This window comes from Rana temporaria, chromosome 3 (genome assembly GCF_905171775.1).
Source record: "Rana temporaria chromosome 3, aRanTem1.1, whole genome shotgun sequence".
NCBI classification, from domain to species: Eukaryota; Metazoa; Chordata; class Amphibia; order Anura; family Ranidae; genus Rana; species Rana temporaria.
In genome coordinates, this window is record NC_053491.1 from 50,422,404 (window position 1) to 50,566,582 (window position 144,179).

The following is a 144,179-nucleotide window of genomic DNA, read 5'->3' on the forward strand; positions in this document are numbered from 1 at the left end:
GCACACACTCACTATCAACACACTTCTTTGCACATGATGCAAATTGATTATATAGTGAGATTTATGTGTATTAGAATGTCTGATCCACCATGGAAATGTTGCCTCTACAACTAAGTGTTTTGTCATTATTGCATACCAACTCAATATATACTGTATATGTTGGTTATATTTTTTTTTTAACAGAAAATATTGGTTATATTTTAAATTTTACTCTGTCAACAAGAATTATTTTGAATAATTTTGTTTTATTTTGTTGTTTTCCATTGATTCCACTCCTGCCTCTGATATCCACAGCTGTTACCTGTCAGCATCTAGGTGGCAGGTGAACATCATTGGCGGTAATGGCTCATGTGATCACCTCTAAATCAGTATATATTTAGAATACATTTTATTATGTTTTAGCTATGACTAAGCACTGATTGTTTGTGCGAAACGTGTCAGCTTTTTTACCCCACCGTTTGCTGTGCTGTGTTTTGTAGTGCTTTTTATCCTTTTTACACCAATAAAGGATACCTTTTTAGGTTTATTTTGGTGTGCGGCTGTCCATGAATTATTTTCATTGATTTTTTGCCTTGTGCATTGCCAGCACCCACGGTCTTTGAGGAGGACATTGATTGCTTATTGCATTTGCCTGGAGCGGCGGTCTCTTTCTCTACCAGCAGAGGTAGTGAGACAGTTAAAAGTAAATGGCTTCAAACATGCTTGGGATAAAAATAGATCTACTGTGGAACCTTGGATTATAAGCATAAGATTGCTTGTAATCCAAAGCCCTGGCATATCAAAACGAGTTTCTCCATAGAAGTCAATGGAAAGGAAGATAATTCCTTCCGCATTGACTTCTATTGCATGCAGTACCGCATGTGGCCAGAGGTGGGGGGCACTGGAGAGCCTTGGAAATACTCTGGTACATCACGGCTAAACTCAGAAACCCTTTAAAAGGTTCAGAAACACTAGGTATTTCCAAGTTTCTCAAAGTATTTCCAGGTGATTCTGAGTATCACTGGCACCCCCCACCTCTGGCCAAATGTGGTACCCCATTGGCTTAAATCCTGCTCATTTTGCCAGACAAAAGTCGGACTTAAAAAAAAAAGTTGCTCGTCTTTCAAAACGCTCGTTGACCGCGATACTCGTTAACCATTGTTCCATTGTATGGTCAGACAACAAAGTTAACAAAATTAACAAAAAATAAAATGGGCAGACTTGATGGACTACTTGGTGTTTTTCGGCTGTCACTTTTCTGTGTTTCTATGTTTCTATCATGTCTGCCCTCTTTTTTAATATATTTTTTTAATTTATAAAGTCACTTTGTTCTTATTTTAAAACCAATTTTTTTAATGGTACCACTTACTGTACATAGGCAAAAAAGTTTTCATAAAAATTATGTTTTAAAAATGTTTCTACCTTTGAATTGTAGGTTTATACATATGGTCCATCTCATGTATAGGAGGAATGCCGAGGCAATGTTCCCATTAAGGAACAAGCGCGATCTGACCAAATACTTGTAATTCAACGTTTAAGGTGAGCTGCTAGTGGTGACGGAGTGTGAGTAAGAGGTGGTTTTTGTTATCACAGAAGATACACATGGAACACGGTTTTGAAGATTTTTGAACTGTAAATGTTTTAGCATGGAACACTGATTGTGATTCAAATTTATTCATTTCATTGGTGTATTATTTATTATTCACTGCTGTTTACACAATTTTTGGATATTTATGCAGCGCTGAATCAACTCTTGGATTTCATTTAAACATCATTTTAATGTTTATGCCAGTCATAGACAAAAGCATAATAAAACTAAAAAAATTAAAAAATAAAAATGACTTTTATCAGTATTAGTTTAAAAAAATTGTGTTATTTTAGATTAAAATATAGTATTCTATAATTTCTCATGTTTAAAATTACTCTAAAATTATAATTCTGACATTGCAAAGTTATTTACAAATAAAATAAAGGTTTCTACATGATTTTTAAATGTGACAATAAGAAATAATGAACGAAACCAAAAGAAAAAAATGTATTTTTTTTAACCAAATATTATTGGTTAAAAAAAAATAAACATAAAAATAATAGTTGAGGAAACAATAAAATAAGGACTTAAAGCAGAGTTCCGCCAAAAAAATAAATAAATAAGAGTCAGCAGATATAATACTGCAGCTGCTGACTTTTTATAGTAGGACACTTACCTGTCCAGAGCGCCCGCGATATCCGAAGCCGAAGCCGATCTGTCCCTTGGCTCCCAAGTGCAGGCGCGACATCTTCAGTAAGGCAATCAGGAAGTGAAGCCTTGCGGCTTCACAGCCTGGTTCCCTACTGCGAATGCGCGAGTCACGCTGCGTGTTCTCACTGGTCCCTGCTGTCTTCTGGGGGCTGTTTGTCTCCCAGAAGACAGCGGGGGGACAGAGGAGAGGCCATCTATCTACCTATTCAGACAGACAGACAGACAGACAGACAGACAGACAGATAGATAGATAGATAGATAGATAGATAGATAGATAGATGGATGGATGGATGGATGGATGGATAGATAGATAGATAGATAGATAGATAGATAGATTATACAGTGGAACCTTGGATTACGAGCATAATACGTTCCAGTTGAATGCTCGTAATCCAAAGCATTCGCATTTCAAAGCGAGTTTCCCTATAGAAGTCAATGGAAATTAAAAATAATTTGTTCCACATTGACTTCTATGGCATGCAATACCGCATGTGGTCAGAGGTGGGGGGGTGCTGGAGAGCCTTGGAAATACTCGGAAAGGCTCAGGGACAGCTCGGCTGAACTTGGAAAACCTCGGAAAGGCTTGGGAACTGAGTATTTCCGAATTGTTCGGAGTATTTCCAAATATTTCCGAATGGCTCCGATCAGCTCTGGCGCCCCCCGCACCTCTGGCCAAATGCGGTATTAAACACCACTGTGGCTTCAATCCTGCTCGACAACACAAAAAAAGAGTGTATTGTGAAACGCTAATTAACCGCGTTACTTGCACTCTAAGGTTTCACTGTATATATATATATATATAATATGTGTCAACCCAGGACTTTTGAGTTTTTTTTCTATGGATAAAAAATCGTCTGTATTGAACTGCATCAGTGAAAAATCCACGCATGCTCAGAATCAAGTCGACTCATTCTTGGAAGCATTGAACTTCATTTTTTCGGCTCGTCGTAGTATTGTACGTCACTGTGTTTTGGCACGACCGGATTTTTGATTTATTTATTTAATTCATACAAAATTGGGTATTTGTATGGGGTGATAAAGGGAGAACACTTAATTCACTGGTATTATACTTATATTTACATTTATATATATGATCGGCGCAGTAATATATGTTCACACATATATATATACTTTTTTCCTCTAAAGAATTAAATGTTACCATGTTTTTATTGAACACACCATGTAAACATTCACAGCGCATGTGGAAAAAGTATGTGAACCCCTAGACTAATGACATCTCCAAGAGCTAATTTGAGTGAGGTGTCAGCCAACTGGAGTCCAATCAATGAGATGCGATTGGAGGTGTTGGTTACAGCTGCCCTGCCCTATAAAAAACACACACCAGTTCTGGGTTTGCTTTTCACAAGAAGCATTGCCTGATGTTAAAGATGCCTCACACAAAAGAGCTCTCAGAAGACCTACGATTAAAAATTGTTGACTTGCATAAAGCTGGAAAGGGTTATAAAAGTATATCCAAAAGCCTTGCTGTTCATCAGTCCATAGTAAGACAAATTGTCTATAAATGGAGAAAGTTCAGCACTGCTGCTACTCTCCCTAGGAGTGGCCATCCTGTAAAGATGACTGCAATAGCACAGCGCAGACTGCTCAATGAGGTGAAGAAGAATCCTAGAGTGTCAGCTAAAGACTCACAAAAGTCTCTGGCATATGCTAACATCCCTGTTAGTGAATCTACGATATGTAAAACACTAAACAAGAATGGATTTCATGGGAGGATACCACAGAGGAAGCCACTGCTGTCCAAAAAAAAATATTGCTGCATGTTTACAGTTTGCACAAGAGCACCTGCATGTTCCACAGCAGTACTGACAAAATATTCTGTGGACAGATGAAACCAAAGTTGAGTTGTCTGGAAGAAACACACAACACTGTGTGGAGAAAAAGAGGCACAGCACACCAACATAAAAACCTCATCCCAACTGTGAAGTATGGTGGTGGGGGGCATCATGGTTTGGGGCTGCTTTGCTGCATCAGGGCTGGACGGATTGCTATCATCAAAGGAAAAATGAATTCCCAAGTTTATCAAGACATTTTGCAGGAGAACTTAAGGCCATCTGTCCACCAGCTGAAGCTCAACAGAAGATGGGTGTTGCAACAGGACAACGACCCAAAGCGTAAAAGTAAATCAACAACAGAATGGCTTACACAGAAGAAAATGCGCCTTGTGGAGTGGCCCAGTAAGAGTCCTGACCTGAACCCGATTGAGATGCTGTGGCATGACCTCAAGAAAGCGATTCACACCAGACATCCCAAGAATATTGCTGAACTGAAACAGTTCTGTAAAGAGGAATGGTCTAGAATTACTCCTGACCCTTGTGCACGTTTGATCTGCAACTACAGGAAACGTTTGGTTGAAGTTATTGCTGCCAAAGGAGGTTCAACCAGTTATTAAATCCAAGGGTTCACATACTTTTTCCACATGCACTGTGAATGTTTACATGGTGTGTTGTGGTAACATTTAATTCTTTGTGTGTTATTAGTTTAAGCAGACTGTGATTGTCTATTGTTGTGACATAGATGAAGATCAGATCACATTTTATGACCAGTGGGGTAGATTCACATACCTTTTGCGGCGGCGTATCTCCAGATACGCCGCCGTAATTTGAATTCCGCGCCCACGTAGCGTTACGCTGATTCACAAAGGCAGTTACGCTGAAAAAATAGGCTTCCTCCACCAACGTAACTTGATTGCGGCGGCGTAGAATTGTGTACAATATAACTTTGGCCGCTAGGGGCGCTTCCGTTGTTGTCGGCGTAGAATATGCTATTTTCCTAGATACGCCGATTCACAAATGTACGTGCGCCCGGCTTTCGTTTTTTACGTAGTTTGCGTTAGGGTTTTTCGGCGTAAGGCTGTTCCTGCTATTAGGAGGCGCAGACAATGTTAAGTATGGACGTCGTTCCCGCTTCAAAATTTGAATTATTTACGTCATTTGCGTAAGTCGTTCGCGAATACGGCTGGACGTAATTTACGTTCACGTCGAAACCAATACGTCGTTACGCCGTACTTGGAAGCAATGCACACTGGGATATGTACACGGACGGCGCATGCGCCGTTCGTAAATCACGTCAAGTCATCACATATTACCATAAAACACGCCCCCCTTCCCCATTTGAATTACGCGCGCTTACGCCCCATTTACGCTACGCCGCCGCGACTTACGGAGCAAGTGCTTTGTGAATACTGCACTTGCTCCTGTAAGTTGCGGAGGCGTAGTGTAAATACACTATGCTGCGCCGCCGTAACTTATAGCGTAGCTACCTGAATCTACCCCAGTATGTGCAGAAATCCATATCATTCCAAAAGGGTTCACATACTTTTTGTGGCAACTGTATATTGTATGAAGAATGAAAAAAAAAATTAGGCAGACTCGATGGACCGCTATGTTTTTTTTCGGACATCACTCTTATATGTTTATTTGAGAAAGGTTTGTATGATCGGTTTCCAGTAGTATGTTTAGTAAATCATAACATTTCACCTATATGAATTTCAAACGTGAATTGGTTACCAGTATGGCATTTTCTTGGAGTACAGCTTCATCATAACTAGATTTTTTAAAAACACATTATTATATTTCCTGTAAAATAACGCCGTTTTAAGATGCCTAATGAATAGCAGAAAACATCCAAGCCTTGGTAACAAAAGAAAATTAAGCTGCATTTTCTGGGAATAAAAAGAAACACTTTTCAGAGGAAATGGTGGTGGTGAGACCCTGTAGGGGATACAAGGTGTTGAGTGAAACAGCACAAAACAACTTTATCCACGGAGGTGTCTGGAACCTTGTGATCAGAGGAGCTGTGCCGGAGTAACACCTCATCAGAACTACACATAAGTAAAATGTCTTCATTAAGGGATTCTTTATTATATCCAGCTTGTTTCTCTCCAGCAAAGCATTGCTTTGGTCTTTTGAAGTTATGTTGAATAGTCGTACTTTATGTGGTCTACGGGTTGTTTGATAAGTATTGAAGGTGGCTGTGGTTTGCAGAACATAATCAATTGTTAATATGTTGCATGAATGTGACACTGTTATTATATTATGTGGATTTGCAGCTTTACTGGGTAATTTAAGGCTTTGGCTGATAATTAATTCAAGATTTTTCAAAGCAGTTATTAATTGTGAGAATTCTCATTTAAACATTTTACCACCTCGCAAATGAAGCTAAGAATGCTAATTTATTTTTTCCTGACAATTAGAGTTTGAGGTTGAAAATATCCCACTTGGTAATACTACATTTTTATTTTCATATTAATGCTAATTTACAATAATTAACAGGTATAACACAGTTAAATAGGGTATTTTTTTATAAAGCTGAGCTCTCCTTTGGCCTTCACTGAACTTGTTACTTTTATACACAGCAGGCCAGATCCACGTAGCGGATCGTAATTTTCAGCAGGCGTAGCGTATCGTATTAACGCTACGCCGCCACAACTTTTAGGCCCCGTACACACGACCGAGTTTCTCGGCAGAATTCAGCCAGAAACTCGATCAGAGCTGAATTCTGCCGAGAAACCGAAAGATGGCTGAGGTGGTGATAAATATTTGGAAGGCTTTTGCAGAGTTTGCTTCTTCTTCTGCAAGGAAGGTTCTTCTCCTCCCAAGGCTGGTGCCACTGGGAGGCAGCTACTGTGAGACAGGAACTGCAGCTGGGCCTCAGCTGAAGCTGGGCTGAGGGCTTGGAGAAGATACTGTAGCTAATGGGATTATTACTGGAGGGAACATTCAAGGAGTTCTAGTCTTGAGAAGGATCTTTTGTGTCCCTCACTAAAGAGTGTCATGTGGAAGCTGGGTGGAAGTCAGCTCCTAGGACATTGTGAGTAAGAACTACCGTGGGACCTTCATGCGGGTCTACAGCTATAAGGATTTGTGCTAGAAGCTTGTCCTCCAGTTGATATCTGATATCATTTTGAGTATCCTGAACACCTAAATCCCCTCCTATTCAAGTTTTCTGCAGACAGCCTTTGTACCAGCAAGGGAGACCTGGGAATATTCTCAAGGGCCCCTCTGGTGGGTAGCAGTACAGTTACAGCGAAAAACAGTCCATCTAGATCAAACCAATAGAAAAAAACAAACAAAAAGAATATATATATATATATATATATATATATATATATATATATATATATATATATATATATAAAAAACATCCATATGCAGAATCCTATGCCTACATTTGATCCACAGGGAGGCAAAAAACCCCATGGCCCAATTTGCACCAGTAGGGGATTCTTCCTGATCCCCAGAAAGCAATTGGATACTACTTGGATCAACAATCCTTGCAATGGCGGTCTGACCATTAGGGGTGCCACCACCTTTCTCCTTGCCACCCCTTATATGCATAATGGTTGGTTCATGCATAGCATGAATCTATCCATGGCCGCCGCAGCCACCCCCTATTCATGTGTCCGGCCCCTTTCAGGGTACGGGCGCATAAATTACAGGGGACATTTTTTTTAAGCACCTGATTAGAGCCAGAGGCTCTAATAGGATTCAAATAGGTGTGTTACAACAGAAAATTAATATTCACTGATCCTCAATCTGGCCAATCAGAAGCGGGTGTGAGACCCGTTTTCTTATTGGCCGAAAAGAGAATTCCCGATTGGCCGCCGATCAGCCACCTCATGCATTCCAGGCAAAGATCTGGAATTTTTTAGACCCCTGATGTCTCCATAAAGAGGACCTGTCATTCCTTATCTCTATGACAGGGAATGACCGGACTAGCGCGCCTTCAGAATAGGTAAGTATAGACACCTTTCCTTTACAGAGTAGTTATAATAGAGCTTACAATGGGGGTTGGGGCAGGTTTAAGATAGTATTTGAGTGGACTTCTACTTTACAAATTTGGTGGAATATATCCTGCAGAGAAGGTTGTAGAAATCTTTAGCTGGGCAAAAAAGGTGCAAACTTCTGTTCTACTCTAGCTTAGTATATTGATGCTTTGCATGACTGTTAGTCATCTTATACTAGCCACAGACATTACAATTTTATTATACAACATTCTATAGATTTACTAAAGAATGTGTTCATTCAGTTTGTATTAAATGATGTGAGCCCTCACACTAGGTTTGTACAATCAGATTGTAATGCGTGAGCAGCTCTAGACAAGCACTGTGTCCTGGCTTTTTTGGCTCAGCATTAAAATGAACAGGAAATTAATAAATATGAATTGAATCCTAAAAGCTGTATCCAAAAAGAGGTAGGCAGAAGGTAAAGGACAATTCACCAGAATTAAATGAGTTCTTCCTGAAGCTGATCTTTTCCCCATTACTGACTTACCATGACTTGTTCTGCACAGAGTGTATGTATGGGGACGGCCATCTTGGTGGAGGTAGGACTTTGCTTCCTCATGTCAAAATCCACAACAAGGAGAACAGTGACATCATCAAATCTCACTCTAAATATACCGAGACCAGCAAGTAGGAGCCAGCAGTGTCTTAGATCTCACACTACAGATATAAAGCTATGAGGCTAAGCAGAGAAGTGCCTAGGCACAACCTCACACCAGGAATTACACTACTCTTTTCAGGACAAATTTCAGACAAATGGTTCATTTTTCAGATTAGACACCTCTAAATTTTCCCTATAACATGGAAAATCATTACGTTATCAGTTCAGTTACACCCCTTTGAAAAGAGCAAGGATGTGTGTGAAATATCAGCTAATGCATCCTAAATGTAGTTCATTCTCTCTTGCTATGCAAACTCTACTCCTTTGTTATAAATACATGTATTTGGATATTTAAAGGAATTTTTTATCTTAATAGCTTCCTTTACCTTAATGCAGTGCTGTTTTCATGTCCTCATTGTTTGTTTTTGCTCTCAAGTTGCTGTAATTCTTCTCTGATCTCCACACTTCCTGGTTGTCTGTTTCCTGATAACCACAGTGCTGGGAGCTTTCTCTCTCTGGTCACTAATCAAGGAGGTGTGATTACTGTGTGTCTAAAACCCCACAGCACCAATCAGTTTAGTTTTCCAAACCATCACTGCCCTGTATTGGCTCTGTGGCTCTGTACATCACAGAAGCAGGAAACAACATGCAAAAACGAAACTAGAAACTGCAGGTACATTATATGATTGATTTTTATCTATTTTTAATATTTTTTAAAGGAATCAGTTAACTATTATGTCTCCATACCCTGTAAACAGTAATTTCAGCAAAAAATAAATGTTTTCCTTTACAACTCCTTTAATGCATGACAAATATCTTTTTATTTTTTTCATTAGAAAAAATGTTTATAAAGCAAAATAGCATGTAGTACAGACATTACCGACAGTACCAACTCTATAAGCAGTGAATACACAGGAAGTTTAGAATTTTCTCATCAAACATATTCTGGGAGTCAATACATCCCAACAGCAGCTGTGTACCCTCATACAAGTACAAATAAAGAAAAAAAAATACTTGCAAAAGAAAAATCCACAAAACAATCAAATAAAACAAATGACAAAGAACCAAACACTCTGGTGTGTGCAATACGTGTGTGCAATAGCATTTTGATAACATGACAAATAAGGCATTTGTAATAGATCGGACGACTCAGCCATAGTGCATTTCACTACCTACTATAGTAACCTTTGCCACCTGGACCTCATAGCTAACTTCCTTAACAGTCCTACGTTCTACTGGTTAAAGTTGTAACATTCTGGCGAGAGTTAGTTGCAGAGGGGCCACCCCTGGTGTATTTAACCATTCCTGACAAACTTTTGTAAATTGTTTATGTGAAGTTTAGAGCTAAATAGAATGCTAGACCCCCCCCCCCCCCCCTCCGTAGGATGCCCACTCCACCCAGGTAACATCTAAAATGTGTACTCTATATATATATTATACTGTATATATATATATCTCTTCTCAAAGGGTTGGTTAGAACCAGGGAGGAGGGTTGGGATCTGGAGGGGAGGTCTGTTTTGATGTACCGTATTTATCGGCGTATAACACGCACCGGCGTAAAAAAAAGACCAAGCTTAGAAGGGAAGAATGCAATCTATGCATTATTGTGAAAAAACATCTGATGATGCCGACCCCCCCCCCCCCGAGCCCCCGTTTTACTTACCTGACCCGTTGAAAGTCCCGCGCGCGGTCCCGAGATCCTCTTCGCCGCTCTGCCTGGCTAGAGCGGATGGATTGAGAGCAGCACTGCCATTGGCTGGCGCTGCTGTCAATCACATCCAGTGATGCAGTGCACCGAGGGGCGGGGCCGAGTGATACAGCGAGCGGGTATCATGGGAGCGCGCCCGCAAGGACTTATCACCATGCGAGCTCTCTCACATGAATGTGGTGAGTTTTTGCGGGGAGGACCAGAGACAGCCGCCGAGGGACCCCAGAAGACGTGGATCTGGGCCACTCTGTGCAAAACTAACTGCACAGTGGAGGTAAGTATAACATGTTTGTTATTTTAAAGACATTTTTTTTTCCCTTTAGTAACCCTTTAAGTGGTTAATAACCTTGATCACCTCCAGCCAATATCACACTAATTTGGGACATTTCCATATCATATGTATTAAGTCTCCCAGATGGGCCTGGCATTTAAGGGCATATAGGGGAATCCCTCCTTCCCCAGTTGTGCAACTACACCAGTGTTTTATAGATGCAATGGAGAATAACAAATATCTTAATTAAAGGAACAAATAAAGCTTTACAGATGCTAAGGTGAAATAATATGTTATCCATAGTTAGTTCATGTTTGTATCATGGAACGGGTAACATAAGGATTCCTTTATAACAACAGGCTGTGTATTTAATATATTTAGCAGCCATAGAAAATAGGGCTTGCTTAGATTCGACTCTTGCGGCTGAGGAAATGACATGGAGACATGTCTGCTGTTCACATTTCCATTTCATAAATAACCAGACATTAATCTATTAAAGCACGATATGCTCTACATCATTTACTATAACGGCCCTTTCACTAGAGCCAAATCAGTGTATTCTTGGAATGTATGGACAGTGATAGTTGATAGAGATTATTACATTTTAAATGGTCTCTACTGTTCTGCTGACAGATATCTGGACATAGCATACTTTATTATTGGAGTTAAAAGTTAATTTGCTTTCCAAGCTTAGACTTTAAAAGCAATAAAGCTGAATGGACTGATGCCCATAGCACAGCGCACACAAGTCAATGTAGTATAAACTAAAACCCAGTCATACAAAGCAAAGCAAGTACATAAGCACTTTTTCTTTCCCAAGCTAATGTGTATTGGGTTCTTGATCAGATAACTCGAAATGGTGTAAGGTGATATAATTCTTTCCAGGCTGCTGATGTAAAGAAGCATTAACTAATAAAAAACAATGGTGATGTGCAAAGTGTAGTAACCCATAGAAACCTCCAAAGAGGCTGAAATCTGATTTTACCATATGTGCTACCATTACAGTTTATAGCATAAGCCTAAAAGTGCATTAAACATGTTGGGGTTGATTTACTAAAGGCAATGTCTGAGGCATTACAACAGCCAGAGACTGAGGGCGACCTGTAAGCTTGATTTGTCTGTTGATCAGGTAAGATGCGTCATTACCCTTTCTGTAATTTCGCCCTATGTGTGGGATTATTTAGTGCTTTTTTGCACACCCTAGGTTTGTATTTGCTGTGATCTACCCCTCTCCCACATTTATCTGGGAGCTGGGTGTCTAGGTTACATGTTCCAGATCCATTTTTGCATTATTCAATATTTTCTTTTATTCCCCTTTTTACCTTTTGATATACATACATACTTGATTCTTTGATATCCCTCGTATTGGTTCTCTATGACAGAGTGAGACACTAGTCCTATGTGCCTTGCGGCACTGATTCATTAAAATTCTATTAATCTACACATAGGGGACTGATTTCAGATATTTACCAGATCCTAAACACGTACTCTATACCAGTACGGGGCAAACATGCATACATGCTCAGTTGGGAGAGAGAGCTGGGAGAGGAACTCCCTGTGGAGGCCTGGCAGGTGGTCTGGAGTCAGGCTGCCAAGAGTTCCTTATGTACTCTTTATAAAGAAAATGCATACACTGTATACAATTCTCTCCTTTTGGTACCAGACTACGGATATTCCCCATAAAATGTACCCCTCCACCTCTGATTGATGCTGGTGCTGCCAACAAGACAGAAGCACCCTCTTCCACATTTACTGGTCATGTCCTATCATAGCCCCTTTCTGGAGCTCAACACAACAACTATTGACATGCCTCTTCGATGTGCCAATACCTATGACACCAAAATTCTTTCTGTTCGGCCTGTCGCAACCGAAAATAGCCAAACCGCACAAGAAATTACTCAGACACATTCTCACAGCAGCAAGGTGCCTAATTGCCCTAAACTGGAAGAAAAACTCACCCCCAACCCAAAATGCCCTGTACTCCAGGGTCAAAGATGTTGAACTTATGGAGAAAATGATGGAAAGAATACGGGACAGGCTGGACGACCACAACAGGGTTTGGGAGAGGTGGCATCTTTGGGAGGACTTGTCGTGAGCTGGTAACGGAGCCAATGTGGTAATGTCTTCTCCTGTCTTGTTTCTCCTACTTTCTTTCCCCCTCTCTTTTCCCTCTTTCTTTCCCTCCTATTCTGTAATTTATCTATGCAAATTTACATGTGAAATCAGTCTTAAGATACTGCTTATTATGTCTGTTTTTAGAAGCAATGTTATTGCACAACTTACATGAAAGGTTTTTCCCTTCTCATCGCTTTTGAGTATATACAACGCATTGTTCTATCCTTGTATTTGCTTTCTCTAACCTCACATGTATCTCTGTACTGTTAATTTTTGTTTTGAGTTAACCAATAAAAATTGTTATTTGGGGAAAAAAATCTATTAATTGACAGATATCTGCCTATTCCATATTCCCTGATTTCTTTATATGAAATATAACTAATTAATATATGAGACTTTTTTTATAACCCTTTAAAATGAAAAGTATATTTACATTTTTCACTGATTTATAAATGCTAAGATTTTGATTCCATTTAAATATCATCCCCTCTTTCATTGCAGCATCTTGTATTGTGTCTTTATCGGACTTATACTATTCTAGATGCAGGCGCCCTCCCCCTTATGCTTTGATTACTCTTGTTTTTAAGTATGTACTTTACTTGGGAATCTCCCCTTTATCATTTAAGGTTTATCCTATTTGTACCTCTGTGCTATTTGCATCTCAGAGGAATTTTCTATTCTGATATAAATCATACTTACTTAGGATTCATCTCATTTTTTTTCTGTTAGCCTGGTCATTGTGTGCTCTCTGTGGCTGCATAGTGCCTCCTCCCCGTGGTGGTTCATTCTTCATGGGTGACCCTCTTGGGGGCTTTGAGGTGGGAAGCTCATGTTTTTGGTGAACTTTGGCAAATGGTTTGTTGCGTTTTCTGTGTAATGTGATATGCCTATTTTGATGTATTTTCTGTTTCTGTATAGTTTTTCTGGTAACCATTGGTTGAATAATCTATCACCTGATGAAGCCATAAGGTGAAACATGTTGGGATAACATACGTCTATTCATTCTCTGTTCAACTGGAACCCTCTATACAGTATATGACAGCCATAATGGATCTTCAACAAAACGCAATGCACTGCCATATTTTGTTACTGGTTTTAATCATGTTTCTAATAAAATGTTACTATATATATATATATATATATATATATATATATATATATATATATATATATATATATATATTTGCACGGTTTTCATTATTATTTGTAAGCACCGTAATAATCCCTTGCCAAACTTCCCCTTTTTGAATAATCGATTTCTCGGGATGAGGTGCTTAACATTAAGGTGTCTATCCACAGCCGGACAAAACTCTATAAAAGCAAATAGACTGTTCACTTTGCATGGGAAGTTGCACAAATCTTAGTGAATGAGGTAAAGCTCCATCCGAGGGTTCATTATTCAATCATGTACAAACAAATCAGCACAAGGGACGGTACTTACATTGAATGAAATGTGTCCGGCCCCGTACACACGACCGAGTTTCTCGGCAGAATTCAGCCAGAAACTCGGTCGGAGCTGAATTCTGCCGAGAAACCCAGCCGTGTGTACACTTTCGGCCGAGGAAGCCAACGAGGACCTCGGCGAGGTAATAGAGAACATGTTCTCTATTTCCTCGTTGTTCAATGGGAAATTTCAGCTCGCCGAGGTCCTCGGCGACTTCACAAGGAACTCGACGGACAAATCGATGTGTTTTGCCCGTCGAGTTCCTCGGTCGTGTGTACGCGGCCTCCCTTGTGCTGGTGACTGCTCTCTTGAAATATTCAGTTCTCTGCCCCTCATACCCTCAAAGTGGTAATCTTTTGGTGCTGTGGGGGTTAATATGAGTTTCTGGACCTCTCACAGGCACTGTTCAAGTCCACCCTTTCCACACCTTCCTCCATTCATAATAGCTTGTAGAGTTCTAGCCCTGACTTTGCAAGGAGGGAGTGTCTGACCCCTGCCAAAAAAGTACAATTTGGGTCTTTCTCTACAGCATGCTGGCAGGGGACAGGTCATTCTTCTCAGACTGTGGCTGCTTTGTAAAGGAAACAAACTGTTATGCTTCGTACACATGACCGGTTTTCCTATCGGGAAAACTGCCGTGAGAGCTTTTGGCCGGGAATCCTGGCTGTGTGTATGCTCCATCGCAGTTTTCTCAACAGGAAAACTGCTGGGAAAAAAAGAGAACCAGCTCTCTTTTTTCCCACCGGGATTCCTGGCGGTTTTTAAGCCGTAGTTTTCCTATGGCAAAAGACTGCAGTGGAGCATACATACGGCCGGGTTACCTGACCAAAGCTCTCATGGCCGGTCGTGTGTAGGGGAAAAAGTTACAGAGCAGGTTCTCGGTTTTCCCCTCCGTTTTCCCGGCAGACTTTTTACCGCCGGAAAAAAACGATTGTGTGTACTAAGCATTTGCATTTGACTTTGCATAGCTTTTGTTTTAATGCTCATTAAATGTATTTAGAGAATTTATCTTGAATGTTCAGTCATGTTTTAATCTTTAGAATTATGTTAGGGGTAAAGTAAGGGTTTTGTTTTGGAAAGAGTGGAGATGGGTTAGACCCTTTTTTTAAATTTAATGCTGTCTATGTCTGCATTGGAGAGATTCAACCCTCTGTGTATACTGGTCATCATTGCCATCAAGAAAATGATGAGAAATCTAAAATTGACTCAAGAAGGTAAGGAGAAATCTTCCAATGGGGACATCAGTTCCACAAACAACTGTTTAAGAGAAGTTCCTCACGCTTTGGGGAATTTTGTCTAACTTTCTGTTTTGTCTCTGGGAAGGAAAGCAAAGGGAAATTTCCCCAATGACACACAGACAGAAAAAAATTACCTGATCGGGTTTTAACTCTTACCTGTTCCATCCAACCCTAAAAAAACAGTGTTTGGCTATACATACTCTTTAGGTATAATGTTATTAGTAAAGTTAAGAGTTCACTTCCTATGATATATTTAGGCTAAATTGTAAAGTGTTTTTAAACCCTCACCTTGTAAAACAACCCATTTAATTAAAAATTGTAATGAAAGACAGGTGGGCGGGGGGGGGGGGGTGGGGGGCTTGTCGGGACATGTCTGATCATTGGAGGAGAACAGACTGGGTTCCCAGCATAGCTAGAGAAATGACTGATCTGTGTTCTCCTGCCTAGTGTGGTCAGTTGTTTTTATTGAAAATCAGAGGAAATTGCGGGAACACTGGGGGTTTCACACAAAGGCAGCAATACAAAGAGAACAGAAGACTTTCTCATACAAGTACATGATAAAGAGGACACATATTAGGAATATGAAATGTTGGGTTTACATACTCTTTAAGTGCTCAGATATAGGTAAAAGATCAGGGACATAGATCCAACATTATTATTTATACTTAGTAACTGTTCTGGAGGTTGCTAGTGGCATGAAGCCCAGAGCTGTTTTACTACCAGGACAAGGGGTGGGCAGGAGGGACTGCTGCCCTGGGCACAGTGGAGATTTGGGGTACTTTACTACAATATGTGATTCTGAGTGGAATATTTGTGTTAGGAAGGGGAATTTGTGCTGGAAGACAGAGAAATTCAAAATGTACTAGGGGCAATGGTTTGTGGTTTTAAAATGGCTAAGAATAGTATACCAGATAGCAAGGATAACTTGCCACAAATTTGTGTTAGTGTTGAATTGTAAGCCTGTTAACTTACTGCACATTTTGACTGGCAAGTTGTACACTTGCAGAGCACTTAAATAAAGTTCTAGTTGACACTTTTCCAATTTGTAGAAAATGTGGGTGGAAAGTCTCTAGCAAGAGCAAAGTTGCAGTGGTGAGTCTACAGCAAGAGCTCTGCAAGTCTACAGCATGAAAATTCAACCACAGTGACCCCTGTGGTGGGATGACTATTGCGCAACCTAACTGAAACAGAACTTGCAGCAGGCTTGCAGAATGTTTGCAAAGAAACTTGATCTGCAGTCATACCATGCGGACTTGCTGCAATTGTGCAACAAACCTGTGAAGCCTGCCAAGTCTAGCAATAGATTAGCAAGGCATTTTCAAACTTACAGCACAATTGCTTGCTATCTGGGATTGAATGGGGGTTAATTTTATCCTTATCTCATGAGGAACAGCTATTCATTTCACTACTCTCCTCCACATTTGTGTGACAAGAAAGGGTGATACCCATTCAAGTTTATGCTGAGCAATGGTATGTATGGACCAACCAACTGAACTTCTCTTTGAGCCTATGCATACCAATCTGCAAAATTGTCTGGGTCTTAAAACATTTGTTGCACAAATGTCATAAGCATTTGTGCAAGTTAAATGAAATGTCCAGTATTTTTCCTAATAGATTAATGCCTGTGCCATCAGCTCCATCTACTGGTCAAAATTCAGTATCGTTTTCTCATTGAGGAATTTCAGAAAGCTATAGAGTGGTACCTTGGATAATGAGCATAATTAGTTCCAGAAGACTGCTTGTAATCCAAAGCACTTGTATATCAAAGCGAGTTTCCCCATAGGAGTCAATGGAAACTCAGATAATTCGTTCCGCAGTGACTGCTGTTGTATGCAGTACCACATGTGGCCATAGGAGGAGGGGTGCCGTAAACGCTCAGATCAGCTCAGATGCACTTGGAGAGGCTCAGAGACACTCGGAAACAAAGTGTTTCCGAGTGTCTCCGAGAGACTCAGAATGTCATCGGCACCCCCGCACCTCTGGCCAAATGCATTACTGCACACCCCAGAGGCTTGAATCCTGCTTGTCTTGCGATATTGCGATATTGTCCTGCTTGTCTTGCGAAGCGCTCGTAAACTGCATTACTTGCAATCGGAGGTATAACTGTACTAAATTTTGGCCACTAGATAGAGCTAATGATGCAGGCATTACTCTATGAAAACCATGGGACATTTTGTTCAGTTTGCACTAAGGCTTCTGACATTTGTGTAACAAATGTTTCATAAAATAGAACCCATAGAGTGGTGCATTTTCAGATTCAAACTGGATAAAGATAAACATGTCCAAAACGGCAGCATCTGGAATATTTTCAGCGCACTTCAGCGCATTGCTGTGGTAGTGCAACATGCAGGAAGCAGAATTACATTTTAGCTAGTGTAGTGGTTCTCAACCTTACTAGTGCCGTGACCCCTTGATAAAATGTCACAAGTTGTGGGGACCCCTAACGGTAAAATTATTTTTGTAGCGTGGTTTGTCAGCATCCAAGTAATTTGTGCCCCTAACCCATGGACATTTAGCGCTCCCTGAGTCCCTTTAACTTGTACAATATTAAAACCTTTTATTGTACATTTGAGGATGTACCCCTCTATCTCTTTGTTCTCCTTACTTTCCCTCCCCCATCCCTCTCTCTCTAGCCATCTTTCGCTCCCTTTTTCTTTGTTCCTTCCCCTCTTTTTATCTCCCTTCCATGCATTCTCTATTTTTATTTCTTCTCTGTTTACTTGGTGGGGGGTGGGGTTAGTAGGATCAGTGGCGGTGCTGGCGGGGAGTTCTGATCAATCAACGTAGGTGCTCTTAATCAAGGTCATCTGCTGATGACAATTATAATCACAGGTAGTGTTACTCACTGTGTCTCCGCATTCACAGTGTCTCAGACATTGTAGTGTCTCGTAGCAGTGACACCTATGCTGAAATCAGGAGATAGGGTCTCCTCCAGCCTCTCCCACCTCACATTCCTCATGTCAGCTGACTTCTAGTCTCTGCCCCCCAGCCAGTGGTGTATTTAGGTTTTGTGCTGCCCTAGGCCTGACTAAACTCGTGCACCCCTTAATTTAAATATGATCCACCCCTTCCTGTCAAGGCCACACCCCTTGCTGTTTAAGACCCGCCCTTCCCTAAAAAAAAGTGTTGCCTATAGTTCTACTTTAGGCACAAAATTCTGCAAATTTTATGGAGAGGACTAAGAAGATATAACCATGCCAATGGTGCAGCAGAAAATACATAGCACAGTGAGGAAGGTTTGTGGTTCAGGATAATAGGTCAAAATTAGAAGCTCCACCCCCAACAGTTGCAGAATGCTGGCCAGAAGCAGTGCGGCTGCTTTATGGGGCACTAGACTAATTTGCCTCTCTGTCCAGACAAGACTGTCGCTACACTTACACTTACTGACACACCTTTAGCCTCGAACAGATGGCCGGGTTTCCCGACAGGAAAACTGCGAGGAGAGCTTTTGGGCAGGAATCCCGGCTGTGTGTATGCTCCTCACAGTTTTTCAGACGGGAAAACTTCCCAAAAACCGCCAGAAAAAAAAGAGAACCTGCTCTCTTTTTTCCCAGGTGATTTTTTTCCTGGCAGTTTTCCTATGGGAAAAACTGCAATGGAGCATACAAACGGTTGAGTTTCCCGACCAAAGCTCTCATCTAAGTTTTCCAGACGGGAAAACCTCTCGTGTACACAGGAAAAGTTACCAAGCAGGTTCTCGGTTTTCCCCTGGCATTTCCGACTGTTTTTTTCCCGTCGGGAAACCCGGACGTGTGTACGAGGCTTTAAGTTATTTCAAATAATTTATTAGGCCAAATATAGTCTAAAAGAAGAGAAGATTAACAAGTGTTCTTATACAAACAATCAATAAGGCAGTAATGTTGCTCTGAAAGATATGGTTAAACACCTGCAGTATTCTAACAGTAGTTAACAGAACTGAACTGAATTTGCCTAGCAAAAGTATATAAAGACAGTCCTAACTTGTTATAACAGTCCTAGTTGTATCCCACTGGGCAGACATTGATAAAAAAAAATTTTTTGGGTGGCAACGTTGGGGCTCTTGAAGAAAGCACCACAGTTCCCAGTAGACAACAGATTCACTTGTATTATGTTATGCTCCATTTATACCTGGGCATTTGTGATTGTGGGAAGAATCGCAGCGATTCTGCCTGTGATACCAAAACACTGCAAAAATGACAAATCACATGCTTGTTCAGGTGCTATTCAACTTTAATGCCACCTAAACCCCATTTAGGTGCCATTGAAAATGAATGACACCTGAACAAGAATTGTGCGCTTTTATCATTTTTGCACATCAGTTTGGGATCGCTTGTGGGATCGCTGGTGGGATTGCGATAATTTTGCCCACAATCACAAATTCCCAGGTTTGAATGGAGCCTTAATTTCATTCCAGTCATAGGGCACCCTCTTCTGGGTCTTAAGACACATGCTCGGATTCAGTAAAAGTCCAGTTCCAGTCAGATAGGGATAGAAGTTGCAGATGATCCCCCTCTCTATCATTCCTGCTGAGAAATCCCTTCTTTTCTGTCCTTACAAGTGGTGGGAGTGCTCTGTAGTGCAGTCTAATCTCATTAGGCTTTGCCAAAACTGACAACCATGTGAACCTGTGCCACACAAATAAATGTGATTAAATGGAGTCTCATATACTGAAAATATGTGAGCCAAAAAGGACCAAAAATAAACACAAATAGAACATAGAAATCTTAAAAATATAAATATAAAAATATTTATAAGTGTTATAATAAAAGTCCATGAGTGGTTAAAGCATACAATTGCACATAGTCCAAACAACAAAGACTCCAATATCCAAAAAGTGAAAATAAATAGGAAGTATGAATTCCAAGTTCCAAGTGATGAAAGGTAAATTGATGTCCCAGAAAGTGCTGACAAAATAAACACCTCCACCTTGAAAAATGCTGACTCTTACCAGCTGTTGTTGACCTCTTATTACAGGAGATCAAATTAGGCGTTTATGCTGATGGCGTTTACAATGCATGTGGCATCAATGGAACGCAGCCTCAATGAGTGGATGTAGCGAGATGTACCATGAAGGAAAGGAACTCACATAGCATAAAATCCACGATATATTTATTAATACAATTAAAAATGCACTTACAGGATTGCAGAATGTAATGCGCATGTAAAAGACTCGAGCGCCGGATCCATTCATCCAGCAACAGAAACAGCTCAGTCTTTTTCCCACACACCTACTTGGTTCTCGGACTGTTCCCTCACATGTTGCATTGCATAGAGTATCATGGCAGTAGCACTGCTTGATCAGCCCTCTTCTCCTAGCCAGCACAACATCAGATAGCTCCTGGCCACACACCACTGTTTCCCCCTTCACTGCAACCTTGTGGAGCTCTTTCTCAGCTACTCAGCACAGGAAAATAAGAAAGTTCCACAGCAACTCCACATGCTCAGTTGTGTCTTTAATGCTGGAGAGAACAGTTACAGTGAAACCTTGGATTGCGAATAACGCAGTTAACAATCGTTTCGCAATACGAGCACTGTATTTAAAAAAAATTCAAACTCGGTTTTAGGCCAAAGTGGTGTGCAGTACCACATTTGGCCTGAAGTGGGGGGGCGCCGGAGCCGACCGGAGCCAAACGGCGCAGATTGCAGCCGTTCGGAAATGCATGGAAAGGCCCAAGGACAGCTCAAGAACGGAGTCTTTCCAAAGTTTGCAGAGGTCAGCCAAAGTGTCTTTGGGCCTTTTCGGCCGTTTCCGAGGCTCTTGTAACCCTCATAATGTGCTACATAGCAAAAAAAATAAAAAATGCTTTTTTTAACTATTCTATTTTATTGCATCAAACTATATCTACTTGGAATAATAAAATAAGCATTAATGTTTTAATGATCAATTCTACATAATTGCATCATGAGCACAAATATGCAGTTATCCTGGAACACCAATTTAGCTATCTATTAGGTTTAATTTAAATGCCTGAAATTACTAAAATAAATATTGCAATTTATAAAGCTTAAGTGCGGTCGGTTTGATTTTTTCTGTGTATCTTCAATCATTTTTAACTGTCATTTTTTTTTAAAGCGGAGTTCCGGCCACAATTTCACTTTTTAAATATAAATACCCCTGTAATACACATGCTTAATGTATTCTAGTAAAGTTAGTCTGTAAACTAAGGTCCGTTTTGTTAGGTTGTTACAGCATTTAGACACTTTATAAAATAGAAATTGACTGGGGCCATCTTAAGTGTGTGCATCATGAAGCCAGACTGTATGACTTCCTGGATTTCAGCCTTGCAAATCTCGCACATGCTCAGTGCTGCACAAGCAGTGTCAGATCAGGTTTCAGCACCTGTGCTGTCCAAGTCACATGATTCTTTGAGACTGGGGAGTGCACAGACTCCTGGAAAGTTACACCCACTACATTCCCAGGAGTCTGTGCGGTGTAGGTTAGGAAGCATTAAGCACCTAGGTGCAGGAAGTGGGAAGATTAACTATTCTGCCTAGCAACAACACTTTGAAGGCATCTAAAAAAAAAAAAAAAATGGTAAAGGACTAATGACATTTTTTTTAAAACTACTGATGTAATGTTATATTTATGGGTTTTAACTCCACTTTAAGAACATTTTATATATTTTGCAGTTCTTGCAAGTTCATTTAAAATGTTCAATGTGCACAGTACATTTTGGAGTTGTAATTGAGGAGATAGCAACAACATTTTCTAATATTTTAACTTGTATATTAAGCATAAAATCAACATTCTTCTATATAGGCAGCAAGAACCTCCAAAACAAACAGAACCTATGAACTTTTCCTTAGATCAATCATAGTAAATGTTCAGTTATCGGCTTGCGTTGCACATATTTTTAGCTTTCTGAAAGCAGCTTCTCAGAGATTGCTGCAAACCTAAAAGCACATTGTGACTGTATGTGCCATTCATCAAATATGTCTCATGCATGATGGCACCAGGATATAGAAGCTTAATGTCTGATATTGGATGGGTCACAGAATAAACATACACTGCAATACTCAGATATCATATTTGCCATGATAAAAATAGCCAATGCTTTAAACTGGAAATGATGATTCTGGAAACTGTTAAAACAAATAATTATATATTTTATATTTTTTTTATATTTTTATATATTTCCAAGTAGATTATGCAAATTTAGCAGACTTTCCATGACCATATTCCAACAGACACACTTCATATTTCTTCATATTTTGAGGTTCTTATGGTATTTCATAAATTCTCCTCTGCAGATAAATTAAGCATCATTATTCAATTGATTTAGAAGTGACAGTACCAATTTATGGGCATAAATTATTGTGCTGTATAGATTATTATCCTATTAGAAGAAATCCTGAGACCCCAATAAACCAAAGCTGTCCAGTTGCTTCTCTGTGCAGCCAAGTGGGTGCAAAGTCCAAGAAGCCTGTTCTTGCTCTGTGTAAGGCATCCCACAGTAAAAGAAGAGGCCTTAACCCAATGACGTCTCGCAAAAGTCCAACAAGTTTGTTACTGGACAGCACACACTGTGCCCCACCGTCCTAAGACCTAGGGCAGAAAGACATGGCATGTGCTGTTCATTGATAAGGTGACAATGCTGCTCAATGTGGTTGTCACCCTAGGACAGAAAAGGGGGGATTTACTAAAACTGGTGCACACAGAATCTGGTATAGCTGTGCATAGTAACCAATCTACATCTAGGTTTTACTGTCAAAGCTTAACCACTGGCTGACTGCCCCATAGCATATCAACTGCTACAAAGCAGTCACGCTATGCAGAATCACATATATATATGATTTTGGACTTCCGGGTAGGGGGTGTACGGGCACGCAGCCGGTGCGGCACCTCTGCTGTGATTAGTCAGAGCAAAAGCCGGTCATCAAGTGTCCACCTGCACCCGCCGATCATCGACCAGAAACATAGGAAGGGGCCCTGCCTAAGTAAACAAGGCAGAGCTTCATCCTGACAAGGGGTAAGTGATGTATTTTCCCCTAAGCAGGGAAAGAAAATTCATAGTATACACAGACACTGGCTAGGCACACAGTTAACCCTTTGATTGCCCTAGCTATTTAACCCCTTCCCAGCCAGTGCCATTAGTTCAGTGACAGTGCATATTTTTAGCCCTGATTACTGTATTAGTGTCACTGGTTCCCACAAAGTGTCAAAAGTGTGAGTTGTCCGCTACAATATTGCAGTCCTGCTATAAGTCACTGATCACTGCCATTACTAGTATAAAAGAAAAAAATATCTGGTTATATTCCATAGTTTGTAGAAGCTGTAACTTTTGTGCAAATCAAAAATTGTCCTAAATTTATGAAGACGTTTTTTTTTTTTTTTCATTTCTTTTATTGTTATATGTTTTATAGCAGAAAGTAAAAAATATATATGTATTTTTTTTTATTGACGGTCTCTTTTTGTTTATAGTGTAAAAAAGAAAAAAACCCAGTGGTGATAAAATACCACTGAAACTAAGCTCTATTTCTGGGAAAAAAGGGTGCAAATTAGATTTATGTACAGCGTTGCATAACCGCGTAATTGTCAGTTAAAGTAACACAGTGCTGTATAGCAAAAAATGGACTGGTCATGAAGAGGGGGGAAGTGGTTAACTGAACAAGCTGAAGTTAGAAGCTGAATGGTAACTATTAGGCATGAGCCTGACACAAAGGGCCTGGTAATGGACTGGGGGGGGGGGGGACCCATGCTGTTTTTTTCAATGACTTTTATCTGTATTGCCGTGACCCGACAATTCATTATAGCGGCGAGTAGTTTTAAATGATTTTCTTTCCTTTAGAAATCTCATTTTGTGCAGGGAAACATGCACTAATTTTTCAAACTTGTGTCCCATAGTAATTATGTAATTATAATAAAAATTATTCAATAATGTAATCAAATCAAAAACACTGAAATTTGCTCAGTTGCACAATTGTCGCTGTCATTACTTTTAATTTTTTAAGACAAATTTCCCCACAAATCGCTATCGCTCAATTCTGCAAGTAATTTATTATCGCTGTTTTCTAGCTGCTTTAAAATCACTTTTGACATAAAGGGACACTTTTGGTTGCTATGGACAGTCAATCTACAGTTTGCAGGCAGAAAGAACAGTTTTTATTTTATAAAAGTGCATGTAGGACACTGGGCAGACCACTAGGGACAAAGGGGGTGTGTATTTTTTACATACAGTACTGTAATCTATAAGATTACAGTATACTGTATGTACTGTGTTTATTTACTTTTTTGAATTTGGTGCCGTTCTCCGCCCCCGTGCGTCGTAATGTCGCAAGGAACGGAGATCGGCGGCACATGGGGACACTGTGTGAATTGAGCGAAGACCCGCTCGCTCACACAGCGGGAGGCATCGCAGGATCCAGGGACAAGGTAAGTAACTATGCCTGTGGACACTCTGAGGCGAGCCCGAGTCTGGCTTGGGTTACCGATCGCAGCACAAAAATCTCACCCCGAGCCAGACTCGGCAATACCGCCAGCCAGGTTAAGGTGATTCCTATAAATTTGTGTGAAGAAACCTTTTCTTAGGTCATCCATAGATGGTTTGAATCTTGGTTCAGCAGGAACCAGCCAAGATTTGAACCATTAATCAACTTGGGTACAACCAGCCTGCAGAATTGTGCATGCGATTATCACCAGAGGCTAGTATAGTCACTAGCAATAACCACTGTCTTCTCTTTCTCCCGGAAGGGGTGGCTTCCCCCTTACTGGAGAATACACTGTCTGTATTGAGGAGGTAATTAAACATTTCTTTCCTGCAACCCATTGACTCCGTGTATGGGCTGCTTTAGGCAGAGAGATGAAGGATCTTTCTGATGAACAGGTTATTGCACCACAACTCCAGGAACACAGAGATAAAGTAAGAGCCATGCTTCAGTCAAGTTTCCCGGCCTTAACCACTTATTTAACTTGGAGTTCTCCTTAAAAATAATGTAAAGTAAAATTAAATATAGAGTCTTAGGCCACCTACATCTAAACTGACAGTACAAAATAGTGATGAATGAGAAATGTTTGCCATCCCTCTCTAACTGAAAATGTCTGGCAATTACGCCATCCATCACCCTGGCAGCCCAAAAAATTCTACACATATTTATCTATGGGGACTCAGAGGAGTAATCCCAATTACAAGGAGGTTTTAACAGCTCTACAGGCACAATTGGCCATTTACTTACAATAGAATTTCACTTCTGTTGTTCTGCACCTAGTAGGCAGAAGAAGGTTATATCAAATATTTATGCGTAATCCTCCCTTCCCTCCAAAGAATATCCTTCCTGATGGCCTGACACTTACCATAAATTTAAGGCAGGAGACTAATGATTTAAAAGTGTCATATATTATGAAGCTGAAACTTGATGATTTTTTAATAAAGACAGATACAATTTACTATCTCATCATTTCTTTCCTGTTCATCTCCGATTCATATTAACAAGATTTATGACATACCACGAGTCTCACAAAAACAGAGACGGTAGGCTAAGTCACTTTTTAACATGTCCCATTTTGGATTATATCTAACAATGTCAGTCTCAGTACAATGAACTGTGCAATGTATATGAGAAGCCTGAGCTCACAGACACAGATAGATAGATAGATAGATAGATAGATAGATAGATAGATAGATAGATAGATAGATAGATAGATAGATAGATAGATAGATAGATACTTTAATGGCATCCCAGTCTTGGGCCCCTTTCAGACGTACGGACGAACGGTCTGTTTATTACAAGTCCGTTTACGGACTTGTAATGTATCCCTATGGTATTGCAGACGTTAGCGGATGATGCATCCGCTAACGCCCGCAACCATCCGCGTCCCCAAAGATCCGTTTTTGCGGACGGAAGAAACCCCTATTTTTCTTCCGTCCGGCGGAACGGATCGGATGAATACGGACAGACGGTCCGTATTCATCCGATTCCCCATAGGGGAGAGCGGAGGAGAGACAGGGCGGTCTCCGCACAGTGTGCGGGGACCGCCCTGTCCGCCGACAGCTCAGCGGGGATCCCCGCTGAGACGACGGACACACACAGATCGGATCAAATACGAATCCGCTCCGTGTGAAAGAGGCCTTAGTCTGTAGGGTTCAATATTGAGTTGGCCCACCCTTCGCAGCTATAACAGCTTCAACTCTTCTGGGAAGGCTGTCCACAAGGACATTTGTGAGATTGGCACTGATGTGGAAGAGAAGGCTTGGCTCACAGTCTCTGCATTAATTCATCCCAAAGGTGTTCTATCAGTGGTGGCTGGTGCTCAAATTTTTGGGGGGCGCAAACAAACTAAACAATTCTGAAATAAAACATCAATTGCAGCCTCACTGTGCCCATCAAATGCAGCCTCACTGTGCCCATCAATTGCAGCCACCATGCCCATCAAGTGTAGCCTCACTGTGCCCATCAATTGCAGCCACACTGTGGCCATCAATTGCAGCCACTGTGATCATCAATTGCAGCTACTGTACACATCATTTGTAGCCTCACTGTGCCCATCAATTGCAGCCAATGTGCCCATAAATTGTAGCCTCACTGTGCCCATGAATTGTAGCCTCGCTATGCCCATCAATTTCAGCCACTGTGCCCATGAATTGTAGCCTCATTGTGCCCATCAATTGTAGCCTCACTGTGCCCATCAATTGTAGTCACTGTGACCATCAATTTCAGCCACTGTGCGCATCAATTGTAGCCTCACAATTGTCAGTGTGTAAAATTTCTTGGGTCTGTGATATCACTGTATACAGTGCCCTGTGCCTGTAATGTTGGTGTGCACAATGCCTTTGGCCTGTGATTGGCGTGTACAATGCCATGGTGGGACTGTGATGTCAGTGTGATAGAAAAATGTGAAACAGCGCTGGCAGAATATATTAATCTAAACAATTCAATGTCATAGTGGTTGCTGCCATATAAATCAATATGCTTGCGCCATACAAATAAATAAGCAACATAAATATATAATATACACAAACCTATAAGAACCTATAAAGTGCTTGGTGCTCCAATAACTTGCAATGTGAGGTGTCACACTTCCCCTTCGGTGACCCCATTTACCAGAAACAATGAACCCTCAGCTTTGCAGTCTGGGGTCAAAAAGGCTATGATCTATTGATCTGGGGTATGTAGGATGGTTGCTCAAAGGGGGGTTGCTTTATAACAGAAAATATACGCCACACTCCATAGATGAGGAAGTAAAGAGAAAGCTCATAGTGAAATGCGCAAAAATAAAATGTAGAGCGCATCAGTAAAAAAATCTGAGTCCGCCGATGTATGGCGTGCGTTTCACGGAGGCGAAAATTTCGTCAATGGTTAACGTGAACCGGAAGAACATCGACACGTTTCGCCCCTCCTTCAGGGTGGCATCAAAGAATATAGATTTAGATGGCAGCAGCCACTATGACACTGAATTGTTAAGATTAATATATTCTGCCAGCGCTGTTTCACATTGTTTTATCACTCATCAAGGTTATAGCACTTTTGCACAAATGCTGCAGTTCTTCATTTAATTTATTTATTATATTTTAGTACCTTAGCGTGGGTTTTTGAATAGCTTTATTGTGATGTCAGCCTGTATGCTTCCTTGGGTCTATGATGTCAGCATATGCAATGCCCCGCCCCTGGCCCAGACATCGGCCACCAAAGAACAGAGAATGAATGGGCAAAGAGAAGAGATTATTTTGCAAAGTCTCTTAGTTAGTTTCCCTTAGATATAGTGGGGCAGATACACATAGATCTGCACCCGCGCAGCGTATCAGAGATACGCTACGCCGCCGTACCTTACCTGGCGTTCTTTCAAATCCTGAAAGATTTCGCGCCGTAAGTTACGGCGGCGTAGTGTATTTCTGGTGGCTGAATTCAAATCGGCGATTAGGGGGCGTGTTTCATTTAAATGAAGCGCGTCCCCGCGCTGAATGAACTGCGCATGCTCCGTTTCGAAATTTCCCGCCGTGCATTGCGCGAAATGACGTCGCAACGACGTCATTTTTTAAACTTAGACGTGACTTACGTCCATTCCGATTCGTGGACGACTTACGCAAAAAAATGAAAAAATTCTAATTTAGACGCGGGAACGACGGCCATACTTAACATGGCAAATCTAACTATACGCCGCAAAATACCAGCTTTAACTATACGCCGGAAAAAGTCGACTAGAGACGACGTAAGAGAATGCGACAGCCAGGCGTACGTTCGTGGATCGTCGGAAATAGCTCATTTGCATACTCGACGCGGAAAACGACGAGAACTCCACCCAGCATCTAAGATCCGAAGGCATACGAAGCCATACGCCTGTCGGATCTAACCCAGATGCCGTTGTATCTTGGTTTGAGGATTCAAACCAAAGATACGACGCGGGAAATTTGAAAGTACACCGGCGTATCAGTAGATACGCCGGCGTACTCGCTCTGTGGATCTGCCCCTATGGGTGTTGTTGTGATGGAGCGCCAATAAAATAAATATTGTTAAAAAGGCGGAATGACAGTGAGGGTGGCTGTTTTAAGGCACCCAAGCTCATGAGAATGTGACAGAAAGAGAATTTCAAGGCCCCCTTTAGTTTAACTTATCAGTTAGGTAGGTGGGAGGGGCTAGGAATCAGTTAAGGAGTAATCAGTAATGTTATGAGGTAAAAAAGTCAGGTGACCAGTAGAAGGTCAGGTCACTAGGGATAGGTCAGCTGATCACGGGGAACATTCCTGAAGGTCAGCTGACCTTTGGGAAAATTCCAGGAGGTTATATCACATGACCTCCTGGAATTTTACTAGAAGGGGTAAAACCCTATTTAACCACTTCAGCCCCGGACCATTTCGCTGGCCAAAGACCAGAGCATTTTTTGTGATTCGGCACTGCGTCGCTTTAACTGACAATTGCATGTGCTACGTAGCTCCCAAAAAAAATTTTCGTCCTTTTTTCCCACAAATAGAGCTAACTTTTGATGGTATTTGGTCCCCTCTGCAGTTTTAATTTTTTGCACTAAAAACAAAAATAGAGCGACAATTTTGAAAAAAAGCAATATTTTTTACATTTTGCTATAATAAATATCCCCCAAAAATATCTAAAAAAACATTTTTTTTTGCTCAGCTTAAGCTGATACATATTCTTCTACATATTTGTGGTAAAAAAAAATTGCAATAATTGTCCATTGATTGGTTTGCACAAAAGTTATAACGTCTAAAAAATAGGGGATAGTTTTATGGCATTTTTATTAATATTTTTTTTTTACTGGTAATGGCGGCGATCAGTGATTTTTATCGTGACTGTGATATTATAGCGGACACATTGGACACTTTTGACACATTTTTGGGACCATTGTCATATTTACAGAGATCGATGTTGTAAATCTGCACCGATTACAGTGAAAATGACACTGGCAGTGAAGGGGTTAACCACTAGGTGGCGCTGAAGTGTTAAGTGTGACCTAGGGAGTGATTCTTATTATTAGGGGCGTGGCTACATGTGATACGTCACCGATCGCTGTTCCCGAAGGCAGAGAACAGACGATCGGTGACAGTATCACTAGGCAGAATGGGGAGAGGCATGTTTACACTTGCCTCTCCCCGTTCTGCAGCTCTGTGACTCAATCGCGGGACACCGGTGGACATCGAGTCCGCGGATCCTGCGGACACGGAGCTCGCAACAGGGCCGCGCGCGCGCCCGGCGGGAATTTCAAAGTGACGTAAATATACGTCACTTTGCCCAGCCGTGCCATTCTGCCGACGTAAATCTACAGAAGTCAGTCGGGAACCGGTTAAGGCAGCTTCAACAAGCCCGCTCTACCAATCCTCATGAATGGTTCTACTTTTACGTCAACCTGAGTCGTAGTGGCTGGGTTGTTTCTGTAATGTTGTTTTGAGTAAATAAGTTATTTGTGAATTACCGTATTTATCGGCGTATACTGCTCACTTTTTCCCCCTGAAAATAGGGGGGAAATCACGGGTGCGTGTTATACACCGATAGTGTACCTTGGGCTCGGAGGGGAAGGCGGGGGACGCTGCCGAGTGCCGCCGAGCGCCGCCGGAATTCACGAGCCATCTCTCCTGTTTACTCGGCTCTAACGTCACACACACAGTCCCGCTTTTGCCACCGGCATTGGACCAGTGTTCTATCAATCACAGGAGCTGGTTCAATGCTGATGGCGGAGGCGGGACTGTGTATCCTACCGCGATCCATACCTGGAAGTGACCACTGTGCTTCACGGAACGCTGTCCCCCTCTCCACAGCACCGGAGGAATACAATCTCCCACCGCCGCTGACAGAGGCAGGGACCACTGTTGTCCACCACCATCTGGACCAACAGAGCACCCACATTCTGGATGTAGAGCAGATGAAAAACCTACAGATAGGCCATAGTTTTTAATTCCCTTGTGAGTGACACTTTTATATGAATTGCCTTTTTTATTAAAACAACAAGATTACTGGAGATGGGCACATAGACTGGAGATGGGCACATAGGCTGCATTTAGGCTGGAGATGGGCACATAGGCTGCATTTAGGCACAGAATAGGCTGCATTGAGGCTGCAGATGGACGCTGACCACAAAATAAAAAAATAAAAAATTCCTGAAACTTCCTTCTGAAATTGGGGTGCGCATTATACGCCGGCGCGCGTTATACGCCGATAAATACGGTAATTTAACAGTAAATGGTTACATGATTAAGTAAAATTAAATACCAATAATAAAGGCTGTGGCCATTTTTACTCCACTATTTATTTGATTGTAGTCATTTCTAGGGTACTATTTCTGTCTACAGTCCCATATGTGATCCAACAAAGAGAAGTGTGTACACCTAATGAGATTCTCTCAAGAGAAGTCAGTGCTGATCTGCAAGAATTCATAGAAAATAGTGCAGAAATCATCCAATTGTACATTGTAATAAAGGATTAATGGCCAGCTTCTATAATAATGCTTTACACACTCTGCTGCCCATCCTACTTTTGGTTTAATTACAATAGAAACATAAAGCTGAAATTGTTTTTGATTAAGAAAATAAATGTAAGCAATATGTAAACTTACATGGACATGCTGCCGGGAAAGGAAATTTTACAAATTTTCCCGGCAATTAATAATAGTGTTCACGGCAACATATTCTTCTTTGCATTTTTATCTTATCTTTTTGATGGAAGAGTAATTCGATTTTTTTCCTAATTATTTTATGTGCTCAATATTCTGTGTCTTCCCTGCTGTATAGGGATTTCAGAGTAGAATGTAGATCTACAAATGTCTGCCATATAAAACATTCTCTGGCTTGGAAAAATTATGAAGTATTATAAGGGCGTCTACAGAGTTGAGGACAACCTAATTGCTGACAGCCATTCCTTCTTCTTCTATACAGAGATTAACACTGTTTTGATGTTGGATATTAAAAGCAGCGGCAAGCCTACTGATCTCACAGGTTTGCTGATGTGACCGAACACCGTTGTTTTTAGAATGAAACATCAAAACAGTGTCACGGACTTCAAAATACTGTATTTCACTATATAAGCTGAGTTTACTTTTAAAAATAACTGTGAAAAGTAATACTCCAGTGGGTGTATAAGGATGTCTGCTTGCCGACTTCTAAATCCAGGCTGTACAGGTGTACCAAGATGGCCGCAAGGCAACGTCACTTCGGCTGCGCATTAGGCCGGTAACAGCTTTCTGATGGGTAGTGGGTATCTGATAGAACACTGGCAGCACTCAAACATCTATTTCCCAAAGACAACCTCTGGATATGACGCTGAGCACGTGCAACTTCAACTTCTTTGGTCGACCATGGCGAAGCTGTTCTGAGTGGAACCTGTCCTGTTAGCTCAGTTTCAGGGTCTTGGAAATCTTCTTATAGCCTAGGCCATCTTTATGTAGAAGTGGTTCTGCTATCCTGACTGTGCGTCATATGACGTCCAGCAGGATAACATGCCGACACGCGCCCGTGGGAGTGCGCAGCACGGCCTTTGCGAGTGTGGTGCGTCAGTGTGACACGCCGCGTCTCCGATCGTGATAATAAGCCTCTGTCAGAGTTGGTCATTGCTGGTATACAGCATCCCTCGGTTCGCACTGACAGGGAGAGCCATTCGGAGGCTCTCCCTGTCAGAGGGGGGATGGTCTGTGCTGATAATCAGCACATTGATTATCAGCACAGCCCACTCAGTTGTGTCAATCATCTGCCAATCAGTGACCATCAATAAACACCATAATAAAGTCTCCCAGTGCCCACCACAGTGCCAAACAGAGCCCACCACAGTGCCAATCAGAGCACACGATAGTGCCAATCAGTTCCCACCACAATGCCAATCAGTGCCCAGCAGTAATACCTGTCAGCAATCTATCGGTACCTCATCATCAGTGCTGCCAATCAGTACCTCCTGTCAGTGCCAATCAGTGCCGCCTGTCAGTGCCCATCTGTGCCGCCTGTCAGTGCCCATCAGTGCTGCATATCAGTGCAGCCTATTGGTGCCCATCAATGCTGCATATCAGTACCGCCTTTCAGTGCCCATCAATTTTACATATTAGTGCCCATCAGTGCCATTTTATCAGTGTCAACTCATCAGTGCCCGGTCAGTGAAGGGGAAAACCACATTTTTTGACAGAAACTAAGAAAAAAAATGTTTTCCAAAATGTTGGTCTTTTTTAGTTTGTTTAGCAAAAAATAAAAACCCCAGAGGTGATCAAATACCACAAAAAAAAGCTCTATTTATGGGAAGAAAATGATAAAGATCTTGTTTGGAACCATTATCTTTAGCTGAACTGGAGGCGGTACTTAAACAACAAAAACCAGACAAAAGCCCAGGACCAGATGGATTGACTGTAGGTTATTACAAAACATTCATTACCACCCTTAAAACTCATTTTATTACAACATCTAATACTTTATCGTCAGGTACCCCACCTCCTCGAGACCTTCTTACTGCGCATATAACAGTAATCCCTAAACCTAATCATGACCCAACTATAGACCAATATCATTATTAAATATAGATATTAAAATGTATGCAAAAATTTTAGCAAACAGACTTATACCATTACTGCCTAACCTAATTACGCTAGATCAAGTAGGATTCATTCCAGGAAGGGAGGCGAGGGATAATACCCTTAAAGCTTCCAATATTCATCATTGGCTAACTTCTACAAAACAACAAGGCTTTTTCATTTCCTTGGATGTGGAGAAGGCGTTCGACAGGGTGGCATGGGACTTTATGATGGAAGTCCTATTGAAAATCGGTATAAAAGAGCATATGTTACAATTTATCATGGCTATATATACAAACCTGACGGCCAGAGTACAAATTAATGATCACCTGTCGGACGCCTTCTCCGTTTCCAACGGAACACGTCAAGGTTGCCTCTTATCCCCCCTTATCTTTGTCATCACCCTTGAACCTTTGCTTTTATGCCTAAAGGAGAATCCGAAGGCATCAAAGGCATCACTATTGCTCAAACCACATACAAACTTGCAGCATTTGCTGATGATACCCCTATTATTCCTACAAAATCAACATATTACAATTCCAAATCTTCTTAAAGATCTAGCTTTATTCGATATCTTGGCTAATTTGCGGATTAACTTTGCATAATCAGAAGTGCTTAACGTTTCTTTATCCAAAAGTACTCTAAAACAATGCCAAGATAACTTCCCATTTAAATGGAATACAAAATCGATTACATATTTAGGAATTCAAATCCCTATCCACCTATCAGAATTATATATCGTAAATTATACTCCGATTCTTCACAACATCCAGAAGGATCTCAAGTCATGGTCTTGGAAAATGTTTTCTTGGTTCTTGGTTCGGTAAAACGGCCATTATCAAAATTAATATTTTACCGAAAATTCTTTATGTCTTACAGACGGTACCTATTTCCCTTCCTCAACCATTTTTTACGTCTTTACGAAAATCTTGCTCAGAATTGATCTGGAGTAAATTACGACCCAGGTTAAGCTATGATAGATTAACAGTTCCCCAAATGAAGGGTGGTGTGGACTACCAGACTTTTGCAAATATTATTGGGCTTGTCAGCTGGTAGACTGGAACATACATGCCAGCACTAAAGCATGGATTCACATAGAACATGCATTCTTCCTTTTGCCACTTCAGCAACTTCCCTGGACAGCTGTGACCGATATTCTTACATGATGCAAACAACACGCGTTAATAGGCAACACTTTGCGAAAATTCACAAAACAACTCACAATCTCATCATTACAAGGACCGCTAACGCCGGTTTGCAAAAACCCCAAATTTCCCCCGAGAATGGCTCATACGTTTCCTCTTAATTTGGATACCCAATCAGATTTCAGAGCAGGAAAATTATTTTCCAACAACAAGTTTTTACCCAACTCCACACTCATTACATCAATGGACATTTCTCAATTCCCTTCCTGGGCGTACACTCAACTTAAATATTTTTTCAATAACCCTAAGGCCTCGTACAGACGGGCAAACATGTATGAAGAAAACGGTCTGCCGGACCGTTTTCAGCGGACATGCCCGCCCGGAGATTTCTGTATGATGGCTGTACACACCATCATACAGAAATCTGCGAGTAGACGATACGCGGCGACGAGGCCGCGCCGTCTCCGCGACGATGACACGGCGACGTGCGCGGCCCTGGCAGTTCAATGCTTCCACGCATGCGTCAAAGTCATTCGAGGGATGGCGGCCGCTCGGACATGTACGGTAAGTCTGTACAGACGACCGAACATGTCCGACGGACAGGATTCCAGCGGGCATGTTTCTAAGCAAGTTTAGAAATATTTGCCCGCTCAAAAACGGTCTGGCGGGCAAATGTACGCTGGAATCCTGTCCGCTCGGCTGTACAGACGACCGAACATGTCTGCTGAAACTGGACAAACATGTTCGGTCGTGTGTACGGGGCCTAAGACTTGTTCTATTTTCTTGAGACAAGAAACACCCTTTGAAAAGCTTTGGATGAGTTCAGAACCACAGAGACACTTAATATTGATCATATATAATATCTTATTTGCTGATTGCACAACTAAATCAAATCTAGCAATGATAAAGTGGAAAAAAGACCTCTCCTTAAATATTTCTGAAGAAGAATGGGGGAAAATATACTTGCATATTCAGATGGTACCAAACTCCATTCAAATTACATACAATTAATCTTCTTATTCCATCTATATGCTGGAGAAGTCATGCACATGATAGTTCCTTACTGCATATCTGGTGGGAATGCCCGGTGATTCAAAAATTCTGGACGGAAGTGTATCAATTTATTACTCGTATCACCTCTATCAAAATTGACTTTTCCCCCGGCCCAACTACTTTTACATCATTCCTTTATATCCAGAAAATAATATCACCGCTCTCAAGTCCAACACCTTATCAATGCTGCCAAAAATAGTATTCTAGTACACTGGAAATCCATCCATCCACCCACAACAGCAGAATGGATTAAAAGGGTAAATAATATAGCTGAAATAGAGGCGCTTATCCATCAAGCCCATGATTTTTCCACCTCATTCCGAGAAACTTGGGCTTGTTGGCAACATTTTCAGAAAACTAAGGAATATGCTGTACTTTTACAATAATATCCCTCTTAAGTTCACAACAAAAAGATAAATGAGAAAGACAAGACATTTACAAATGCACACTATTCTTTCATTTTTCCTTTACACTCTCTATTACATTTACCTTCCCTATGAGAGAATTCCATTTCCTCATCCCCTCCTATGCCTGACTTTCCTGAACTAATGATGGATGCACTTAACTAACTTTGTAGGATTGTTAGAGGTCCGTTGACCACAATTCTAAAAATGTTTGCTTATAAAAAAAAAAAAAAGTTCTCCTATTCTTTATTTTGACTACTTTATAAATATGCTTCTATACTCATAAGAAGTGTCTTTAACATGCTAAGTTCTGATTTTATTGTTAACCTCTGTATTGTGGCACTTCATTCAGACCTTATATATTAAAAGGTATTTGACCCATTATTCATAAGCTATTTTTACTAGCTCTTTTTCCTACTAGTCCTGAAGATAAAGACTATGCTGGGTAATTCATATAAAATGTATTTATTTTAGATGTTTCCACTTTTCCTCTTTATAGCTGAAATATATCAAATAAAATATACGATTTAGATTGGATTAACAATGCATTTTATTTCTTGTACACATGTACACATCCTTAATGGATATTATTTTTGACTACATGTAATGCATTTATGTTGTTTTTGTTTCTTATGCTCCAATACATTTTTGTGCAGCAAAAAAATTTGTTTGGGTACAGTGTGGCATGACCACACAATTTTCATTCAAAGTGTGACAGCACTGAAAGCTGAAAATTGTCCTGGGCAGGAATGTCCGGAAGTGCCTGGTATTGAAGTGGTTAATATAGATATATAGAATGTGTACCTCTATGACCTGGACAGGTGTATGTGAACAGGTGCACAGAGAGATAACTATCCAACACCTAGCCTCAGCACAGAAACCAGCATACAGGCACAGCATATACATACAGTAACACAATATAAATTTAGAGAATATCTCACAAACTAGCTCCCCCTAGGTTGTAATTCAGTAATTGGCCTTAAAATGTAGAGCAGTAAATCACAATAAAAGAACAAGATGGTAAATGTTCTTTAAATTCCAGATATCTTTAGCTAGCATGATTATTTATACTGCAGTGCAATTTTGTACTTTGTAATCCAGGTAGGTAAAAAACTAAAGGACTGAAGAACAAGGGTGTAACTGATGAACTCTTAAACTGAAGGAATATCATCACTTGTAGGTTCCTCTTTAAATGTGAGTGCAATACAGTATTGACCTTACAGCACAGGAAAGGAGAGAGAAGGCCTAACTCCAGCTGTATGATGCCTGTGAAGGAGTAGATTCACATCCGTGGAACTACAAATTATACCAGCAGTCTGTAGAAAAAAACTCACTCAGCAATACTGTAATCTCTATTTGTATGGGCAGATGCCCTCTCACCACAATGGATCCCAAAAGATGTAGCCCTCCGGCTGGAATCCCCTCCTGGTGGCTCCGTTCGATGAAAATTGCGCCAACACACCAGATGACTGGAGTGCAGGTGATCCCAGATGCTCTGGAGCGCACTCCGGTTCACTTGCTGGAATAGCGGTGCTGTCCTCCGAGGTCCCTCTTAGGTGGGCGATCCGTCTCTCCGCTGCATAGGTTGCAGTCTCTCACTTCCTGTCACACAGACCTCCTGCTGGCAGGTTCAGAATGCCATCCAGAGAGACTGAAAACAGGCCACGCCTGTCCTTTTATCTCTCCTCCAGCAGTCTGTTCTGCACGCTTTGCACTGTGTGTCCTGTAGTTTAGGGCTGATCCGGCCAGCAGAGTCACTTCCTCCTTCAGACGAAATGTCCCACAATGCATTGCTCTGTTCACTCTTAAGGAGGAAAGGAAAATCCTGACACTAGGGGGAGCCAAACTCATACACAAGAAAACAATGAACCATTCAACAATAATAAAGATAGTAGCAAACCATGGCTATACAACATACCTTTTCCCCATGAGACCTTGTAACACTAACTAGTCACATGACACAGGGGGAGGGAAAATGGCTAATTGGACCAAATTTGGACATTTTCACTTAGGGGTGTACTCACTTTTGTTGCCAACAGTTTAGATATTAATGGCTGTGTATTGAGTTATTTTGAGGGGACAGCAAATGTACACTGTTATACAAGCTGTACAATCACTACATTGTAGCAAAGTGTAATTTCTTCAGTGTTGTCACATGAAAAGATATAATAAAATATTTACAAACATGTGAGGGGTGTACTCTCTTTTGTGAGATACTAATATATATATACATATATATATATATATATATATATATATATATATATATATATATATATATATATATATATATATATATACACACACACAAATGGGAGGTTTATAAAATAGTCATAAAACATCTAAAGTATATGCTGAACAAAAGCAAAGTTTGTTCCTTGTAACTACATGAATCATGTGGCTGCCAAGCAAAGAGCCAAACCCGATGGGGCAGCATGCTCTGTGGCATCTGCAGGCTGTGCCTTTTATCTTCATGGTGCTCAGAATGGAAAGAATGCTAGAAGCAACGGCCAGGGAACTCTCTCTTCTATTATCTTCATGTAATTGAATTGTGAAGAGATTCTTGTTTGGTGATCAGCAGCAGCCCTGACTCTCGGGCCCCCAGCTAAGAACTGCAGGTTTATTGATTAACCCATAGACTAAATATAAATAAGACATGAACACCAAGGCACAAATGGATATACAAGGTTACTAAGCAACAAAAACCTGCTCAGGACCCCATGCAGCTGGCTGGGGCACCGGAATGCTGGTCGAGGCAATGGGTTATAGATGAGGTGCTGAACTTCTGTGATCATTTTATTATGAATATCATTTATTAATAAAATAATAACACATTCACAGAAAATATGGCCACAGAAATGCAATTTTAGCGGATAATAATGCTGGCGGCACGAATATGGAGGTTGTGTAAAGTTTCTATAAACAGTAAATAATTCAAACTATTAAACCCGCTAGTACTTTGCTAATGTTAGTGCAGATTACATTTTTTTTCAACCCAGAATATATCTTGGAACCGTGTACAACATATGAATGTTTTAAAGCGGTTGTAAACTGCTGGACTTTCATACTAGCACATTGTGCTAAACTTACTTTAAAACAAAGCCCTCCCACGCCGAGATGTTAGCGCTGGAGGCTGCTTCCATCTTCACCCGTCTTGCTCCTGGGTTCAGAGACTCCGGCTCCGAGACTGTCCAGAGCCGCGATGACATCACCGGTCACAACACAGGGCTCTGAAGGAACGGCACGGGCGGTCGTTTCTTCATAATGCTTGTGCCAGTGATGTCACTGACTGCATATACAGTAAATATCTTCTAAATGGGGCACATTTAGGAGATATTTACACTACCTATAGGTAAACCTTATTAACCACATTCGGACCGCCCGCCGTCGTTATACGTTGCTAATTTGAAGAGGAATACCGTTGTTATGGCAGTAGCTAGCCCTTTCAAGAGCGGGCGGTCCGCTTTCGGATAAAAGTGGTCTCTGCGGCGAATTTGCCACAAGATCACTTTTATCTGCGGCTGGAGAGGCCCGCCGATCTCCGATGCTCTCCGCCGCTTACCAGAGCCGTTGGCAGCGGCGGAGGCAATCGGGTCCTGTCCCTGGGCTGATATAGAGACGAGTGAGGGGAAGATGGCCCCCACCTGTCTCCATATCATGGCAGGGCGGAAGCGACGTCAAAACGTCACTTCTGCCCAATGCTCTTAATGGGACATTTTTTTTAACCACTTCCATACAGGGCACTTATACTGTTTAATCTCTTCTTTATAAAATGTTTCTTTACATATAACATTTAACATGTCTTGACACTTAAAAGGCAGCTCGATACTACCTTCCTTTACTATATGGTGGTTTCCGGTCCCCCCCCCCCCCAAAAAGAAAAAAGAAAAGGGGGGGCACTTATACACTTAAACACCTTTCCGCCCAGACCAATTTTTAGCTTTCAGTGCTGTTGCACTTTGAATGACAATTGCGCGGTCGTGCTACACTGTACCCAAACTAAATTTTTATAATTTTGTACCCACACATAGAGCTTTCTTTTGGTGGTATTTGATCACCTCTGGGATTTTTATTTTCTGCAAAAAAAAAATAATTACCGAAAAAAAAACAAAAAAAAACGTTTTTTTTGTTTCTGTTATAAAACATTGTAAATAAGTACGTTTTCTCCTTCACTGGTGGGCACTGATGGTACTGCACTGACGGGCACTGATAAGGCGGCACTGATGGGCACCGATGAGGTGGCACTGATGTGGTGGCATTGATGGGCACTGATGATGGGCACTAATATGCAGCACTGATAGGCTGCACGGGTGGGCACTGATAGGCGGCATGGATGGGAACTGATAGGCGGCATGCATGGGCAGGGATAGGCGGCACAGATGGGCACGGATAGGCGGCACGGATGGGCACGGATAGGCGGCACGGATAGGCGGCATGGACGGGCACTGATTGGTGGCACGGCTGGGCATAGATGGGCACTGATAGGTGGCACTAATGTATGTGTTGTACTAATGGATGCCAATCAGTACCAAACAATGCCTGCCAATCAGTGATGCCCATTGTGGGCACTGATTGGCATCCATTATTTCTGTCATCCCTGGTGGTCTAGTGTGTGTTTTGCATCTCTATGTTTTACATCTCTGGTGGTCTAGTGGCATCCCTGGTGGTCCAGTGTGGGCATCCTCGGGGGGGGGGCTGTGCTGATGTAATGTCACCGCTGCCGTGTCTCAGTCAATCAGGAGGAGAGTCCCATATGGTTGAGGCATTTGTGCACATCGCTGGATAGATATTTTGCTCAGGTAAGTATTAGGGGGGCTGAGGAGGGATGCTACACACAGAAAGTTTTTCATCTTAATGCATAGAATGCATTAGGATAAAAAACCTTCTGACTTTATAACCACTTGTTTTCAAGAACAGGGAATGTACAGCATAGGAGTCCTATCTGCTGTGCTCAGTCACACTACTATCACTGCAATATGGCTAGACATGGTAGACAATGAATAGGAAAGAAAGACAATCAATAGTGCTAACTCAGAATAACATACTGCTGGACAATGCTAGTGAGCTGCTTGACTGGCCACATGGAGATGAAGCTTTCTCAGCCTAGCCATTGCAGCTTTCTAGTTTGACAAAACCCCCCTAAAGCTATTTCATTACATTCTGACAAAGACCCGAAGACCGGTCTTACTCCTATTGTACTCAAAGAAATCTCAAAACCTATTGTTCAACACTAGCAAAAAAAAAAAATCATCCATGAAAATTGCAAGAATGTTTCATCTGCCACGCAGAATTGTTTTTTGAGGGATAACAATAAGCAGCGCATGGACCTGCAGACATGGCTGTGTCGGTACAAAAGGTCCTTTCAGGCAACCTTGCTAAGGAAGTATTACAGTTCAAGTCGGGACTTTTAAACTGAGTTTTATAATACAATATTAAGATTTTTCTATTTTTTTTTAAGAGACTTCTGATTATGTTGGTCAAAATGCAAAATACTTGCATAAGATTAGCTAGTCTTACTTTTTTATTTCTAATAAGTAAGAAATTTACACCTATGACACAGGGAAGGAACAATATTAGAAACACATTTCTTAAAGTGATACTATAGGTCCAAATGTTATTATTTAAAAAAACAAACATGTTGAGTGGCCCCGAACATCGTCATCTGGGGTCCCTCGGCGGCTCTCTTGGCTCCTCCTCGCAATAGCTAACACCCTCTGGGAAGCTCTCTCCCGAAGGGGTTACCTTGCGGGCGTGCTCCCGTGTCATACACTCAGCGTCCATAGTCGCCAAGTGTATGACTCAGTCCCGCCCCCGACGTCCGCGTCATTTGATTTGATTGACAGCAGCGCAAGCCAATGGCTGCGTTGCTATCAATCTATCCAATGAATAGCCAAGAAGCCCAGGCAAAAGTCGAGCGCGTTCACAACATGGAACTTTCCAGGGATCAGGTAAGTAAAACGGGGGGCTGGGGGGCGGGGGGGGGGGGGTAATCGTCAGATGTTTTTTCACCCCTAATGCATAGGATGGAAAAACATGAACCTTTACAACCCCTTTAAAACATTTATTCAAGGCAAATTTATCACTTATTAAGCAGGATGAGAGAAGGTGCAGTAAAAGTGACACCATCCAGGAATCACTTTTACCTGTAAAATTCATGCCGAAATTGCCTAGTAATCAGCAGAAAGTAATTATCAGTAATCAGGCTTTTATGTAATTTATTATAAATGTGACACCTTTGCTGAAAAACTGTGTATATGCTGCCTGAAGTCAAAGTGATCAACACTGATCTATTATTTATTTATTACAGGTACTTATATAGCATTGTAAATTTATGCGGCACTTTACATACAGTGCTGTGAAAAAGTATTTGCCCCCTTCCAGTTTTAATTTTTTTTTGCATATTTCTCACACTTAAACGATTCAGATCATCAAACACATTTTAATATTACACAAAGATAACCCGAGAAACTCCTAGATGCAGTTATTAAATTATTATTTTATTTATTAAGGGGAGAAAAGCTGTTCATACCTGCCAGGCCCTATGTGAAAAAGTAATTGCCCCCTCCCATGCTGAATCACGAATGAACTGTGATTAACCACAATTTTTTGGAATTTCACTTGCCACACCCAGGCCTGATTACTGCCAGACCTGTTGAATCAAGAAATCACATAAATAGAAGCTTTTCTGACAAAGAGAAGCACCCTAACAGATCACAAAAAAAGCCACAGATCATGCCACAATCTAAAAGAATTCAAGAACAGATTAGAAACAAATTAATGTACATGTATTGGTCTGGAAAGCATTACAAAGCCATTACTAAGGCTTTAGAACTCCAGTGAACCACAGGGAGAGCCAATAATGGAGATAACTTGGAACAGTGGTGAACCTTCCCAGGAGTGGCCGGCCTACAAAAATTACTCCAAGAGCATGATGACAACTCATCCAGGAAGTCATAAAAAAACCAGAACATCATCTAAAGAACTGCAGGCCTCACTTGCCACAGGTAAGATCAGTGTTCATGATTCATCAATAAGAAAGAGACTGTAAAAAATGGCATCCATGGGAGAGTTCCAAGGCCAAAGCCACTGCTGACCAAAAAGAACACAACGGTTCATCTCACATTTACCAAAAAACATCTTGATTATGCCCAAGACTTCTAGGCAAATATTTTGTGGACTGATAAGACAAAAATGTAACTTTTTGGAAGGTGTGCGTCCCGTTACATCTGGCATGAAATGAATACAGCATTTCACAAAAAGAACATCATACCAACAGTCAGACATGTGGTGGTAGCGTGATGGTCTGGGGCTGCTTTGCTGCTTCAGGATCTGGACGACTTCCCATAATTGATGGAAAAATTCATTCTGAGCTCTAACAGAAAATCCTAAAGGAGAATGTCCGGCCATCAGTTCATAACCTCAAGATCAAGTGCACTTGGGCTATGCAGAAGCACAATGATCAGAAACACAACAGCAAGCCCACCTCCGTATGGGTCAAACAAAGCAAAATTTAGGTTTTGAAGTGGCCTAGTCAAAGCTCGGACTTAAATCCAATTGAGATGCTGTATCATGACCTTACATAGGCCATTCAAGCTGGAAAACCCTCCAATGTGGCTAAATTAAAACAATTTTGCAAAGAAGAGTGGGCCAAAATTGCTCCACAGCAATGTGAAAGACTTATTGCCAGTTAGTGCAAACGCTTGATTGCAGTTGTTACCGCCAAGGGTGGCTCAACCAGTTATTAGGTCTAGGGGGCAATTACTTTTTCACATAAAGCCAGTCATGTTTGGACAGCTTTTTTGCACCATCATTTAAAAACCATCATTTAAAAACTGCATTTTGTATTTACTCAGGTTATCTTTGTGTAATAATAAAATTTGTTTGATGATCTGATCTGATTTGTTTGATGATCTGAATGTGACAAATATGCAAAAAAAAAAAAAAAATCAGAAAAGGGTCAAATACTTTTTACTTACCTAAATCCATGGTCATGTGACAAGGTCATCCTGAATATTCTGGATTGCGTAGGTGGCAGGTCCTTTTTTTAAGTGCCAACATCAATACATGGGTGAGGTGGACACTTACCTTTGGGTGTTTAATGGTGCGGACCTCACAGAACACAGTGTTAGATCCCCAGTCTTCACTTCCAGAATAGATACCAGAGAGGGACATGTAATGGTGCATTCAAGTAACCAAAACAAGGCGTTCAAGAGTTTCATTTTTTAGTGAGGATGGTTTAGAGAGAGATGGAAGACATAGTATCTGTCTGGAGATGGATTTTAAGCTATAAACACATTGGATATCTCATCATAAGGCCTGGGACAGCACATGTTTTAAGTATTCTTACCATAGACTGTGGCTTACGAAAAGAAATTGAATAAAATGTGGAAATTGTTAGGCTTATTTTAAGAGGATGTTCATAAAATGTGGTCCCGGCATTTTTGGTACATTTTATCTATATAATTCATTGTATGGAAATGTATTTCTACTCTTGTAGACAGATATTCCAAAACATATTGCCTAAAGGCTAAATATACTAAGTGGATGTTATGTCAGTCTAATGTATGGGGGAGAATTGAAGCCCCAAGCTGTCTAACACATGGAAGCTGCTTAAGCGCTGTCTGCTCTACAAAAAGTACACTGTGAGGCCCTGTACACACGGCCGAGGAACTCGATGTGCCAAACACATCGAGTTCCTCGGCCAGTTCAGCCCTGAAGCCGCCGAGGAGCTCGGCGGGCCGAGAGCTCCCATAGAACAACGAGGAAATAGAGAACATGTTCTCTATTTCCTCGTCGAGCTCCTCGTCGGCTTCCTCGGCGAAATTGTACACACGGCCGGGTTTCTCGGCAGAATTCAGCCAGAAACTCGGTCGGAAGCTGAATTCTGCCGAGGAAACTGGTCGTGTGTACGGGGCTTCAGAGTGAAGGATACTGGCTGGTTCCTTGTTCAGAAAGGATCAGTTATCAAATTATTTCACCAACTGAACCATATATGCCATATTAAGGAGGAAATACTTAAGGGGGAAGTTGCAAAAGTGGCGTTCACCACACATTCACTGTGCTAAAACTACATTATGATCTATAGTACTAACATTTTCTGCACACACAGGAAGTTACTGATTTCTTGCATATAGAAAGTGAGAAGTAAGTCTGGTTATATGTCTTCCCTACCGCACACTGCTCACTTACCACTATGTGTAGCACCATTGAGATCAGCCCCTCCAGCACACAAGGCTCACATCACACTATCCAGATCAGCAATGAACTTTGCTCCCCTTCCCCAGTACACACGGCTCATACTCCAATATCCATGTCAGTAGTACAGTATATGTAAGCCAAATCTGTAATCCTTCCTTTTACATAAACTAATTCGATCTTACTTTACCCCAAAAAAGTGATGTCAATCTCATGTTATTTCCTAAAAAATTACACAAGACATTTACACAAGATGGCAAATCCCCTACAGCTGTAATTCATGCACCCGGTGCCCGTAAAGTGTCTAGATGCATGAACAGGGGGTGGCCGCGGCGGTCATGGATAGATTTCTGCTATGCAGGATTCTATCCATTATCATATAGGGGGGTGGCCTGGAGAGAAAGAGTGAGGCCCTAATGGTCGTGTCGCTGCTGGCTGTGAGGAAGCAAAATAAAATGCATCAGCAGGACAGGTGTAGATGCTTGCAAGGACCCATGTTACATATGCACCTTGGAATATATCTACATCTATCCAAAAATAATAAATGTGGACTTTACTGGTACACATGAGATGACACTCATGCTACATAAAACTCATACATCAATTTATTATTTTTCATAAAATGTCTGGATCAAACAAATCCTAAAATCCACATGATACATAATTTACAATGTTTCCTCACAATTACCGACAGATATTAATTGTAAACATTCAGTACAAGTTCAGTATTATATACAGAGCATGTATACACAACTCACATCACTTATACTGTTAGATTCCCCAAAGTCAACGCATTTCTCATAGCTTCTTCAGGATCATCCAAGGATCCAATGAGGAGATATTGATCCTAGCTAATAGAAAATAACTTTTTAAACATAAAAAAATACTACATAGGTCTTGATAGTCACATATGGATTGCATCTGTATCAACCTACCAACTTTGGAATATAATTGCAGACTTCATGTACGAAGGACTTTATCTTATGGCACCAATTCCTTTGGATTGTTTATCATTTAAGTTGTATGTTCCTATTTATAGAACATATTACTTTACTGAATGCATCTCTGGATGAGGCAGCTTTGAGTAATGGACTCTTTCTTGATGAGCATTATGTATTGCTACCAGAGCGCTGTCTTACTAATACTAACAACATCACACAACAACCTACTAACAGCCTTATGCCTCATTCACACTGAGCGTTTATCTCCAGTATGTCAAAATACACCCAGGAGGCATAGGTGCAGCATCCATCTCTGCTCCCAGATACCTATAAAAATCTATGACAGGCTAAAACATGCGAAAACATGCAGTGACTAGACGTAGCTAGACTATGTATTAAGGGCTGCCATTAGAAATCACGTGGCCTCGTACAGCCTACCTGACAAAAATATAAATGAAAAAAAAAGTTTCCAAATTTTTAAATTTTTTTAAATTAAAAACAAATTTGTATTTTTTACATTTTTATTTTTTTAATTTTTTTTTTTATAACGCTGTTGGGGGCAGGGAGTGGGGTTGGATGAAACATCAGGGGTCTAAACAGACCCCTAATATCTTATCTTTGAGACATAGAAAGGAATTGAGAACATATATTTTCTCTGTAGCCTTAGCTGCACTGAAGATGAATGGACAGGAGACAGATGCTCATGCTCATTCATAAACTGAAGCATATTAAACACAATATACTATTCTCAGTTATGAATGGATACATGAGTGATCTGCACCGATCACTCACTGTATTCAATTTAGGAAAAAGGGGGCCAGTAAATGACATTTACTAGCCCCTTCCACCACTCTTCATCAGCCTGTGTGCCCACAGCAACCGGTGGGAGAGGGAAGCTGGCAGAACTGCAAGGAGGGGCCCGGTCACACAGGGGGAATCAGATGTGGGCAGCACAGGGAAGAGGATCGGTGCAGTGGAATGGGAGGACAATTACAGAACAATGCACTGTGTCTCTGTCTCTCACTCCAGCAGCTGAAAGCTGACCACAGGGGGGGTAAAAGCCAGATTACAGCTGCTTGAGGGAGAGACACAGACAAAGTACAATTGTCCTCCCATCTTGCTGCACCAATCTCCCTGCTATCTGGGACTCCTGTGCGCCTGGTCCCCCTACAGGAGACCCGGTGGTACCCCCTATGGACAGCCCTGTCTGTACCAAGTAGTACTCATGTTCAGGGCCTTATGAATTCAGTGATGTATGCTCAGACCACAAATATTCTGCACCAAATGCAAGTACCACTCGATACAGAGTACAGCCGCTGTGAATTTAAGCCCATCGTAGATTGCGACAGGTTGCTGGCAGTGGGGCTGGGCCCTGCACCTGTTTCTCTTAGATGCACAAAAATGCCAGGATTTGACACAATGCCCAGTGTTCATATAGCTTTAAACAGCAAAATACATTGGGCCAGATCCACAAAGAACTTACGGTGGCGTATCTATTGTTACGCAGCGTAAGTTCTATGATGCGCCGTCGTATCTTTGTTTTGTATCCACAAAACAAGATACGTCTGAATGTGGGCTAGATCCGACTGACGTACGTCTTAGTACGCCGTCGGATCTTAGGTGCATATTTACGCTGGCTGCTAGGTGGCGCTTCCGTTGATTTCCACATAGAGTATGCAAATTAGCTAGATACGTCGATTCTCAAACGTACGTCCGCCCGGCGCATTTTTTCCCGTCGTTTACGTAAGGCTTTTTTCGGCGTAACGTTACCCCTGCCTCTATGAGGTGTACGCAATGTTAGGTATGGACGTCGGGACAGCGTAGAATTTTCTGTCGTTTACGTTGTTTGCGTAAAACGTTCGCGAATAGGGCTCTGCGTAAATTACGTTCACGTCGAAAGAATTGACTATTTGCGACGTGATTTTGAGCATGCGCACTGGGATACCCCCATGGACGGCGCATGCGCCGTTAAAAAAAAACTTAATTTACGTGGGGTCAAGATGAATTATCATAAAACACACCCACATCTTAGTAATTTGAATTTCGCGCCCTTACGCCGACACATTTACACTAGGCCGCTGTAACTTACGGCGCAAATTCTTTCTGGATAAGGAACCTCTGCTCTAAGTTACGGTGGCGTAGTGTATCTGAGATACGCTACGCCTGCCTAAAGATAGGCAGTTCTTTGTGGATCTGGCCCATAATATGTATACTCACAAAAATACATGTGAGTTGAATATAAAGTATCATATATGTGAATACCACTGTCCCAAACCAAGCAGCATATGAAAATCATGTGGTACAAAAAATAACATCCTTTAATGATTGTCTATGATGTTATCACAACACATTACTTCTGCATACAGTATCTACATACCAACTCTATTAATTTTTTAGCTATATATTGATTTCATCACTGATATGTGTTTATTACAGCTATACCTTGGGTGGAAGATACTTTGTGAATTTTAGTAAAAAGTACATGGCAATTTTAGATATACCCTGATCCAAGTGTAGGACACTTCAAATTTGTACACAATTTAGTGTAAGATTACGCCCAGTACGGTACTTGCAATCTTAAATACAGCGCCAGACTATAACAGAGCCTAATAAATGATACATAAAGAGGAAAGACTTTCTTTGTAATTGGAGAACAAATATTTATTTACCTTTGTCTACATTTTCTAATGATACCGGTACTTCAAATAATTATCACTGTTTTGTGTAATAAGTGATCAAATTAGTGGAATATTGTGTTTTCATGCAGAATTAAACACATTTTGTCTTTTATTGGAAATACTTTATTTGAATGTGTTTTAAAAAAAAACATAAATGTTCACCTAATTTGGTCCTCTCTTCCATAACCTCTTAAAAACCTATTATTTCCATAGTGTGAAGCGATGAAAAGAGTTAAGTTGGGACCTGGTATTTTAGTGATTTACTAAGAGATTTTCTTATTACAGACTATTTGTCCATTTAAATTATACACTTTTTGGGCCAGATTCAGGTAGGAGATACGACGGCGTATCTCCAGATACGCCATCATATGTCTGAGTGTGCGGCGTCGTATCTATGCGCCTGATTCTTAGAATCAGTTACACATAGATTTGACTAAGATACGACCGGCGTAAGTCTCCTACGCCGTCGTATCTTAACTGCATATTTAGGGGCTAGGGGCCTGTACACTGATTTACGCCTAGAATATGTAAATCAGCTAGATACGCCTATTCACGAACGTATGCCCGGCCGTCGCAGTACAGATACGCCGTTTACGTTAGGCTTTTTACGGCGTAAAGTTACCCCTGCTATATGAGGCGCAGCCAATGTTAAGTCGTTCGCGAATAGGGCTGTGCATAATTTACGTTCACGTCGAAAGCATTGGCTTTTTGCGGGTTAATTTGGAGCATGCGCACTGGGATACTTTCACGGACGGCGCATGCGCCGTTCGGAAAAAGCGTCATTTATGTGGGGTCACAATACATTTACATAAAACACGCCCACATCTTCCACATTTAAATTAGGCAGGCTTACGCCGGCCTATTTACACTACGCCGCCGCAACTTACGGAGCAAGTGCTTTGTAAATAATGCACTTGCCTGTCAAAGTTGCGGAGGCGTAGCGTAAATAGGATATGCTACGCCCACACAGAGTTACGCGCTCCCTACCTGAATCTGTCCCTTTGTGTGCAAATTAAAACGAAATCTAGCCAAATAGACAAAATTTTGTTTGCATAGTTTTTCTTTGGATTGCATCAAAATTAAAATAACTTTTAAAAGACAATATTACTAAAAGAAAACACTGGGGTTGATTTACTAAAACTGGAGAGTGCAAAATCTGGTACAGCTCTGCATAGAAACAAATCAGCTTCAAGGTTATTTTGTCAAAGCTTAATTGAACAAGAAGCTAGAAGCTGATTGGCTCCCATGCACAGCTGCACCAGATTTTTCACCCTCCAGTTTTAGTAAATCAACCCCTTGGCCTGTCCTGAAAAAGAAATATGTATTCTTCATACTATACGTAGTAATAATATGGCTGGCCCAATATGCTTAAATTTAAAATGTAAGAAATGCATTGGCTAAAAAGATGCCATCCAGTCATTTTTTTTTTTGAGTTAAACAGCATTTGTCATTAGGCTGAATGTGCCTAGATATGCCTTATAAATAAGTCAGACTGGGTGATAAATCAGAATCTACTGCATTCTGTGATATTTATAAGATTCACTCGCAAAACTGAGCTGACAGGTTTGTGGAGTGCCCTGTAACGCTCTATAGATTTTTAGCACTTTGCATTGCGTGCTCATGCATAATCCAACTGTCCTTTAAAGTATGTGTACATATTTACATTGACAGTACTGTAAAATTGATAAGGCTGTGATTGGTTCAGACCCTACCTCCCTCAACTCATATAGAGACATATTTGGGTAACTGTTTTACAAATATTTTTTTATATACTTACTCCAGCCTCTTTCAAACCTTTGCATTCTAACTTTAAAGCAAAACATGTGTCATAAGAACCAATGAGACTCTTCAGATCTTAACAAAGCAGTTTAACAAATAAGGTATGTCCTTCATGTTTGTTAACAATATCCTTTTAATAAAAAGTTTGTATTTAAAAAAAAAAAAAAATAAGTGAAAAAAGTGCTATCTTATAGGAACAGTGGGCCAAATCCACAAAGAAATTGCGGATCTTAGTTTTAGGCAGAAAAGTTACACTGGCGCAATTTTAGTATTTTAGGTAGCGATCCACAGAGCACTTACCTCTAAAATTGCGCCAGTGTAGCTGATCTCCTTGCATCTTAAGCGATCCCTAATTAAAATGGGCGATTCCCATTTAAATTAGGGCGCGCTCCCGTGCCGGACGGACTGCGCATGCGTGTGACGTCATTTTTCCCGACGTGCATCGCGCATACGTAGTTTACGTCGGGCTTTGTGGATAGCGACGGGTTCGTAAAGTTGCGACGGGAAAAAAAAAAGTTACGCGACGGGAAAAAAAATCAAATTTAAAAAAAAAACGCGGCGATCGAAAAAAAGGTATGGTTTTGCATGGTCTACTAAAGTTAGTCCATATAAAACCAACCTTAGTTTTGCGCAAGCAAATTCGTAACTTACGCAAATCACACAATGCCTAAAGCTTTGTGGATCTCCGTAACTACTAATTTGCATACGCAAGGAGGGATTTCGACTCGAAATGCCCCCAGCGGCGGATTCAACAGCGTAACTAAATTACGGATGTCGGATCTTCTGCCTAACTTGGGAAAAATCCTTTTGAGGATCGCTCCCAAAGTTAGGCACAGAGATACGCAGGCGGAACAGCAGTTCCGCCTGCGTATCTCTTTTGTGGATTTGGCCCAGTGTTCTTACAGGAACACTTACCAGCAGTTCGATGTTCTACACACTTGTTGGCCGTTCCCTACAATGACTCTTTTTGATCTAGAATATTTGGCCTCCTTCAAACTTTCATGTAAGGGGAGAGATCCAAGGTTTGCCCTTCTACACCACACCATTCCTGAACTAACAGCCTCCCAGCAGAAACAGGCCACCAATCTTTTGTTAGCACCTAAACAAACCGTATCTGCACAAAGTGAAAGAGTGCATGATTGTAATCTTTGTCAATGAGAAGATGTTCTGTCTCCTCCAAGTTTTTGAAAACCTAGGAATCCTGGCTTACTTATGTCCTCAGTAGGGATGAGCCATACACCCCCCCCCCCCCCCCGTTTGGTTCGCACCAGAACCTTCAAACAGACCGACCGTTCGCGCGAACATTTAGAACCCCATTGACGTCTATGGGACTTGAACGTTCAAATTCAAAAGTGCTAATTTTAAAGCCTAATATGCAAGTTATTGTCGTAAAACGTCTTTGAGAACCCGGGTCTTGCCCCAGGGAACATGTATCAATGGAAAAAAAGTTTCAAAAACGGTCGTTTTTTTCTGGAGCAGTGATTTTAATGATGCTTAAATTAAAAAAAATGTTTTAAAAATGCCTTTAACCTCCTGGGCGGTGTTCCCGAGTCTGACTCGGGGTGAGATTTTTGGGCAAGGATCGGTAACCCCGAGTCAGACTCGGGCTCGCCTCGCTGGATGTACAGGGAGTTTTACTTACCTTGTCCCTGGATCCAGCGATGCCACCGCGCTGTGTGAGCGAGCAGGACCTCGCTCGATTCACACAGTGCCTCCGTGTGACGCCGATCTCCGTTCCCTGCGACGTTACGACGCACATGGAAGGAGAACGGCGCCAAATTCAAAAAAGTAAACAAACACTATACATACAGTATACTGTAATCTTATAGATTACAGTACTGTATGTAAAAAAAACACACCCCCCTTGTCCCTAGTGGTCTGTCCAGTGCCCTGCATGTCATTTTATATAATAAAAACGTTTCTTTCTCCCTGCAAACTGTAGATTGTCCATAGCAACCAAAAGTGTCCCTTTATGTCAAAAATAGTTTTAGATCAGCTAAAAAACAGCGATAATAAATTATAATCACTTGCAGAATTGTGCGATAGCGATTTGTGGGGAAATTCGTCATAAAAAAAATAAATAATGACAGCAACAATTCTGCAACTGAGCAAATTTCAGTGATTTTGATTTGATTACATTATTGAATAATTTTTATTATAATTATATTATTATTTGTTATAATTATTTATAATTATTTATTATATTATAATTTATAATTTTGTTTTTAAAAAAATGTCATACCCGGGATGCCTATTAGAAGCTTGTTTGGTCAGATTTAAGTGAGTTATTTCTAAAAATGACAGACCTACAATATAAAACGCCAAATTTCCTTGCAAATGATGGTACCGCTTTCAGCATGTTTTTTCTGAAAGAATCATACCGCCAGGGAGGTTAAATATTGTACCTGCTGGGTGTCTATAGTATGCCTGTGAAGTGGCACGTGTTTAGAACTGTCCCTGCACAAAATGAGATTACTATAAGAAAAAAGTAATTTAAAACTGCTTGCGGATTTAATGTAATGTCTGGTCCCTGCAATATGGATGAAAATCATTGAGAAAAATAGCACAGACACAGACAGTACACACACCACATAGCCTAAGATGCACACTGCAGAGGACACGGGCAGTACACACTACATAGCTTTAGGTGCAATCTGCAGAGGACACGGGCAGTACACACCAAGTAGCTTTAGGTGCAAACTGCAGAGGACAAAGGCAGTACACAGACTACGTAGCTTTAGGTGCAAACTGCAGAGGACAAAGGCAGTACACACACAACGTAGCGTTATGGTGCACACTGCAGAGGACACAAGCAATACACCACGTGAGAATACTGCAGCTAGCACAATCACCTGCCTGCCAGTAAATTAGGAAGAGCTGATCTAGCTAAACTATACAGTGTATAAATATATATACAACACCTAGGATGTATATATATCCTCTACACACTGTAACTTTAACTGACTAGCCTGCCTGCTCTATCTACCTGCAAAAAATTACACTCTCTCTGTTTCTCTCTGTTCTCTCTTAACCACCGCAACACACTACACAAGGCCGACCTGCAGGCGGCCTTTTATAGTGTGGGGCGTGTACTAAACCCCCTAGGCCATAATTGGCCAAAGCCACCCTGGCTTTGGCCAATTAGGGCTCTCCGTTTTTTGCAAGCTGTGATGCCGCAGTGAATTATGGGCTGTGAAACATAACTCGAATTTGGCGCGAACGGCCCAAAACTTTCGTAATTCGACGAACGATCAAACATACAATGTTTGAGTCTAACATGAGTTCGACTTGAATACGAAGCTCATCCCTAGTCCTCAGTATTAACAGAAAGGTCGGTGCTACTACCCATACACCACATAGATAGCAGAGCTCCCAGGTGCTCGTTTCATAGTTGCTGGTTGGGTAGATAATTGAGGAAAAGTGATCCGTACTCCGGTTGTTGCTTTTTAAAAAATCGTTGTTTTTATGCAAATGAAAACAGTTGACATGTGTTACAATCTATAAGGCCTTAGTCATAACCATAGTTAGATATGAATAAGGCCTTATAGGCTGAAACGCGTCAACTGTTTTCATTTGTGTTTGTTTACTGTGGCTTGTCAATTAAAACAAAAAAGAGCAATAACCGGAGTGCAGATCATTTTTTCCTCATTACTTATGTCCTCCCATCCCTGAATTCCTCCAGCCTTAGCTTTATATAGCGCATCTCTTTGTTTTCAACCAACCCTGGGAACACCAAACCTTTCTTCGCCTCCCCTTACCCCACTTTGGTTCCCTTCCCTTTTGCCAACATTCTCCTCCCTCTCCTCTTTCACACCTTCCTCCCTCTTTTTATTTAATTAATACAAGTACTTGTATAGTGCTTGACATATACCGTATATTTTACATTCAAACTAGTCCCTCACTTAAGAGATTACAGGCTAAGGTCCCTAATTCACATTTATACACACACACATACTATGACCAATTTAGACAGGATCCAATTAACCTACCAGCATGTCTTTGGAGTGTGGGAGGAAACCCATGCAGGCACAGAGAACATGCTTGTTCTATGCAGGTAGTGGTGTGGGTGAGATTTGACCCAATGACCACTGTGCTGCCCCATTACTGTTCTTTACCAAACTCCCATCCTCACTTCCTTGTAAATGACCAGTGTAGCTACCTGGGCCAAACTACAATCTTAAAGGTGACATACCAGTGACGTTGTAAATTGGCCCTAGACACTAAGGGGTTGATTTACTAAACTGGAGTGTGCAAAATCTGGTGCAGCTGTGCATGGTAGCCACTCAGCTTCTAACTTCCTTTTGTTCAATTAAGCTTTAACAAAAAAAATAAAACCTGGAAGCTGATTGGTTTCTGTGCAAAGCTGTACCAGATTTTGCACTCTACCGTTTTAGTAAATCAACCACCAGGCCACTCTTTCTAATGCCGCGTACACACGATCATTTTTCGGGTTGTAAAAAATGACGTTTTTTTTTTTTCACGATGTAAAAAATGGGCCTAAAAAATTTAGAACATGCTCTAATTTTTCACGTCGTTTTTAGCGTTGTTGTTTTTAACATCGTGAAAAAATGGTCGTGTGTGGGCTTTAACGACGTGAAAAAAACACGCGTGCTCAGAAGCAAGTTATGAGACGTTCTGGTAAAACTAGCGTTCGTAATGGAGATAGCACATTCATCACGCTGTAACCGACTGAAAAGCACGAAGACTGACAAGAGCGAATCAGAACAAGCAGCCCCAAGGGTAGCGCCATCGGAATGGAACTTCCCCTTTATAGTGCCGTCGTACGTGTTGTACATCACCGCACTTTGCTAGAGCATTTTTTTTTCAGGATCGTGTGTAGGCAAGACCGTTTTAATGATCGGGTTGAAAAAAACGTCGTTTTTTCTAGACCATTAAAAATGACATTTTTTACAACCCGAAAAACGGTTGTGTGTACGCGGCATTAGTGTTAATGTCTTCAGTACTGTTTTTGTATGTTTTTACCCTGCTTGGACTACTCTAATCTCTTAAAGTCAATAAGAATATTGAAAATAAAGAACAGTTTTCTTTTTTTTCTGTACAATTTCATTTGTGGTGATGCCTAATACAATAAGGAAAGTGCATGTAGATGAGCTACAACGGATATTAAAAAACACGCTAAAAAACAGACAAAAGCTGACACAGATAGATGTGAACCAGGCTTTAAGGTTTTAATTAATACAATGAATGCTGAACTAATGTATCTAGTATTTCCCATGCTGGCAGAAGCTGGTATTCTAGCCTGCAGTTAGGTATCAGAGTTCAGCAGTTACTGGAGGAATCATCGCTACGTTCAAAAAAACAGAATCATCTGATCATAAATCTAACCTTTGTTTTTCTTGTCTAAATTTTTTTTTACTTGTAAAACTGTGATTGAAAGGCAACTCAAAAGACATGGAAAAGCCATTTAGAAAAGAATATACAGTAATACCGATAAGGAGCTCTTGTGTTTTATTTGGATTGTTTGCTTTGGCTTGTAAAGTGTGTACATCAGTTCACTGTCAAAATTAATATATATTTTACATAATAAACATTTGTACATTTTATGAGAACCAGATGTTTCACTGCAATCCAATACTTACGGCACGTATTCAATAATGCATTTAGAACATAAAAAGCGATGTCTTTTGAGAATTACGATCTCCATCATTTCAGCATGTAAGGAAATTTATGGCCAGTAAACAAACCAGTTCAAACTGATTCAGGATACAGTGGAAGCAAATGTTGTTTGATTTCTGGAACTGTGTTAAATATTGTGGCGCATCCTTTTGAAGTTTTGCTGTTTCATATACTGTATCCTAGTGTGGCACTTTAGTTTTTGTTATAAGGTTCCCTGAAAAAGTGCAGCACAATCACAATATAATCAAAACAAATGCACTATTGACATGCATTAACGTGCAAGTCCAATACGACCTAACGGTTTAGAAGGAAATGACAGCGGAACCTTGGATTACGAGCATAATCCGCTCCAGGAGAATGCTTGTAATCCAAAGCACTTGCATATCAAAGCGAGTTTTCCCATAGAAGTCAATGGAAACGAAAATAATTTGTTCTGCATTGACTTCTATGTCATGCAATACTGCATGTGGCCAGAGGTGGGGTGCTGGAGAGCCTCGGAAATACTCGGAAAGGCCCAGGGACAGCTCGGCTGAACTCTGAAAACCTTGGAAAGGCTCGGGAACTGAGGGCCAGATTCAGGTACAATTGCGGCGGCGCAACGTAACCCGTTTACATTACACCGCAGCAAGTTTTCAGTGTAAGTGCCTGATCCACAAAGCACTTACCTGTAAACTTGCGGCGGTGTATCGTAAACACGTCCGGCGCAAGCCCGCCCAATTCAAATGGGGCGTGTACCATTTAAATTAGGCACGCTCCCACGCCGGACATACTGCGCATGCTCAGTTTTGAAATTCCCGCCATGCTTTGCGCGATGTGACGTAATTTTTTTGAACAGCGACGTGAGTTACGCCGTTTCGTATTCCCGGACGTCTTACGCAAAAAAAAAATTTATTTGAAATTCGAAGCGGGAATGACGGCCATACTTTAACATGGCTCGTGTAAAGTTAGGGCATGTAAAATCATGACTAACTTTGCGACGGGAAAAAATTACTAGCGACGACGTAACGAACGCGAAAACCGTAGTGAATCACCGTAAATGCTCATTAGCATACCCGACGCAGGAAAACGACACGAACTCCACCCAGCGGCGGCCGAAGTATTGCATCCTAAGATCCGACGGTGTAAGTCAATTACACCTGTCGGATCTTAGGGCTATCTATGCGGAACTGATTCTATGAATCAGCCGCATATATAGGACAAGAGATACGACGGTGTATCATGAGATACGCCGTCGTATCTATTCTGTGAATCTGGCCCTGAGTATTTATGAGTATTTACAAGTTTTTCCGAACAGCTCCAAATGGCTCAGCTCGGCTCCGCCGCCCCTGCACTTCAGGCCAAATGCGGCACACCCCATTAGCTTGAATTCTGCTTGTTTAGCGAGACAACACTCGTAAACCGAGTCAGAGAAAAGTTGCTCATTATTCAAAATGCTTGTTAACTTCGTAACTCATAAACCAAGGTTCCACTGTATATGAATTCATGTACAAACAAATATGTTAACATGTATCAAAAATCATACTAACTAAAAATACTACAATGTAAAATGCATATATAAACGTGAAAAAAATAAATAAATTAAAAAATGTTGAAGAAAAACATAGTGGGGTTCCCCTTCAGTCCATACCAGGTCTGGTATGGATTTTAAGGGGAACCCCACGCCAAAAGTTAAAAAAACAACAGCGTGGGGTCCCCCCCAAAATCCATAGCAGACCCTTATCTGAGCATGCAGTCTGGCAGGTCAGGAGGGGGGGAAACGAATGAGCTGCCCTGCCTCCAAAACCATACCAGGCCAAATGCCCTCAACATGGGGAGTGGGTGCTTTGGGACAGGGGGGCTTTTCCCCCCTGCCTCAAAGCACCTTGTCCCCATATTTAAAAGGGGGCCCCCAGATCGCGCTCCCCATGTGAATGAATATCGGATACATACTACCCCCATACTACCCCTACCAAGCTTTCAGGCCCGCTGCTTAACAACCAGTTATTCTTTACACAGAATTTGAATCGGTCGATCGTTTTTTGAGCAATCTGAATTGTAATGGTTCTGGAAAGTTGGAAGTTGTTAGAAAATTCAAAAAATTAAACAAATTTTAATGAAAATGAAACTAAACACATTCCGAAACCAAACTAAACAACCTCCATAATGAAACAAAATTAGTAACATAATGAATCTATACGAAACAAAACACATTTTTCGGTTCTGGATAGGGCTAATATGTACAAACGTCCAATCCACAGTTTTAGTGGTATACTCTAAAGGTTCTCTGTGTCCATAAACAATCTTTAGTGACAATAGTTCAAGGTAAATTATCGTGTACACCCAGTGTAATCCACCACCAATTACACTAGCTGTTCAACTCAATCATGTATGTACAAACGCCTTGCCCTTTAACCGAGCTGCAATAGTTTAGTCAGACTTCTCCAGATGTGCTCAGGATCTTCATCACTACCAGGGATCTCCACACTCTCCAGAAAGCAACGTATGCCCCGTCCGATGTGAGCTTTTCTTCGGAAATTCAGACCGTGTGTATGCTTCATTTGACTTTTGCTGGCGGAATTTCCGCCAGAAAAAGTTTGAGAGCGGGTTCTCTATTTTTCCAACGAAAAAAATTCCTATCGGAAAATCCGATCGTCTGTATTTATTTTTCATTCTTTTTTTTATCATTATCCTCTATTTTTCACTTTTTACTTATTTTTTATTCTTCATTTCTTTCTCCCCAGTTTTTATATTTATTTTCTTTCGTTCCCCTTTTTTTCAGATCTTCTTCCACACATTTATTTTATCAACACAGCATATACACGTTTACACTTCCCCTTCAGGGCTGATGATGCTAATATAAGCTGATGTCCTGCTCACATCCCTCACCTCTGTGACCAAGCGCCGGTGGGCAAAACACATCAGAGGGAGTGGTTGAGGCCACACATCTTGCTAACGTTGGGCTTGCCCCCTTCTCCTAAGTACCATCAGGGACACACTAACTCTTCAACTTCGAGCGGCGCTGCAAGATTTTCTATAATGTTCAAGACATTTGGCAATCATATACAAGCCACTTCTTTTGTTCTTTTTAATGTCAGGAAAATACCCCAGAATTTTATACACACAGGTAGCACAGACACCTTGATCAAATTACCATGGAAAGGCAGGTGTTATTGTCCAAGAACAGGATAAGAGTACTAGTACTAGTTACATAACCCCATCCTTGGTGTCTGGAAGGCTTTATAGGTGTTAATGTTTTGATTTACATGGCTGTGTTTATTTGCTAAAACTGGCAAAATCTCTGCATAGAAACCAATCAGCTTCTAGGTTTAATTGGCAATGTTTAATTGAACAAGCTTAAGTTAGAATTTCATTGGCTACCATTCACAGCTGCACCAGATTTTGAGTGCAACAGTTTTAGTAAATCTCCCTCTAAGGCCCCTTTCAGACTGGGGCAGGAGCCGCGGTGGCGGTATAATGCCACTAAAAATAGCGGCGCTATACCGCCGGGATTGCCACGGGAATCAGCCGCTAGCGGTGCGGTATTAACCCCCGCTAGCGGCCGATAAAGGGTTAATACCGCCCGCAATGCGCCTCTGTAGAGGCGCATTGCGGGCAGTATTGCCGCGGTTTCCCATTGTTTTCAATGGGAAGGAGCGGTATACATGCCGCTCCTCTCACCGCTCCAAAGATGCTGCTGACAGGAGATTTTTTTGTCTCCCGCCAGTGCATCGCCTCAGTATGAAAGCCCTCGGGCTTTCACATTGAGTCTGCAGTGAAGGAGTTTTTCAGGCGGTATAACAGCGCTATTTTTATCGCTGTACCGCCTGAAAAACTCCTCAATGTGAAAGGGGTCTAAGACTTTATTATATGTGAAAGACAAATGGTGTCAAAGTATGTGCACCTTAAAAAAGCTACATATTTCCATTCCTACAGTTGCCCTATAATTATAAGTGTCCTGTATAAAAAAACCTCTTAGGCCCCATACTCACGACCAAACATGTCTGCTGAAACTGGTCCGCGGACCAGTTTCAGCGGACATGTTCGTTCGTGTGTAGGCAGTAACGGACAGGATTCCAGCAAACATTCGTCGGCCAGACCGTTTTCCAACGAACAACTGTTTCCTGGTCTTGCTTTAAAACAGTCTGCTGGAATCGTGTCCGTCAGACATGTTCGGTCGTCTGTACACAAAGCAGCGTACAAAAACCCCGCGCATGCTCAGTCCAAATGAGGAGACGGGAGCGCTCGTTCAGGTAAAACTCGCGTTTGTTTGGGATATGGCACATTCGTCATTAGAAACCTTTTATTCTAGCAAGAGAACAATGTCTTAAAAAGGCGCACTAAACCACAGTTTCTTGCCTCGTTTTATTAATTCTTCTCTTGCTATAATAACCCCGTTCTCTTGCTGATGCAATTTCAATAGAGTTGTCCCATACTGAAATGTCAATTTCTTGCTTGTGATGTAATCTTTTAATAATGTTTTCTATGCCAGACGTGTGTTTTGGTTGGTGGTCCTCCATAATTTATTGTAGTCATTTTTTTAAAGGAATGTGCATCTTTTTAATTTTTTCTGTTGTTTCTAGTTATGTCACCATTTTCTTTATTTATTTTTTACATGTTTTTTTTTTTTTTTTTTTTTTGGTGTTTCATTTGAGAATATTGAACCATGTTGGCACACCAAATGTCCCCCCCCCCCCCAAGGAGTGTGTCCTTTGTAAATGACCCATTGTATATTTATTAAAGGTTTGCTGCCTAATAATCCCCACAGTATAACAAACAATAGACATGTTTTCAAATGAAAGCAAAAAGCCTTTTATTTAGGCAAATGTCATAAAAAAAATAAACAGAACGGCAGCACTAGAATAGATAGCAAACTATATGCAAACTTGCATTTCCAACATGGTGAAGGATAAACTTCCAAGCCTCAGGAGCCAAACACAAAAATATGAAGCAGCAGCACAGAAACAAAGGAACCCAAACTGTGGTAGTCCAAACAATATGTCCTTTATGTGGAAGGAAATGGAAGGCAGAGAATCAACGTTTCCTCCTCTTTCCAACCTTCCCTCCAGGCAGCCTTCCAGCGGATCTTACACGGGCTCTTGCAGGTGGGGTCGATGTGGCAGCAGGAGGATGGTGTTCCGCAAGCCGGGCCGGGTCACATAGCCCAGTCTCTGGGGTCAGCAGGCCCTTCTGCATCCACCAAAGGACCTGGTTCATCAGGGCCTTTGCCAGTCTTCTCTGGTCCTCCTCCCCTTCATTCAAATCATGTGCCAAGGAGGCACTGAAGGCCTCTGTGGGGTTGAGGGGGGCCCTCATGATGGCGCTTGCCTCCTGTATCATGCGGAGGCTTGCCTCCTCCACAGGCCCTCAACTGCCTCCTTCGGCCTGATGGCCTCACCTGGGGGGGAGAAGACTGGCTGGTGGTGGTTCTCCTGGCCGGGGGGACCTGCTGCAGGCCACTGGGCCCAGCCTCCTCCTGGCTGCCACTGACCCCGGCCTCCTCCTGGCTGCCACTGACCCCGGCCTCCTCCTGGCTGACAGACACGTGAGGATCTGCCACCTCCTGGCTGATCTCTTCTTCCTGTGTGCAAAAAAAAGGACATTTTTTACAATTTCGCTAAATAAAACCACACTCATTTTCATGTTTTTCGTTTAGCATTTTCTGTTCATTATTACTTGAATAGACTCTACTTCTGACCCCTGCAGTTGTCATCCCTGACACCTATTTGTCTGTACACCTTTTTTTTTTGCTTTTTCCCAGCTTGGCTTTTCTTTTACAATATCAAATCATTAATCCACCAATAATTATTTACGCCAGAAATATAGAGGAAACTACTATACCTCCTCATCGAAGGGTGGCAGATCTGCATCTCTGTCAGCCAGGCCCTCTTCCTCCGACTCTGCAGGGCTGTGGTCATCTGGGGAATGTCCGCTGGAAGGTAGCATGGAGGAAAGGTTGGAAGAAAGACTAGACATCGTTTTCCTGCCTTCCATTTCGTCCCGCAAAAAAGCCATCTGTTTGTAATACCACAGTTTGGGTTCCTTTGCTTGTGTTGCTGCTGCTCCCGATTTTTTGCTTTTATTAGCTTTATATGCTCTTCTGTATGTGCTTCTCAGGTTGGCAAGTTTATCCTTCATCATGTTGGCAGTGCATCCTGGCACCCATGTTTGCATATAGTTTGCTAGCTCCTCTAGTGCTGCCGCTCGTACATCTTTATTACAATATAAAGAGTGTTTGGAATTCCACAGGATGGGCGTGTCCTGATATTTTTGGAGTAAGGCCTCTATAGCTTCCTTGGTTTGTAGTTGGTCCATTTCCCGTTTTGAAATATGATATTTCTTTTTGAGTCTAGATTCGCAAAACATAAACCAAAGAAAAATAGATATTCAAAATGATCAGCGTTGACCTTGATATAATATGTGTCTTCAAATTTATTACCTATATCTAATTACAAACACAGTCTCTCTTGTTTAAACAATGATTGGCAGCTCGGCCGCATTGGTTGTACCAAACATTGATTTGCTAGATGCAGAGCCATTCTTAACATTGCAGTAACTATTTTTAATATCGAAAAAGAAACAATGATTACAAATGACAGTATCATTCATTCATCTAGGCACTCTTTCATGTGTAAATCTAATGCCCCTGACAATGGATGACATAAAAGACACTTCCTAATGACCTCTGTACAACCAACACTTGAACAATACTTTGCCTGATCAGAATACACCATTCAAAAACTTGTCAATGAGGTACAGCATTGTTCACATCTCTATTTTGTGAGGTGTCCAAAAGCATTTGGACACCAAAATAACATTGTGGTACCCCATAGACAGAATAGCTTAAAAAGGGTGCAACCAACAGCCCAAACCCCCATCCCATGTGTCTACATTTTCTAGGCCTCTGCTGATCCCATTTTTAATTTCCTTACCTTCCTGTCTCTCGCTCCTCGTTTCTCACGCTCGCCTAATTACCGCGTAAGATGCGTAATCACGGCGTGCACCTTTTAAACACTCCGCGTATTTATTAAACCCCGCCCTCGTCACCTTTGCTAGGCCCCTAATCAATGTGTTTAGGAAATATGGCGTTAACTGTGTATGTTCTGGATGCGCTCAAAGATTCTCCGCGTAACCTACGTAAACACCTTGTTTGCATTCTCTACACTCCGCGTATGTATTAAACGCCGCCCTCTTCTCCGCCCATGGCGTAACAATTCATCTTTTCCCCGCCCATAAACTCTGTGGGAAAGGAAAGATGGCGATGTCACACGAGCGGGCACGATGCTCTCATGCCACAAGTGAAGGGACAGAGGCAGGGACGTCCCGATCAAGGCAAAGAAGATACAAAGCCACTAATATGCGGTTCCAGGAAATGGTGGAGTTAGTTTACATCATGCGGAGGAAGGACTATGATGGTGAATTAGGGCCATACAAGACCCCTAATCGCCGAAAGGCACATATTATGGACAAGGTGGCGAGGAGAATGCAGAGGATGTTTGGGATCACCAGGTCCAAGGAACAGCTGAGGAAACGCTGGTCAGACTTAAAATTGAGGGAGCCACATCAGATGAAGAAGATACTTAAAATTCTGCGTAAAAGTAAGTAAATATATTTTGGGGTTGGGGGGGGTTGATAGTCTGCAATAATGTGTTGCCATGTATATTTCACCATCTGCCTCCTTGGCCTGCTTGTAATTCTAAAGACATGTTGTCATTTATTTTTTAGGACATAAATACCTACATATTTACAAATAGTGTTCTTAGTAAACCACCTAACATCACATAGTTTCTCAGAAAGGCTCGGTTATTCCAGGAACAACACACCTGGACATGGCTCACTGGCCAAAAACTTTGTTGGTAAACATTGTGTAAAAGCTAGTTATAAAAAATAGAATTCGGAGAATGGGAAAGGCAAACAGGATTCATTCTAAAAACAGTGGTAATAAAGCAGATGTTTTCACAGCTGCAATGCAGAGCACCTGTGTCTCCCCAAATCCAAAATGTGTTTTGGTAGGGTCTCCCAGAAATACAGTTTAGGGGGGACATCCATGTGTGTCACTTTGCTAAAAAGGGGCAGGATCAGAGCTTGCCATAGAACTAATTCAAAAATGTAGTTTTGGTGAAAGATAAAAGTAAATAAATGAAAGCCTCTTCTAAGCAATGTGTGCGATTTCTGCTCTCCAATATCTGTGTGCTGATGAGTATACATTTTTTTTTTTCTTATTTAAGGGGAAAGAAGTCGCCAGCATTTGGAGGAGGCAGAGAGGGCCAGACAAGGCCAAAATCTTCCATCTCAACATGTGGAGGAGGAGGAGGATGTGGAAGGAGAAGAGGATGTGGAAGGAGAAGAGGATGTGGAAGGAGAAGAGGATGTGGAAGGAGAAGAGGATGTGGAAGGAGAGGAGGAAGGAAGAAGGAGGAAGGAAGAGAGGAGGAAGAAGTAATTTTGGACTTAGAATTTATAGCAGATGAAGGGCAAGTGGCGGAAGAACAATTTGGCGAATTGAAAGAAGGTGGATTGATGGATGAAGGAGGAGTCGAGATGATGGGGAGGTGGTGGAAGAAGGAGGAGTGATAGAAGATGATGGGGAGGTGGTGGAAGAAGGAGGAGTGATAAAAGATGTCGAAGAGGTGGAAAGGAGAAGCCCATCAGGTCAGTGTCACCCTAGCTTGATTAAAAAAAAACATATGTAGATAGGCTCATCAAATAAAATATTGTAAAATGCCCTTTTTTTTTTTTTTAGGGGAGGAGGATGGTGTGTCAATATTTTCACGTGCAAGTGCTGCTATAATTATTCAACAGGTAATGGAGTGCAGCACTGAAATGCACAATATGCGTGAAAGGATGGTTGTCATGGAACAGAATGTAACAAATGTCCTTTTGGAATGCAGCACGGAAATGGACAATATGCGGCAAAGAATGATGGTCATCGAATCTAATTTTAAAAATATTATTGACATGATGGGCCGTGTCAAAGACTGAAACACCCCCCGCCCATCCCCCGCCCCCACAAACATTTTTACTGTTTTAATAATGGAATACGCCAAAATTTGAAGATACACACACAGTGTGCCAACATGTGCTATCTGCCATCACAGAATATCTAGTGTTTGTGCTTTGTGGGTCCAACCCCCTCCTCGCTCCTCAAGTATTTGAGAGGAAGGGTTTGCTCCCACAAAACACAGACATTGATCACCCATGATGTCAGATAGCACATGTGGCCATTTGTCTGTTGAACCAATGACATTTGGCGAGTTTGCACTGAATGTGTGTATCTTCAAATTTTGGCGTGTTCCAGTGTGAAAGCACACCATGACTGACTGCTGTTGTGATTTTTTATATTTTATAAGTTTTAAGTTCTTTTTTTGGTCCATGTTGTAATTTTTGGATACTATAAAGTTTAGACCATAAAGAATAAACACCCAAAAAAATGAAAGATATATATATATATATAGGAATTATAAATCTCTATAATCACTGAATTTAGTGAAGTGGAGATTTGACTCCTAAATCTCCCCCCACAAATATTCCTATTAAAAACACACAAAAAAATGGAAAAAAATAAGAAAACTAAAAAAAATATAAAAAATATTCTGTTTTTGGGACTAAAAAATATGGCGAGAAGAAAAAATACAAAGGCGGGTAAACACCCCACCAAAAATATTCTATATAGATATATATATATGTGTAAACAATAAATCGAACTATATTTGATAAACAAAACTGTGAACTTGTTCAAAAATGTATATTCTTGAAAATATTTTTTGTTTAATTACCTTAAAAAAAAATACACAAAGTCCAAAAAATATTGGAGACTCCTAAGTACAAAAGCAGGGAGTAATGAAAAAACAAAATACAATTTTTTGTGGTCATGAACAAGCAAAAATTAAAACACTTGACCTCAAAATGTACAAATGGAGTTGCTTCTTATTTCTAGACTCAATACCCTGTTTGTAGATGAGTGAATACTGTGCAAAATGTGGTTATTTACTAAAAGTGGAGAAATCAATTATGCACTAAAATTGCAGAAGTTAGTTAGAGAACCAGGAAGACAGATAAAAAGAGAAAAAGCATTAATGACAAACAACTGTATAAAGTCCAATGGTCTAATTATTTATTATTTGTGAGAATATTCCTTTCTTTGGGGGCCGAATTAGAAAGAAATATGATCTGGCATAGCAATGGCCCCCCGACCCATGAAGTACTCAACATATTTGTCGCGTACCTCACGAGCTGATTGGGGGGGCCAAGCCAGCGCGACCAGTGTCCAGCCCGGGAAGGGGATCTGAGGGTAGTCTTGCCTCAGAACCGATGTCGGGTAGGTACGTCTGGGAGTGCCTGCGTAAAAAGTTGTGCAAAATGCAGCAGGCAAATACAACGGTGTCCAATTTATATTCCGCCAGATGTATCGATGTCCTGAACAGGCGGAACCGGTTGGTGAGTATCCCAAAGGCATTCTCGACTACCCTCCGAGCCCTGGCCAACCGAAAATTAAACACACTCCTCTCTGAGGTGAGGGTCCTCTGGGGAAAAGGCCGCATGAGGTGAGGACCAAGCCCGAAAGCCTCGTTCGCTAGGAACACAAACGGAAGTCCTTCCACATTCTCTTCATCTGGTGGCAATGCCAGACCACCAGCTTGGAGACGATCATAGAAATCAGTCCGTGAGAACACTCCCCCATCAGACATCCGGCCGTTCTTCCCCACGTCCACATATAGAAACTCATACTGTGCCGACACCACCGCCATCAACACAATACTATGATAACCCTTGTAATTATAATAGTAGGACCCCGAGTGGGGTGGGGGCACAATGCGGACGTGTTTCCCATCTATTGCTCCACCGCAGTTAGGAAAATCCCACCGCTGGGCAAATTGGGAAGCCACAGACTGCCATTCCTGTGGTGTGGAGGGTAGCTGTGGGGACAAACAAAAAAAGAGATTTAGTACTTTGGCACATAAACATCCTACAAGCATCCTTGTGAAACTTCACAGTAATAAAATTGCATTAGAAAAAAGTTCATGGAGAAGTTGGGGAATGAAATATATAGGGCCACTTAATTAAGAGACTCCACAGCCCTCTGATGGGGGACTAAAAAAGTTTAAAGGTGGAGGGGGGGGGGCACAAAAACCAAAAAGTCGTGTTTTTAAAAATGGCAAGGTGGGTTTGTCCCCTAGGATAGCATGCTGGACAGATTAATATTGGGTAAGGGACAAATATGCAGGTAGGCCAAGAATAAAACATGTAAAGCTTATATCAACATGCATAGGGAGAAAAGGGAACGTTAGTTAAACACACAGCATATCTGGGAAATTAAAAATAAAGTTAGTTAGCAACATTATTACAGCCAGGAAACTTACCTTAATATACTCCTCATGCAGAACTTGATGATGGCAGCACACGTGTCCGGTATGATGACCCCAAGCGCCTGCGGAGAGATGCCTGTCGAGAACTTGAGGTCCTGCAGGGCTCCTCCCAGTCGCCAGGTACCGCAACGTGGCAATAAGCCTCTGCTCGGCCGTGATGGCTTGGCGCATCACAGTGTCCTGCCTCGTGATATAGGGGGACAGAAGATCCAGCAGACTGTTGAATACGGGGTCCGTCATGCGGAGAAAAATTCCTAAAGTCATTAGGATTATTCTCCTGGATTTCCCTAAGCAGAGGCATATGTGAGAACTGGTCACGCTGGCGCAACCAATTCTTGGTCCAGAAACGCCTCCGCCCCCTGTTTCTGGCCAAAGTACTGGAATAATGAACATATCCAGCAGCCATCCCATAAACAGCACCAACTCGCGAAAAATTGACGCTGCTGCTCCATCATGGCTTCAAACGGCCGGCTGGTCAGTCAAGAACACACTCAAACAGAAAGCACTCGCAAATCCAGCACTACCTGCGACGACCGCGTGACAAACAGATACGAGTGCACAGAATGCAACTGCAAAAGCAGAAACAACCTGCTAGCCTATAGCGAATGACAACTACGATCCGCAAGCACACGCACTGAAACCCGTGAATACACGCTGTCAAAGCCTGGAGACCGAAAGAAGAAGCGCGAATCCGCTCTAACCAAACCTTCACTAACACGAGCAAACCCGTTAATAGCAAAAGAGGAACAGAGGGCGGCGCCATTAAGTTTGGTCTTCCCCTTTATAGTGACGTCGTACGTGGTTTACGTGCACGCGTTCCGGTACGACGGGAATTTGGTCCGCTGGTGTGTACAAGCTAGCGGAACCAAACAAAAATCAGCCTTGTACGCCGGAAACTGTCCGGCAGACAGTTTTCAGCGCACAGATCCGGTCGTGAGTACAAGGCCTTAGAATAATATTAGACTAAAGATATTCAAAAATACATTGTCAGAGAAAAAAAACTGCTTTGGGTATAAGATGCAGACACCTAAAGTTATGGAGTAGGCTCTGAAGAGCACCTATTACAAAAGCAATATTTCACAAAAGTCTTTTTGAAATGTCTTTTGGTTAGGAGCATCAATTACAGTCATAGTGTTGTTCGGGGCAAAGCTCCCCTTTCTTCAAGGCTTGAGCAGTGGATGCTGTTAGAATTATGATGAGTTGTAATAGAAGACCTATGTTAGTGCCTGATAAAGATTGTCATCTGCTAACCACATTATGAACTGCAATCAGCTGGAAAACTTCAAATTCTTCTACATTCATCTTTGTTTTGTATTATTCCTACCTACTAGCAACTTTTTTACTTACATTTTGGGATTCCTTAAAGTGGGAGTAAACTCCCATGGTTGTTATTTACCTATAGGTAAGCCTATACAAAGGCTTACCTATAAGTACAGTAAATACCTCCTAAACACCGTTTGGGATATATTTACCTGTGAATGGGCCGTGAATAGTGCATGTACTGGAGTGACATCATCGCGGCGCGACCAATCAAATGGCCGGAGGACGAAAACCCACAAGGTAGACCGGATGACAGAGCTTCGTTAGAGGGCTTTGTTTTAAGGTAAGTTTCACATACTAGCAAATTATAACTTTACCTCGCAAGTTTAAGAAACAAAAAAGCATGGCGGTTTACTACCACTTTAAAGGTTTCATTTGTTATGCAAGTTTTGAAGCTGTGACCCAGACCTATCCGGACTGTAAATCAACTGCTGGAACATTCATTAAAAAAGGATAATAATTTCATATTTTCACCACTATGTGCTTGGATTGTCATTCTGGTTTGGCTGGCTTACATTACTTGGTATTGCATTTCTTTTATAATGTTATATTTTAGATTATTCGCTAAGAAATTGGTTTTTGCTGCAGCAGTTTTAGTGGATTTTTTAGAATCTGTTGTGTTTTGTATAATTCTGAGGTTACATCTTGGGCCAAATTTGCCCTTACTTAATCCATCCAAAGAACACCAAGGACTAATCTAGAAACTTGATCCACCTAGTTTCCAGGATCTCAAAGCACTACCATGTCAGCCTTTTATTAAACAAAGCTAAATTACAAATGTATTAAACATACATCTTTTTCACAGGAATGGCAATTTGAGTCATTGAATGCGTATTCTGAAAACAAACTGGTATCTGCACCCATATAAAAAGGCCCCAGCTGTCAAAACACTGACCTGGGGCCATTTCATCTTAATCACCGAAGATACACTCCTGGCTCTAACTTAAACAATAAATGAAATAAGGGCACCATATCTGGGATGGATACCTTATATCAATTAAACCATGGACCCTAATACCCTGCCCGGCTACAGTAATAAAAAAAAAAGAAGAAAATATCACTATTTCATATTTTACTTTCCAACCTAAAGAACAATACTAATGGTGAATTAGGAGGGTGGAAATGCTTGTCCGGTGCTGTTCTTGCTATCAGAGAGCAGGCTTGCTATTCTGCAGATTTCAAGTTCTGATCATAGTAAGTCTCTGCCTACTCATACCACTAGAGATGGGCCTAACACTCCCTGTTTTGCTCGCACCAGAACTCCCGAACAGAGAAAAAGTTCTGACCCGATTGGCGAACCCTTGAAACATGAAATTCCCCCATATTGAAGGTTTATATGCAAGTAATTGGCCATAAAAAAGATATGGGGTCCGAGTACTTTGTATCAATGCAAATATTTTTTTTGCAGAAGCAGTGATTTTAATGATGCTTAACCACTTGCTGCCCGCCAAGTGACAGATTGAACGTCGGCAAAGTGGTTTCAATATCCTGAGTGGACGTCATATGACATCCTCAGGATATTGAGCCGCTGCGCGCCCCCGGGGGCGCGCGCATCGCGGCGATCGTTGTTGCAGGGTGTCAGTCTGACACTCCGCAACGCCGATCTAGGTAAAGAGTCTCTCACGGAGACTCTTTACCACGTGATCAGCCGTGTCCAATCACGGCTGATCACGATGTAAACAGGAAAAAACGGTAATCGGCTTTTCCTCACTCGCATCTGTCAGATGCGAGTAGAGGAGAGGCGATTGGCTGCTCCTCTGACAGGGGGGGTTTGTGCTGATCGATTATCAGCACAGCCCTCCCGAGGATGCCCACTGGACCCCACCAGGGATGCCCACTGGACCACTGTAAAACACTGTAAAACTGGACCACTGTAAAACAAAGGTATGCCACCCTAGACCACCAGGGATACACAAATAAACAAATAATGGATGCCAATCAGTGATCGCGCAATGGATGCCAATCAGTGCCCACCTCATCTGTGCCCATCAGTGCCCATCAGTGAAGGAGAAAACGTACTTATTTACAATGTTTTATAACAGAAACAAAAAAAAGATTTCTAAATTTTCGGTCATTTTAAAAAAAAAATTGCAGAAAAAAAATCCCAGAGGTGATTAAATACCACCAAAAGAAAGCTCTATTTGTGGGAACAAAATGATAAAAATTTAGTTTGGGTACAGTGCAGCACGACTGCGCAATTGTCATTTAAAGTGCAACAGGGCTGAAAGCTAAAAATTGGTCTGGGCGGGAGGGTGTATAAGTGCCCTGTATGATAGTGGTTAAAGTGCAAAAATGAAAATGAAAAATTTCTTTAAATATAGTGCCTGAGGGGTCCCCTTAGTCTGCCTTTAAAGTGGCGCAGTTTCTAAAGGAAAAAATAGGAAAATTTTTAAAAAACTGGGGTCACCCCCCAGTCCATACCAGGCCCTTCCGCCTTCAGTGTGGGGTCACCCTCAAAATTCATATCAGACTCTTATCCGAGCATGCAGCCTTGCAGGCCAAGAAAGGGAGGGGGCGAGCAAGCGCCCCTCCTGAACCCTACCTGGCCACATGCCTTCAACATGGGGGGTGGGTGCTTTGGGGCAGGGGGCTCTGCTCCCCCACCGCAAAGAATCTTCTCCCCATGTTGATGGGGGTAAGGGCCTCATCCCAACTATGAACACCGACCCATTCACCCAAAAAGTTTAAAAATTTATAAAAACACAGAGACAGTTTTTGACAATTTCTTTATTAAAAAAAAACAGTGTCCCCCGAAGTAAATCCATTGTCGCACCGCTGGACCCGAAAAAGAAAAAAACGCTCTGCACTCGTTGGGGGCTGACCGTCGAATGCCTCCCTCGCCGTTTGACAGTTCTTATGCAGGTAATGGTGGGGCCAGCTGGTGATGTCACCTGGTGGTATGCCCCTTGTGACTTCACTGACCTAGCATGCACTGGTCGGCAATTGCTAGCAATGTTTTTTTTCAGCTGTAAGCTGGAAAGCCCATTGATAGCTGATGACTCATCGGTCATTAAGGACACTATGGCCGACTTCCCGGCCCCACTCCTTAACAACCAGCTATTCACTGCGCAAAGCTTTGCCCAATCAGGGCTCATAATGCACTGTGCAGTGTGCAGTTAAGTTACTGAGGATATCAAGGGTACAAAGAAAGTCAATGTATGTTTTTTCTTCAATTCAAAAATAAGCAATTCCTTTAAATTACATGACTGAGGGATACATTTAATATGCATGTGAAGTGACACATATGTAAGATGTGGTGAAGCAAAAGTGACATTCACAAAGAAAGAAATACAATTAATACTGCCACTAAATTACCTTTCTCCATCAAAAGACAGAATCACTTTCAAGGCACTCTGCCTAATACATAAGTGTATTCAAGGCAACGCCCCCCAATATCTATGCGAAAAAATAAAAGCCCATAACCCCAATCGCATTCTGCGATCCACCAATCAAAACCTACTCCAGATACCCAAAGCCAGATACAAGTCCAAAGGAGATCGAAGATTTGCAGTCCAGGGACCTCGCCTGTGGAATGCACTACCAACCACCATCCGACTGGAGTCGGACCACTTGGCCTTCAGGAGAACGATTAAAACCCATCTCTTCTGAGGTCAGGGGGTTTCTTACCCATTTCAGTGCCCAGAGGCGATTCAGTTCGCATGTGTTGCGCTTTACAAGTCTCTCACTCACTCATCACTTTATTCTGCCTGTTAACAAAGTGGCTAGAACTCTCTTCAACATTCATACCAGACCCTAATCATAGATGAAGGTCTGGTATGTAGGATGTGAGAGGGAAGCCCCCCCCCCCCAAAAAAAAAAAAAAAAAAAAATTGCCAAGGGTTCCCTCTAAAAAAAAAAAAAACATATTAGACCCTTATTCTTGATGAGGTTCTGATATAGGAGGACCCCAAGCAAAAAATGCATTAAAAAGTGTGGGACCCTCCACAAAACTTATACCAGACCCCTGTCAGAGCATGCAGTCTGGCTACCCTGAAAAGTCTTCAATCATAGGTGTGCACACTGGGCACACCCTAATCACCCTGTGTGGCGCATATTCCCCCTGTTTGGAACCCTAATATTTTATCAAATAAAAAATGTTCCCCTTTTTCCGGCTTCAAAAATTGTAAAATAGTAAGAAAAAAATACAAATATTTTCATATAGAATAAAATGATACAAATAAAAACTGCTGACACCGTCCACTGTCCTACTGCCACCAATCTCTGCCCTTATGACACATATATATACAAATGCACACACACACATGCGTGTTTGAGCTTTGGGGTGCACACTCTAATGCAATAGACTGCGCACACCTATGGCTTTAATGGTACCAGAATCAAAGCAAATGTACATCATGCGCTGTCACCAGGTGAAGGAATTGAATTCTGAAGGGCAAGGGCAGTGTTGAGTCATGGCTTTTGAGCACTTTTTAAGTACAGATGCTCTGTGCCATCATATACTGTAATTATTAAAAGGAAATATAGAACTTTTTTTTAATAAAAATGTATTAAAGTCCAAATATATTCTTTACAAAACATATACCCATTTAAACCTGGGTTCACACGGCTGCTGGATGTGGCGAGCAACAGAGGTCCGGTGCTTCATTGTTCTCCGTCTCAGGGTCGAATTGGGCCCCAAAACGGAGCCAAAAATGCACAGGACTCCTATGCAAGCCCCTCCACAGCCGCCACAGAGATATGTGAGCCGGCTCCATAGAGTGCAGGTCACAAACTCCTATAATGCAAATTGGATATGGGGAAACCCGCATCCAATTCACACTAGTGTGAACCCAGCCACCGAAATTAAATAAAGACATCTTTATTTTCATGTGTCTTCATCAAATCAGGAATGTAGATGTTTTCTGCAAGGCCCAGTATACGACTGAATTTTTTTTGTGAATATTCTATTGTTCAGTGAAGTTATTTCCAATAAAGAGGAGAAAAATCTAGGTAAAATCTTTTTTCTCCTATTCATTAGTATTTATATACTGTAGCTCTGGTAATTACAGTATTAGTGCACTCAGTATGTCCTTGAGCTCGGTCCCTTGTGTGCTGTAGTTCAGTAGGTTCAGTACTGGTAATATAACATCCTTCTGGCAGTGGAAGAGAAGGTGTTTTGGTCTGCCTGGGGACGTTAAAGAAAAGGAGAGCATGCAGTATGATGATAATTATTCATAGCTCCAAGGCTCCATCCACTTGGCTATTATTTGTAGTAGTTTGGGTTCCTAACATAACAGTCCTTTGGTAATGACTGTGGATCCCAACAGAAATGGTTTTACAGAATATGCAAACCCAACATTTCATATTCCTGATTTGTGATTGATGTACCATGTTCTTGTGGGCTAGGTGCAGTGTTGTGCGGTAGGCAGTGAGCACACTGAGACCAAGTTCGGCAATAGTAATATATTAATATAAAATATATCATAGTTATGTGGGTACACTAATTTATGTAAAGCAGCCACCTTAGTAGACATGGCCAGTTTTGCACTTTTTTAGATTTTTTTATAGTAGCTTAGGAGTCCTTTTATTGTTTTTTTATAGAAATATATTGTAGAAAAGTTCTGCAAAGTACAAACAGGCCCAGCAGGAAGGCAACCCATTTGGTGCCACTTAAAACTGTAACAGCAGTGAAGCAGTAGTCTAAAAAAAGGGAAGATGCCAACAGCATCTGCCAAGAGGAGGCAAAATGCAGCCTGGCTGGTCCATATCCAATGGGGAGGCTTCCTAGGAGAGGATGGCATAGTCCCTGTACCTTCCCTACTACCTCCTAACATTTCCCTGACTCTAAGTACTGTTTATGACAGATATGTGTGTCCTGTCCCTATGCTAGCCACTTGCAAAATGCATGTCATGCCCGGGAGTCAGGGCCATCCTCTCCCAAGATGGCAGTGGCTGTCTTTTCCATTGGGCACGCTGGGCAGTTGCCGGGGGCCTCACTTGCCTGGGGGGCCCCATCAGCTGCCCAGCGACCCCAGTAAAAAATGGTGGAGAGCGGAAGGTCAGAACTGTAGAACTGTATCGTGTCTAGAGTCTCTGAGGGAAGAGTCTGCAGAGGAGTCAGGAGTGGGAGTGCCGACGAGACGGGGGTGACGGGGAGAAGTCAGACATGGGGCGACTGTAGGATAAAACCAGAGGCAGCCAAGCTGGAGCCATCTGACTGAGCCTTGCACGGTGCACCTAAGAGGAGGTCAGTGATGTAAGGAGGGAGTGAATACAAAAATAGTGACCCCCCTTACCTTAGTGTATTTACTCTACGGAAGGTGATCTACTGGTCACCGGAGTGCCCCCCACATCAGAGTTCCTGGTGTTCCCCTTTAAATCAGAGTCTGCAGGATCCTCCTTACAATGCAAGGGGAACTTAGTCTGAGGACCCTGATGTAAGTGGGAAGCTCTGATATAAGGTGGTCTCTTGTCACCAGAGCCCCCCTCCACATCAGAGTTCCCCCTTTGATCATGATCTGCAAGCTGTTCGCCTTTACATAAGAGTTCCCTTTCACTGTAAGGGGGAATCCTGCAGACTCTGATGTAAGAGGAAACTCTGTGCAGGCTGGGTTATAGTAACCTGACCTTCATGCTAATAGCACTATCTATGTGTTTATAGTTTAAATACTGACATTTGCATTGTTTGGCACTGAAAACTGTAATTTTAGGTACTTTTTTGCAGTGCCAGTAAAAAAATGTGGTTCTGCCAGTAAATTTCATGATTTTTGTCAGTAAATTCTCATGCTTAATTGTGTAGACAGGGCCCCAGTGTACTCTATTGCCCGGGGGCCTATAATGCTCCTAAGATGACACTGCCAAGATGGCAGCCAAAGTCACATGGGGCATCAGTATCCAATCAGATATCTGTCTCCCTGTGACCAAGGGAATCATAGAGGTACCAAGTTCCTCATAACTTCCTCCGCCCATCTGCATTGCCGCTGTGTCCGAACACCACCTGCAGTGGAGAACATAGACTGCACTTGTCTACATGCTTGTATGAAAAAGTATTTGGTTCTATTTGTATTGCTTCCTTTGTGTAAAATCCCTGGTGCTACTGCCAGTCACTCTGCTTTCCTATTACAAACTGACCACACTAAGCATGGGAGCACAGGGTGATCAGTTCTATAGCTGTGCTGGGAGCCCAGCCTGCTCTCCTCCAATGATCAAAGTTGTCCTGACATACCCCCTCTCCAGCACAGCCATTCAATGGGAAGACCAGTGTGCTGCTGTTTCTCCTCTCCAGCTCTCTGGGCATCTTATGCTGCTGAGAACAGAGGGAATGTGATCACTTATAAAAAAGGATAAAAAAATGTATATTTTTTTTTAATTTTACATATACAGGTGAAACTCGAGAAATTTGAATATCGTGCAAAAGTTCATTTAATTTACTAATGCAACTTAAAAGGTGAAACTAATAAATGAGATAGACTCATTACATGCAAAGCAAGATAGTTCAAGCTGTGATTTGTCATAATTGTGATGATTATGGCTTGTAGCTCATGAAAACCCCAAATCCACAATGTCAGAAAATTATAATATTACATACAATCAATAAAACAAGGATTGTACATAGAACAATATCGGACCTCTGAAAAGTATAAGCATTCAATATTATCTCAGTACTTGGTTTGGGCCCCCTTATGCAGCAATTACTGCCTCAATGCAGCGTGGCATGGAAGCTATGAGCCTGTGGCACTGCTGAGGTTTTATAGAAGACCAGGAAGCTTCAATAGTGGCCTTCAGCTCTTCTGCATTGTTCGGTCTCATGTCTCATCTTTCTCTTGGCAATACCCCATAGATTCTCTATGGGGTTTAGGTCAGACGAGTTTGCTGGCCAGACAAGCACATAGTAATCTCATGGTCATTAAACCAAGTTTTGGTGCTTTTGCAGTGTGGGCAGGTGCCAAGTCCTGCTGGAAAATGAAAGTCAGCCATCCCCATAGAGCTCGTCTGTGGAAGGAAGCAAGAAGTGCTCTCAAAATCTCTGGTAGACGGCTGCAGTGACCATGGACTTAATGGAGCACAGTGGACCAACACCAGCAGATGAAATGGATCCCCAGACACAGATTGTGGAAACTTCACACTGGACTTCAAGCATCTTGCAGTGTGTGCCTCTCCATTCTTCCTCCATACTCTGGGTCCTTGGTTTCCAAATGAGATGCAAAATTTGCTCTCAGCAAAAAAGAGGACTTTGGAACGCTGAGCAACAGACCAGGTGTGTTTTTCTTTAGCCCAAGTAAGACACTTCTGATGTTGTTTGTTGTTCAGGATTGGCTTAACAAGAGGAATACGACATTTGAAGCCCATGTCCAGGATCCGTCTGTGTGTTGTCACTCTTGATGCACTGACTCCAGTCTCAGTCCACTCCTTGTGAAAGTCCCCGACACTTTCCACTCCTTTTCCTGACAATCCTCTCCAGGCTGCGGTCATCCCTGCTGCTTGTGCACCTTTTTCTTCCACACTTTTTCCTTTCACATAACTTTCTATTAATGTGCTTTGATACAGCACTTTGGGAACATCCAGCTTCTTTTGAGGCTTTCCCTCCTTATGGAGGGTGTCAATGATGGTTTTCTGCACAACTGTCAGGTCAGCAGTCTTTCCCATGATTGTGATTCCTACTGAACCAGACTGAGAGACAATTAAAGGCTCAGGAGCCCTTTGCAGGTGTTATGGCTTAATTAGCTGATTAGAGTGGGACACTTTGAGCCTAGAATATTGCACCTTTTCACAATATTCTGAGATTGTGGATTTGGGGTTTTCATAAGCTGTAAGCCATAATCATCACCATTATGACAAATCACGCCTTGAACTATTTTGCTTTTCATGTAATGAGTCTATCTCATATATTAGTTTCACCTTTTAAGTTGCATTAGTGAAATAAATGAACTTTTGCCTAATATTCAAATTTTCGAGTTTCACCTGTACAGATACTGTCGTTTGCCTTTCATTTCTGATTTAAACTGAATGGGTTGTTTTACAAGGCAAGGGTTTGCATATACTTTAAAGGAACTTTTATGTGATGATTGAAGAGAACTACAAAGTGCTGATTCCAGAGGGTTGCATGTAACATCAGTAAAAACCATATCTTGTATACTTAATATAGTAAAAGACTTTAAAGGGTTAAGCAGTCCAAAACTGATATTACTATTTTTGGTAGAGGCTGGAGATCTATACCACCTGACAATTTTTAATTTCCCTAAGGATCTCCATTAGAAAGTTCTCAGATCAGACTTGCTTCTATTACCCGAATGTCTAAATCTGGGGGCAGTATACTAAATGGCAGTAATCTATTCATCATACTGAAGAAAAAGTGTTTAAGCACACTGAGATCACACACAGCAAATAGGTACATCTCAAAATAAGTGGATATATAGAAATCACACTGACCTTTTCAAAAGGTTTAAAGGAGTTGTAAAGGTAAAAGTTTTTTTACCTTAATGCATCCTATGCATTAAGGTAAAAAAACATCTGACAGCACCGCCCCCCCCCGAGCCCCCGTTTTACTTACCTCACCGTTCGAAAGTCCCGGGCACGTGCTTGTCATCCTGCTCGGTTCCCAGCCTGGCCGTTGATTGGCTAGGCTGGGCGGATTGATAGCAGCGCAGCCATTGGCTGGCGCTGCTGTCAATCACAGCGGATGACGCGGCGCGCCGGGGGCGGGGCCGAGTGATACAGTCGGCGGCTATGGCCGCTGCTGTATCACGGGAGCGCGCTCGCAAAAGCTTTCCACCATGCGAGGGAGCTCGCATGAACGTGGAAAGCTTTTGCGAGGAGGAGCCGAGACAGCCGCCGAGGGACCCCAGAAGACACGGATCCGGGTCACTCTGTGCAAAACGATCTGCACAGTGGAGGTAAGTATAACATGTATGTTATTTAAAAAAAATAATAATTGTACCTTTAGTGTTCCTTTAATGTTTGACCAACCACTAGAATGAACGAAATGTATGATTTAGGATACTCTTTCTATTAAATTATTCAAAAGTGCAGTGGTTACAGATTTTCAGATGTCCTTCTGGTCTTTAATACGATGTGATCACATGCAAGAAGCTCAAAAAATTAAACTAAAGCCTCGTACACACGACCGAGGAACTCGACGGGGGAAACACATCGTTTTCCTCGTCGAGTTCCTTGTTAGGCTGTCAAGGAACTCGACAAGGCAAGTTTCTCCATTCCCGTCGAGGAAAAAGAAGACATGCTCTTTTTTGGGCTCGACGGGATCCTCGACAGTTTCCTCGTCGAAAAATGTACACACGACCGGTTTCCTTGGTCGTGTGTACGAGGCCTAAGGGGCAGTTTTGTAAGAACCTGTTAAACAGAACTCCATGAATTATCTTTATTGCCAACTTACATTGTTCCAGCTTGACGCAATACAAGTATCCATATCTGATATCTGGAGGGCACCTGGGAGGCTGAAAACCACTGTAGTAGCCACTGCTACATACAGTGATAGCCAAGATCTTCAAGTGTCCTGCTTGTGAGGCTTCCCCACTGCACACGGAACACAGCAGATTATTCACTCAGCGCAGTCACCATTTAGAGAGTGCCTTGTAGTTTTTTTACTGAATGAAAAGCATTTCCTGATTGAACAAGGTGGAAATGAAGGTCAGATGACATCACAGAGTGCCTTCACCCAATCAGGAGTTGCCAGGATGAAGAGCAATGGGAGATCAACTCTGTGCACTTTCGTATTCGGAGCTATCAGTCCAGGGCTGGATCTAGGGGGTGCTGGGGTGCGCTTTTCCCCCCAGATTTCAGTGGCACCCCCCAGGATGGCTACACAGTGTCACAAACTATGGTGAACGGGAGTGAACCACAACTGCGGTTAAGGAAAGAATTCAATGCACCTCCCTGTTATGTGAGATTTCAGTACTGGACCCCAGGCGTCACTCCAATCAGAACACAGGAGTTTGGGGGTTCACTACATCATCTCTCTCACATATAGGAATGCGTTGAGCTACTAAGGGTGGAGGTATTACAACATGCCTTCAACCACTTAACATAGAAAATTACAATAAGGATCAAGGGGTAGAACTGCATTAAAGATTCCAATGCACTTCTCTATGCAGGTGATTATCAGTACGGGGCCCCAGGCGTCACTCCAATCAGAGAACAGGAGTTTGGGGGTTCTCTACATCATATCACTTAACACAAAGGAATGTGTTGGGCTACTAAGGGAGCAGGTATAAAATACCTACAACCCTTAGCATGAAAATACTAGAGCGAACATGTTCAGAAATTTTGGGTGCAAGCCCATATACTTTTAACAACGTATGTCAAGCACGTGGCAAATAAGAATCCTGTAGACAAGTAATATTTGCATAAGAGAGGCAAGTATAGCTCAGCTGATTTGAGAGTGTATGTCCCTTTAAGATATTCCACACCGCGGCACTGAAGATACACTAAGTAATCCTAAGCAGTAGGTTTGTATTTAGTAAGCTAGATTTAAATACAGTAGTTGGTTAAAGGAATATATGAAGCAGGTAATTCTAGAGCAGTATAAGTGACATGATTGCTACTTATCCGTTTGTAGAGGATGAGTGTTGTAGTATCTTAGCAGCAAGGGATTTTGTAGTGCAGGGTCCGGTGAAGGAAGATATTCTTAGGGTATTCCCAGCAATGGCAACATAACAGCGTGGGTCCAGTCATAGGATGTGCTAAATGGTCATAGGGATCCAGCGTGGCATGATGTCCAGCTTGGGGAAAGATGGTACCAGTAGCTTGTAGCGTGGCCAGCTACGGCTGACAATAATAGAACAGCGTGTATCCTACACGCTGTTCTGTTTATAGGGAAAAGACATGTATCCCGAATAGAGCGTAATTACACTCGGCACTTCCGCGTTCCATGCTGAAACGCACGCGGCGCCGGGCGATGACGTCATCGCGCGGTCGCCGTATGTGTTCCAGCGTGGAACGCAATATGGCGAGAAAAGCGCCGTTTACACACATCGCCCTATCCCTATCGACAGCATCATTTGTGTTCGTAGTGTAGGGGGATGGACCAGGATCCATGGCATAATTTATTGCTACTTGTGAAGGGGGGACTATGTTGTGAAGAGGGGGATTGCTTTGTTGTAAAAGGGGAACCACATGGAGATGTAAGGAACTACAAGAAAAAGAAGATAAAATTACAGTGTGTTGACATTGTGCCCCCCAGATTAGAATAGCTATATCCGGCTGTGTGTCAGTCTTTAAATTAATGAGTTGCAGAGGCTTTTAAAGTGCTAAAAATTAACAGTTTGGGGTTTTTCATCGCTTTATGGGCATCGTCACAAGCTGTGTTTTGTGAATGCCTATGCATAGACAAGGACGAAAAAAAAAATCAAAGCATTTTATTAAGTTATAAAATAAATCAAATGTTAAATACCACACATCAGAGGTAACCATATAGTAAACTTTCAAAACTTTTTTTAATTATGGTGCACAGTTGGCCTTTAAAGGAACACTAAAGGTTAGTTTTTTATTAGATCAATTGATTGCTATAAGCTAGAGCATTTAAATATCACTTACCTCGTTTTTCCTTTTGACCTCCAAAATACAGTAATCCAGGTTTGAAAATGCCATTTCCTGTCTCTCCTCTTTTTGCTTTCCACCAGCATCTGAGCCGCTTTGCATGGTGGAAAGCAGAATGTGCTCACCCCCTCCCTAGGACTACAGCCCTGCGTGAAGATGATCTCTTATCCCTCACAGGCATTGAGGCTAAGCCTAATGGGAACTGTAGTTCCCATTAGGCCTTGATGTAGCAAGAATGAATGCGCACCCCAAACCAGGAAGTCAGTGAGAATAACGATTCAGGAGTGCTGGAGGTGAATAAAACGACTCGATTTCAACAGGTATCAAACTAGTTATAATGCAAAACATTACTTTTTACTTCATCAGCTACTGTCAGACTTTAATTTAAGAGGAAAATATTTTTGTCTTTACAACCCCTTTAACTAGTTACTTCAGAGCCTCTTCCATGCCCTCAATTTAGGTAGTATTCTCTTAAATATTCAGCTTTTTCCTATAAAAAGAAAATAGACGACTTGCACAGTGATTATCTGAAGTAAACATGCTCCTCATATTGAGTACAGTAATTTATTTCATAAGTTTTAAATATTGTAATACATTTGTATTATGCATTTAATAGTTTGAAGTGTATTTGTTTATTTAATTGTATACTACAATAAAATATAAACTAATATCCCCTCCACTTCAACTGTGAAGTGGGAAATATAACTGCTATAATTCTCACATGATCATCGCCCATGTTGTAATAAGAGACAAACTGCTGAAACAAGCAACGAGCCAATCACATAAGGAGCAGGAAATTACATTCTTAATGGTATACTATACAGTATACACCAAAAGTGTACATAATGTCCCTAGGGTTGCCATGTATGTAAGAAAATTACATTTGAAATTTGTGTCAGTTGGCAGAAAATCATAGCTGGCTTCAAATTGAAATGAAAAGGTGATTTTTTTTTTTATAACCCTAAATTACAAAATTGCGTTTTTTTCGCAATTGTATTTGTTATGGCAATTTTCTAATAAAAGTACAGTTTTCCTTTGAGCTCTGTTTGTCCAGTAGAGTCATTTCTGTGCATTTAATTTGCAAATACAGTAGTTTATGCAATTGAGTTTACAAGTAAAATTTGCTGGTGAAGAAGTGAAAATAAAGGTAAATTTGTAAAAAAGTATAAATTGTGAAATATCCTAGGAAGGTTCAGAGCACTGATATACTAGAATTTCAACTTCAATTAATTCAAGCTGTTCCGTTTTCCTTTTAAAATACTTATTGATTTCACTTTATATCAGAATTCAAGTGAGGTTATATTGGAATTTTAAAAATAAAATGCCATTATTGCAGACCTGGACAGCTCATTGCCTCAGATGCACATAAAGAACTCCCTGGGGTGCACATAAAATGATTTTGGAAATTATAAAAGCCGTTTATAAGCACTGCTAATTTGAAAACTTGGTAGCAGCACTTTTGAATTGTGGTATAGTAGAAACCAGGGACCTGGTTCCATCTATAACTAAAATATCACAACACTTTGATGTCAACAGAAACCTTTTGGGGGTCCTTTCCCTAGAGCATGGGTCTTCAAACTACGGCCCTCCAGTTGTCCTTTTTTTCCCACAAATAGAGCTTTCTTTTGATGGTATTTGATCACCTCTGCGTTTTATTTTTTTTTGCGCTATAAACAAAAATACAGCTTAAATTTTGAAAAAAATGCAATATTTTTAACTTTTTTGCTATAATAATTATCCCCCCAAAAAGATATATATTTTTTTTCCCCTCAGTTTAGGCCGATATGTATTCTTCTATCTATGTTTGGTAAAAAAATCGCAATAAGCGTTTAACGATTGGTTTGCGCAAAATGTATAGCATTTATAAAATAGGGGATAGTTTTATGCCATTTATATTATTAATTTTTTTTTTACTGCTAATGGCGGTGATCAGTGATTTTTTTCGTGACTGCGACATGGCGGACACATCGGACAATTTTGACACATTTTTGGGACCATTGTCATTTTCACAGCAAAAAGTGCTATAAAAATGCATTGTTTACTGTCAGTTAAGGCGACGCAAGGTCCTTAGCCTGCATATTGGTCCGGGTCTTAAGTGGTTAAGGAAAAAGGACAGAAAAAAAGAAAGCTTATGCAGCCACCACATTTGAAGAGTAAGCTCACCTTTTCATGAACAATGGAAAACCCCTTCAGGCGCCACTGCACATAATGGCTGTGAAACCCAGTGCTGCCAGTGTAGTGGTCCATATGCCCTACACTTCAATTTACAGCCCCAGAATGGGTATCTATCATAATGCTCATAAAGGAAAGCTCTTATTGGTCAGCAGTGATCATGTGACCACATTAACCAATGAGAAGTGTTTTTTTCTTTTGAGAAATCTTACTGGAAGAAGAGGCCTCAGATATTCTTCTCATTGATCATCACGGTCACATGGCTGCACTGACCAAGGAACGCTTGCCATTATGAACATTATAATGGATACTCACTCTGAGGCTGTGTGTTGTGGTGTATGTTCTGGGAACCAGTACACTAGCAGCACAGGGTATCATGACCCATGGCAGTGCGGTAGCAGGATCCAAAGGGATGGCCAGAATCTTTGGAGTTAGGCCCCTTGCACACTGGGGCGTTTTTCATGCGGTACAGCGCTAAAAATAGCGCTGCTATACCGCATGAAAAATCATGCCCTGCAGTGTTCAATGTGAAAGCCCGAAGCACAGGAGCGCACCAAAAGTCCTGCTAGCCGCATCTTTACCGCAGTATAGGAGCGGTGTGTTCACCGCTCCTATACCGCGCCTTCCCATTGAAATCAATGGGAAAGCGCGGTAATACCGCGGTATTAACCCTCTTTCGGCCGCTAGCGGGGGTTAAAACCTCACCGCTGGCGCCCGAATATCGCGGTAAATACGACGGTAAATACGACGGTATAGCCGCACTACAAATAGCGCGGCTATACCGTCACCGCGGCTCCACGCTGCAATGTGAAAGCAGCCTTAGTTCACCTTTTTTTTTGTAAATGTGAATCTACCCTTTAAAGCTCCACTCCAAGCTAAAGCAATTTTTTTACAGTCATCTAAAAAATACATTCACATTCCTAACCAATCAGTCCCATCCAAGGCGTCCCTTAGCTGCTGGAAATAGAGCGTCACCCCTGGCAAATGAATACATGTAAGTAAACCAGCACTTAAACAATCTTTGACATAATCTTGATGTTTATAAGGGCATATAAATGCTGATGACAATTTCAACTTTTCACCAGATTGTATAACCCAAGCAGTGTCAGGATCTAATAAAGCTTGTGTTTTCAAAACACAAGTGGTGCCTTCTTATTTACCAAGCATCCACCTTTATACCTCCACACTACTCAAAAGATACGAATTTTAGTATTACACATCCACCCCATAATCTCTAAGTATAGTATTGTACTCACATATAAGTGGTGAATATTGTGCATCACCCAGTGGTAGATTCCCACATGCCAAAATGCCCTTACCCAAATATCCTATATCTCCCACATATTAATCAAAAAGCCTCAGTAATCCTCCTCTTCTTCCACTTCACTTCAATAGCAGTGTCAGGATCTAATAAAGCTTGTGTTTTCAAAACACAAGTGGTGCCTTTTTATTTACCATGTCGGGTTTTATTCATAAGAACTACCACAATAGATGTGATTTGGGGAAAGGTATTATGGATCTTCTTTGCACGCTAAACACTAGATACCAGTCCCAGACTAATTTAGGGGTTTACCAATCAGACCAAATTGAATGGCAGTCCTAATGATAATATAGCCAGTAAAAGGGTTCAAGGCTGTGAGCATGTAACCCCTTGCATAGAAACTGACAAAGTGCCATTGTAACCAAAGTTCTGCAGGTCCAAGCTCCAATCTTGCATCAAAATGGAATTAGAGTAATTAGATTAGAGTAGATTAGAGGAATTAGAATCGTGCCGGCCTGACCAGCTGCATCTTTCTCATTTGACTTTGCTAGTGACTCCCAACCCCCTTGGTTATAATCATTCTGCCATATTTCTTTAATAGATTTTGCTTACAATATATCCAAGGGACCTAGAGGGACTTGCATTTGTTTTTTTCTGTTGTGTGTGCTATCCACAGAAATACTCTTTCAGGATGCAAAGAGAAGAGGATAAGACTTGGGTTGGTGATGTCATGTGATGTCATGGCTTCAGGTAAGTTAATAAGGGGATTTGACTTTTTTTTTTTATATAGCAAACAGGATCAGTTTGATGGGAGTAAGGGGGTGGAAACCAGGAGTGGGCAGAGAAGTGAAAGGTATCCTGGAGTGAGGTTTTAACCATTTCAGCCCCGGACCATTTATCTGCCCAAAGACCAGAGCACTTTTTGCGATTTGGCACTGCATCGCTTTAACTGACAATTGCGCGGTCATACGACGTGGCTCCCAAACAAGATTGATGTCCTTTTTTCCCACAAATAGAGCTTTCTTTTGGTGGTATTTGATCACCTCTGCAGTTTTTATTTTTTGCGCTATAAACAAAAAAAGAGTGTCAATTTTGGAAAAAAATGCAATACTTTTAACTTTTTGCTATAATAAATATCCCCAAAAAATATATACAAAAAAACATTTGTTTTCCTCAGTTTAGGCCGATATGTATTCTTCTACATATTTTTGGTAAAAAAAAATGCAATAAGCATTTATTGATTGGTTTGCGCAAAAGTTATAGCATCTACAAAATAGGGGATAGTTTTATGGCATTTTCATTAACATTTTTTTTTACTAGTAATGGTGGCGATCTGCGATTTTTTTTGTGACTACAACATTATGGCGGACACATCGGACACTTTTAATGCCATTTTGGGATCAGTGCTATCAAAATGCATTGATTAATGTGTAAATTACCCTGGCAGTGAAGGGGTTAACCACTAGGAGGGCGCTGAAGGGGTTAAGTGTGTCCTAGGGAAATGTTCTAACTGTAGGGGGGATGGGCTATGTGCATAGCTCCCAACTGTCCCTGATTTCGAGGGACTGTCCCTGATTTGGAGCAATGTCCCTCTGTCCCTCATTCCCCCTCATTTGTCCCTCTTTTTGGTCTGTTCTATATAGATGTATAAAAAATGCACTTTTTATCTATCAAAAAGTGTTTTCCAGTGCTAAACCTTTCATCTGATTTCTAAATTGCTGCATTTGTAAATTCCAAAAGCCAATATAAAGAAATCATAGTGGTAAAAAAAGCACTTGTGGGTTTAACCAATCTTGTTTTTTTTTACAATTCTCCTTTAAGGGTGACGTGGCAAGGGGTGTGTCCTATACCTGCATACTTTTGCTGATAGGTGTCCCTCATTCCCATCTCAAAAAGTTGGGAGGTATGTATGTGTGACACAACACTGATCACCGCTCCCGATCACAGGGAGCGGTGATCAGTGTCCTTGTCACTAGGCAGAACGGGGAAATGCTTGTTTACATCATCATTTCCCCGTTATTTCTCTCCATGAGACGATCGCGGGAATCCCGGTGGACATCAAGTCTGCGGGACCCGCGGTTACACTCACGGAGCTTGCGAAGGGGGGGGGGGGAGCCCACAATGCCGCGTCTTAAAGGGGACGTACCTTTACGCAGATATGCCCAGCAGAGCTATTGTGCGGATGTATATAGCCGTGCGCTGGTCGGCAAGTCGTTAAGAACTGATAAGCTGCAATATATTAACATTTTGTTTTTTGAGTCAATACCGCTTTAAACCGATATACAAACTAGGATGCTGTAAATAGAACCCCCCCCCCCCCCAATCAATTCTTGCTGTGATGCACAAGATGAGAGTCGGCAAAGCCAGGAGATTACAAGGTATGCATTCCGATAGCAGTTGACACTGGACAGTATTAGAGATTAGGCAGACAACTGTACAGATATTGTAACTAGCAACTCAATAAAGATGGGAGATGGGTGGTTGTGTGTCTTGCATGAAAATAAAAGTAAAGAGCATTTTCCTCAGCTAGTTGCTTATTGACATATTTCCCCAAGCTGCAGAACTAATCTCCTTTAGACAGCCAATCAGTGCCAGTATTTGGCCAGGCAGGATTGCTAATGGCAGCTACAGAGAAAGCAGGGAAGGTGTACTAGAACTGTTTAGAACAACATGCTCTATAATTAGGCCTTAAGGGATTGTTTGTGAGGATTTCCACCTTATGTTGAAATTTAATCACTGTAAAAAAAGAAGTTCAAAGTGCATGCCATGCTGTGAAGCTGAGAACTCTGAACACAGCTTCATGTCTCCGGGGAGGCGAAAGGGATCTTTAAAACCTTTAATTTAAGATAATGATCTTATAAAACACAACAGGCCGTTTTCCCTAAGCAGTGCTGTAGTTCATTGAAGCAGAGTTATTCCATGGACTTTACCCACCACTTCTAACCAAATCAGTTTGAATCTTTTATTGAAGTTGCATAGTCTTTTTGTGTAATAATAGAGATGTTCATTCTTCTGAGGAGAAAAAAATTATGCGATAATAGAATGTAAAGGGATTTCTTATAACACACAAAATGATACCGCTGTAAATGAACTCAAGTGTAAAATGTAGTTGTGAAAGTTGTTTGGGAAAGCGTGCTTAGTGACCATCGCTTCAGGATTAAGGATATCATACATTTGTAATGAGTATTCGCGAACGTCGTTACTCTACTTGGATTGTTTGCTTGCATTGTGCATGTTGCATGTAAGGCGATGAGGAAATTAATGATTCTATTGCTGCCGTTTTGGCCTGGCTCTGTAACTCAACCAAATGATCAGGCAAACGGCCATGGGCAATTTCAGAGTAAATTGACAATACAGATAGAATGGTAAAAAGATATGCAATCGGTAAACAAAGAATAACAGTCAATGAAGCTATCTCAGGAACAGGGATAGTTTCCAAACATGACCACTATGTGGCAGCACAATGCAGTATAAGAGAGTATCAGAAAAGTTCACTTGCAATAAAATGGGGTAGCACAGATTAGAACAAATACAAGGAGGCTGATTGTAACTGTTAGTTCAGGTAGCCGGTCACAGGGATCCCCAGGAAGGATCAACAAAGAGAAGGCTGGAGATTTCAGTTGGCTCACGGTAATGCCACCGATTGAAAAGGCAGTAAAGACACAGGGCCTGGTGGCAGCCCATGTGCCTAGTTACTGCTATCCTTAAGAGTTGGAATGTATGTGCTCTGGGCATGTCCAGGAGTCCAAGGGATGATGGCAGAAGAGGGAATTGAGTGGAATAGAGTCAAAGGAGCCCACAGCTGGCAGTGAGGAAAGCTCATAAAGAGACATTCCGCGGCACAACTAACACCCAGTAAAACTAAAATACTGTAGTTCCTAAGCTTGCCATAGGTGTTAAGCCACACAATCTAGCTAATAGAACGTTTACACCGTTGTTCACACTCAAATAACATGAATGTGTTGAAGGATGGAACCACGGCTCGGAACACAAGCATCTGATGGTCCTACAAGTGTAGATGGCCAAAGATACTGGTGGAGGCTGTAGCACTGGAACAGAGAGGGGGTAGGAGATGTGGGCAGCCGGAGAAGTGAGTATACGGGTTTATTTACTAAAGGCAAGTAGGTTGTTTCGTCTGCAAGGAAACTTGTATTTTGCAAGGGAATTTTCCCCACAACAAGCTTTTTTTTTTTGCAAGTGATTGTATATTCTTTGCAAAGTGAAATTTTACCACATTCACTAAGCTCTGGGGAAAGTTCCCTAGCCCCAGTGAACACCCTATTTGTCTTTAGTAAATCTACCTCCCTGTCTCTAAAGAAATTAGACTGGCAATTCCCTACAATATTGGGGATAGTGGGATTGCTTTATTAAAGGCAAAAAGGCTGTTCACTTTTGCAAATAGGAAGTTGCACTCTGCAAGTGAATTTTCTCCAGTGTTGAGTAAATGTGGTGAAGTTTTAGTTTGCAAAGAATATGCAATCGTGTGTTAGAGAGGCTTCGTGGTTGGCTAGTTTTGGTACCAAAACTCAAGTCCCTTCCCCCCCACTACAGCCCTGCTGGAACACTGTTTCTCCTGCTGAGTCCAAACCCTCTGCCATCTTGTGCCCTGCTCCTTATAATAGGCCTTCACATGACATAGACCGGGAACCTCCCCAAGAAAGGAATGTCTACACAAGAAGTAGTTTTGCTGCACTTTACTGTTGGTAATCAGGAAACGGTATTACAGTCACATCACAAGGACATACAGTCCGGAGTCGCTTGGCATTACACAGCCAATCACATTTAGTGGATGGTCCGCAATAGTCACAAGTGAAAGCATGTGCAGCACCTCAAAAGCCATCTCCCTTACAGTCTCTCCTCTGACCAGGGTCATTAGTACTCACAGGACTGTGCTCTGTAGTCACCTTCTCTGTAGTTGCCTCACTCGGGTATCTCCAACTAGGCCTAAAAGGCCTCTTGCAATCTGCCCTAGCCCTCACCTCCATAAGAGACAAAAGGACTACAGCCATCTCCTTCTATGTACAGGTCGACTCCACACAGTTTCCTGCCCTATCCAGGGCCTAAGTATGCTGACTACATCCTCAGAGGTGTGGGGTCTTCAGCTCTCATGCCCCAAGACTGACTGTGCCCCTCCCTATCTTACTTATATGTGGGTGCTGCCTCACCCATGGCATCACACTGTAGGAGGTCTCTACCTATAAGGGGCCTAGTGCCTAGTGACATATCTACTGTAACAGACACTATTCGGGTACAAAGCCACCTAGTGGCAAAGTAGCTAACTGCAACCTACCTACATGTGTAGAATTCTAGGATGCATCACTAGAGGGATCACCAGCAGGAGGAAGAAGGTACTGATTACCCTATATAGATCTTTAGTGAGACCTAATTTAGATGCTGTGTGCAGTTCTGGAGACCTCACTTACACAAAGATATTGATAAAATAGAACGAGTCCAGAGACAGGTAACAAAAAATGGTTGAAACAATTGGGGGACAAAACAGTATCGAGAGCCACTTCAGGAACTTAATATGTACAATCTGGAGGAAAGAAGGGGAAGGGGAGACATGATTGAAATCTTTAAATACATCAAGGGGGTGAATAATGTTCAGGAGGGCAGTCTTTTCAATATGAAACCAAAATCCAAACCAAAACCAAAAAAAAGAACACAGGACATGACCTCAAACTAACTGGAAGAAAGTTCAAAACTAATCTTAGAAAGTATTATTTTATTGAAAGGGTAGTTGATTCTTGGAGTAAACTATGGCTCTAATCAGGCACTTCCAAATCAAAACACCCCCACCGCTGTAATTCAGATGGCCAGTGCTCGACAAGAGGCCGGACACCCGAATAGTGGGCGGCAGCAGCGACAATAGATAGATTCATGCAATGCATGAATCTATCTATTGTGGATTGACGGGTGCAGGAGAGAAGGGGTGGCGCTCCTGCGCCCACTATGGATGCACTGCCACTGACCAAGACCAAACTCATTGCCCCATTAGTTGGAGGATTATTTAGAATATGTGTACACCTATCATAGGTGTGTGCAGCCTATTGCATTAGGGTGTGCACCCCAAAGCTCAAACAGGGTGTGTATGTATGCATAATATAACACAAACTCCTGAGAATTAAATGTAAAACATTTTTTAAATGTATTAAAACATGAACAGTGATAGTAGTGCAGTGGAATGTCTGTATGGCAGAGGTGGTGTTTTAGTTTTTTATGTTGATTACTTTATTTTCGTATTATTTTTTACAGTTTTTTAGGAGCCCCATTGGGGAGCTTTGGTGTGAAGATCAATGGGGGAAAACTCCGCTGCACGGGGTGATAGGTGTGTCCCAGCACACCCAGCACACCCTTGCGCACGTCTTTGACACCATCATAAAATGTCATGTTTACTGCCCCACAGATCAAGAAAGGACTGAGTGTTGTTCACACTGGGGTCATCACAACTTCCAGCACGACTTTACAAGGCAACATGGAGACGAGTTGAGCACGACTCAGCGCTACTTGGAGCGACATACATACACGACTTGCAAGTCGCCTCCAGGACAGGAGACTTTGCCAGTGGCCAATCACATAATAATCTGCTCTGTGGGAGGGAGGGGTTTGCCTTAGAAAACTATTTTTCACTTCTTGGAAAGTTGCTTCAGTAAGACAGGGGATCCGACATGGAGGCAACTTCGATTGAATTCAATGGGTACAAGTCACCTTGAAGTCGCCTTGAAGTAGTACAGGAACCTTTTCTGAAGTCATTCACTTCCATGTATTTGTCATGTTGCGTGACTTGGGGCTGACACAAGTCGCCCCCCAGGTTGTGGTAGGCTCCATGTACAGGGGATTTTTTTAAAACTGCTTCTGAATGATTTAACTTGACAGATAGTAACACACGTTTAAAAACGTCTGTTTTGGCCGTGTTTACATGCCTCGTTTTGCGTGTTTGCATTCAGAAGCATTTTTTTTTTTAAATGCCAAAAAAAACGAAACGCTGCTAAACGCGGGTTAGTGTTTAGCCGCATTTGCCATCTGAAACGTGGAAATCTTCGGAGTCTGAACAATTTTTTTTGCTTTCAAAGAAACGCTGTTAAACGCAACTGCCTAAAAACGGCAATAAAGGAGACTGTTTACTGTGAGGCTTTCTCCCTGGTGTGGAGTGTCGTGCTCGCCCCCTCCCTTTGGACTACAGGAGAGTCAGGACGCTCTCTACGTTGCAGATAGAGAAAGGAGCTGAGTGTTAGTGGGCGTCCTGACTCTCCTGAAGTCAAGGGAGGGGGGTGAGCACGACACTCCACACCAGGGAGAAAGCCTTGCATTACTGTGTGGAGTTACAGACAGAAGAACAGGAAGTGAGGATTTCTCAGAAGAAATAAGGACATTTAAAAGCAAAATGGAAGGATGAGGTAAGTGAAGGAGGACTGCACTAAGGTAAAGGAAGCTATTTGGGGAAAAAAATGTACCTTTACAACCCCTTTAAGCATGTATTTAAGGACTGACCAGATGTTCTCTTGGTATATTTGGACTATTAATGAGAGCCCCAGCCAGTTAGCATAGCAAGACCTGTACAGCACTATAATACATATAAATGTATGTCAGCTTAGAAATTCAGATATGTTTCCATTTAAAATCCGCAGAATATAATTGCGTTGTTATGACAGGCAGTCAGGATTGTGACCGCTAGAAAAGTGACTGCAAACTACCTGACGTTTGTGTAGAAATGAAACGTCACATTAGGTTATGCAGCTGTCCCCTCCGAAATGTGCAGTGTAGTGCAGAAAATATTTACCTCTAATATCGCATACTGTGATAAATGGGAGGAAATGAGAGGTGAGACCTGAATATTACTATTCAATTGACTGCATATTGATCCAATAATAGTCTAAAATACTTTCCCAGAAAAACAATTTGCCTTCTTTGTATTATATATTGTCGTGGAAGCCAAAAGTCACACAAAATCATTTCTTTAAAGCTGAAGCTTAATCTGCTTATATTGTGCCTTCTCTGGTTCCTTCTTTCCCACCTCATCAACACGCTAATGACATTTTAACCCCTTCATGATGTAGGGTAAAACAAATCCTAACACCTGAACACAGTTTTGCAATTTGACAGGTGTTAGTAAAACTTGGGCTTTCATTTTGTGCTAAACAGCCCTGTTACAAAGAGGGGGTGTGTGCCTTGCCTCCAATCAGCAATTTTAGCTATCTTGGCTGTATGCCCAGGCATCACACTCTGTGTTAAACAGGAAGAGACAGAAGATATACATGTAAAACCTATGTAGGGAGATTTGGTTCATCTCTGTGTATCATCTGATTACTCCACTGGGTGTATGGAGGGTTTACATCCACTTTAAGGCAATTCTGAAGGCAAAACAAAACGGGTCCAACCTGGTGCTAGCAAACAGGGCTAGCGCTCCTGCTAGGCAAACTAGGCAGATGCCTAGGGGGCATGGCCACGGCCCACTGACTTCCCCATTAGCCTGGCCCGGGGGAACACAGAGAGGAGGGGAGGCAGGCATGCGGTCGGTGGAGGAGGCAGACACAGCTGAGGAGGCAGAGAAGGTGGGCATGAGGTTAGCAAAAGAGGCAGGCACAGCTGGGGGGGGTGGAGGAGGCGGGCATGAGGTCAGCAGAGGAAGCGGGCACAGCTGGGGAGATGAGGTCAGCGGAGGAGGTGGAAACAGCTGGGGAGGCAGAGGAGGTGGGCATGAGGTCAACGGAGGAGGCGGGCACAGCTGGGGAGATGCGGTCAGCGGAGGAGGTGGAAACAGCTGGGGAGGCGGATATGAGGTCAGTGGAGGAGGCAGGCACAGCTGGGGAGGCGGAGATGAGGTTAGCGGAGGAGGCAGACACAGCTGAAAAGAGGCTGAGATGAGGTCAGCAGAGGAGGCGGACACAGCTGGGGAGGCGGAGATTAGGTCAGCAGAGAAGGTGGAAACAGCTGGGGAGGCAGAGATGAGGTCAGTGGAGGAGGCGGGCACAGCTGGGGAGGCGGAGATGAGGTTAGCAGAGGAGGCAGACACAGCTGGAAAGAGGCTTAGATGAGGTCAGCAGAGGAGGCGGGCACAGCTAGGGAAGCTGAGATGAGGTCAGCAGAGGAGGCGGGGCACAGCTGAGGAGGCGGAGATGAGGTCAGCGTAGAAGGTGAAAACAGCTGGGGAGGCAGAAATTAGGTCAGTGGAGGAGGCGGGCACAGCTGGGGAGGCGGAGATAAGGTTAGCAGAGGAGGCAGACACAGCTGGAAAGAGGCTGAGATGAGGTCAGCAGAGGAGGCGGCACAGCTAGGAAGCTGAGATGAGATCAGCAGAGGAGGCGGGCACAGCTGGGGAGGTGTAGATGAGGTCAGCAGAGGAGGTGGGCACAGCTGGGGAGGCAGGACTCTGAATGTACTGTAGCTGTCTGGTGAGTCCGCTCTCTGATCCTGTCACCTGTGCAGCCTAAGGCAAGACTAATGACACCCCGGCCAGGGAAAGTGAGGGGGGGTATTGGTCTTGCCTAGGGTGCAAGATAGTTAAACACCGGCCCTGCTAGCAAGGTGTACCTAATGAAGTGGCCAGTGGGAGCATATCAAAGGCAGGTAAGCAGATTCAAGTTGACCACAAATGAGTAGTGTAGAGGACAGTTCAGAGGATGCGTTTGACCAGCTTTGCATTTCATTGCATGCAGTAGGTCCCATTGAGATGAGTTTGGATTTCAGTCAAAGCAGGCCTATACGCATTTTGCATTTATAAGCATATGTTTGAGCAATGCTGCATTTCAATGAAAAGGTTACGTTCCACATGAACAATCGTCTACACAAGCTCTAATAAATACATATCTACTGTGTCTCGTATAGCACCTGTTGATACCAGGCTATCACCTTTTCTCATGAATGGAATTATCCTTGTCACAGGCTGACAGTGCTAATAATGAGATAAAGGGGAAGAATCATCAAAAGAATTAATCTGCTAACAAGTTCATTCTCCCAGCTTGCTACAACGATATCGCAGCAGGTAGATTTTTTTCCTTCTCCACCCTGAATTATTTTCATTTTTTTCATTTTTACATATATCATTTTAATAGCATGTTCAGGTTGACTGTTACTAAACCAAAGTCTAATTCCTGTCAAAATGTTGTTAATGGCTTTGACAGTTTGGAAGGCGTTGAACCTTTTTTAAGCTTTTGTTGCCATCTGCTTCCTCTTTGCAGAGATTTCTCTTCACTTCCTGCCCTGTCAAGAACAGGAAAGTGCTTGTGTCACCGGGACAGAAAATCATACAGCTCAATAAACTCAACCCAGACTATCTAACCCTGTAACCTCTGATACACCCAACTAAAATCTAATGGAAACCAATGCTAATTGAGTCTGGTTCAGGATCTCTCAGATGTATGCTAAATACTGTTTGTGTGTGGAATGGAACTTGTCAAGCTGTATGCGGAGACAGACCGTCTGTCTAAAGATGTGGATTGAGAAGAAAACATTGTGTGATGGTGTTTTGTTTGAATTCTGTTAATGAAGAATGTGACTTCTCAGGTGCAGGGGAATGACTTATTGTTGGAGACGTACGTCTGGGGGATATTAACTCCTCTATGTAATTATCTAAAAGAATGTGATTGAAGCTCATCGTGTGATGTATGGGTTGGGGTGTGGGTTTTGTTCATGTGATTACTGCAACCTGTTTGTACTGTATATTAGACTGAAAGTTACCATTAAAAGTGTTCATACATTTTGAAGCAGAGAATAGAGCGGTCAGTCTCATTTTCTGGGGAATTGATATGGATCATGTCTGCTGGTTTGTCGGTGTGTCAGATGAGCTGTCGTGGGTTGATGGAAGGTCGTAATCGGTGGTGACCGTTACGTCACCTAATTAGTAAATAGAGTCCACCTGTGTGTAATTTAATCTCAGTATAAATACAGCTGTTCTGTGAAGCCATCAGAGGTTTGTTAGAGAACCTTAGTGAACAAACAGCAACGTAAAGGCCAAGGAACACACCAGACAGGTCAGGGACAAAGTTGTGGAGAGGTTTACAGCAGAGTTATGTTATAAAACAATATCCCAAGTTTTGAACATCTCACAGAGCACTGTTCAATCCATCATCCAAAAATGGAAAGAGTATGGCACAACTGCAAACCTACCAAGACATGGCCGTCCACCTAAACTGACAGGCCGGACAAGGAGAGCATTAATTAGAGAAGCAGCCGAGAGGCCCATTGTAACTCTGGAGGAGCTGCAGAGATCCACAGCTCAGGTGGGAGAATCTGTCCACAGGACAACTATGAGGCCTCGTACAAACTTGCTGGGATTTTTTTTTTGCAGAGGAAACCGGTCGTGTGTACATTTTTCGACGAGGAAACTGTCGAGGATCCCGTCGAGCCAAAAAGAGAGCATGTCTTCTTTTTCTTCGACGGGAATGGAGAAACTTGCCTTGTGGAGTTCCTCGACAGCCTAACAAGGAACTCGACGAGGAAAACAATGTGTTTCGCCCGTCAAGTTCCTCGGTCGTGTGTACGAGGCTTTAGTCGTGCACTCCACAAATCTGACCTTTTTGGAAGAGTGGCAAGAAGAAAGCCATTATTGAAAGAAATCCTGTTTCAGTTTGCAAGAAGCCATGTTGGGGACACAGCAAACATGTGGAAGAAGGTGCTCTGGTCAGATAAAACCAAAATGTAACTATTCGGCCTAAAAGCAAAATGCTATGTGTGGCGGAAAACTAACACTGCACATCACCCTGAACACACCACTGTAAAACAAGGTGGTGGCAGAATCATGTGGTGGGGATGCTTTTCTTTACCAGGGACAGGGAAGCTGGTCAGAGTTGATGAGAAGATGGATGGAGCCAAACACAGGGCAATCTTAGAAGTAAACCTGTTATGCCACGTACACACGATCGGATTTCTGATGAGATACAATCCGATATAATTTTTCGTAGGAATTCCGATGTAGCTGACTTTCATCAGTTTTGCATACATACTATCAGACTAAATTCCGACCGTGCCAAAATGCGGTGATGTAAAACACTATGATGAGCCGAAAAAAAATTAAGTTCAATGCTTCCGAGCATTCGACGACTTGATTCTGAGCATGCGTGGATTTTTCTCAGATGGAGTCCCACATAGATGATCAGAATTTACTATCGTTTTTTTTTCCATCTGAAAAATTTAAAACATGTTCTATTTTTTTAGACCGATGTAAAAAAGTCAGATGGGGCCCACACACGATCGGTTTCTCCGGAATATAAATGTACCCCACACTTTTCACATATTTATTTGTAAAAAGAAATTAAAACCATTTATCATTTTCCTTTCACTTTACAATTATTAGCCATGGCTAGAGTTGAAGGAGTCTATTAGTAAAAAAAAATGCTGGATAGATATTAGATTAAAACTGAATTAACCACTTACCTAAAGGGCGCCTCTTCCTGTCCAGGTCAACGCTGTACCCATACAACCTTTTTGATAATTTTTTGAGACAGCTTCCTTTTTTTTTTTTGCTACACAAACAATAAAAGACATAGAGTTTTGAAAAAACAAAACAAAAAAAAACAATTTTCTTAGTTTATGTTATAAAATTTTGAAAATAAGTAATTTTTCTCCTTCACTGATGTACGCTGATGAGGCTGCACTGATGGGCACTGATAGGCTACACTGATATACAGCACTAACAGGCACTGATGAGCGGCACTGGTAGATATCCCCTGTGTGGATTGCACTTACCAAATCTCATCTCCTCATGCGCTGTAAAGTGTGATGAGAGGACTGCCGATAACTGGCAAATCCTGTCTACACTGTGATCAGCTGTGATTGGACACAGCTGATAACATGGTAAAAAGCTGCTGTGATTGAGTTTTTACTTCGATCTTTGATCACAGCCATCACATATCACTGTCGATGTGCAGCAGGCAGGGCCGGACTTACCCTTGGGCTTGACTGGACTCAAGCCCATAGGCCCCGCCCAATAGGGGGCCCCTTACATTTAATTGTTTTCAATAATATGCCACTCATTTAAAGTGGTTGTAATGTAAACCCTTGGACACAACATTGTCTTAAAAAATAGCCCCTCTAAACCGGCATTTAAAGCTTGCCGGAAAGCAGTCTGTGAGAACTTCCCCTCTGTCCAGCACAGAGGAGAAGTCTTGTAGTGTTTAGCTCCTTCCACTCTTCCTGATACTCCCCTGTGTGACTAAAGAAGACATCAAAAAAGGGGAGTGAAAGAAAACAGCAGCCACAGACTCAGCAACAAATAGTTACGGCGCAGGGGAGCATGGGCGAGATTACCGACAGGGACACAGTAAGGGCGGAAGCGGCGTCATAATTTGAATAACAAAACAGCAGTACGAATGGCGCTTAAGATACCCAGAAATACAGAGAACGAAACCTTTCTAAAGCCTCGTACACACAGTCGGACATCCGACAAACTTTCCCTTGGATTTTTTTCCGAAGTGATTTGTCCGGTCACACCCATAGCATACACACGCTCGGGACATTTCTGCAAACTTTTTCTAAAACTTTCCCAACATCACATGGTTTTTCTGCTCTTTTCTGCTCTTTACCGCCACCCTTTGGTTAACTTCTGCTATTGTTGGTTGATTTTCACATTGGTTCTGAGCATGCGTATTTGCACTTTGTACAAAAGTCCGATGGCTTGCTGTACACACAGTCGGACTAGGCACCATCAGACTTTTTTAGATGCAAAGTTTGTCCGTTTGCAGACCAAACTTTTTGTCCGGTGAAACCCGAAAAAGTTGGTCCGATGGAGCGTACACACAATCAGACAAAATTGAAAACTTGCAGATTTTGAAGTTTGTTGGCCGAAAGTCCGACCGTGTGTATGGGCCTTAAAAAGGGTATTTGCAGGCCTCAATTTTGGGGGATATATATATATATATATATATATATATATATATATATATATATATATATATATATATATATATATTGCATTGCGATGAGCTGTTATAACTTAATAATTGAAAAACTGCAAAAATCGTCCGGGGTTTACTTCAGAATCGTGATCTCTATTTTTATTCTCAGTATCCAGAATTGTGTAGCTCAGGGGGCGCACAGGAAGTGCGATCACGGGAGGATGTATATAGATGCCCTCCCGGAAATGTGCAATTGTGCTGTAGCCATCATTCAGCTATAGTGCGGTCATGAATAGGTTAAACCTTTATTATATTACAGATTACCAATTCTTAGTGATGGCTGTATTTGTTTTTTTTATGCTTCCTTTCTTCTGGTGATCAAGCCAGTAAGTCTGTTATTTTTCTTCCAGACGTATCGGTTTGCAGGTATGAGATAAACAATTTAACACTGGTGGGAGTGATTACAATGATCAGCTTTTAATTAGTCATGTAAAAACTTTTATATATGCAATGTTTACCTGGATATAGGTATGTTTTCAATTTGTTTTAGACATTTTTTGCGTACTTCTTATTTATATTATTTTATAATGCAGATTTGTTGATTTTTGCCTCTTGGATATATACAGTATATCAGACCTGAAATCAGGAAATCTGATGAACAACTGCTGAGATAAAAGCGACAGAGAGCATGCTGTTTTCAATCAGTTTAGGGAGGCTGATGAACTTGCACTCAGTAAATAGAACATATGCCTACCATGTACATATTTCTAGGGAGATATAAAATGTTAAAGTATATCGAAAGGCAAATTTTCTTTTTGCATAGAGTAAACCTCGGCAAAGGTTTTATTGCTGTCTCTGCCCCATGTGATATGGGGGATGTTTAGCTCAGCGGTAGATGCATTGTTTAGTCCATGTCAGACAGAACTGTGTTTAAAGTGTTACTAAACCCACACCAGTAAAATCAGTCTGAATATGCATAGCATGCTTGTTATAGTCACTGTGGAACTTAAGGGGTTTATCCTCTGCATTGTGTAAAAAGACTGTTTTATCCTGTATGCACAGATCCTCCCCTCTCCTGCAACGTCTAGCTTGGGAAGGCCAGCTAACACAGGCAGAGTAGCCAACCTGCACATGCTCAGTTGTATCTTTTATACTAGAGAGAACAGTTACTTGTTCTCAGAGCTAGCCAGGTCACATGATATTGGCATCACACATGTGGGTGTGTATGCAGGCTGCAGTGAAAATCTCCTCCCACCTGAACTCTCAGCACTGGAGAAACTCTGCCGTTTATCATGAAATCATGGTATACAGATCAGCAAAAAAGGTATATAGTGGCATTATTTTAATGAAAAAATATGTTTTATAAGCTGTGTGCATTGTGGTGGGTGGGGGTGAACTATTTTCAAATTACTGGGTTTAGTAACACTTTAACCACTTCCCATCCCGCCTATAACAATTTGACGGCCACAAGGTGGCTCTGCCATCCTGGGTGGCCGTCATATGATGTCCTCAGGCCTCCCGGCCGCTAGGGGGCATGTGCGTCACTCGGGTGCAAATGCACGTACCTGGCCGGGCGCAATGTCCTCCACGTACCCGCGATCAGCAGTTACAGAGTCAGGGACGTGTGTGTAAACATAGAGATCCGAGTCCTGTCAGGGAGAGGAGACCGATGGTGTGTCCCTTGTACATAGGGACACCGATCGGTCACCTCCCCCAATCAGTCCCCTCCCCCCACAGTTTACCCCTTAATCGCCCCTAGTGTTAACCTCTTCCCTGCCAGTCACATTTATATAGTAATCAGTGCATATTTATAGCACTGTTCGCTGTATAAATGACAATGGTTCCAAAATTGTGTCAAAAGTGTCCGATGTGTCCGCTGCAATACCACAGTCCTGACAAAAATCTCAGATTACCGCCATTACTAGTAAAAATAAATAAATAACATGTCATAAATCTATCCCCTATTTTGTAGGCGCTATAACTTTTGCGCAAACCATACGCTTATTGCTATTTTTTTTTTTGCCAAAAATTTGTGGAAGAATACATATCGGCCTAAACTGTGAAAAAAAAAACGTTTTTTTTTTTTAATTATTGGGATATTTATTATAGCAAAAAGTAAAAAATATTTCAAAATTGTTGCTCTTTTTTTGTTTATAGTGCAAAAAATAAAAACTGCAGAGATGATCAAATACCACCAAAAGAAAGCTCCATTTGTGAGAAAAAAAGGACGTAAATTTTGTTTGGGAACGACGTCGCACAACCGCGCAATTGTCATTCAAAGCGTGACAGTGCTAAAAGCTAAAAATTGGCTTGGGCAGGAAGGGGGTGAAAATGCCCGGTATTGAAGTGGTTAAGGGCCTGGAAGCCCACTTTTGTTGAAAAGGAAAGAAACAAAGTTCTATAACTTGCTCATGCAGAGCTTCTTCCTCTGCAAATACAATCAACAGAAATGTCAGTTGCAGTGTCTCGCTGCACAGGCTCGCTCCTGACCTCCAAATAAGGTTCTCCAGGCCACCAAAATAATCACTGTGTTCTGCCGGCAGGGATGGGTCTCCACGCCCCCCACCGGGAGAACACTATAACTTTCAGGGAGGATTTCCCCCATCAACACTGATTGAGCTGATGGGTGAATTAAGTAGCAACCCATGACTAAGTCACGTGACGAGTGACGCAACGCAACGGATGTCTAATCCGAATGAGGAGACCATCGCACTGAGCGGCAACCACTAGCCTGTGTTTATTCGAGGATTCGTGAGTGCATACACTGATGGTGTAGTCTCTGTCCCCCCTCCATACTATACGTTATTGCGCAATGAGGTCTTGTCCTTTCTTTTTTTTTTTTTCATATGACCTGTGGTATTCCTGGAGCTCTTCAAATGTCTGTCTGATTTGATCTGTGGCATATCTGGAGCTCTGCGAGTGTCTGTTTGGACTAGTGAGAGGAAGCGCTGTGGATCATCCAGCTCATCACAGGACTTCCTATTCCAAAATACCCACTGTGTTTTTTGATTCCTTTCACTGGCACTGGGATTTGGCATTTGTTCTTTCTAGTGTGTTTTTATTTACATTTGTCATTGCTCAATTTTGCACACGCTGTACTCTGTACCTAACATTAGTTGATACTAGCGCTATCATTATTATATTTTGTATGGGTGAATTGAGTGATTTTCTTTCCTTCCACTCATGGTGGAAGAAAAGAAAATTGTAATTGCTTTAGGAAGGATTTTTCCCTCACTTCCTGTTTGGCTATGTAACAGAAAGTAAAGGAAAGATCTATCCAGTGGGACACAAATGGCAAAATGTATTCAATCCAATATGAAAAAAAAAAATGATTTTGCCTTCGGTTCTATTTCAATTCACATTGATAAACTTAGCCGCTCCTTACCTGTAGAACTCTTGTAGAGTACACTGGTTTTGAACATACAGGTCATGGCTGTAATATAAAGGGAAATCCATTGATGAAAAGGTGAAGGTCACAGATCCAACTAATTGCTAATGGTAAGTTACATTTTTCTTTTCAAAATCAGTGCATAATTAAGATGCCTTTACATATTTAACATATCATTTATACCTTTTGTAACGAAGCAATCTTAGAGATAAGGGGCTTGTTGCACTATGCTAATATAATTTGCAGACATTAAACAGTAAATTACAGCATCTCAGAGTAAAAATATACAGTGATTAGCATCTACCAAGGGACGATTTACATTAAACCCAGCCATAAAAGTATAACTGAAAATGAATGATTAATTATTCATCACAGCGCTGTAGACTGACATCCAAACTTGTTGTATCATTGTGGATAAATAAACCTCCTCAAGGAAATGACTTGCTTAAAATTGTTAGCATTTCTGTCTCAATAAACTTGATGAGCTACAAAAATATCAGCAATGAGAAAAATAAAAATAAAAAGACAAAAACTTACATTTTAGAGAAGATCTTAAAGTGACTCTAAACTCAGATTAAAAAATATATATATATATATATATATTGTGACAGGAAGTCAGGTAAATCTGTGGGTGTTGTCACAGACGGGACATACATTTCTGCCTTGTTTAGACAATACACCAATTGTTATTAGGCGTCGGCTACAAAGTGGCCAGAAAAGGTCTAAGGGCGTTGGAAAACGTCAGCTGTTCAGAATGAGGCAATTAAGGCCTATATAAGTAATCCAGAGGATTACCACTGATTTGCTGCATCCTGAGGCTTTGTGAATAAGGAGAGCAGTGTAGTGAAAGTCTTCTGAGGAGGTGAGGAGAGGATTGATTTTTCTGAGTGATAACAAATCAAAAGACTATTGTTTTTCTGCTGTATGACCAGCAGTGTCTGCCCAGCACTAGGCTGTGCCGGATTCCATAGATAGGTTCCTGTGTGGTGAAGGTAGATGCCCCAAGTGGCCAGGGTTTGTTTTATGTTTGATTCTGTTTATGCTGTTTGGATGCTTGCACTTGTTTCCAGCAAGATGGAAGAATAAACCAAAATCTTTGTTTTCAACCGTCTTCGACTGCCTGTCTGTAAAATTCAGTGTGTAGTGAACCCTTCCAGAGGGTCACACACCCCGCTACCGAGCTAACCCCTTACAATATATATATATATATATATATATATATATATATATATATATATATATATATATATATATATATATATATATATATATAGTGGTTCTAAACCTCAGTCATGGAATCTGAGCAAAGCATATAAATCTGCAGTGTTTACTTATATCTCTCCAAAGCTCTTAGGGCTCTTTCACACGGGCGGACCGTATGTCCGCTTTTTCATCCATCCGTGTACCGATGAAAAAGGGACATACGTTGGTCCCTATGAGATTGCGGCTGTCAGCGGATGAACATCCGGTGACACCTGATCTCACCCGCTTCTGCAATCCTCCGATTCTGCAGATGGTCCGTGTTCATCTGATCCCCCCATAAAGGAGAGCGGAGAAAAGACAGGGTGGTCCCTGCACAGTGTGCGGGGACTGCCCTGTCATCCGCCGGCTCAGCGGGGGTAAAACAGAGCGATCCCCGCTGAGCAAGCAGAGGTTCACGGGTCTAATCATCAGTGATCCGCCCCGTGTGAAAGAGCCATTAGTGTCGTTTCTCTCTGGTATTTTGTTCCTTTGTTATTAGCACAAGTCAGTTCTGAGAAGTTTTCCCAAAACATTAGATAAATGTGTGTGTGTGGGGAGGGGGGTGAGAGTTCAGAACGGTGCTTATCTATTCAGGACACAGTTTTTCTCCTGTGTGGAGGGGATGTATGCCTTTCCTCTCCTCCAATCAGCTCTCACACACTGTTACTGCAGACTCTCTGCCCCCTCATCTCTGCTCCTGACAGATGAAGAAAGATTTTAACACTGTTATGCCCTTTTGAAGGGGTGTAGAGAAGAGAAGACTTCATATAAACACATGTAGCAATGTGGACTACAATAATAAAGTGTTCCTCCGTAAGAGCCGGTTCACACTGGGGCAACTCGTCAGGCGGCTCAGTCGCCTGACTAGTTGTGTCCCATTCTATGCAATAGAACCGTTCTAATAGGAGCGACGCAAGTCGCTCCGACTTAGAAAAAGGTTCTTGTACGACTTCGTGGGCGACTCGGGGCGATTTGCATTGACTTCTATAAAGAAGTCATTTTGCTAATCGCCTCTGAGATCGTCTTCAGGACGACTTGCAGAGTCGCCCCCGAAGTCGTGCCGCCGCAGTGTGAACCGGCTCTTATTTCTATGCGTTGCATGTCCCTATAGTGCCCAGTATTATCAGCTGACATCACTTTTGTGCCCCAGGATTGTGGGATGAGCAGTTCCTTAGGCCTCGTACACACGACCGAGTTTCTCTGCAAAAACCAGCAAGAAACTTGCTGGGTTTTTTGTTTTTGCAGAGGAAACCGGTCGTGTGTACCTTTTTCGACAAAGAAACTGTCGAGGAACTCGTCGAGCCAAAAAGAGAGCATGTTCTCTTTTTCCTCGACGGGAATGGAGAAAATTGGCTCGCCGAGTTCCTTGACAGCCTCACAAGGAACTCGACGAACAAAACGATGTCTTTCGCCCGTCGAGTTCCTCGGCCGTATGTACGAGGCTTCAGACTGTTAATTGCTTCACACGAATCTGACCCTGGACTACATATCCCAGCGAATAACTATATAAGAAGTCAAAGCCCTGCCCTGCACTCTCTTCCTCCTGGGCCTGACGCAAGACAGACCTCTCTGTGCATGGAAGAGAGAGGTCGTGGCCTACCACGTGGTGTATCACATTCCAACCTGGACGAGAGTGGCCTAGCACTCTCGTCAGACATCCACGGCTGCCCGCCAACCTATGTTCAGAGTTTCACATTGTGATATCGATACAGCAGATCTGCTGCACATGTGTCGCTACAGGAGCTGCTGTCCGGAAGGCATTAAATCGGCCTGGTCATTGGTGACATTTACAAATCCTTTTCTCACAGTTTCACTGGGACACTTTGCACTGACACCTTTACCTTGGGGATACTTTACTGAGCATAGACACCTTTAGCTACCACCATTTCAAGAAATCGTATTGCTTGCTATCACACCTTATTGGATACAATTAAAGAGCTCCTACATGCCGGTGAAGACCATCAGATCTGCAATGGGGACATTGCTGTCATTATTGCTACAAGGGTCCTTATACCATTGCCATTAGGTCTGACCTCTCATTAGGGTTAAAGGTTTATAGGCTGGCCTAGGTCACCCCCTTTAGAAGTTTGTCAGTATATCCATCTAACTTGTTTTATCCTTTCAGGTGCAAGCATAATTTCACTGTACATGTGTATATAATAGACTGTTTTGCCAAAAACTCAGCAGATCTACTCGGGCATGCTAGCACACTCCTATACACAGGGTTGCACCTGGAGTGAAGTCAGTCAGTCAGTCAGTCAGTCAGTCAGTCAGTGTCAGAGGTGGAGTAGGGTGCTTCGGACCTTCCGTTACGAGCCTGCTCCCACCCAGACCTGACAGTCAGCTACTAGGCAGACTACCATTACCTGTCCTGCACAGGGAACAGCTACTAGGAACTATTGGGAACCAGGAATCCAGCTCTCTTCTCTCCTCGTGGACTCCTTCATTCGCCGCAGGTAAGACCCTGCCTCTCAGGGCCTACCATCCAGGGGAACCACTGACGGCCGTCCTTCTCAGGGCAGCCGTCACTCAGACCCCTCACTGCGGCTCTCTATTCCCCTCCTGGGCTCGGCATCCCCACTCGCACGGCCACCCACGATTGTGGTGGCCCCTAGACACCCCACCTGGGTGTATTCTCGGCGCTTCTCGGCGTTTTTTTACACGCCCGCGCCAGCCTGCTACTTTCCGCGGCCGCCGCGCCTCAGGAAAGTCCGCGGCTTCAGCCGCGGCCTACCGGCGCTTCCGTCCGTTTTCTCCCTGCGCCTGCCACCAATAGTGCGGGTCTTTCTGATTATCGCCCCCGCACCCCCAGAGGTCCCCTCCACCCCCCTGCTAAGCAACCAGATTGGGGGAATCATTTTCTTACCAACCTGGTTGCCCCCCCAGCCTGGGTCCTGTATCTTTGCCTGGCGGCCATCTTGGTGCACCCCAGCAACAGTGACACCCAGCATCCCCCCCCCCCCTCTTTTTCCCCTCATTAAGTTCAGCAGTCTTTGACCCAGGGCTTGAAGCCGATCGCCTTTAGGGATCAGGAAGGAATTTTTTTCCCTGCCGCAGCACATTGGCCAGCTTGCCCAGGGTTTTTTTGCCTTCCTCTGGACCAAGGACTGCTGAGAGCGAGGATTCTCCGAATCCTCTCTCACCGATCACCCGCACCCCCGCCCACGGTAACTGGCAACAATGGTTAAATTGCGATACTCTGCGGAAACCATTTGGGGTCTGAGACAATTCGCAACAATATTACCTGCCGTCACCAAAAAAGCCTTAAAATCAGATCAACTTTTGAGAATCGATCGACGATCGATCATCAAAAAGTTCAACCATTCGACACAGCTCAGGCACATATCATGTGCGTTGCTTAACACTAGATCAGCAGTTAAACACCGATCAGAAATCCATGATTTCTTACTACAAAACGATCTGGACTGCCTCTTCATTACAGAAAGTTGGCTGTCAGACGATTGCAACACCATTCTTGGAGAACTGGTACCAGCAAATTATCGTATCCTAACGGAAAATAGAATAGGGCAAAGAGGAGGAGGCCTGGCGGTGATTCATAAGTCTCATATTGCAATCACTAAACCGGTCCTTCAAAATCCTCTACCTTTTATGGAAACTCTTACGCTTCAACTTCAAGCTCACTCTCAGGAGACCGTTCACATTCTCCTCTGCTATAGGCCCCCTGGGCCCAAATCGCATTTGATTTCAGCATTAACGGAGTTCATATCCACTTACTCCCTTAACAGCAATCATCTTTTGCTGCTCGGGGATTTCAATTTGTGGGCCAACTCCTCACAGGATCCCATCGCGGATGCCTGCATCGACCACCTGGAAGGGTTAGGTCTTCAGCAACTTATATGCGGACCCACGCATGCTTCAGGTCACACTCTCGACCTAATTTTCAGACAAAATCTGAAAATAAACATTCTGGGTATTGAACCTTTGCCATGGACAGACCACCATGCAATTAGCTTCATAATTCCCAGAATCCCACTAGTCATGAAAGTACCCAAGCCGGTGACAATACACTGGGCTAGATCTCAGAGGAAGCTCCACTCGGAACTCTTCAGATCTACCCTGGGAAACCGAATTGGGGCTATTCCTCCTCAGCTAGCAGCCTCAGATACTTTGGATGCCATAAATGCAGCTCTGCTACAGTCAGCCGACTTAGCAGCACCAAAGCGCAAAGTCCGCAGCCGGGCAAAAAAGTCCAGCTGGTTCAATAACCAGCTGTCGCTATTGAAGCAAGAGCGCAGAAGGGCGGAAGCCGCCTGGATAAGAAGTCCTTCAGAAGACCGCCTCAACTTCTACAAAGCAGTAACTACACGATATCACAAGGAAATTTTCAAAGCCAAGAAACTTCACTTTTCCACGGTGATTAACAGCGCAATGAATCGCCCACGTGAACTCTTCAGGATGGTCACCCAGACCATGAATCCGGGATGTCTTGAAGTCCCCACTTCAGACACCCAAGAGTTCTGCAATGAACTATCGGATTTCTTCATCAACAAAATTGAAAAAATTCGGGTAAGTATTCGGCAAAACAATACTCCACTCAGCCCCCTCTTCAATCAAAACACCGACGGAACGCCTCTACAATCAACTAAGTTCACTTTGGAACCCATCTCCATTGATACCACAAAAAAATTCATTGGTGCGCTGCGCAACAGCACAGCACCCAATGACATCATTCCCACCAAGCTACTGAAGGAATGTGCCGACATCCTGGCGCCTCCGATCACACAGCTTATAAATCAGTCATTTAAGGAAGGCATAGTGCCTTCCCTGCTGAAAGAGGGCACAATCCTGCCGATCTTGAAAAAACCTAATTTGGATCCTATGGACCCAACTCACCGCCGTCCCATAACAGGTCTAAATGCTCTGTCCAAGATAATGGAGAAAGTGGTGGTAAATCAGCTGCAACAGCATCTGGATACCCACAACCTACTCGATCCATTTCAATCCGGGTTCCGTCCCGGACACGGGACAGAAACGGCCTTACTGAAAATATGGGATGATGCGCTCGAGGCCGCAGACGAAGGAGAATCGTGTCTCCTGGTTCTGCTGGACCTAAGCGCAGCCTTTGACACAGTAGACCATAAATTGCTACTGAGACGACTAACAGAAGTCGCCGGAGTCTCAGAAGATGCCTTACCATGGTTCTCCTCTTTTCTCGGAAACCGTTCACAAACAGTGAAACTGGGATCTTTCACGTCAGAAAAACGCGCGGTGCCATGTGGGGTCCCCCAAGGATCCCCCCTATCACCGGTGCTGTTTAATATCTATCTTCGTCCTCTCTTTGATATTATCAGTAGCCAAGAACTACTCTATCACTCGTATGCAGACGACACGCAGTTGTACTTTCGCATCTGCCAAAAAAAGGATCATCATCTCAGATTAGAGAAATGTCTCTCTTCAATAGAAAACTGGATGACTAAGAGTTATCTCAAACTCAATAGCGCTAAAACAGAACTCTTTATGTTCAATGCCAGTCGGAAGAGACAACCGACAACTAACTGGACACCTTCGCCCATCCTGGGTCAGACCATCTCCCCTAGCTCCAAAGTCAAAAGTCTAGGAGTCACGTTTGACACCTTCATGACAATGGACGCACAAATAGGGTCAGTAGTCAGCGGGACGCACCATTTGATGCGCCTTCTACGCAGACTTATTCCATTTATTCCCAAAGAAGACATAGCAGTCGTGGTGGGAACAATCGTGAATTCCAGACTGGACTATGCAAATGCCCTTTACCTCGGGCTCCCCAAGTACCAAATCGCTCGTCTTCAAGTCATACAGAATACGGCCGCTAGACTTGTGACTGGGAAAAAATCTTGGGAATCAATCTCACCTTCGCTGAGATCCCTTCACTGGTTGCCAGTGAAAGACAGAATTGCATTCAAAGCACTCTGCCTGACACATAAGTGCATCCATGGGAAGGCTCCTCGATATCTTTGCGACAAGATCAAAACGCACAATTGCAACCGCATTCTGCGATCCACCGACCAAAATCTGGTCAAGGTTCCTAAAACCAAATACAAGTCCAAAGGAGAAAGAAGGTTTGCTTTCCAGGGCCCCAGGCTTTGGAATGCTTTACCAACCAGCATTCGGTTGGAGCAAAACCACCTGTCTTTCAGAAGGCAGATCAAAACCCTGCTTTTCTGAAAGGCATGAGACACCAACAACTAGCGCCCAGAAGCGATTCAGTTCGCATGTGCCGCGCTATATAAATTTTTCATTCATTCATTCATTCATCTATTACCTCCTCTTTGTGACAATATCAGTTGTCTGATTTATTGCTTTGAAGTGGTGCAAATATGTCTGAACCCAGAGCATCAGGTGGGTTGGAATGTTCATCAGGTCATGGCAGTGCAGATTAGACATGTGCATTCGTTTTCATCCAAATTTCGGGGATTTTCGCGTTTGTTTTAACAAACGATAACGAACGTGCAGAATCCGAAATCCAACATAAAAAATGCTTTATTTTCATTTCGTTGTGACAACAGTTCGATATGGATAAAAGATTCAACATGTAGGTGACAATAGCGATCTGTGTCTATCGAACGTGCCCTTGAATATGCCTAACCTAACTCTATTAGTCAAAGATTATTCAACATAGAGAGAAAAGATTCAACATTATAGAGACATGAAGATTCGATGAAGTAGCTAAAAACATACGATCGCCGCAAGCGGACATTTACGGTCAAATGCTCCGCCCATAGGCTATAGAAGAATTCTAATGCTGGTTGACTAGTAATAATAATTAATAAATATAATTATTACTAGTCGTACAACTTTAGAATTCTACTCTAGCTTGTGGGCGGAGCATTCGACCAGAAATGTACGATTGCGGCGGCGTACAGTTTAGCTGCTTTATCAAATCTTCCGACAGACACCATAAGCCTTCAGCTGACAGATTCGACCTTAATTAATTCGGATTTTTGTGACAAATGCATTTTTTAACGGAACAAAATAAATAAAAACAAATTTCAGGAGGACCTAAATACATTTTAATTTTCAGACGAAAACAAAATTCCGAAACAAAATATTTCAGAAAAATACCACATTATGGCCACTAGATGGTGCTTAAAATCAGAGGAAATAGACAAAAGAGCAATCTTTCATATTGGTTTATGAATGTTTGTCACATTTGTACAGCACTTTTTTTTATTTTATTTTATTTTTACAAATAGACACCTTATAGTTCTGGAAAATAATACAAATTAGAACGTTCACAAGTTCAGGCTTTGCATACCATTTTGGAGAGAAATATTAGGTAATTATCTGAGAAAATTCTATGATAATAGTTAATTGTTTCTCTCCTCCCTCATTTTGAATTTGAATTTGCGAAGCAATAACATATAAATATAGAAATTCTAAAAAATTAGCTAATGATTAACAAATTACTGAAACATGAAAAGAATACAAATTATTAAATTGTCATAATTATCCAGGTGATGCTTTTCACTTATCTTAAGATTGCCTGCTAGCCTGACAGACAGTAAGTAGTTGTAGGTTTGCTGTCACTCATTATTTTCCAGGAGAAACATATTTTTAATATATCATTCACTGCTATTATCTCTGTTAACATGTGTGCATTCACACTATGCAACCCCCCTGACAGATATCTCATCTAATTATCAAAACTTGGAATTTTACTGGAAAATTAACAAAAGTAATTATCGTATATCTGCCTACAGGAGCAATTATGTTATGATAGATGAAGGTCAAGTGGGATTAAACTGAAGAAAGTATCAGCTCAAGATAAGTCAATGTTAAATCAATATCCAATAGTTGTTAGCATTCCTTTAAATTCAATAATGAGATGAGCAATTTGAACTTTACTACTCATGTGTGGTCATCTTCTCCTTAGAGGTTAAAAAGTAACTCCACTTTTGTTAAGAAAAAATATTCCCCTCTGGGTGATCTATGTACATTGCAGGGGTTTTAAGAAACGTTGTTGCAGATTCCTACTTTTTGTTATTCTAAGAGACGGTTCACACTTCCGCGGCACTACTTCGGGGGCGACTCTGCAAGTCGTCCTGAAGACGACTTCAGAGGCGACCTGCAAAATGACTTCTGTATAGAAGTCAATGCAGGTCACCCCGAGCCACCCCCGAAGTCGTGCAAGAACCTTTTTCTAAGTCGGAGTGACTTGCGTCGCTCCTATTAGAACGGTTCCTTTGCATTGGATGGGACGCCAAAGCACGCTACCCGGCCGGCCAGGAAAGGAGTGGGGACGAGCGAGCGCCCCCCCTCCTGAGCCGTACCAGGCTGCATGCCCTCAACATGGGGGGGTTGGGTGCTCTGGGGCAGGGGGGCGCACTGCGGGCCCCCCCACCCCAGAGCACCCTGTCCCCATGTTGATGAGGACAGGGCCCCTTCCCGACAACCCTGGCCGTTGGTTGTCGGGTTATGCGGGTGGGAGGCTTATCGGAATCTGGGAGCCCCCTTTAATAAGGGGGCCCCCAGATACCGGCCCCCCACCCTAAGTGAATGGATATGGGGTACATCGTACCCCTACCCATTCACCTGGAGGAAAAATGTTAAAGTCAATAAACACAACACAAGAGTTTTTAAAATAATTTATTAGTCTGCTCCGGAGGCCGCCCCCTGTCTTCTTTAGCTCTGTTTACCAGGGGGGGCTTCTTCTTTGACGTCTTCGGGTGGGGGCCGCTCTTCGCCGCCGTCCGGTTCTCTTCCACCGCCGGTGGGGGTCGCTTTTATAAAAGCGCCCACTCCTCGGCAGGTTTCCTCCGACGTCTTCGGCGGGGGGTGGTGTGCTTCTTCTTCCGCTATCCGGGGGGGTCTTCTTCGGCTATCCGGGGGGTCTTCTTCACTCTCCGGGGGTCTTCTGCTATGTTCGCCGCTCTCCGCTGTTGACTCGGCGCACCCCGGTTCTTCCTCCAGCTGTCCGGTGCCTTCTCCTTCAGCGCTGAACGTCTATCTTCTTCTTCCGTGCTGTGACGTATTCTTCTTCTTCCGGGCTGTGACGTCATCTTCTTCTCTTCTCCAGATGTTGACACGCCGGCTCTTCTCGCTGAAATGACGGATGCGCGGCTTGCATCGGACCTATATAGGCCTCACAGTCCCATCATGCTCTGTACCTACCCACGTGATACCTACCCACGTGGGTAGGTATCACATGGGTAGGTACCAGAGCATGATGGGATTGTGAGGTCTATATAAATCCGATGCAAGCCGCGCACCCGTCATTGCAGCGAGGAAAGGCGACGTGTCAACATCGGGAGAAGAAGAGAAGTGAAGAACATGACGTCACAGCACGGAAGAAGAACTCACAGCACGGAAGGAGAAGAAGACGTACAGCACGGAAGAAGAAGGCACCGGACAGTGAGAGGAAGAACCGGGGTGCGCCGAGTCAACAGCGGAGAGCGGCGAACATAGAAGGAGACCCCCGGAGAGTTGAGAAGACCCCCCGGATAGCAGAGAAGACCCGTCGGGATAGCGGAAGAAGAAGCCCCGGGTAGCGTGCTTTGGATACGGGTCTGGTATGGATTGTAGGGGGACCTCCTACGCCGTTTTTTCCGGCGTAGGGGGGCTCTGCCTAAAAACACCATAACAGACCTAAGGGCCCGGTATGCTCCTGAGGGGGAACCCATGCCGGATTTTTATTTAAAATCCGGCGGGGACTTCCCCCTCAGGATTCATAACAAACGCCGCACACGTGTAGAATTGGCGGGAATCCAAGTCGGATCTCCCGTCGCTTCTATGACGCGCTTGCTGGGATGTGCTGTCACTATTCCAGTGAGTGCGAGATCTCGGCACCATGTCGCCGAGAATCAGCGCGATGCTGTCGTGCTAAAAACACAATATCACAAACACCTACTGTACAAGAAGGAAATTACATTTTCAAGGGGCATTCTGTACAGAACACCTCCAGGTAGCCATATTGGATTGCATTTTACAGAAAATTACAGAGCTGCAGAGTGAAAAGGAAGGGTACATTTAAATAACATTGAATTAAAATATGACTTGTGTCACAATTGTATACACTACTGCAGCCCTCAAAATTTACACTCGCCTGCTCGCATTTTGCGAGTAAATTTTGAGGGCTGGCGAGTGTGGGCTGCCTGGGAGCAGGGGGGCGAGCATGGAGAGGAGAGCAGAGTCGCCGCTGCAGCTGCTGTCGCCACTGCCGCATTGTTCAAACCCGCGTGGAACATTACAGCTTTCAATTCAATAGCTGTGTTCCCCGCCGCGCGTCTCATATACAGCTCCTCCCCCTTGTCCGGGCACTTTGATAGACAGATCACCCATCCCAGGATTGCATGGGTGATCTGTCTATCAAAGTTTCCCGTTAGAATATGTCAGTTATATTATTGTAGAATGATGTGTGATTGTACATGCTCCACATGAGGTTGGATGATTCTAAGTTATACATTTGAATGAAAACTTTGAGTTTTAAATTATGCTGCTGCTTTGCAGTCTGATTTGTCACTCTAATCCTATGCAGTTTGAAATTCACTTGCTTTGGGACCTCAAATATTGTGTTTTTTTCAAAATTGTCGCTCTTCTTTTGCGCAAAAAAAACAAAAACGCAGAGATGATTAAATACCACCAAACGAAAGCTCTATTTGTGGGGAAAAAAGGACGTACATTTCGTTTGGGAGCCAGGTCGCACGACTGCGCAATTGCCGGTTAAAGTGACTCAGTGTTGAATCGCAAAAAGTGCTCTGGTCATGAAGGGGGTAAATTCGTCCGGGGCTGAAGTGGTTAAATAAACAATAAACCAATATGGTTCAATGTAGTATCAGAGAGAAGGAGAAGCAGCCAGCTGACAGAGGAGGTAGTGATGGTGTATGACGGGGGCTCTGGTTGTGGAAGGGCAGCCTGACACTTTATGGCTCTTACCTATTGCCAGGGTCCCCATGGTGCAGCCTGCTGCGGTACAGAGTTATTCTAGGGACCGGCCTGTGGGTCATGATCTGCAAGGCCTTGTGAAGAGAAGTACAATGATGGCTTACCTCTGTGCCTACTGGTGGAATGCAGTAAACAGTGTTATGTTAAGGCCCGTACACACGATTGGATATTCCGACAACAATTATGTGATGGACGTGTTGTGTCGGATAATCCGACCGTCTGTATGCTCCATCGGACAATTGTTGTCGGAATTTCCGACAACAAATGTTGGATGGTCATGCTCTCAAATTGTCCGACAACAAATGTGTTTCATCGGAATTAACCGATCGTGTATACACAAGTCCATCGGACTAAAATCCAAAGTACTCCGCATGCTCCAAACCAATGCTAACCATAAGACAACATTAGCAGAAGTTTCCCAAAGGATGGCGATAAAGAGCAGAAAAACCACGTAGTTTCGTGAATGATGGCTGAAAAAGTTCTGCCTTCTGTATGCAGAACAAGTTCATGGCCAACGCCCTTCCGACAAAAATCCACGGATTTGTCTGATGGAAATCCGATCGTGTGTACGAGGCTTTAGACATCAAGACAAGCTGTTGAAGTTAGATGAGTGCTAAATGCTACTTAACAAAAGGTCATTGAAGTCTATTGTAAGAGCAGACCATGTCACTAAAGGAGGAAAAGATGCAGACCTTCTGTAAGTTTGTGAGGCCCTGAAGTGTAACGTGACCTTAGGCCTGAGTGTGGGGCTAACCCACATGGCATAAGTGTAACGGTGGGGATGTATATGGCTTCATGTTTACACAATGGCCCCTAGGGGTGATGCAGGGAAAGTCCTTCCAACAACTGAGTTACAAAATGTCCCAGCATTTATCCAAAGCAGGAATGCAATCAGTCTTACCACCCTCATGGAAGAAGGTTATGAACACTCCCTCGAAGGAGGAAAACACATAATGGCTTCCTGGCTACATCGATCCTAACAGTCAAGTCCTAGATCAGTCACAGCATAGCTCTCCAGGCAACTATGCCAACCTTACTATATATTGTTCTCCAGCACTAGCCCGGCAAGGCACGGTTACCAACCACCCGAGGCGGTGTAACAGCTTAAAGGGCCACTATCACTCATCACAAGTGAGAAGAGACATCTTGTGGTGGTTTTGGGGAACTGCAGCAGGAGATTCTGAAATCATAACACTAAATCCTGCACGTGCAAAAAATACAGAATTTGGCAAACTCCTGTTTAGTTCTGTCAGCCTGTAATTTCAAACACTACATTAAATAGAGTTAAAACATTACATGTTTAACCCCACCCCCCCCCCCCACACACACACACACAAACACAACACTACCCAAACCATAGTTCCCAACTGTCCCTGATTTCGAGGGACTGTCCCCGATTTGGAGCAATGTCCCTCTGTCCCTCTTTCCCCCTCATAGTCCCTTATTTTGGTCTGATCTATATAAATGTATATAAAATTCACTTTTTATCTTTCAAAAGGTGTTTCCCAGTGCTAAACGTGTTATCCAAATTCTAAACTGCTGCATTTATACATTTTAAAAGCCAATATAAAGGAATTGTAGTGGTAAAAAAAAGTCCTTGTGGATTTAATTAACCTTTTTTTGTTTAATTCTCCTTTAAGTGGGTGTGGCAGGGGGCGTGTCGTAAGCCTACATAAGTTTGTTAGTAGGCGTCCCTCATTCCCATCTCAAAATATTGGGAAGTATGTCAAACCCACCCTAACCCCAATCGTCTCCCAAGTCATTATCTTCCTATTAGAAGGAGATGGCAATCTTAGACCCCATACACACTATTAGATTTTCTGCATATTTTTGTTTTCAGACCAAAACCATGTAGTGCAAGGGCCTGCCTGATTGCATGCTAATTGTCCTCATATTATATGGTTTTGGTAAATATGAAGACAAAAATGTGCAGAAAATCTAATAGTGTGTATGTGGCTTTAGAGCTTTAGAGCAACACATATAGAATGACCAACTGCCATTTTTACTTATATTTATTTTAAACAAAACTGGAGTATTTGTAGCTGGAGGTGTGATGGCAACTCAGCCTACAGTTAGAGGGAAAAGGAGGGCTTCAGTGGTTTTATGATGCTCCAATAAGCAGTAAGATGGTTGAATGGCCAAAATGTTTTATTTTTATTTTACATTTTTTAACCACTTGCTGACCGCCGCATGACTATTTACGTTGACAGAATGGCACGGGCAGGCAGATTGGCGTACAGGTACGAAGGATGGTGTGAATCCGCGCTACGGAGTATGTTTTAAAAATATATGCTGCAAGAAATGGATACTAGAAATTTAAAAGATAAGATATTCAACTGTGGCTGCCCCTACATGTACCCCACCTGGATGGAGTAAAGAGTGAATAAGAAAAAGTTTGTAGGTAGTGGCGCCTGCTAGTGGAATATAGAAATATATGTCCAAAAAAAATAATAATTATATATATATATGTGTGATTTATGTGCTGTGCTTTGTAAACAAGGCATTCCCCTATTCTGCCACGTGACACTGTCACTGATGACTGTTCCCCGTTATCGGGAATGGTCATTAGTGACATGTCACGTGTAGCCACGCCCCCAAACAGTAAGAATCACTTCCTAGGGAACACTTAACCCCTGCAGCGCCACCTAGTGACTAACCCCTTCACTGCCAGTGTAATTTGTACAGTAATCAGTGCATTTTTATAGCACTGATCACTGTAAAAATGACAATGGTCCCAAAATGGTGTCAAAAGTGTCCGATGTGTCCGCCATAATGTCGCAGTCCTGATAAAAATAAAATTATTAATAAAAATGCCATAAACCCCTAATTTTGTAGACGCTATAACTTTTGCACAAACCAATCAATATACGCTTATTGCAATTTTTTTACCAAAAATATGTACAAGAATAAGTATCGGACTAAACTGAGAAAAAAAAATATATATCTTTTTTGGGGATATTTATTATAGCAAAATGTAAAAAAAAAAGCTTTTTTTTTTTTTTTTTACAAAATTGTCGCTCTATTTTTGTTTATAGCGCAAAAAATAAAAACCGCAGAGGTGATAAAATACCACCAAAAGAAATCTCTATTTGTGCGGGAAAAAAAATGTAAATTTTGTTTGGGAGTCATGGCGCACGACCACGCAATTGTCAGTTGAATTGATGCAGTGCTGAATCGGGGGTGAAGTGGTTAAAGAGGTAGTAAACCAGAAGATTTTTTTTTTAAACCTGTAAGGCAAAAGGCATAATGGGCTTTTATGCACCGCTTACTACTAGCTCATTATGAAATACTTACCTTAGAACGAGGTGTCGGTAGGTGATCTCGGTCCACGCCGAGGGAGCTGACATTTTCCCTCGGCTTGTCTTCCGGGTATCTCGGCTCCGGCGCTGTGAGTAGCTGGAGCCACGATGTCGTTACTCCCGCGCATGTGGGCAGGAGACTTCTTTCCGGCAAGGTCTGGCAGCGTCTGCCGGACCTTCAGCCGGGAACTCAGCTGGTCATCAGCTGCATGCAAAGGGAATATCTCCTACACCATACAGGTTTAGAAGATATTCTTTTTGCCTGCAGGTAAACCTTATTATTAGACATGTGCGTTCCCGTTAGTAACGAATGGATTTTCATACGAATTCGTTAGTATTCGTATCAATTCGAACATCTGAAAAGCTGAAAAAAACAAAATACGAAAATTACGGAATCACGAATTAGCAAAATAACGAAAATACGAACGTATGATTGGACAATCTTACTAAAATACGAAACACAGAAAAAGCAAAAGAACGAAAATGACATCTATAATGAACGATTTGCATTCCGTATTTTAAATTCTTTGTCTGTTCGTATTTTCATTCGTATGTTCGTATTTTCATTTGTGTGTTTTGTAAATCCGTTTCTTTGTCTGTTTCGTAAATTTGTGTACTTGTATCGTTCTTTCGAATGGGCACTGGGCAGTGTAGTTAGTGAGTGATTACTTAATATCTTAGCCAATCAGCTTATCTCTTTTGTGCTGAGTCACATTGTACAGTGTAAAGCCTCGTACACACGATCGGACTTCAAACAAACTTTTCCGTGGATTTTTGTCTGAAGGGAGTTGGCCAGACTTTTGAAACCGAAAAAGTTTGTCTGATAGAGTGTACACACGGTTGGATTTTTGGGAAAACACTTATTTTGACGTTTGTTGGCAAAAAGTCAGACCGTGTGTACGGGGCTTAAGAGAAAGTATATCTTAATATGGATTAGCCGCGTGTTGCTATGTATTTATGAAAGTACAAAATTACGAATCCATTAAACGAAAATTATTATCTTAAAAAAATTATGAATTTCGAATTAACGAAAATAAATTAGACAGAATTACGAATCATTCAGTATAAACGAAAATAAAACTGTTACGAAAATACGAATGGGTCTGAATAGGAAAACTTGCGTCTTACGAAATACGAACGGGTCCGAATAGGAAAACTTGAGTCTTATGAAATTACGAATCTTTACGAATCTACAGAACGAGACGAAACGGAACAAAAAAATACGAAAGTTTTTGTTGTGCAGATGTCTACTTATTATAGGCTTACATGTAGATCAAAGTGAAAACAATGGGCCAGATTTAGGTAGACTTACGACAGGTGTATCAGTAGATAAGCCGTCGTATGTCCGAATCCCCGCCGTCGTATATTTAAGTGTATTCTCAAGCTGAAATACGCTTAAATATTGCTAAGACACGACCGGCGTAAGTCTCCTACGCTGTCGTATCTTAACTGCATATTTACGCTGGCCGCTAGGGGCGTGTACGCTGATTTACGCCTAGAATATTGAAAAAATATCAGAAATAGTCGACGGATTATTCTGATCCTAGCGCTCAATGGAAAAATGAATGAAAGATTGTTTTACGCAGTAAAAAAGCAGCTATTATAATAAAATGGTACTAAAAAACAATGTATTATTAAATGATATTAACAAGACACTAACAGCGCTGGAATGAGCCTATAAATTGGCTTATGAGTCTGACACCCATATACTGCAAATGTTACTTGAGTAATTGTCTTTAGGACTGTATATACAGCGGTGGCTACCCCTAGTAGATATATAACCACTCCTTATAGTCTCATTACTAATAGTCCATGCAATTCCTCAGATATCAATTCTCTTGTTAGAGGTAATCTCAAGGTGTAGGCACTAATCTGCTTGAATGCTGATAGAGTCTCTCTGTGATATCCCCCTTAAGATTTTGTACTCACCAAAATGTAGTACCACCGCTGTATATACAGTCCTAAAGACAATTACTCAAGTAACATTTTCAGTATATGGGTGTCAGACTCATAAGCCAATTTATAGGCTCATTCCAGCGCTGTTAGTGTCTTGTTAATATCATTTAATAATACATTGTTTTTTAGTATGCCTAGAATATGTAAATCAGCTAGATACGCCTATTCACGAACGTACGCCCGGCCGTCACAGTAAAGATATGCCATTTACGTAAGGGGTTTTCAGGCGTAAGGATAAACCACCAAAAAGATGGCGCAGCCAATGTTAAGTATGGACGTCCGAACCATGTCAAATTTTTGAAGTTTTACGTCATTTGCGTAACTCGTCCGTGAATGGGGCTGGCCGTAATTTACGTTCATGTCAAAAGCAGTGACGATTAACCAACGTCATTTGGAGCATGCACACTGGGATACGTCCACCGACGGAGCATGCGCCATTCGATCGAAACGTCATTTACGTGGGGTCACACTTAATATACATAAAACACGCCCACAGCTTCAACATTTAAATTAGGCGGGTTTACGCCGGCCCTAATACGCTACGCCGCCGTAACTTTGGCCGCAAAATCTTTGAGAATGCCATACTCGCCTCTCAAAGTTACGCCGGTGTAGCGTATAGGAGATACGCTACGCCCGCCTAAAGGTATGTGAATCTAGCCCAATGACTTTCCTACTGCTTTAATGAATAGAGTAGAAAAGGATTACAAATATTTTGTCAGGTACATGTATTCTAGCAATTTTTATGCTTAGTTACAGTTTTGCCTAAATACATCTCCATCGATTTATTTAGAAGGGAGTTGATTAGCCGGGGCATGAACACATACAATGTAGTCACACTATTTAGCCTCATGCCTAGGCCAAAGCTACATTCCTTCTTGGGTTGTTCCAAGTCTTTGTACTGCTGAATTTTAATACCCAGTGTGTATTTTAATTTGCATTTCAAAACCCACTTGTGACATCACACAACATGAATCTGGCAGAGATGATAAAGACACATAAAAAGAAAACATGTCTCAAACATGAAGTCATATTTTTCGGTGTAATTTAACTGACTAGAATTGCGATACTATACTTTCTCCCTTTCATTCCATGTTTTACTGGCACTTCCGTACGGTGCTGATAACATTCCTACAGGTAGTGTTCAGTAATGTATAGCTTACACAAGCCATTCTGAGTAGGAATGGTTTACATTTTAAGGTTGGAGTATGTCAGCTCAAAAGATTATTTGAACATAAAACAATTTATTATGTCTTAAGACTCTTTCTTTTTTAAATAAACACTTTGTCTAATTGGCAATAAATTTCATAACTTCAGTGGAATATTCACAGCAGTAATTTCCTGTTTCATCGCTGTCCAGGAGCTTCAACATCAGCCAAAAGATTTATGCTTTGGGAGAACCACCCTGCAACCCCGCAGTGCCTGCCAAAATAAACCTTTCAGCGAATGTACACCCTGCTTGAAATAAATATGGTGAAAAGCACAGACGAGGGCTTAATGCCTGCAAGATAAGCGCAGCACCATATATATTCATGGCTGCCTTAAAGAGGTTGTAAACCTAAAAAATAAAAAAAAACCTGCAAGACAAAGGCATAATGGGCTAGTATGTATCGCATATTCGCTCATTATGAAATACTTACCTTAGAAAAATTCCCTGCAGTGCCGCCCGCACTCCGCTCCCACGGCCGACATCTTTCCCAGGGTGACTTTCGGGTTCGCGGGCTCTGGTTAGGGTTGCCACCTGTCCAGGATTCAACCAGACAGTCCGGGTTTTGAATAATGTGTCCGGGTTTCAGTCTTCCTCAAACACGGACACATTATTTAGAATGGGCTGTGGCTCCCCAAGTAACTGAGATAGGCACACAAAAATCTGCTGTCGCCTGGGAGCTTGCAGGTCGCTATCTGGGGGCAGGCTCGGGGGGGCTGCGGGGCGATAATGTCAGCAAGAGCAGTTTGGCCACACCCGCTGTTTGTCGTAGTGCGCTGCATTATCCCTTTTTTTGGGGCAGCCAAAGGTGTCCTAGGTCTTTTATAATCCTGTAGTGTATACTACAAAGAGAAACAAAATGTGCCCTGTGCCGCTAAAATGTTCGGGTTTGGTTTGAAGAAAAGGTGGCAACCCTAGCTCCGGTGCTGTGATTGGCTGGAGCCACGATGACGGCACTCCCACGCATGCGTGCGGGTGTTGCCAGTCACAGCACGGGTCCTGAAGAAACGCCACAAGCGGGCCCTTCCTTCAGTGTGCATGCGCCGATGATGTCGGTGACAGGGTATATAGTAAATATCTTCTAAACGGTGCAAGTTTAGGAGATATTTGCAGTACCTACAGGTAAGCCTTACTTCCTCTTTAAAATGCACTTGGTTACCCTATGGGGGTTATTTACTAAAGGCAAATCCACTTTGCCCTACAAGTGCAAAGTGCACTTGAAATTGCACTGAAAGGGAACTTGGAAGTGCAGTCGCTGTAGATCGGAAGGGGACATGCAAGGAAGATTAAAAAAAACAGCATTTTTAGCTTGCAAATGATTGGATAATAAAATCAGCAGAGCTTCCCCTCATTTCAGATCTTCCCCTTAGATTTCAGTGCAATTATAAGTGTACTTTTCACTTGTAGTTTGCACTTGTAGTTTGCACTCGTAGTGCAAAGTGGATTTGCCCTTAGTAAATAACCCCCTATGAGTCTATTCAGCTGGGTAATGCAAAGAACAATAACGAGGTACAAAGTGCATTAACCTCCCTGGCGGTATGATTCTTTCAGAAAAAACATGCTGAAAGCGGTACCATTATTTGCAAGGAAATTTGGCGTTTTATATTGTAGGTCTGTAATTTTTAGAAATAACTCACTTAAATCTGACCAAACAAGATTCTAATAGGCATCCCGGGTATGACATTTTTTTAAAAACAAAATTATAAATTATAATATAATAAATAATTATAAATAATTATAACAAATAATAATATAATTATAATAAAAATTATTCAATAATGTAATCAAATTAAAATCACTGAAATTTGCTCAGTTGCAGAATTGTTGCTGTCATTATTATTATTTTTTTATGACGAATTTCCCCACAAATCGCTATCGCACAATTCTGCAAGTGATTATAATTTATTATCGCTGTTTTTTAGCTGATCTAAAACTATTTTTGACATAAAGGGACACTTTTGGTTGCTATGGACAATCTACAGTTTGCAGGGAGAAAGAAACGTTTTTATTATATAAAATGACATGCATGACACAGGACAGACCACTAGGGACAGGGGGGGTGTGTTTTTTTTACATACAGTACTGTAATCTATAAGATTACAGTATACTGTATGTAAGGTGTTTGTTTACGTTTTTGAATTTGGCGCCGTTCTCCGTCCCCGTGCGTCGTAACGTCGCAGGGAACGGAGATCGGCGTCACACGGAAGCACTATGTGAATCGAGCGAGGTCCCGCTCGCTCACACAGCGCGGTGGCATCGCTGGATCCAGGGACAAGGTAAGTAAAAAGTGCCTGTGGATCTAGCGAGGCAGGCCCGAGACTGACTCGGGGTTACCGATCGTAGCAGGAAAATCTAACCCCGAGTCAGTCTCGGGAACACCGCCAGGAAGGTTAACCAACAGCAGCCAGATTCACTTTCATTGGAGTAAGGTGAATATCTAGTGCACAGTGCAAAACAATCATCGAGGTAAGCACTATATGAGTGAAAATGTTTAATCAATAAATGGAAAACATTGATCATTCAGGTCAACATTTATAGCCAGCAGGTAAATAGCAATAACTGGTTGGCCCAAGTCATTAGTTTCAATCGTTTTTATTGTTTTTTTGAAAAGAAACAAAAAAGAAAAAACATACAAGTCAAATCATGTACAGTACACATGTAGTACATAGAGATTGTAACCTTAAAAGTCAGAATGTAGCACAGGAGGAGCACTGTGCCTCCTCGTTTACAGGCACTTGCAAAGCATATAAATCCTTTATATGACTTTTCCATATCCATAGTGGATGTGCAATATTCAACAATAACCGAGTGAACAGAATAAACACAAGCTTAATAAACTCATACATTTAGAGAAGTAGACTTATTGTATTGCTGAGTATACTGAGTATTCTAATAACTGGATTGTCCCTAGTGCCACATTTGCCAAGGTCTCCATATTTCAGAGATAAACTTGTATTTTCCTACACTGGATGCAAAGAGAGCCTCATATGTACCATGGGTTTGAGTCGTTTGAATTACTGCAATCTCTGGTGCTTTAGGTTCTTTCTAATGTCTAAGTACAGTTAAGCGTGCCGCCAGTAGCCTATGCCATAGCACCAAGCCATTTTTTTAGGGCTGTTACTGATTACAATTTTCATGTTCGATTAATCAATTTTTTTTTATCAATTAATCGACTAATTTCGATGAATTATAACGCACATACATTTTTCAGATCACCACCATATATAGTCCCCACTGTAATATCCACATACATCTCCCCCACTGTAATATCCACATACATCTCCCCCACTGTAATATCCACAGACATCTCCTCACTGTAATATCCACAGACTTCTCCCCCACTGTAATATCCACAGACATATCCCCCACTGTAATATCCACAGACTTCTCCCCCACTGTAATATCCACAGACTTCTCCCCCACTGTAATATCCACAGACATCTCCCCACTGTAATATCCACAGACTTCTCCCCCACTGTAATATCCACAGACTTCTCCCCCACTGTAATATCCACAGACATCTCCCCCACTGTAATATCCACAATCACTCCCACTGTAATATCCACAGACATCTCCCCCACTGTAATATCCACAGACATCTCCCCACTGTAATCCACAGACATCTCCCCACTGTAATATCCACAGACATCTCTCCACTGTAATATGGTTTACATCTCCCCCACTGTATAGGAAGATTAGTGCTTGCTTAGTCTTACCAGAGAAGCCGGCCGAACACGAGCAGTCAGGTGATGACGTCAGCCCGTGGGGGAAACCAAGATGGCCACCGCTCCAGGAGCTAAGCCAAAGCCGTGGCCTTTCCTATGGCCGAGGCAGCAGCGGAGCTCCGCGTATTATGTGGTGTGCCGATCCGCATATGGTGACCTGTTCCGGTTACGGATCATTTACGATCCGATGCACCACTAGTACCGATCAAAAGAATTTTGATTGATCAAAAAAATTTACGATTAGCTCGAGGAATTAATCTTTAATTTCCACAGCCCTAATTTTTTTAAATTATACCAATAAATAAACTAAACTCTCACCTCATGAATGAATTGTATATACAATTGGCTAAACAGAGAATGGGCATTGGTTCACTAATCTCTTCCCATGCTATTAGGGATGGGTAAATCTTCTCGTGTTCAATTCCTAGGGGGTTCATCAAATGCTGTTTAAAATTTGTGAAACTTATCAGTGAATACCATTTGATGTCTATGGGGGCTAATCTTGATATAAAATCCTAGACATTTTCCAGGCTAATAGGCTAGCTAGAGCTATTGCAAAAAAAGAACACAGAAAGCTAGCACTGGGAACTTTTAATAAGAAAAAAAAAACAAAATAAAAAAATACTGTACAGTGGACACATTGTGCTTTTGATGTGACTTTAAGGGGCAACATGGAAAAAACATCAATACTTTAAACTACATGCTTTGCAGAAGCCTTTAACCACTTGCTGACGGCCGTACGACTTTGTACGGCCTCAGCGCGGCTCCCAATCTCTAACAGGCCGTGTTTTTACGGCCTCTCCTTTACACGCTCCCGAGCGCGCGGCGGGGAACTTCTGTACTGGCCGTGTCCCTTGGACACAGCCAGTCACAGATCGCCGTGAACGGCCAATCGGAGCGGCCGTTTCCTAGGCGATCTGTGCGGCCAATGAGAGATGATCTCATATGTTTACATATGAGATCATCTCTCATTCCCGGCTCTCGCAGACAGCGGTGCTGTCAGGGGAGAGAGGAGACGGATCTGTGTCTCTTGTACATAGAGACATAGATCGGTCACCCCCCCAGTCACCCCCCCTCCCCCACAGTTAGAACACTAATTAGGGTACACATTTAACCCCTTCCTCACCCCCTAGTGTTAACCCCTTCCCTGCCAGTCACATTTATACAGTAATTAGTGCATATTTATAGCACTGATTGCAGTATAAATGTGAATGGCGCCAAAAATGTGTCAAAAGTGTCCGATGTGTCCGCCATAACGTCGCAGTCCCAATAAAAATCGCAGATCGCCGCCATTTCTAGTAAAAAAAAAGCATTTATACAGTAATTAGTGCATATTTATAGCACTGATTGCAGTATAAATGTGAATGGCGCCAAAAATGTGTCAAAAGTGTCCGATGTGTCCGCCATAACGTTGCAGTCCCAATAAAAATCGCAGATCGCCGCCATTTCTAGTAAAAAAAAAAATTATACAGTAATTAGTGCATATTTATAGCACTGATTGCAGTATAAATGTGAATGGCGCCAAAAATGTGTCAAAAGTGTCCGACGTGTCCGCCATAACGTCGCAGTCCCAATAAAAATCGCAGATCGCCGCCATTTCTAGTAAAAAAAAAAAAATAAATAATAATAATAATTCTGTCCCTTATTTTGTAGGCGCTATAACTTTTGCGCAAACCAGTCGCTTATTGCGATTTTTTTTTTTTTTACTAAAAATATGTAGAATACGTATCGGCCTAGACTGAGGATTAAAAAAAAACGTAAAAAAAAAAATTGAGCTATTTATTATAGCAACAAAGTAAAAATATTTTTTTTTTTTTCAAAATTGTCGCTCTATTTTTGTTTATAGCGCAAAAAATAAAAACCGCAGAGGTGATCAAATACCACCAAAAGAAAGCTCTATTTGTGGGGAAAAAAGGACGTTAATTTTGTTTGGGAGCCACGTCGCACGACCGCGCAATTGTCAGTTAAAGCGACGCAGTGCCGAATCGCAAAAAGTCCTCTGGTCAGGAAGGGGTTTAAGTGCCCAGTAAGGAAGTGGTTAAGCTGGAACAGTATGATTTTCATTGCAGATCTAAAATAAAGATAAACTCCCCAACTTTGTATAAATTGGCCAGTAACAAAACAGTTTAATAGTATAGTTTATGTCCTTCTTTTTTTGCAATGCTACATTGCAATTTCTAAAAGTGTAATAACATATCAAAACCATGTGCATAAAAACACTTTTTTTTATTCAGTGTATTATCTTAGCGAAACGTGAATAGTGTTCAGTGACTGGACAGCATGTAAGCAGCATGTTAAAGCTGAAGTATATATATATATATATATACAGTATATCACAAAAGTGAGAAGCAGGCGCCACTAGGTGAACTGTACAGCTTTTACTCAGTGTTTGAAATAAAAGTACTCACATTAAATTAAGGAATTCAGGCATGTAGTTGTTGTCCTGCGATTCGTCCGGGTCCAACCGATAGATGTGAGTATCCTTGGGTCTCTATCACAACGCTGGTGTTGTGCTGTGTAATCTTGCTGGGTCCATACGCTTGATTGTAGGGGTTGTAAGTGTACAGATGTGCCGATGGAGACGCCGGAGCGCACGTTGAAGCGCACGCTTGTGGATGCTATGGTTGCGGGGAGAAAGATGACGTCATCGCCTGGGGACAGCAATGTGCGACGCGTTTCCGTGCATATGCTGTGGTTCGATGGGGAGACGTACACACAGCGCGCACCTTTGTCAAGCTTGACAAAGGTGCGCGCTGTGTGTACGTCTCCCCATCGAACCACAGCATATGCACGGAAACGCGTCGCACATTGCTGTCCCCAGGCGATGACGTCATCTTTCTCCCCGCAACCATAGCATCCACAAGCGTGCGCTTCAACGTGCGCTCCGGCGTCTCCATCGGCACATCTGTACACTTACAACCCCTACAATCAAGCGTATGGACCCAGCAAGATTACACAGCACAACACCAGCGTTGTGATAGAGACCCAAGGATACTCACATCTATCGGTTGGACCCGGACGAATCGCAGGACAACAACTACATGCCTGAATTCCTTAATTTAATGTGAGTACTTTTATTTCAAACACTGAGTAAAAGCTGTACAGTTCACTTAGTGGCGCCTGCTTCTTTTTGTTATTTCTTTTATCATATGTACTTGGAGTGTTGCTTCAGCTCCCCCTGCATGGCTGCCCAGAAAAACAAACTGTAACTCATGGTATAAGCTCACCTAGCTTACAGGACTTATTGCTCAGAGGGCTCTCTTTTTCCTTTGCAGTATTCACCACATGCGCTTTTTTGTATATAATTATCACAAAAGTGAGTACACCCCTCCCATTTTTTTGTAAATATTTTATTATATCTTTTCATGTGACAACACTGAAGAAATTACACTTTGCTACAATGTAAAGTAGTGAGAGTAAACCCCTAAGTGAAAATGTCCAAATTGGGTCAAAGTGTCAATATTTTGTGTGGCCACCATTATTTTCCAGCACTGCCTTATCCCTCTTGGGCATGGAGTTCCCCAGAGCTCCACAGGTTGCCACTGGAGTCCTCTTCCCCTCCTCCATGACGACATCACAGAGCTGGTGGATGTTGTAGATCTTGCACTCCTCCACCTCCCCGCTCCCAGAATCAGGATCAAGCTCCCAGCTCTTCTTTTACGGATCCTCCACACACAGCCTCCAGCCTATGGTCCCTGGCCTCATCTGGCTTCACCTCCCCCCATCCCCCCCTCATCATTCCACAAACCATACTACTGCATCTACCTGGGAAAGCCTCCTAGCACAGCAAAGAGACTACCCTCCCCGCTTACCCCTTTCTTTGCCCCTCCAGCTCGTCCAAGCAATCAATTCACTGGCCAATTTTTCACTCCACAAGTCGCTTGGTCGCAGAACATAGGACAAGCAGGATCACCAATCTGCAGCTCTAACAGGTAAGAACCCACGCCCCACCGCCATAGTTCAGTTGATCCAGGGTTTTATCCGATCGCCCCTGAGGGATCAGGAAGGAATTTTTTCCCCTGTCGCTGCTGATTGCCATTGCACGGCTAGGTTTTTTTTCGCCTTCCTCTGGATCAAACGGGGAGGGATGGTTTAGCAAGTTGGGGACCCACCTGAAAATCTTCCTTGCCATTGTCATTGAATAGCCCCCCTATCAACATTTAACCACTATAACCATCCCCGGCGTTTCTGCGATTATGGCTAATCTGAGATACTCTGCAAAAACCATTTGGGGTCTAAAGCCATCCGCCTCAATATTACCAGCCGTCACCAAAAAAGCTCTAAGGAGTGAGCAACTGTTAAGAATCGTTCGACGATCGACAGTCAAAAATTACACGTATTCACCCCGATTTAGACTGCCTCTTTATCACAGAAAGCTGGCTAACAGCCGACTGTAACACCATTCTAGGAGAACTGGTGCCAGAGAATTATCGCATTCTAACAGAAAACAGAGTGGGGCAAAGAGAAGGAGGCCTGGCGGTGATCCACAAGATTCACCTCTCGATCACTAAACCAGACCTTCAGAACTCACTTCCATTCATGGAAACCCTCACTCTGCAACTGCAAACAAATCCCCAGGACACCGTTCACATACTACTCTGCTATAGACCACCGGGCCCAAAAACGCACCTTCTCACGTCATTGACAGAGTTCATCTCCACCTATACCCTAAACATCAAACACCTCCTGCAGCTCTGGGATTTCAACCTCTGGGCCAACTCCTCACAGGACCCAGTCGCCGACGCCTGCATTGACCATTTGGATGGATTAGGTCTGCAGCAACTAGTATGTGGACCCACACATGCTTCAGGTCACACGTTCAATCTCATTTTCAGACAAGATTTGGAAATTAACATTCTGGAAAATGAGCCGCAACCATGGACAGATCACCATGCAATTAAATTCATAATTACTAAAAATGCCCCCTCAAAAAAAACGATAAAACCGGTGACAATACACTGGACTAGATCTCAGAAGAAGCTCCACTCGGAACTCTTCAAAACTACATTAGGGAACAAAATAAAAACAATCCAACTACATCAAACAGCCACAGATACTCTTGATGCCATCAACAAGGCTCTCCTACAGTCAGCAGACTTAGTAGCGCCAAAACGCAAAACGTGCATCCGGAAAAACAACTCCAGCTGGTTTAACTGTCGTTGTTGCAGCAAGAGCGCAGAAGAGCGGAAGCAGCTTGGAAAAGAAGCTCTTCAGAGGAACACCACACCATTTACAAGGTAATAACTAATACCATAAAGAAATCTTTAAAGCCAAAAAAAAATATTTTTCCAATATCATCGCAAATGCCCTAAACCGCCCCCGCAAACTCTTCAATCTAGTCACCCAGACCATGAACCCAGTCTGTCTAGAGGCCCTGAATTCTGATTCACAAGAATTTTGCAAGGAATTATCGGATTATTTCATTAACAAAATTTAAAAAATCTGTGAAAGTATTCAGCAAAATAGAACCTTCATCATCCCCACCTCAATCACAAACCTAATACCCACATAAATCCGCCGCAATCAACTAATTTCACTCTAAAACCCATTTCCATCAATGCCACTAAAAATATCATCGGTACTCTGCGAAATAGCACAGCGCCTAATGATATCATCCCCACTAAACTGTTGAAAGAATGTGCCGATATTTTGGAACCAGCTATCACGCAGCTCATAAACCAGTCATTCAAGGAGGGCATGGTGCCAACCCTGCTAAAACAAGGCATAATCAAACCAATTCTAAAAAAAAAACACACTCGACCCCAAAGACCCAAACCACCGTCGACCCGAAACAGGCCTAAATGTCTTTTTCCAAGGTAATGGAGAAAGAAGTTGTACAACAGCTACAACATCATTTAGACACCCACAAATTACTCGATCCGTTTCAATCGAGTTTCCGTCCTGGTCACAGGACAGAAACAGCACTTCTCAAAATATGGGATGACGCTCTCGAGGCAGCAGACGAAGGAGAATCTTGTCTTCTTTTACTGCTGGACCTAAGCGCAGCTTTTGATACGGTAGACCACAAATTATTACTGACTCGGCTAGCTGAAGTAGCCAGAGTCGCGGAATGCGATTTATCTTGGTTCTCCTCCTTCTTGGAAAACCGATCACAAATAGTAAAACTGGGGCCTTTCACTTCTGAAAAACGCACGGTGTCATGCGGAGTCCCTCAGGGATGCCCTTTGTCGCCTGTTCTGTTCAATATCTATCTCCGTCCTCTTTTTGAAATCATCAGTAACAAGAAGTTACTTTACCACTCTTATGCAGATGACACACAACTATATTTTCGCATCTGCAACAAAAAGGATCATTATCTCGGACTAGAAAAATGCCTTACTTTGATAGAAAATTGGATGACGAAGAGTTATCTTAAACTCAACGGTTCGAAAACAGAACTTCTCCTGTTTCACGCCAATCTAAAGAATCATCCCACCACAACATGGACACCCCCGCCCATTCTGGGTAAAACCATCACCCCTAGCACCAAATCGCACCATCTGCTGCGCCTACTCGGTATCGGGACAACCCTACTTGTAAACACAGAATTCCGACTTCTGTGTGTACAAGTGCATGCAGAGGTCAGAGCTGAAAAGAGGTGAAAGTTAGATGTGGATGGGGAATGCAGAGGTAAACAACTGTGGAAAAAAGGCTGAACTCTGCACCCTGTGTGCAGTGCACCCCCAAACATTGCACTCTGTTTGTTTGTACAGTGTGTATATATGTATATATATATATATATATATATATATATATATATACACACATACACTGACCAGCCACTTTATTAGGTACACCTATTCAATTGCTTGGTAACACAAATTGCCAATCAGCCAATCACATGGCAGCAACTCAATGTATTTGGGCATCTAAACATGGGGAAGACAACTTGTATGCAAAGCATACTAGCTCATTATGAAATACTCACCTTAGATCGAAGCCCCCGAAGCAGTGCACCTCTCCAGATGGCGAAATCGCTCCCAGAGTTACTTCCGGGTATTGCGGGCTCCTGCGATGTAATTGGCCGGAACCGCGAGGACATCACTTCCATGGGAGCCACCTATAACAGCACACTAGCTGAAGCAACTACATGAACGTGCCATTGCTTCAATGCGCATGTGCTGATGACGTCAGCACATGCTGATACAGGGGATATCTCCTAAACCGTGCAGGTTTATTATACAGGCTTACCTGTAGTAAAAAGTGGTCTGTAAGAGTTTACAACCACTTTAAGGGCCATTCAAGACAAGTAAGGATGATCACTTTAGCCAATCTCATACCAAAGGAACTATATGTATATATATATATATATATATATATATATATATATATATATATATATATATATATATATATATATATTATATTATAACATTTTATAATTTGTGTTTGTGAAAACTCTCTTTGCACATATTGAAACAGCCCCAAAAATGTAAACTATCACATATCCGTGATATTATGGCCCCATGATGCACAGTCAGCAATTGTGTGTGTAATCATAAAATAAATTGCTCTGACGACTCCTCATTGCCAGTTCAGTGGAATTATTGGAAAAGGAGGGGAAGGAAGAAAGGGGAGCAATATTAGCAATTACAGACAACTGGCTGCTCTGTACCTGGGAGGAGGAAAAAGAGGATGGATTTTTCAGCCACTTAACTACCTCCTGGCACATTATCGCTTTACAGTAATGCCAGTCTGCGATAGAAAAGACAGATGTGTCCTGCATCTAGGTGTTGCAGCCTGACCACAGCTTATTCCTGTAGAACCTACTCCCCTCTGCTATCCCTGTGTAAGGAAGGAATCACTGCTTCCTGCCTGAAGCAGGCTACTTAATCCTAATGGCAGCTATTGCAATAGGGGTAATAAATTTGTGATGCTTTGGTGCATCCTACTTTACTGCACACGTATGCCGTAATGTACTGCAAACAATGGGCAGTTTTACCTGTATCAGTATCAAGTGTGTAATGCAAACTCTGAATTAAAAAAGGGGGCTCTAGAAAATAAATAAATAAAATAAACCCCTCCATAAAAAAATAAAAGCCTAAACTCCAGTTACATTTTCCACCTTGCACTAATTTAAAAAAAGATGGATAAATGTGAAATAAAGGACAAATGTTTAATCTGTTGGACCTCCATATTGATTCGTCGGGGCTGCAAATTTCAAACCCGCTGGATTTGCCGTGAATCCATGACAGTGGTGAAGCAGAAATTCATCCTTAGTTATTAACCTGCTTTAATCCTCTACAATGTGCTCTACTGCCAATCAAGCTTCCCAGGAAAACTAGATCTCTACTAAGCATTTCTGCCTGGTAGAAAAGAAGGGGTTAAGTGGGACACACTAGTGTTTTCATTTATATGTTATGGTTGGAAGGTTCCATATTTTAAGTGCCACTGCACACATATTGCCCCTTCTTTCAAATTCGTGTTTTGTTGAAGCTTAAAAAATAATGTGTATAGGTGAACTCATTCCAATGTATTTTTTATTTTATTTAGGTTCAGCAGCTGAGCACATGAATCTTCGTCTTCAATTTTCAGGACCATGAGCGTCTGTTCTTGCTGTCTGAATGTTGCATTTTCAACATTAACAAAATATGATGGTTTCATTTGTGCTAGTCCATGGTCACTAGCCTGAAGCCATGAGCCGTAATCTGCCTTTGACGGTGATTGAAAACATATTACATTTTCCAAGTTGTTAAAATTGAGCCAAATGCCATCCTTCAGTATATGCAAAATGTGAAATGATTGGCAACTTATCAGAAAAAAAATATGTTAATTCAATAACACTGCAACACAGAGGGAAAAAGGGTTTCAAATGCTTCTAGTAATGGAAATATGTAAAACTGAAAACAAATTTGTGCAAATAAATGTATACTGAAAAATGAGGGTTATAGAGATATGGACAGGATATGAGTTATTGGGAAAAGCTGCTTTAAAATTGCGTTTTGGAATACATTTTATTTAGGCTATAAAGTTTTAAAATATAATGCTATATCATACAGAAATTGTGACTTGTTAATACCTCATACAAAGCCATTGGCAGCACCTATTGGGTAAGCAATGCTTGCCTGCCATGGCTTTTAGGGGCCACAGTAATAGCATCAATTGGTGACGCCAGTACATTTGTAGGAATTTATTAGGAGATGTTTTTCTTGCATTAAAGGTCTACTTTAAATAACATTACTATTCTCCAACTGCTATTGCTGCTCTTGCTCTAATTTATCATAGAGGATCCAAAAGTGAGTCTCTTTTTTTCCTCTTACGAATAACAATGCTTTTTCTTTTGCCCCATTTACTTTTGCTGACTGCCAATATCAGGACAATCTTCCTCTCACTGACCATTGACATCAGGGCATCCATCCCCCCACTGACAGCTGTCGTTGTGACTTTTTCCCTCCACTAACCACAGACATCAGCCATTTTTTGCTCCCACTAACCACCTCCTATTGATAATGGGGCATTATTTCTAACCAATGATGCCAGGAATATTTTTTCCCATTGGCAAGCAGCACCAAGCATGTTTTCCCCTCACTGACCACCGATGAGGCATTTTTTCCCCAGGGACCATTGATGCCAGGCTATTCCTGACAATCATTGACCATTTACACTGGGTCTTTTTTGTCCCCTTACTGGTACTGGGCGTGCTTTTTTTCTGGGGCATTTTTTGTTGTCACTGTCCACTATTGATGAAGTGATCTTCCACTGATTCTGATTCATAAAACTATGAATAAAATAATAAAACTAACAAAGCCAGAAATACAGGAAATAGTGCAACAGTCTCAATGAGTTTCGCAACTTGCTTGCTTCATTAGGAAACCAAAGAAAAATCAGCCATGTTTGGAAAATATGTTTAAAGAAGGAATATCCTGAACAGCCCAGATAGAAAAAGTAGAGGATGAGACTGCAAAGTAGTGTTTTTCTTTTTTAGGCTTCGTTTTTCTTTATTATCACCTGTTGATCCTTCCAGTAATACTGTTATTGATCAATTTCCTTTAACAGGCCCAACTATCCAGCAAAATGGGCAATTAGAGGGTTGAGACAAACCATTAGACACTGACAGCGGTGTTTACTAGAGATGGGCCCAACACCCCCCTATTGGGTTCACACCAAAACTCCTGAATGGGAAAAAAGTTTCGCCCCAAGACACAAACCCCATTGAAGTCTATGGGACCGAACATGAAAAATCAAAAGACCCCATTTTGAAGGCTTAAATGCAAGTTATTGGCCATAAAAATTGGTATGTGGTCCTGGGTACTGGGGGGACATGCATCAATGCAAACTTTTAAAAAACAATAGTTTTTAAAGGAGCAGTGATTTTAATGATGCTTAAAGTGAAACAATAAAAATGAAAAATTCCTTCAAATATAGTGTTTGGGGGTCCCGTTAGTCTGCCTGTAAAGTGGCACATCTGTACAGAGTAAAGAAGCTGCTGTAGCAAAACTGACATTTCTAAAGAAAAAAATTAATTTAAATGTACTTTGCATCTGCAAGCTATACCCGTCAATACAAAAAAAAAGAAAAAAAAGTCCCCCCCTTGTCTCCATGTTGATGGGGACAATGGCCTCTCCCTGACAACCCTGGACTGTGGTTGTGGGGGTCTGCGGGCAGGGGGCTGATCGGTATCTGGAAGCCCCCTTGTGAATGAGTATAGGGTACATTGTACCCCTACTAATTCACCAAAAATGTGTCAAAAATAAATAAAAACAGTACACAGGTTTTTGACAAGTCCTTTATTTAAAAAAAAACAATGTTCCCCGATGTAGATCCAGCGTCAGTTAGGACGCTGCAGCCACCCCTGGACCAAAAAAAAAGACTCTGCCTGCAACAAAGGCTGACCGCCTACTGCAGTTCTTCTATAGGTAAGGGGCAGAGCCACCTGGCGACATCACCTGGTGGCACTGCCCCCTTATGATGTCACTGACCCGGCGTGCACATGTCGGTGACATCACAAGGGGGCGGTGCCACCAGGAGATGTCACCAGCAAGAACTGTCAAACGGTGGAGCCTGCACTAGGCTGTTAGCATTTGTTGCGGGCGGAACTGTTTTTTCCCCGGGTTCCAGCTGTGGCGACAGCGTCGGGATTGACAATGGATCTACAGTGCCCTGCAAAATTGGGTGTTCGCTGAATGAGCGAACAGGCAATGTTCGGGCCAAAATTTTGCTTGGCTCGAACCGTTCACCCATCTCTAGTGTTTACAATGGTCAGCTTTTATTAATTTAAGTAAAAAACTTTATCCCAAGATAAAAAGAAAACTGTTACAGTACGGTATAAAAAGCGTTAGCTGGAGTTTATCTTTAATTTGTTAGTAAAGTCCATAAAAATGTGCTGATATATCTAACACCACCTCTTCCTTTTCCACTTTTCCAAGAACAAATATTACCCTCTTCATTGATTGAGAATGCTGCTGCCCAAGGGTGGCTCTGTTGCTCCCCCATTGAGTTAAACTAATGCAGCCACCACATTTACTGTTAATATAGTACATTTTTTGTCGGATGGTTAAGATATACTTTAACCCCCCCCCCCCATTCCCCAGCATAATAACAATCCCCCCCCCCCCCCACACCATTTCTCAACATACTCAAATATTTCATTCTCTTCTCTCTATTCCCAGGTATCAAATGAGTATGTTGGGCCATACATGAGTCAATAAATGTGTGGAAGCCAAAATTCAAGCAACTCTCAGGCCTCGTACACACGACCAAGTTTCTCTGCAAAAACCAGCAAGAAACTTGCTGGGAGATATTTTTTTGCCGAGGAAACTGGTCGTGTGTACATTTTCGTCGAGGAAACTGTTGAGAAACTCGACGAGCCAAAAAGAGAGCAAGTTCTCTATTTCCTCGACGGGAATGGACAAACTTGCCTTGTCGAGTTCCTCGACAGCCTAACAAGGAACTCGACGAGGAAAACCATGTGTTTCGCCCGTCGAGTTCCTCGGTCATGTGTACGAGGCTTCACCTTGCATGGGATTTTCTCTCCCTCTTGTTGAGTGAATGGGGGTAAGCAAAAGAAATGTAGGAACAATGCTGCTTTTTTTTGGTAACAGCTTTGTTGAGAACTGCAAGGTGTCCCTTTTTTATTCCTCCCAAATTAAATGTTTTTTTTTTTTTTTGGGGCAATATCTTCTTTGAAAATGATGGCCCAGATTCAGATGCAAATGTGTATCTTTATGTGGGCGTAGCGTATCTCCTATACGCTACGCCGCCGTAACTGTGTGAGCCGCGTATGGTATACAGAAAGATTCTGCGGCGTATCGTATAAGGGCCGGCGTAAGCCCGCCTAATTCAAATGTTGAAGATGTGGGCGTGTTTTGTTTAAATTATGTGTGACCCCACGTAATTGACGTTTCTAACGAACGGCGCATGCGCCGTCCGTGAATGTATTCCCAGTGCGCATGCTCCAAATTACGCCGCAATAGTCAATGCTTTCGACGTGAACGTAAATTACGCACAGCCATATTCGCGAACGACTTACCCAAACAACGTAATCGACGGAAAATTCGCCGCTGGCCCGACGTCCATACTTAACATTGCGTACGCCTCATATAGCAGGGGTAACTTTACGCCGGAAAAAGGCTTACGTAAACGACGTAAAAAATGCGCCGGGCTCGCGTACGTTTCTGAATTGGCGTATCTAGGTCATTTGCATATTCTTCGCGGAAATCTACGGAAGCGTCCCTAGCGGCCAGCGTAAAATTGCACACAATTATACGCCGGCTTATGCAAGTTACGTCGGCGGAGGAAGTCTATTTTTTAAGCGTATCTGCCTTTGAGAATCGGCGTAAGGATACGACGGCGCAGTTTTTAAATTACAGCGGGGTATCTGGAGATACGCCGCCGTAAATGGTATCTGAATCCGGGCCGATATCTGTATTTACCAAATGTTTTCTATTGAATATTCAATAGCTGTAATCTGTTTTGCTTTTTGTCAGTGAAACTTCAATCATAAAACAGGAATGCTTTATAAGCTCATTATAATGCATTCCTGTTTTATGATTGAAGTTTCATTGGTCCAAGTCTTTGTAACCTTGATTGCCCTGGGGTATCAATATAGTTTGCTAATTGTCATTAATAGTATTTCAGTTCACATACCAGCTGTCTAAATAATACAGATTGTGATGTTGTTTTATAACCTTGTGTTCAAAAATATAATTTTGATGTGTGTCAGAGCAGTAATATATTGCCTATTATTATTAACATTTTTGACCATTGGTATGAACAATGTGTGTAGAAGCCACCTACGTGAATGTATTACAGCTAAGCTTTTCTTGTTACCCTGCTGTGTTGGTTCCTATACTAAACAAATTATTTCTTTGAAAGCGCTATGGATGAAAATACATGACATTTCTTTCAAATTGTAGCCGAAACATTAACAGTCCAATATCTGTTGTTTTATAATTAGATGTGATAACACTTTTTGTGTTCACAGCGATTTGTGAAGCTTACAAAGAGCATTCACACACCAAGCAATTTATTAGTAACACCTCTACACCTGCTTATTAAACTAATCATGTGGCAGCAGGGCAATGTGTACATATTATGCAGATACAGGTCCGGAGATTCAGTCGATCTTCACATCAAACAGAACGGGCAAAAAATATGATCTCAGTGATTTGACCATGGCATAAACGTTGGTGCCAGTAGACTGGATTTAGTATTTTTGCAACTGCTTATGTAGGAATGTAGGATTTTCATGCAAAACAATTTTTAGAGTTTACTAAATCCCAGTTACCTTTGCTGTGTCAAAGATAACCAATTAAAGATGAAATAAGTAAGATACAAATCAAAACGTTGAGAAACCTCCTTGGACAGCTGCTACTCACAAGTTGCATTAGCTATTTGAAAGATAACCCAAATACACAATCACAGCGCTATCCTTTTCGTATATTGTGCAAACTGATTCCTACAACAAATACATTTGTGAAAAAATTATAAAGTCTTTGAGGTTGATTTGCTAAAACTGCAAAATTGCTAAATCTGGTGCAGCTGTGCATGGTAGCCAATCAGCTTCTAACTTCAGCTTGTTCAATTAGGCTTTGACGAAAAAATCCAGGAAGCTCTCTGCTTACTATACGTAGCTGCACCAGATTTTGCACTCTCCAGTTTTAGTAAATCAACCTCTTTGTCTCTTCAATTTGTACATAAAGTGCTTTAAAGTCCAACAAAATTGTGCAACAACATATGTATTTATCAGTGACTTCTCCTTTGATCACTCCGTGGCTCCCCTATGCTCTCCCACACTCACCAGAAGTATATGACTGTTAGCGTTGGCATAAGATCTATCCAAGTGTCTGTTTCACTCCACTCCCCCAATGCTCCAATACCCCTCAGCTATAATGGTGTGGACCAGGGGTCTCAAACTCAAATTACCTGAGGGCCACAAGACAAGTTTTCATATGCCATGGGGGGCCACATGCAAACTTTCAAACTTCAAAAACAACAGTACTGGTGTCAGCGAACACATTATTAACCCCCAGCACTGGTGTCAGGGTTTGACAAATTTGCTTGGAATCTAGGAGCCAGCTAAAAAAGTTAGGAGCCAGAAAACGCACCCCGTCCCGACGAGCTTGCGCGCAGAAGCGAACACATACGTGAGCAGCGCCCGCATATGTAAACGGTGTTCAATTCATACATGTGAGGTATCGCCGCGATTGGTAGAGTGAGAGCAATAATTCTAGCTCCTCTGTAACTTAAAACATGCAACCTGTAGATTTTTTTAAACGTCGCCTATGAAGATTTTAAAGGGTAAAAAAGTTTGTCGGCATTCCATAAGCGGACGCAATTTTGAAGCGTGACATGTTGGGTATGAATTTACTCGGCGTAACATTATCTTTCATAATATTAAAAAAAATGGGGATAACTTTACTGTTGTCTTATTTTTTTATTAAAAAAAGTGTATTTTTTTCCCAAAAAAGTGCGCTTGTAAGACCGCTGCGCAAATACGGCGTAACAGAAAGTATTGCAACGATTGCTATTTTATTCTCTAGGGTGTTAGGATAAAAAATATATATAATGTTTGGGGGTTCTAATTAGAGGGAAGAATATGGCAGTGAAAATAGTGTAAAATGACATTAGAATTGCTGTTGAACTTGTAATGCTTAACTTGTAATACCAACGGCCATCACCAGATGGCGCCAGCTCACATCTGGTGGTAATAACTTGTAATACCAACGGCTCTCCACCAGATGGCGCCAAACCACAAAAAAAAAAATGTTTTTTTTTTTTTGCTCCCCTCACTTCCACCCTGCCTGCGGGCCATTTATAACTGGTCCGCGGGCCGCAAATGGCCCGCGGGCCGGTACTTTGAGACCACTGGTGTGGACTCATCCCATATACATGTTATCGGCCAAAAAGTTACTTATTTATGAACCTCATGTGGGTGGTTGCAGCATGATGTGGTGGAAATAACACACACACACAATCCAGGATCAACACCTAAGATTGCCACCAGAGTCACATAGACAGCTAATACCCAATCACTGCCCCACTGACTCAGGAAACCATGTTCCTCTTGACTTCCTCTCCCTGTGCACTTCCACTGCGGTTGAGTGTCACCTGCAGTGGAGAAAGTGGACTGCACCAGCCTACATGCAGTAATCAAGGCAGTCATAAAAATAGAGAGCAAAAAGCCACCATAGTGTAATGCCTTTTATTACATTTAAAACCATAAAAAACAATGCACTCACATATACTTGTATTGCACTGCTCTGGTGTGTGCTCCGAAGACCAGAAAGTATGTCACTCGAAGCCCTTGCCAACATCTTTCATCATAACCAATGACTGTTTTCAGGCACAGGTGTTTCTGGCATCGACTCTGCTCTTTTTATTGGGTAGATGCCTCCCACTACACTCATTGCCTCAACGATCCTCCCACTCAGGCATCAATTTGCACAATATAAGAAAATAATAACTTTGTGATTGTTTTTTGAGTTTTTAGAGCTTACTCAAACTGGGGAGTTAAACAAAGAAACATCCAGTGAGTGAGAATGGAAATGCTTTGTTAAGTAAAGAGATCAGGTGAGAATGGCCAGGCTGGTTTGAGCTGATAGAAAATATACAGTTATCTAGAAAACCACACTTTACAACCACGATGAGCAGGAAAGAATCTCAGATGTCAAATCAGGTCGAAGGCATAAATCCCCCACCACCACCACACCCTATAGATTTGAGTGGCAGGAGTTTACATCAGTAATTACAGTAAAAACTGGGTTAGGAATTATTAAAGGTAAAAACGTTCAGGCCTCATATTAACCTCCCTGGCGGTATGATTCTTTCAGAAAAAACATGCTGAAAGCGGTACCATTATTTGCAAGGAAATTTGGCGTTTTATATTGTAGGCCTGTAATTTTTAGAAATAACTCACTTAAATCTGACCAAACAAGAGTCTAATAGGCATCCCGGGTATGACATTTTTTTAAAAACAAAATTATAATATAATAAATAACTATAAATAATTATAACAAATAATAATATAATTATAATAAAAATTATTCAATAATGTAATCAAATCAAAATCACTGAAATTTGCTCAGTTGCAGAATTGTCGTTGTCATTATTTTATTTTTTTTATGACAAATTTCCCCACAAATCTCTATCGCACAATTCTGCAAGTGATTATAATTTATTATCGCTGTTTTCTAGCTGATCTAAAACCATTTTTGACATAAAGGGACACTTTTGGTTGCTATGGACAATCTACAGTTTGCAGAGAGAAAAAAAGGTTGTTATTATATAAAATGACATGCAGGACACTGGGCAGACCACTAGGGACAAGGGGGGTGTTTTTTTTTACATACAGTACTGTAATATATAAGATTACAGTATACTGTATGTAATGTGTTTGTTTACTTTTTTAAATTTGGCGCCGTTCTCCGTCCCCGTGCGTCGTAACGTCGCAGGGAACGGAGATCGGCGGCACAGGAGGACGCTGTGTGAATCGAGCGAGGTCCCGCTCGCTCACACAGCGCGGTGGCATCGCTGGATCCAGGGACAAGGTAAGTAAAACTCCCTGTACATCCAGCGAGGCAAGCCCGAGTCTGACTCAGGGTTACCGATCCTAGCCCAAAAATCTCACCCCGAGTCAGACTCGGGAACACCGCCCAGGAGGTTAAAGAGGAAGTAAACCCTGATGGATTTTAATTTCTCTTTATTTCCCTGCAAAGATAAAACATAATGGGCTACTATGCATCGCATAGTAGCCCATTATGTGTCACTTACCTGAAACCGAAGCCTGCAATGTCAACACTGTCCCCTGTGCAGGAAGCGTCCATTCTTCACCCTTGTTCCTTTTGGGGCCGCGGACTCCGACTCTGTGACTGTCCGGAGTCGCATTACGTCACGGAAGCTGCCAGTTATAGCATGACCCCACTAGAAACGGAACAGTGTGCCCTTTCTAAAGTGCGCATGAGCCAAATACATTGGTGCAGAAGACATTGCCATACGGGGACATTGTAAATATCTCCTAAACTCTGTAGGTTTAAGAGATATTTCCAGCACCTACAGGTAAGCCTTAATATAGGCTTACCTGTAGGTGAAAGTGGTTGTACAGGATGTACAAACACTTTAATTATAGTGCAACCAGTGCTGGGAGGTTGAAAGCCAAAATACACTTGGACATAACCAGCCTTTAGTTGTATTTCCAATCTGTGATAACTGTCTGCTTTTGTTTCCTGAATGAAACCCTGGATGATCTTATACCTGCCAGTGAGACAGCTAACTGAGAACAGGGAGGCGTACCCCACTCAAGTCATTACAATCTGCATTTTCCTACACAGGGAATGTAGTGGTTTTTGCACTCACCTAGTCACTATTGGAACTATTGTTTTTTATGGGTTTTTTTTCACTCCCACTGCATTACCATTGTACTGTTGTTTAAGTTTCACGCCATTAGAGTTAATTTTCTGCGCATTAATTATTCATTTAACATATACTTTTTGGTTGGTTCACCCTTTATATGCAGCGATTATTATTTGGTCATTTTTTTGGTGTCATATATTTAATTATTTAGTAGCGCTGCAGTACATTATTTCAGATTATGCAGCCAGGAGGGTGTGCTTAGCGGAGAAAGCCCCATCTCCCTTCCTGAAGACGCCTAGGATGTATGGCATCATTTGCCTATGCATGGAAACCAGGAAGTAACAAAATAAATGTAAAAATCAGTTTAAAACATGTAAATATGATATACCTTCCTATCTATTTACTAATACTAGCAGCATAATGATTCAAAATAGCTTATGTTGATTAAGAGAGTGAAGCTTTTCTACCTTGATGCATTCTATGCATGACGGTAAAAAAAAAAAACCTTCTCTGTGTAGCAGCATCCCCCAATACTTACTGGATCCCGATCTTCCTCCAGTGATGTGCATAAGAACCTCTGCCCTCTGGGGACTCTTCTTCTTCTTTGGCTAAGACAGCAGCTCCTGTTGCTGTCAATCGCAGCCAGTGAGCCAATGAGGAGAGAGATGGGGTGGGGCTAAGCTGTGGCTCTGTGTGAATCAACACACAGAGTCGTAGCTCGGGGCAAGCCTGCTCAGGTGCCCCCATTGCAAGTTACTGGCTCTGGGGGTACTTGACAGTAAGGAGGAGACAGGAGCACTGGCGGGGGACCCGAGAAGAGGAGGATCAGGGAATTTCTGTGGAAAACCACTGCACAGAGCAGGTAAGTATGACATGTTTGTTATTTAAAAATATTGACTTTAATATCACTTCAGTATCACTTTAAAATATATAAATGTGTTCTTCGTTCTCTCACTGGAAAGTTTGCAAAGTCTTCATCGTATACGGCTACAATCACTTTATATATTATTGATTGATGCAAATTAATGTAAATACACCATTTAAATCATGTTAATTCTAACAGCATAAATACATTTCAATGTAGATTATATTAGGCTCTAAAGTTATTTTTAAAAATTGGATTTATTTCAAAATTCCAATGCATACATTTCTGATACATAGAACCATTTTCATATTAATTAAATTATTCAACTTTGAATTGATTTTGGAGGTTTAATTAGACGACGTCTTGTTGAAGCTCTCTCCAGGAGCCTGGATCTCCACATGCCTCTGATATCATGTACCTTGTTCAGCTTCATGGTCATTAGGAGTGTTAACTTGTGTGAGCTGGGTTCTGCAGGTATTTCAATGAAATCAAATTCAAACACACACACATAGAGGTTAAACTTGATGGACTTGTATCTTTCTTTCAACCTTATCTACTATGTAACTATGAATTGAGTTGGGGCAGAATATGGCTTCATTGGCTTACTGTGTGTCTAAAGCTGCGTACACATGATCGGAATTTCCGATGAAATAAAATCCGATGGAATTTTCCGTCGGATTACGATGAAGCTGACTGATCAGTCTTGCATACACACTGTCAGACTAAATTCCGACAAGCTGAGAGAAATAAATTTCAATGCTTCCGAGCATGCGTCGACTTGATTCTGAGCATGCGTGTTTTTTTTGCACACAGACGATAGAAATTTCATATCGATTTTTTTTCCATTTGAAAAAAATAAAACATGATCTATTTCTAAACACAGATGAAAAAAAGTCCAATGGGGCCCACACACGATCGGAATTTCCAATGAAAAAAGTATATTTGACTTTTTTCATCGGAAATTCCGATCGTGTGTGCGCGGCATAACTAAATTATCAGTGTGAGTCATTTTTTTTACTGCCTGTATGATTTGGTGACAACAGAGTGTATTTCTTCTGTGAGAAAGCATGTGTTTGACCAGTAACTCATCTTGTTACCTCTGGGAATTAAATATGTTAGCAAGTAGCTGAGCTTGTCCTCCGGGGGCTTGATGGTTGCATTACCGCGTGTTTTTGCCAGTGGCTGAAGATGTGTTTGATCAATAGCTGATCTTGTTTCCTCCACAGCCTGAATGGACGTTTAACCAACAGCCAAGCTTCTTTTATCAAATGGATA